The sequence below is a fragment of the Budorcas taxicolor genome, chromosome 5 (genome assembly GCF_023091745.1).
Source record: "Budorcas taxicolor isolate Tak-1 chromosome 5, Takin1.1, whole genome shotgun sequence".
In the NCBI taxonomy this organism is placed as follows: Eukaryota; Metazoa; Chordata; class Mammalia; order Artiodactyla; family Bovidae; genus Budorcas; species Budorcas taxicolor.
The window spans coordinates 148,255,374-148,399,552 of NC_068914.1; the positions used below are offsets into that span (position 1 = coordinate 148,255,374).

At 48.4% G+C, this 144,179-nt stretch overlaps 1 protein-coding gene and 2 non-coding genes across 3 annotated transcripts; 2 read left to right on the top strand and 1 right to left on the bottom strand.

The window, feature by feature from the left end:
- Positions 1 to 21,329: 21,329 nt before the first annotated feature.
- Positions 21,330 to 97,139, bottom strand: NTF3 (neurotrophin 3). Its single transcript, XM_052640964.1, has 2 exons — positions 96,962 to 97,139; positions 21,330 to 22,185 (listed from the first exon to the last, which is right to left on the bottom strand). The coding sequence occupies exons 1-2, from the start codon at positions 96,977 to 96,979 to the stop codon at positions 21,403 to 21,405; spliced, it is 801 nt and encodes a 266-aa protein (XP_052496924.1). The 5' UTR covers positions 96,980 to 97,139; the 3' UTR covers positions 21,330 to 21,402.
- Positions 23,766 to 23,838, top strand: TRNAR-CCU (transfer RNA arginine (anticodon CCU)). The gene has a single exon. It is a non-coding gene; the product is annotated as a tRNA-Arg (tRNA).
- A 9,326-nt stretch (positions 97,140 to 106,465) lies between the features above and the next one.
- TRNAS-GGA (transfer RNA serine (anticodon GGA)) lies at positions 106,466 to 106,537 on the top strand. Its single transcript has one exon. It is a non-coding gene; the product is annotated as a tRNA-Ser (tRNA).
- The last annotated feature ends 37,642 nt before the right edge of the window (positions 106,538 to 144,179 follow it).

A 144,179-nucleotide genomic window follows, 5' to 3' on the forward strand; every position in this document is an offset into this window, starting at 1 on the left:
CAAAGGCCCTGAGGTGGGAAGGTTTGGCAGATTAAGGAAAGGCAATAGTGCCTATGACTGGAGCAGGTTACCAAGGGGGCAAGGGCAAGGGATGGGAGATGCAGTTAGGTAGGTGGTCAGGGCCAGGCCATCTGGGGTCCAGCAGGCTCTGATAAGAAGCTTGGGGTTTATTATGGATTGGTTGGGAAGTCATTGGAGGATTTTGAGCTGAGGATGAATGTAATCAGACTTATGTTTCATCAGGATCTTTCTGCTCACTGGTTCGAAAAGCATATAGGGGAGAAGGATGTGAGTAGGATGACCAGTCATGAGATGTTTTTTGTGTGAAAAATCCAGGTGAGAGGTATGGGTGGCTTGTGTGAGGATGGCAGTAATGGAGATGGGGAGAGTGGTTGGATTCTGTATATATTGTAGAGATAGAGTTATGTAGGTAATAGATACAGTATAGAAAAGAATAACAATACATTGTAAATATAAATATATAGTTCACTTTGTAAATAATCAAAGGCATTCTTTTAAAATATATTTTTAGTTTATCTATTAATTTGGCTGTATCAGACTTTAGTCATGGCACACAGGATCTTTGATGTTCCTTATCGGACGAGGAGTCTTTAGTTGCAGCATGTGAAGTTTCAGCTGCAACACATAGGATCTAGTTCTCCAATCAGGGATGGAACCTGAGCCCCCTTTCAGTGGGAACATGGAGTCTTAGCCACTGGACCACCAAGTATGTCCCTCTCTAGTTTATTTTTACACAATATGCCTGTACTTTTGACCTGAGCCATTACATGAACACAGGAATCATTTACAGAGGTGGGAGATGGGTTTGAGGACATGACTGTGAATCAAAAGCTTGCCTTTGAATAGTAATGGTATTTGCAAAGAGAAACGCAATTTGAGTAAGATTTGGAGAACTGTAAATGCCTCCGTAATGTAAATATCTTTCTGATTGAGATCTTTAACTGATGATGATTTATTTTAGCTTTATCTGCTAAAGCTTTATCTGCTTGAGAAGGAATAACTAAATCTGAACCTAATGATGAGTGAAATACACTCCTAAGGGTTTTCTGCACCTTTGGGATCATGAACTTATACGTTCCTTGAGGGCAGGGACTCTGCTTCATTTATAATAGGCTTCTGACCAATGTGGACTGAAAAGACCAGGGGAATGGAATAATTGCACAAAAAACAGAGTTGGTCCTCAGCAAAACTGTGGTGAGGACTTGCCTTAGGGCTCTTCCTTCCTTGGCCTGCTTAATTCCAGACACCCCACAGAGATCTCTAGTGGGGCCCCTGGCAAATCTGCACCCCTGGAGGGGTCTTTTCCCAAGCATAAGAGTATCCGATTTCCCCTTCATCTATTAGCTCCTGCCCCTGAGACTGTGAGGGGATGTCTGCTCATCTGCATGGTGTGTGTAATCTGAATCGCAATTCAAAAAGTGACTCTTTAGATGTGCTACATATATACAATGGAATATTACTTTGCCATAAAAGGAAACAAAATTGTGCCATTTGCAGAGATGTGGATGGACCTAGAGCCTAACATACAAAGTGAAGTAAGTCAGAAAGAGAAAAACAAACATTGTATATGAATGCACATGTGTGGAATCTAGAAAAATGGTATAGATGATCTGATTTGCCAAACAGAGACCCAGACCTAGAGAACAAATGTAAGGACACCAAGGGGGAAAGGGGTGGGTGGGAGGAACTGGGGGATTGGAACTGTTTTATATATATTATTGATACTATGTATAAAATAGATAATTAATGAGAAGTACTGTAGAGCACAGGGAACTCTACTCAGTGCTATGTGGTGACCTAGATGGGAAGGAAATCCAAAAAAGTGGGAATATATGTAGACATACAGCTGATTCACTTTGCTGTACAGCAGAAACTGACACAGCATTGCAAAGCAAGTATACTCCAATAGAAATTAACTTTTAAAAAGTGCTTGTTTATGAGCAGGTTATTCTGGAAGAAAAAAATGGCATTAATTTTCTTTCCTGATTCAGGTGCATCTCCTTAATCCCCACTCTGCTGCCCTCGTTATATTCTCTCCATCTCTTCATTAAAGAAGCGAACAGCCTAGGTGTTAGGTACCACTCATTTGTTCAACATAATAAAATGTATTTATTGGATGCCTGTGAGAAACTGAACATTTTCTGCCATATCAGTAGACAAGGATGTCACAGTTATCAATGACTGCAGCCCTCCATCGTGAGCTGATGAGCCCTAAGGATACACAGGGAAGAGAGGAAGGCCTGCTGTCTAGCAGCCATCAGACTACAGCCACTCCCTACGCTGAACCCAAAGGGAACTCAGGATGTGAAAAAATATATTGTGCCCAGGATAGCTGAGATGCATATGAAAGGAATGATTTTAGTGAGCCCAGACTCTTGCATCTTCCCATACATAGAAAAGCGCTACGTTCCTTAACTTGGGATACTTGGTTTTCTTTAATTAATAATAATCTTTTGATGCTCCCCTTTGTTGGAAGACTTCTGTATAACCTGGCTCCTCCTCTCGCTTCCTCAGAGCAGTTTTCTCAGGGTCACTTGAGATGCTGTGTCCTGGACTTGAAGTCCTAGAAAGCCCTAGAACAGAACTCTCAACTTTTAGGTTGGGAATATTTTTTTTAAGTCAACACCTGTGATGTGCTGGGCAGTCTTCAAGATGCTGGTAACAATGCAGCCAAGAGAACAGAAACCATCCTTGCTCACAAAGTGCCTTCCTTGTCACTGGCAGAAGGCATTGGGGGACTAGCAGGGAGTGGCAGTGAACCTGGGTGGTCGGGGAAGCCCCATCGGGGAGGTGACCTTGAAAGCTGCAGTCTGAATGACAGGAGAGAGATGGTCCCGTGAACACCCTTGGAGAGAGCCAGGTGGGCAGACCAGCCAGCAAAAGCATGCCTAACACGCAGGAGGGGATGTTCCCTTCCGCAGCAGAGCCTAACCTGTCACCTCTAACACGGAACAGGCTTTGCTTTCCAAAGAGCTTTAAAAAGATTTTTTTAAACTTTGTCCCATTTGAAAACAGACTGTCAGAACTAGCCCTGACACCATCTCCCTGGCTGACGGGGATTAAACACTGGGCCCCATGTCCTGATGGCTGTGAGTGGAGCCAGAGTCCTGGGGTGTGGGGCAAGAAAGGGTTGGGCCCTGGGACTGCATCCAATTTCCCCTCAACCCCAGTAACAAGATCTCAGCTCCTTGACAAGGGGTCCTCTCCCCACTTCCCGCCCCGTCGTCCCTGCCCCCTGGAATTCTTGGGCAGAACAGCTGCACAGGGGGCTCAGCTTTCAATGAAACCATAAAATACTCCTGTGGGTCCCTAAGAGGATGGCATTTATGACTGGGGTGAGCCAGCTTCCCTGTGCAGACACCCCCTCCCCGATTCCCAGGCTCTCCAGCCCAGACGCCCACATGTCCCCCAGCCTGCTCTTAAGCCTCTGGGAAATGCAGCATGGGTGCCTCAGATGGTCCGAACCCAGAGCACGCTGGTGGAGGGAAAACATACGCAGATCCAGTGACTGGGAGGAGGACCTTTACCAAGAAGACAAGAAGGCTTCCAGCAGGGCACCTGCTTTGGCCCTGTACCTCACCCAGAGTCCCCACCACCCCAGGGAGTCTGTCTGCTCTGTGGGTCGAGGACAGGAAAGCCCTCACTGGCTCCCAGAAGGGGAGGGAGCCACATTCCTCCCACCCTCCTGGCCCCTACCCCAGGCAAGTCCTGGGCTTTCATCAATTTCCCTTGGAATTGACATGCACCTGGGGATTTCCCTGGCCATCCAGTGGCTGACTTTACCTTCCAAAGCAGGGAGTGAGGGTTTGATCGCTGATTGAGGATCCCACATGCCTCAAGGCCAAAAAATAAAATAAAATAAAACAGAAGCCATATTGTGATAAATTCAAAATGGACTTGAAAACAACGGTCCACTTAAAAAAAAATTAAAATACAACAGAGCAAGTAAAAGAATTAGATTGGTATTTTAAAAAGATGCACATTGGACGAGGTGTGCTGATATCCCCAGACTCCCTTTCAAGTGCCGACTGAAACATCTTCACTGGGAGCCGCACACTGCAAGCTCCCACATGGGGGCTACAGGCAGCAGAGCAGTGGCAGCTGACTCCCCTGCCCTGGGCCTGGGCACAGAGCTTGTGTGGTCATTTTACCCATTTACTGTAATTGTGTCCATGCATGCATGCATGTTAAGTCACTTCGGTTGTGTCCAACTTTGTGTGACCCCATGGACTGTAGCCCATCAAGCTCCTCTGTCCATGGGATTCTCCAGGCAAGAATACTGGAGTGGGTTGCCACGTCCTTTTCCAAGGAATTTTGTCCGTACTGCTTTATAAAAACAAAGCAGGGGGAAGCAGGGATAAAAGGCATAAATCACTATAAACGGGGTGAAGACAGGTGTCCGCAGGTGCGCCCCGGGAAGGGTGAGGCAGCCACAGCAGACTCTCCTTTGCAGGAAGGCCACTGCCTGAAAGGTGAGACGTAGTGATTTACCACGTCTCAGTAGTAAACCTAAGCATAGGCTTAAGCAGTAAGCATAAGCAGTATGCATAAGTGTATGCCTCTAGGCCACATAAGTCTGTGATTATGCTTTTGAATATTTGATTCCAGTGCCCAAGTTCAGAGCCACACTAGGTGTGGCGCTGGAACAAGCTGAGCCCAGACTCAGAGCAGGAACAGGTTACGGGCAGAGTTCACGGCAGGAGCGCGCAACCTGGGAAGACCTCTCGAAAGCAGCAGTGTGACCTGCCCTGCTGGTGGCTGATGTCCAGCACACACTGGGCTGGGATTTGCAGCAGGGCCTTGCTGAACAGAAATGGCCTGGGCGCGGCAGCCTAAACCTGTCTGGAACAGGGACTGTCCCATCCCCACTGCCATTTCCCCTCGATTCTCCAGGTCACGCCCCTAATCAGAACACTGACTACCCCACAGTGAGCACCTGGGAAGTGCTCAGTCCCAAAGTTAAGTGCTTGGCCTGCAACACCTCTCACCTCTCACTGTTTAACACTGATCCCCGTGTTACTGGATACTGTTTCCTCCATTTTATAGATGACAAGGGCATGATTGGAGGGGCTAGTTTGCCCCGAGTTACACGGCAACTGTAGGATGGAGTTCACGTTAGAGTGCCAGCTGCCTGGCTCCAGAGCCCACACTTAACCACTGTGACGTCCACAAAGGCCACGGGCCACGCAGGGGGACCGGTGGGACTCCTCTCACCCACCTCTAACAACTCTCCCACCCCCGGGAAATGCTGAGGATCTGCCTAGAAGGGATAACAAAAAGCAAACCCTTTAAGGCTGCTGAAAATGACAGAGAGGGAAAAACCTCACATGCGGAGCCAGAGAAAATCTTGCTCGTGTAGACCAGATGACCAGAGTAGACGAAGGCCACCTTCATCTGGGCTCAGCCAACTGTTTCTTTACTCACAGACACTGAAAGTGGGCATAAACTCATCCGAAGCTCACAGACCTTTGTTCCAGCCTGAGACCACAGGTCTGAAGGCCATTGTTGCTGGCTGGGGCAGGTGAGATGGGGCAATGGGGTTGGAAGTACAGGTGTATGGTTCAGTTGTTCTGAGACACATCTTCAACCTGGGTCAGGGCTGACTGACCGGGAAGCTGCTGTTGTTGTCACTAAGTTGTCTCTGACTCTTTGTGACCTCATGGACTGTAGCCCGCCAGGCTCCTCTGACAACGGGATTTCCCAGGCAAGAATACTGGAGTGGTTGCCATTTCCTTCTGCAGGGCATCTTCCTGACCCAGGGATCAAACCTGTGACTCCTGTGTCTCCTGAATTGGTAGGCAGATTTTTTTTTAAACTCTGAGCCACCAGGAAGCTAAAAAGCTTCAAATTCTCTCGTTTGTTCCAGCCCATTCCAAAGGAGGAGCCTTAGCAACATATTCCTGTGTTACATGGTTTCGAAAATCTTGCAAAAGTAAGATTAAAATTTTTCTGACCTTTAGAAAGAAATTGTAAGAAAAATTTTCAGATCACACTGAAGTGTTAATTCATTAAGGGGAAGGGAGAAATTTCCAGTAGAAATGATACATTTCCAATAGAAGTGATACATTTCCAATAGAAGTGACGTGTAGGCTCTTAGATTGTTATATAATCCAATTAAAGGGAAGGGATGAATTACAGGTTCATATTGGAAAAAGGATTTTCCTTCTTTTGCTGAATCAACAGAAACTGCTATCATTGATAAAGATAACATAATCTTACAATGAGAACAATGATGGCAGGCTGGTTAATGAGGCATTTAAGATGAATCATTATATTTTTTTAAAATGGACACATTCTGATATTTTTCAGCTGATTTGTAAAAGAAACTACTAGAGGTCTTCCTAAATATGGTAACAGTTCTGACAGTGTACATGTCATTAACAAGGATACAACCTGCGAAGAACTTTTCTGAAATATTAATATTAAAAAACAAAATGTGATCAGTCATGTTTCAGGAGAAACTGAATTCTATTGCTATTCTCTCTATAGAAGATGATTTGATAAAACCATTATTCAATATGAAGAATATGTAGACAAAAATTATGGGAAAGTATTATAGAGGCGTGCCAGGCAGTTCATGAAATTTGGTATTCGGTGTTCTGTATTTTCTGATTTTTTTAAACGGTAACTGTAAGCTTTTAACATTAATAGTTTGCTGTGATTTCCAGGTGGCATTAGTGGTAAAGAATCTGCCTGCCAATGCAGGAGATGCAAGAGACATGGGTTCGACCCCTGGGTTGGAAAGGTCCCCTGGAGTAGGCCATGGCAACCCACTCCAGTATTCTTGCCTGTAGAATCCCATGGACAGAGGAGCCTGGTGGGCTGCAGTCCATGAGGCCACACAGAGTCGGACAAGACTGAGTGACTTAGCACGCAGCACCCGTTTTCCTTTTAAAGTATCTGTATTCATTTGCTAGAGCTGCCATAAGGAAGGGCTAGACTGGAGGGTTTAACTTAAGGAATATATTGTTTCACAATCCTGAAGTCTAGATGGCCAAGATCAAGATGTTGGCTGGGTTGATTTCTTCTAAGGGCCATGAGGGAAAGATCTGTGGCAGGCCCTTCTCCTTGGCTTGCAGATGGCTGTCTTCTCCTTATCTTCATATGGTCCATTCTCTCTCTTTCTCTCCCCCACCCCCTTCTCCTAACCTCCTCTTCTTTTAAGGATACCGGTCAGATTGGATTAAAGATCCTATTTCTAAACACAGAGGGCCTGGACTCTGGATGATGGGAAATCCTGGAATCATTTGGGTGGAGCCAGAGGAAAGTGGCATTTGATGACAATTCCTGTCTGGGAATACTCCCAGGCAGCTCCTTTCAAGGCTGGATCCCAGAGGAGAGTCAGTTCTGCTCCTCAGGCTGGGGTGAGACCCTGCCTTGTCTGTCCTGCAGCACAGGGCATGCCACAGGGCTGCCAGGAGCCTCATGCTCCCAAGGCCACCAGAGCTGTGCTCTCTCTTCTTCCCCCTGCTCTGCAGCCCAACTACCCTGGGGTAAGAAGGGAAGCTGGGGTCTCCAGCCCACAAAAGGGCCTATATGCGGGTTCCAGAGAAGGAACGAGGCTGCAGAGCCCACCCCAAGCAGGCTGACACCTCCGGGCTGACAATCAGACTGACATGAAGCAAAGTTGTGTCGAAAGTTCAGGAAGAAGGATGACAGGATGAAGAGGAGAGGAAGCCACACAGACAGCACCGTGATCCTGGGCCAGAGACCCGGCATCTGGACTTCCAAGCTGCAGGAAACCACAGGGGCAGGGACCAGAGCTGGTCCTCCCTCTCACCAGGCCAAGGGGACCAGGGAGTGGGCAGGGTGCTGCTGAAGGAAGGGTCAAGCCCCGATGAGTGATTAAGTGGCCCAAATCTGCTTTCTCCCAACCTGCCCAGGTGTCCTGAACCTCAGGTCTTCCTTTCAGCATGACTCACAGTTAAATCCATCCTCCAGAAAGGATGTAACAGAGCATCCTGGGGTCTATACTGAGGCCACCGCAGGGATGGCCACACCATTCCTCCCACTTCAGGCAGACCTGGGTCTGCCCAGATGCAGTGGGCAGCTAGTGCAAGTGGTCCAGGGGAGCAGGGCACCAGAGGGTGGATGGACAGAGGCAATGCTCAGAGTCCTTCTTGACGGATGAAGCACTGGGGCCCATGGTAACCCAAGTGCGGAGATCATTCTCCTGACTAACTCCCGCAGGACACAGGCTCTCCTCTTCTGTAAGGCCAAGTCAAGCTCCTGAGTATGCTGGGGTGAGCTGCCGTGATTGGCCCTTGCTGTCCTCAATCTTTATATCCCAACAGCACAAACCTATTAGTTGGCCTGAGGCAGAGAGCCCCCTGTGCTGTGCTGTGTTTAGTCACTCAGTTGTGTCCAACTCTTTGAGACCCCATGGACTGGAGCCCGGCAGGCTCCTCTGTCCATGGGATTCTCCAGGCAAGAATACTGGAGTGGGTTGCCATGCCCTCCTCCAGGGGATCTTCCCGACCCAGGGATAGAACCCAGGTCTTGTGAATTGCATGCAGATTCTTTACTGTCTGAGCTACCAGAGAAGCCCAAGAGTACTGGAGTGGGTAGCCTATCCCTTCTCCAGGGGAACCTCCAGACCCAGCAATCAAATCAGAGTCTTGCATTGCAGGCAGATTCACCGGCTGACCTACCGGGGAAGCCCAAAGAGCCCTCTATCTGTGTTCTATGATAAGCTGCCACGGAAGCCGCTGGAACTCTGGTCACATTCATCATAGCTGTCTGGGTTCACCTCTCCAGGACACTGTGCTGAGTCTGTATCTGCAGGCAGGGTTCTAATGTGGAGCCGGTGTAAAAGATAGGAGGGAAGTGGACATGGCCCTTCTGAGCTGCACAGTGGGGACCAGGACTCCGGGGTTCCTACTTGCAGGTCCTGGCAGGTACCTGGGCTCTGCTTCTCTGCTCTCCATCTCTCTCGCCTCTTACTAAAGTGAAAGGACCAGCAGCCGGGGCAGGAGTGAGCCTCGCGGAGGCGCTGTCTATTCGAGCATCTACCGAGGAAGGGCGATGCCGCAGGACTCCTCCACTTCACGACCTCCTTTCCCATCCCACTGGACTGTGCTTTTGGAGCCTAGGACTTTAGAAAGCTTCCAGATTTGGTCTGTACTTAAAAATCAAATGTGCTAGGAGACTGATTTGGGCTGCAGCGTGAGGGATTTGGGCAAGAAAAAGAGACTCCTTGAATGAGGGTCACGATGAGCAGCCAGGCGTGTGCATCTGTGTGGTGGGGCCAGCTCCCTGGGTCCCGCCTCTCAGGGGAGACTGAGTCAGTTTCAGGACTGCATTTGGGATGTCGGCTGCACTGCCTGGGGCCTTTCATGACTGCCTTCCATCCTGACGACACCCAGGGAGTTGGGCAGACCAGGCGGCAGGCTTGGAACTCTTGCTGAAATATCAGGTGATGGCTGTGCCAGCTGCTAATGACTGCGGTGGTCCGAAGCCCCGGAGGGATGTCCCTCTGCCATCCCCTTTTCTGGGGGTCCACAGGAACTCTGTATGCTCAGACTCTTAAGGCTCAGAGGAGCCCCCCATAACCCTGCGCCAGCCGACCACTCTCCCCTGGTCCACGCACCCTGTTTCAGCTACACACATTTTCACTCTCATCCCGAGAGGTAGGCCCTAATATCACCTTCATTTTATAGGAAACTCAAGTGTGTGTTAGTCACTCAGTCATGTCCGTCTCCATGATTCCATGGAGAGTAGCCCTCCAAGCTCCTCTGTCCATGGAATTCTCCAGGCAAAAGTAATGGAGTAGGTTGCCATCCCCTTCTTCAGGGGAATCATCCTGACCCAGAGACTGAACCCAGGTCTCCAGCATTTTAGATAGATTCTTTGCTGTCTGAGTCACCAGGGAAGCTCTTAAGAAACTCAGGACTGAATGAAATTAGGAAACTTGCCCACGTGATGCTGGGTCACGTGATTATGAAGGTGGGGTGGAGTCAGCGAAGATACTCTGGACTCGGTGAGAGAAGATCTGGTCCTCACTCCCATTCTGTCCTACATGTTAGCTGTGTGATGGTGGCTGGTTTGCCTAACCTCTCTGAGTCTAGCTGACATTAGTACATCAGAGTGGGAAGCAGTTCTAATAGCCTCCTGGAGCTTCTCAGAGACCACCCTGCTTGCCTCTCCTTTGATACTGTCTCAAGGCTGAACCCTCTGTCACATCTGTAAGGTAGGTTGGGTCTGCTCCCAGGTACTATGAAGCTGTTTAGGGATTTTTTTTTTTAAAGATTTTTTTTTTTTACATCGACCATTTAAAAAGTCTCTTTTGAATTAATTACAATATTGTCTCTTTTATGTTTTGAGGTTTTGGGGGCCTTAAGGCATGTGGGATCTTAGTTCCGCAACCAGGGATTGAACTCACACCCCCTGAATTGAAAGTTGAAGTCCCAACCAGGAATTCTGGGCAGTGGCCCTGCCCACTGCTGCCCCCTCAAGGCCTTCTAGCATCTGGAGGGGGACTGGGGCAGAAGGAGGGAGGAGTTTGTTTTCTCAGGAATGAAACAGGTTTGACAAGGAGAAAGGTCCCTCTAAGAGAGGGGAGGCTGCTGAAGCAACGCTGCAAAATGCTAGCCTCTTAGGGGAGCGGGGGGGGCCTGAGGTCCTGAGAGAAAGCTTCACAAAGCACAGGGATGGACACAGACTGGGCCCTGTTTGCGCTTCTATTGCCAAAGCTTGACATTAGATTGTTGCTTTAAGATCCTCTGCGGTAATTAGGCCATTCATCTCTCAGGGTATACGGACATGTGTCTTACTTTCCTTAGGAATGCTGACATTTCACGTCTTGAATTTCATAAGCAGCAAGCATTTTAATCATGAAAACACATAGTATCTCATCCCCCATCACCCTGCTCTCAACCTGCTGCTTACCCTATGTATGTATTCCTTCTCTATCCTTTCACTGTCTTCTATTGATTTCTTCTGAGTGGTTAATGCTCCCTAAAATTATTATATATGCAGATTTTCTTATTTCTTTCTTATTTTTTTCTGTTACATCCTCTAGACAAGAAGCTCCATTAAGGTGCAAACCTCCCCTTTCCCTTTATCACTACACTGGTCCATGCCTAGGAGGAGAGTGGGCACATCATAGGTCTCTATCAACATTGGTTGAATGAACATGAACTTGAATGAATGGATAGATGCTCTACAGGACAAGGTGTTCTTTACCTAAGAAGTGTAGACAGAGCCTGGCTCCTGGCCTTGTGTTTTCTCTTTATTTATATGTAAATACTGTTTTCTTCCAACTCAAGTCCTCCCACCAACATTTTATCAATGCAATAATGGCATTGCAAAGCTTTGCACGGAAAAGAACAATGTTGTTGTTCAGTCGCTCAGTCATGCCCAACTCTTTGCGACCCCATGGACTGCAGCATGTCAGGCTTCCCTGTCTTTCACTACTTCCTGGAATTTGCTCAAACTCTTGTCCATTGAGTAGATGAATTCTCCAGGCAAGAATACTGGAGTGGGTTGCCATTCCCTTCCCAGGGGATCTTCCTGACCCAGGGATCCAACCCGGGTTTCCTGCATTGCAAGCAGATTTTTTTTTTACCATCTGAGCCTCTGAAACTTTCACTGAAAAGGACATTATGATTCTATACTGTTCAGTTTCTCGTCTCCCAGAAATATTCGCCACCTTGTCATAGCCATCTATATAACTAACTAAATGGCAACAGAGCCTTCCATCCTGATCCATTCTCCCTTCAGTTCAGTTCAGTTGCTCAGTTGTGTCCGGCTCCTTGCAACCCCAAGGACTGCAGCACACCAGGCTTCCCTGTCCATCACCAACTCTCAGAGCTTGCTCAAACTCAGGTCCATCGAGGCGGTGATGCCATCCAACAATCTCAACTTCTGTCATCCCCTTTTCTTCCTGCCTTCAATCTTTCCCAGCATCAGGGTCTTTTCCAATGAGTCAGTCCTTCGCATCAGGTGGCCAAAGTATTGGAGCTTCCGCTTCAGCATCAGCCCTTCAATGAATGTTCAGGACTGATTTCCTTTAGGATTGACTGGTTTGATCTCCTTATAGTCCAAGGGGTTCTCAAGAGTCTTCTCCAACACCACAGTTCAAAAGCATCATTCTCCCTTAAGTTTGACCCAAACCCTTCCTGTTGCAGTCCCAATTTCATTCATCCATTTGTGTAAAAATACTCTCTGACTGCCTACTGTGAGCTCAGTGCCCAGCATTAGGGCTATGATTCTGACAAAATCAGCATGATTGCTCCCTAGGGAGATCAAAGTCGAATGGGGTGACGTACCAAACAAAGACTCACACCAACACCCAGACAGCTGCCATTTCAGCTGTGTCATGAGGCATAAATGCCGGGTGACAGGACCACATGAAAAGGTGGGGAAGGCTAGACTCTAATGAACTCAGGAGGAGGTGTCAGGAAAGGTACCCCCAGGGAAAGAGGATGGATGACCTGGGGTATGGATTTATAAACAGAGGAATCTGTAAACCAAGCAGGAGGCAACCAGATGAAGGGAGCAGGGGACAGAGGACCAGCTCCCAGGCAGAGGGAATGACACCCAAGGAAGCCCAGGAGCGGGATACAGCTTGGCTCCTTCCAGGATTTCCCTAAGAGAGAACCATCTTTTATTTTCCTGACTGACAAAGTTTCAAGGAGCCGGGGCAACAACAAGGAAAGGTTCTAGCCCAGAAAACAGAACCACACTATGTCTTTTTGTAACAGGATCTTTAGGGTTTGGCTTCCTAACATCTGATTTGTCCTTCAAATGAAACCTGGCATACACACAGGTGCGCTGCAAGCTTCCAGCTAAGCCACACTCCCGTGAAGTTGTGCTGGTGTGAAGACACAGGTGCCCTGGACCTCAGCATACTGTGACCATCCCCTGGGTCATCTGAAGTGGAGGTCTGACCACAGATCCCTACAGGGGTACAAATTCCACACCCTAATTTGCTTCTAGGGAGCTTCGGCTAGACCCGCTTGTAAACTGAGAGCCTTACCTGTGCCGGATTATTTCTAGATGAATAACAGCTGTGCTTTGATCTTTTCAAGCGTGCTTCTATCTTGACAATGAGTTGTCTATTGGCTATCTCGACCTCAAACTCCTTATCAATCATCCCCATCTTCAAACCGACACATCTTGCAGTCTTTGAATTGGATCTAGAATCATTGTGCGTCCAGAACGTAGTGATCATTTCCATATGCCTTCCTCTCTCATCTTCCACATCCAACTGGGTACCAAATCCAATCGATGCCACCTGAAAAATGCTCCTCACCCCAAGTTCCTGCTTGCTCCCTCTGCCTCATCCTAATCTGGGTTGTCCTGTATATAATTTATTGCTGATTTTCCAGTTCCCCCTCAATTTGCCTCAGGTCCACCCATCAGTTATCCTACCACTAAAATCATATCCTTAAAAATTAGAGGAAAAAACACCCTTGTTGATTCCTCTTTACCTAATAAACCAGTGATTCTCAAAGTGTGCAGCAGCATCTTCTGGGAACTTGTTAGAAATGCAGATTCCCAGATCCCACTCAGACCTAATCAGTCAGAGACTCAGCTGACGGGCCCTTCAGGTGACAAACATTCTTCTTTGTCAAATTCTTACTCATCCCTAAGAGACAGCTCAGAGTTGCCTCCTCAGGGAAGCCTTCCCTGACTGTTCCCAGCAGCATTTAGTTGCTCATTTTCTGGGCTCCTGGAGCCCCTTTTGTCGACAATCTTGTTACAGCTGTTTTATCGTAGATTTGACTTCAATGTAGGGAGTGGATTTCTATCAGATAATTAGAGTTTTTTTTTTTTTAAACAGTACTAACTCCTTGTGAGCAGGTGCTCATGGGGAAGACATGGATGGCTCCTCTGTGCATGGGATTCTCCAGGCAAGAATACTGGAGTGGGTTGCCATTCCCTCCTCCAGGGGATCTTGGGGATCCCCAGAGATCCAGGGATTGACCCTGCGTCTCTGCACTTCAGGCAGAGTCTTTACCATCTAAGCCACCAGAGAAGCCACCCAAATAGCACCAAGTCTTTGTGAGCAGGTGCTCATGGAAAAGACGTGAGAGTTATCAAGGATACTCGCAGTGGTTATACTTGAAGGTCCCATCCTTTTTATTCACTGTTCTTTCAGAAGAGATGACATCTCTTTTGCCGAATCCATACAGTTGAACAGGGGGCCTGCTGCCTAGTGAGTGAAGTGAAAGTCACTCAGTTGTGTCCGACTTTTTTCTCCAGGCCAGAATACTGGAGTGGGTAGCCCTTCCCTTCTCCAGGGGCTCTTCCTAATCCAGGGATCGAACCCAGGTCTCCTGAATTGCAGGCTGATTCTTTACCAGCTGAGCCATCAGGGAAGCCCAAGAATACAGGAATGGGTAGCCTATCGCTTCTCCAATGGATCTTCCTGACCCAGGAATCGAACCAGGGCCTCCTGCATTACAGGTGGATTCTTTACCAACTGAGCTATCAAGGAAGCTGCCTGCTGCCTAAAAGGTGTTCGAAAGGATTTTTAAAATGCATTGAATGGATAAAAGACTGTAAGGGAGATTAAAATTTTCTGTCCCAATTTGAAATTCCTATCTTCTATCCTTTAGCAAAAGATACAAATAGTGCAGCCATGCTGCTTTTTATCCTTCAGGGAAAAGGTACAATCACTTTCCAGCTAGTAAGTTACCAGGTCGGGGGGGGGGGGAGGTGGGGATAGTTTGTGGGGGTTGGGCATGAAGATTCTAGATCCAGTTCAAGTCCCCTCTGCTGTTAGCCACAGTGCTGGTGAGTCTGGGGTCTCCCTTGGGTAGAACAATTGCTGGAAATCCCTGTCGTGTTGACCTGTTAATTGTTCCTTGTGCCTATTATGATTGTGACTGTTAATATTTATTTGGTGTTTTAATAAGTTAAATTATCTAGTTATTATATAAGTATTTATATATTATATAAGTTATAAGTATAATACAGGGTGATAGTAGTCTCAGTGCATTGGCTTACATCATAAAATGCCAGGGTTCCCTCTGGCTTCAGTCTTTTAGTAAAGTATCCCCTCCAGTGAAGGAGCAGCTTACCTGTATCCAAATACCTACAGAAAAGACTCTTCCTTGTGAAATTATCTCTGTATTCATGCCTGCCACTCATCTCACTCACATCGCAATTCAGGTCAAGGTCTCCTAAGGCACTCAGCGTCCTCCCCATCGTGGTCTTTAGAGCAAGCGCTTCCAGACTTCTCAGGCTCCCCTCTGGGCATGTCCCCTTACCAGTCGTACCATCTCTGGTTAAGTTACATAAATTTCCTTAAACTGTGTCCTCAGCGGTACAAGAGTTAAAACTCCTGGAGTGTACACACAGAGCCTTACAGGGAAGAAGCAGCCAGTACGTGATAACCACTACTGTGATTATTTATTCTTCAGGCTGACCTTCCCTTTCAGCCCTTCACCTCAGCACCAGTCTCCAGCACTTCCCTGCCCAATCAGAAAGCACACAGCTTCAGCCCCTTCTGTTTAGGCTGCTGGAAACTGCCTGATGCCTTTTCTGCCTGTAAATCCTCAATCCCAGCCTGCCTGTTTTCTAGTCCCAAGAATGTTTGTTCCATATGCTCCCCAGCTGGCTACCAGCTCAGTCTCCTAAAGGTTAAACTCATGTTCCGGAACATTCTTTTCAAGCATTACCTTTCCTTAAAAAAATGCAATACATCAATGGTTAAGAAATCAAAGCAGCTACACACACACACACAAACACGGACACATGCAAACACAGACATGCACGTCAACCCACCTCCCTGTATCTCCATGTGAAAAGCCATCTAACCAGTAAACTGTGCTTCACCATTTCCTAATAAACTTTTATGTTTTCTTGCCACTGAGGTTTCTGTAACTGTACACACAATGTCATTACTGAGCCCTGCACCAATTCAACTCAGCCAGATGCCTCAGCGGCAGCCAGCTTCTAGCAAATTCTCTTGATATGTGTGCGCCCTTGCCTCTCCATCTCCTGGGCCCTCCCTTCCCCTGGTCCCCACCTCAGACCATCCGTGTTTGGTCTGTTGGCCTTTTGTACCATATATACAAGGCCCAGGGTGGCAAGAAACAAACCCACTGCCCTTGAGAGCGCCTGTGACCTCCCTGTGGTTCTGCTTGTCCAAGTCAGGCCACCCTCCATCTGGAACTAGACAAAAAAAGCGCCCAGAGGCGCTTGCCTTTCAGCCTGTCATGAAAACATGGGTGCCTCATGAGCAGCCTGTGGAGGAGTAATTTGGGAAGATGTGTATAAAGGGTTTGGGTCTTCTTAGATCTGGGGGTGGGAACTTGGAGGTAGGTGGGTAGGCTGACGGAGGTTCCGGGGCAGAGAACCAGTCTTCGGTGTTGTGGCTCCATCTGGGTTTGCGCAAAGAGCACTTTCAGGACCCTTGAGTGGCGTCATGGGGTTGGGCAGGGAGCTCCAGATAGTCAGCTGCCCATCAGGCCTCCGAGGATGCCTGCTGAGGCTGTTCGTAGGGCAACCCAGGAGGCTCTGCATGGCCGGGGCCATCTGAGCCGGAAGCCCAGGGAGCCGTCTTCCTGGTGAAGTCAGACAAGTCTCCAGGTAGCCGGGAGCTGAGGACACGGACTCATTCTCGCACACGTGTTTGGAGGTGATAAACATACCACACAGATGGTTTCTCTGAGCCTCAGTGGAGGGTTTCCACACAGATTCATGAACTGAAAAACAGATGTAAACATACACACAGGGTCACGCACGGATGAGGGAGAAAGAACCAAGTTCTTCAAAAATGCCAAACCCTGATCACCAACATGGAGAAAGCACTGTTGGACCTGAGACAGACACACACACACACAAGAAGAAAACAAAGCTGTCCCATAAATTTTCAAGAAGGAACACCCCGCCCCCCAGCCCCCCACCCCCACCCCCCGCCGACTCTTCAGAAAGTCACTTGTGCTGCTTGTATTTCAGCTGAAAAGAGTTCAAGAGACCCGTGGAAGGGAAGCGGGTGAACACGAACCTGGGGAGTGCCTCCGAGAAGGTGGGTCATTTAGACTCTTAATTAAGACCAATCGTCCACCGTGAAGTTGGGAAATTCCTCCTAGACTTCCAGAGTGAGGGCACCTAAAAGTCTCCCCAAGCCTAATCACCAGGGGATCACTCTTAGGGGGCTTCTGACAGGCCAGGAATGGGCTGTTTTCATGACACTGCAAAACGATCTAATGATATAGGCACTCCCCTCATTTTCAAGACAAGGGAACAAAGGCTCAGAGAGGTTAAGTAACTTGGTCAAGTTCACACAGCATGAAGTTGCGGGGGGGAACCTTATGCAAGTGTACAAAGAAGCCTCCACCAGTGGCCAACAGAGCTTTTGAGCATCCGTCAAGGAAGAGAGGACTGACAGCCTGGACGCTGGCCCTCTCTGCAATAGGAGCTCAAGATGCTGAAATCCCCTTGGGATGGGTGAGTTAGCCAAGGTCATGCAGCCAGCCGCTGACAACAAAGCCAGGCTAGAACCTGCCTGTCATCCAGCCAGACTCCTCACCCTGCAACACACCTCTCTGCTTAACAAAGTTCCAGCCAGAAATCAGGTGCCGGGGAGGATGACGGACACCAAGGGCATCTCTAGGAGCCACTCCATGGCCCTCCTGTCTCAGAGACGAGTTCAGCCATCAGCCATCACAATGGCAGAGGCATGCGTCAGATACACAAGGTCTCCTGCAGACCTTATGGAGGAATCTGCCCAGGAATCTGTGAACCTAACACATTGGCCTTGGCTGACCTTGGATGTCCTCTGATGCCAGGACAGTTGCCGAGAGGGAACTGTGCCCCCCAGCATGAGGAGGGCAGAGCTTGCCATGGCCTGAAGCTGGAATTTCTCTGAGGCTGGTTTTCATCACCCTCAGCTTCACTCTCGCCCCTAAGTACACTCAACTTGGAAGCAGGCTGCTCCAGACACTCTTGACATTGAGGCAAACTCCTTTGCTTCAAGGCAGGGCCAGGGGAACTCAGCCCTGTTATTTAGGGACCGTGCCTTCCCAGGCTGGACTCCAGGGTCTCTGTCACCCAAGCCCATCTTCCCAGGCAGCCAGACAGGCCCTAGACCCATGTGCAGTAGACATTCTGGAATAGGAACATAAGGGCTCCTTAACTCCAACCTGAGAACCAAGATGGGCCAGTTACAAGTCTTGCAGGATCCTATTGGTGGGCTTCCCTGGTGGCCCAGTGGTAAAGACTCCAACTGCCAATGCAGGAAAGGCAAGAGATGCAGGATCGATCCCTGGGTCAGGAAGATCTCCTGGAGAAGGAAATGGCAACCCATTTCAGTGTTCTTGCATGGGAACTCTCATGGACAAAGAAGCCTGGTGGGCTACAGTCCATGGGATCGCAAAGAGTTGGACACAACAACCTCTAAACGGCAATAACAATGATCCTATGGGCAGGCTTACTGTGTTCTTGATATAGGCTCCTGAAGCAAGAGCTTCCACAGGTTTCCATGCCGAGAATAAGCCTTCCATTTCCCTAGGACTGTGCTGTTCATTCCAAAATGCAAGGCTGCATTGGGCGGGGGGACCAGTGATGAGGAAACAGGGCTGTGTCATCTCTCAAACAGGGACTTCATCTTCCCTCTGCCACTTACCTGCTCAGTTAAATCCTTGGGCAGGTTAAATCCTCAGGCCTCGGTTTCATCACCTGTAAACACAAGATGACAATCTCCACCTCCACACATTTGTGACAACTCATGGAGGTGGTGGAGTCTGAGAGTACCCAGGCCATGGCAGGCACGTAGTCAGTTCTTCACTTCCTGCCCTCAGGTTTTGAGCATCCAGAATTCAGTGTAGGCTGACCATGCTCTTCATCAAAGCCACTGTTGTTTGCTGAACCTGTGGCAAGAGGTTCATGTTCCATAAAGGACACAGACTCTGTTTGGTATGTGTAATAGCCAGATCTTGGGGTGCAGGCTGCTTCAGGTAGAGGGTACACGCAGGCCTTGGTGGAAGGCAGGCCAAACCAGGGAAGTGACCAGACAGGGTTTCAGGACAGGAATGCAGGGTCCATAGTGGGTTGGTGGGTACCCTGCGCCTCTGCCCAGATTGGAGACTGGAGTCCTTAGGCTCCAGACCCCAGGGGATGAGCTGCTGCCCAGTTCATCCTCTGCAGTGGGAGGGGTGGGTAGTGGGGTGTCCTAGTTTTCCCAGGGGAAAAGTGCCCAAAGGGCATCACTAGTGTCTGCCTTGGCAGGACAGGTGTGACTATCACCAAATGACCCCTTGGGCTATTGTGGACACTCCTGGGATTAGTAGGCACCTGGAAGATTCCCTCCAGTTGGGGTTTTTACATCCAAAGTGATAAGTCAACCAAAAATGGTACAGAGCTCAAGTATAGTAGACTAAAAAAAGCTGATGGCTCAGTGGCAAAGAATCCACCCGCAATGCACAGGACCTGGGTTCCAGCCCCAGGTTGGGAAGATCCCCTAGAGAAGGGAAAGGCAACCCATTCTGGTACTGTGGCCTGGGGATTCCATGAGCAGAGGAGCCTGGTGGGCTACAACCCATGGGGTCGAAAATGAGTTAGACACGACTGAACTAAACAACAGGAAAGTTGAACTAATAGAAGCACAGAGCAGAATTTCGGTTGCCAGGGTTTGGGGATGGGGAAGAGGAGGAGAGTAGAAATTTCAAATTTTAAGAAGAAGAAATTTTGCGGGATTGAATGTACAGCCTGGTGACCGTGATGAGAATACTGTACTGTATACTTGAAAGTAGCGATGAAAGTAGCAATGAGTAGGAGAAGGCAATGGCACCCCACTCCAGTACTCTTGCTTGGAAAATCCCATGGACGGAGGAGCTTGGTGGGCTGCAGTCCAAGGGGCCCGCCAGGAGTCAGACACGACTGAGCGACTTCACTTTCACTTTTCACTTTCATGCACTGGAGGAGGAAATGGCAACCCACTCCAGTGTTCTTGCCTGGAGAATCCCAGGGACGGGGAGCCTGGTGGGCTGCCGTCTATGGGGTCGCACAGAGTCGGACACGACTGAAGCAACTTAGCAGCAGCAGCAGCGATGAGTAGATTTAAAATGTTTTCACAGTAACAACAATGGCAACTACATGAGGTGAAGGATGTGCTAAGTAACCTTACAGTGGTAAACATTTCACAATATGTATATGTGTCAAACCATCACATTGCACACCTTGGACTTCTACAGCGTTACATGTCAATTACATCTCAATCAAGCTAGGGGTGGGGGTGGGAAGAACAAAATGAAACCCTCAAACAAAAACCACAGAGAGGAGAACAGTACCTAAGTAAGGAGACGGAGAGCGGGGGCGGGGGGTCGGGGGGAGGAACTTTTATTCTTGAATATCTACACCATGCTGGGACTCTGAGATGCCTACCATGATCATAGGGCCTAACTATGGCCTCCTGTGGGGTAGGCAAGCCCCACATCTGATTCTCTGACTCCAGGCAACCTGGGCTCAGGGTGACTTCAAAGCCCTGCCCACAGTCACGGGGAAGAGCTGGAATTTGAACCAAGGTCTGACTCCCTCCTGCGGCATAAGCCTTTATCATCAGTTCCCCTGGGGCTGCAGGAAGAGTCAGCAGAGGATGGGGAGGCAGAAGAAACGCCTGGAGAATCTATCAGGACCACATTTCTCTTCTATGCACAGATGACTCACCATCCACTTCTGCTCCTGGGTAACTCTACAATTATTTCTGTTACAAATAGTTAAAAGAACATTTTCCTATGTGCCTCGGAAGATGAAAACCACTTTTACACAGAGCAAAACAAAAACCGAAGCCAAGAAAAGTAAAATGAAAAAAAGAAATTCAACCCTTAACAATCTCAAACCCCCAAACAACAAATGAGCTGAAAAGAAACTTCCAAAATGAAAACTGCCAGATTCGTTGTTATTGTTCTGGGACCATAACATAATTCTAGTTGGCAAAAACTGACAGCAGAGGAAGGCGAGGAGGTTCTTGGACAATGAGCTTGCCGGCCAGAATTAAGAGCCGCTGAGCATCCCTGCGGCGGAAGTGGTACCAGTTCTTTTAATTAATGAATCAATTATGATGCATCCTGAAAGGGGGTACGGAACTGTGTCTACACACAACTCTGACATCAGCCGATTTCAACAAGTTTACTAAAACGACAGTCACGGCCTTTGACAATACTGAATGCGAAATAGTCGTGTACACAGACTTTACAGGGCAGCTCCGGGGAGCCGGGTTACAGAATCAGGTTTAACAGATGGGAGAAGGCCTGAGGGAAGCCAAGCACACGGATTTTATTGAGAAAAAAGCTTATATACTGTAAGGGTTGCCGAAGTTTAATAAATAAAGGTCAACTTATAATATATAAAAACAATATAAACATTTATATGCTACATGCATATCATATAATTTAAAGTAATAATTTATATATGGGGAGAGATGCCAAGTTATGTTCTTCCGATCTTCCTCGACAAGGCACACACACAGGACGTGTCTATCCGGATCCACCGCCAGCCAACCAGTTTGTTGTTTTCTGACGTCAGCGCGCGGACGTAGGTTTGGGAGGTTTTGCACTGTGAGTTCCAGTGTTTGTCATCAATTCCTCTGCAACCGTTCTTGACAGGCCTGGCCTCCTTACATCTCGTCTCATAAAAATACTGTTTGACGGGGGAGTTGCCGGTCTTGATCTCCCCCAGCACCGTGACCTGGTGCCCCCGGATGTCAATGGCCGACGACTTGTCGGTCACCCACAGGCTCTCGCTGTCGCACACGGAGTACTCGCCCCGGTGGCTCTTGTGCTCCGCGTACCTCTTCCTCCTCGACGTTCTGTTGGCCACCACGGGGTTGCCCACGTAGTCCTCCATGAGGTACAGGGGAGGGGGCTCCAGGGGCGTGCTGTCACTCAGCAGGACCCGGGGCGAGCTGTAGCGTCTCTGGTGCCGCGGCAGTTCGGGGCCCATGGCCGTCACCGGCTGGAATTCCGACTTGGCGGGCTCTCGGGGCGGGGCCTCTGCTTTGGGCAGGGTGCTCTGGTAGTTCTCCTTAACGTCCACCATCTGTTTGGAGAGCTTGTTTTTTAAAATATCTGCCTGGATCAGCTTGATTATCAGGGAATTGAGTGAGTCTTCCGGCAGACTCCTTTGATCCATGCTGTTCCCTTGGACGCCACGGAGATGAGCGAGAAACATCACATAAAACAAGATGGACATCACCTTGTTCACCTGTAAGATCTGAAAAGGAAACATGGGTGTTACTAGCAGGTGGTGGTGGCTGTGTCCATGTCATTCCTGGACCAGATACCTGAGCCTGGGGATCCCTGTGAGGCAGGATGGAGAGCTGAGTACCACCACCCAAGGAGAGCATCAGAACACCCCTGTGATGGCAGAGACAGAGGCTGTCTATTCCGCTCGCCTTCCCCTCTTACTCTCCTAGATATCCAAGCGCCTTCACCCCAACAATCCTTCTTCCAGCAGCGTGGCTGGGTAAGAGGGAAAGAGATGTGTGTGTGTGTGTGTGTGTGTGTGTGTGTGTGGTGTGTGAGAGAGAGAAGGCAAAATAATCTGTCTCACAAAGACAAAGAATATCACTGAAGGGCTACAGCCTGGAAGAGTCAGGTCTCTCCTGAGGACTGAAAGCAGCAGAGGTCACCTCTGGGCATTCAGCCTGGATCCTTCTCGGATGGACAGCACCTGTCACCTGTGCACCTGAGGTCCACTGTCTGTAGCCTTCTGCTGGGTGAGGGGGACATCCTGCTGTTTCTTTAAATGTCCCTTGAGCCTGAAAAGACCACCTCTCTCTCCACCTCATGAAACTACAAAGAAACGGAACCTGAAAATTCTAAAGGTGCATACACTACGTTTCTAATAAAAAATATCAGCAGCGGCAGCCTTGCAATTGTGTCAAGAATCAGAGTTCTCTTGCCGACTTCGCTGCGGCCCCTGGGGTCTCCGGAAGGAGTGAATACCCTGAGGCTGGGGGTTGGGCCAGCTTCCCCTCAATCTGCAGCATCAGAGAGGGGTCATCATTGGCCAGCCCGGCAGAGCAGTCCTCCTGCCCCTGTAACGACCCACTCTGTGAGATGGCCTGAGTGTCACGGTTCTCTGCCGAGCTCTGCGATGGACATGCTTGCCAACGTGCCCACCTGATCCCCAGATGCCCTCTTCCCAAGACAGCAGACCCCCCCCCCCCCCCCCCCCCCCGCCAAAGCACCGCCTGCCGAAGGTGGAGACTCAGCTCAAATGAATGGGCTGCACTTGCCCCGAAGCGCAAGATTCCCTGTCGGTTTATCTTGTCTGATGTTTTAAGTTTCCCACTATGAAACGCTCCTTTTTTAATGGTTCTATTTCTAACTCGGCCGTCTCCTTGGTTCAGTGGCATCTTAACCCATCAACGCTTTCGTTCTGTTGCCATAGTAGAGCCTCCACTTGGGGTTTCTGCCGAGTCCGTGTGGAATTAGGCGGCTGATCTCCACATACCTTCATGCTGGTCACTCCCTCCCTAGAGCACAGCCCTGGAAGCAGAGCCCTGGAAGGAAGGGCTCTGGTGCAGGAGGGGTGGCCACTCGTTAGACCCTCCCCAGTGCCCTGCACTTCGCCCCACCCGCCACGAGCGCTCTTTCTGTTACCACCATTGCAGCTGCCTCACCATCCCCGGGGCTCTGTCGTTTCCTCTTTAAAGCTCTAAGAATGGAAAATCAAATCCTTCCCTTGGCTCACCTTGGGTATTTCCAGAAAGACTACAAAACCCAGAGGGAGAAGAGAAGGGAAATAAACAAAGGTGGCACAAGACCCAGAAAATCAGTCCTGGGACCTCCCTGCTGGTCCAGTGGCTAAGATTCTGCACTCCTGATGCAGGGGGCCCGGGTTCGATTCCTGGTCAGGGAACTAGATGCCACAACTGAAAGTTTCCATGTCACAACGAAAGAGTCTGCGTGCCACTACTAGAAGACCCTGTGTGCTGCAACCCCACCCAGCCAAATAAACAGCAGTTAAAAAAAGAGAAGAGCCGTCCTGCTTACCCATGGCTCAGAACCTGTCTGTGTCTGAGCCTGCGCAAGCTAACTCGCTCCCAGGACTCACAGATGTGGCCTCTTTCCACATCTTGCCTGGAGAGCTGCTCTGGTGTCCCCAAAGGCCAGCAACGCTGCTGTCACTTTCCTCCAGCTTCCTCCTCTTGGCTCCTGGCCTGTTTCTCTGATAAGGGGAGCATCTTCCTTCCATGGGAACCACTCTCTGGACAACTGATTCTTTCAAGGTCAAGGCTGAGCGAAGGATTCTAGCTTTGCTGCCGTCATCTAGAGATGGCCCCCCCAGGAATGGCATGATCCTGGGAAAATGGTTCCCATGGAGTAACTAATCTCCCCACCCCAACTCCACATAAAAGTGATTTTTCCCTTCAATCTTGCAGGCCCAACAAAATGAAACTTGAACAACACAAAAAACATGGCATCCATGCTACTAGAATTATACTGCCTTCTCCCTTCCAAGAAAGAAGACAGACGCCACGCAATAATTTGGGATGGAGAGGCTATCAAAAAACATGTATAATATCATATATGAAACGAATCGCCAGTCCAGGTTCGATGCATGATACTGGATGCTTGGGGCTGGTGCACTGGGAAGACCCAGAGGGATAGTACCGGGAGGGAGGAGGGAGGGGGGTTCAGGATGGGGAACACGTGTATATCTATAGTGGATTCATGTTGATGTATGGCAAAACCAATACAATATTGTAAAGTAATTAATCTCCAATTAAAATAAATAAATTTATATTAAAAAAAATTTATGAACTGCCCCCGCCCACCCCGCCCAAGCCCTATCACCATCAACTAAGAATATGCAGGCTACCTGCTCATACGGAAATTGAACAAATGAGGTGAGTGGAGGGAGGTCCCAGGTGGAATAAGAGTCCATGCCTAGATTGGTAAGGTCTCTGCAAGGGTGAGTTGGAAGGAAGAGCCTTGATGGATTGGGCTGCTTTATGGGAAGTGGTCTGTGTATGGAACCAAAGGGTGTTAGAAGCAGAAAGGCATTGACTCCAACTCCTTTATTTTATATGGGCTTCTCTGGTGGCTCAGATGGTAAAGAATCCTCTTGTAAAGCATGAAACCAGGCTTTGATCCCTGGATCAGGAAGACCCCCTGGAGAAGGGCATGGCAACCTATTCTAGCATTCTTGCCTGGAGAATCCCATGGACAGAGGAGCCTCGCGGCTACAGTCCATGGGGTTGCAAAGAGTCAGACACGACTGAGCGACTAACACTTTCACTTTTCACTTCATTTTATAGATGAGGGACCCCAAACTGCAGTTTAAAGAAGAGGAGAGACACAGGAAGCAGAGGGGGGCGGACTCTGCAGTCCAAGATCAGTGTTTCTTTTCATCACATCATGACTGGGCTCCCATGCCCCATCTGCAGCCTGGCTCACTGTTCAGCAGCCACTTAAATAAGCTTTATGACCCATGTGACCCTTCCCCTTGCACACTCTCATCGCCTCCTCTTCTGTTGAAATGTTGCTCACCCTTCAGCACCCAGTTCAGAAGCTAACTTTTCCATCATGCTCCTCCGATAGCAGCAGCCCAACCCCCTCTGCATGCCCACATTGTGGTGGCGCATGTCACAGCCCTCTCGGCACGATGTAGCTTACTCACTAGACGCTGTCCTCCAAGGCCAGGGGCCCCCTCCTTCTTGTCTGTGTCCACCTCTCCCCTGAGTCCACACCACAGCGAATACAAAGTGGGTGCAATGAGTCAGAGATGGACCGAGGGTGGCTGAAGGCAGAACCAGCTCCCAAGGCTGCAGGGCCGAGAGCAAACATTTCTCAGAGGCAGAGTGGTGGCAGGTGTGACCACGTTAGAAGGCACGCTCCAAAGCCCCAGGCACATGTTCCACGGTCCCATGTGGCTTCACTTACAAAACCCACGAAGATAAAACTCTGCAGAATTTCAAGATGGTGACCACAGAGTGTTACACTTTGAGTTCAAGGTCCCCTTTCCGGGTGTGGGCCCCTGTGCAATGCCCTGGCTGTAAGAACTAAGATGGTCTGTCTTGATGAAATTGTGTGAATGTAATAGATGGGGGTAAATGGAAACAGTGACAGACTTTATTTTCTTGGGCTCCAAAATCACTGTGGACGGTGACAGCAGCCATGAAATTAAAAGGTGCCTGCTTCTTGGAAGAAAAACTAGGGAAAAACTAGACAATATGTTAAAAAGCAAAGACATCACTTTGCCGCCAAAAGTCCGTATAGTCAAAGCTATGGTTTTTCCAGTAGTCATGTACAGATGTGAGAGGTGGATCATAAAGAATGCTGAGTGTCAGAGAACTGATGCTTTCGAACAGTGGGGTTGGAGAAGACTCTTGAGAGTCCCTTGGACTGCAAGGAGATCAACCCTGAATACTCATTGGAAGGACTGATGCTGAAGCTCCAATACTTTGGTAACCTGATGGGAAGAGCTGACTCACTGGAAAAGACCTTGATGCTGGGAAAGATTGAAGATGGGAGGAGAAGGGGACGACAGAGGATGAGATGGCTGGATGGCATCACCGACTCGATGGACATGAATGTGAGCAGACTCTGGGAGACAATCAAGGACAGGGAAGCTTGGCATGCTGCAGTCAGTGGGGTCACAAAGAGTCGGACACGACTTAAAACAACAAAGAAGTGGAAAGTCATTGTTCGTCAAGAGAGATGCGCAAAGGCCACAGGGTACCATGAGGCAGGGTGACGCGAGCAGGGCTGTGGACAAGAGCTGCGAGTTTAGTGCAACCTGGCTGGGAGGGCCTGGGGTTGTGGACCATGAGAAAGGCCCGTGAGACCATCTTCTTTGCTCTCCTTGGCAACAGGGATTGGGGGGAAAGGTCAGGGTCGTCAGGGAGGAAGCTTTCATCACCAACACTGCAAACAACTGCCCAACCCTGTGATCAGATCGCACAAAGCAGACTGACTTGCAGTTGATTTATTGCTTTTCAATTTTTTACAGACACATATGGAGGCTGCACTGTTTCTACCATCCCATCTATATCTGGGAGCCCCAGGGCAAACCCTGCCACCCCCTCGGGTTCCAGGCACACAAATTCTGCAGAAACATCTGGCCAGCACTGGTGAAGGTGGGGGGGACGAACAGATGAACAAAATGAATGACATAAGAACTCCCAAATGCCCCTCGGCACAGGTCCTGCCCATTTCTGGATCCGGACTCTCTCTTGGCATCAAGTCCAAAAGCCTTGTCATGATACTTTGGAATCAGCTGCAGGTTGGGAAGTATTTCTAGATTATTTGCAAGGCTGCATTAAAACCCAGCAGGCTTCCTGCAGACTTCACTTTGATAATCTGCTTTCAGCTTTTTCGCACAGAGAAAGCCCAAGAATGTTGCTAATAAAATTCGCCCTAACACAGATGTTGAAGCCGGAAGGGGCTGTAGATAACCATCTCATGTTTACCATTGAGGATGCTGAGACCCGCTGTGGTGTAAAGTGAGTTGCGTAAGGGTCACACAGCTATATGATGCAGAGATGGACAGGGAAGATTTGGCTCTTTTTAAAAAAAATTATTTGAAAATTTAATTTAATTTATTTTTGGCTACGCTGGGCCTTCTTTGCTGCTCAGGCTTTCCCTAGTTGCAGTGAGCTGAGGCTTCTCTTTGTTAAGATGCTCCGGCTTCTCAATGCAGTGGCTTCTCTTGGTGTGGAGCACGGGCTCTAGGGCACAGGCTCAGTAGTTGTGGCACATGGGCTTAGCTGCCCCAAAGCTTGTGGGATCTTCCCGGACCAGGGATTGAACCCATGTTCCCTGCGTTGGCAGGCAGATTCTTAACCACTGGACCACTTAGGGAAGCTCGAGACTTGGTTCTTAAGTGCAACAGAGATCACAAGGCTCAAGCATGGTCAAGGTCACTGTTGGGGTGGATCACGACATTGCTAGGAAAGCTCTCAGCACCATGCCCGGCACAGAGTGATCCACTGGACATGCTGGATCAATATGAACCTGAGTTATTGGTGGCAGCAGAGATGCTGCACCCTTGGCCTCCACGCGCACACACTGGGTACCAGAGGTCTGGCTCCCTGGTGTGGTGAGTGGAGAAGGAAAGACAGTGCTCGGCAAGGCACAGCAGTGCAGGTTTCGATTCAGAGAGACTCCTATGCTCCTTTGCAAGTGGTGACTGCAGGGTACAGAGACCCCCGTTCAAGCAATGATCCTACTGTGTTATCCGTGTCTGCGTGTCACCTCTTGGATGACGTGGCCACACCCTTCTCATACCCCAGTCCCTGTTGTCCGGCCCAGGGCTGCACTGTCATGGAGTCTCCAGGTCTATTTACTGAATGAGCATCTACAGCAGGCAAGACCTACCAAGACACAGCTTCCTGGCCTGGGATGCTGTTTGGGCTTCTGCCAAGCCTGGTTTGGAAGCCAATCAACTCTGCCTTCTTCTCCCAAAGAAAATACGGGCCTGGCTCTGCAGCAGGCCAGGGTCCCCAGGCTCTTCTCAGCTATAATTGGAAAAAGACCTGTTAAAGAGCCCGGCAAGCCCCCTTCCTGCACTCTCCCCAGTGCCCCTTTTCCCCGCTCAGACTTTTCCAAGATCCCGACCAACTCGCAGATGCTATTTTCCTCGCTCAGAAATGCTTTCCCACATATGGTGTTTTCCCAGTCCCCGGAGCAACATTCCTACAAGGTTTCACCATCCCTCAAAATACTCAAAAGAGAGCAATTTCTGATTCCTCCTTTCTGGCTCAGTGTACAACACACACAGGGGGTTTGGGGTCTGCAAGAAGCAGCTGAAATGGAAGAGAAGCTGGTGAGGACAGAGGTACAGGGTCTGAGGCTACTGAAAGCCAGGTCTGTTGGGCCACACGCGGCAGACGGTGGCCGTCGCTGCTGGGTTCCACGTCACCACTCCACGACTAGCTCCCTGGCCCGGCGCGCCACCTCCTGGTCACAAACCTGGAGACCTTGCCTTCTGCACCTGCGTATGCGTGCTGGGTCGCTTCAGTCATGTCCGACCCTTTGTGCTCTCATAGACCGTAGCTCACCAGACTCCTCTGTCCATGGGACTTTCCAGGCAAGAAGACTGGAGTGGGTTGCTGTGCCCTTCCTCCAAGGGGTCTTCCCAACCCAGGGACTGAGCCCATGTCTCTTACGAGCTCCTGCGTTGGCAGGTGGGTTCTTTACCACTAGCGCCACATGTTGCAACTGTAGTGAGTGAATTTGTAGCCTGGGCATTGGGAGCACCAAACACAAACATGCCGCGGGTGGGCTACTGACACCGCATCTGCCATCTTGGTAATAACCCCTCGGAGGCAGGTACTAATGATGGGGAAAAAACGAGGCATGCAGAGGTTTAATAATTAGCCAACAAGCAGCAGAGCTCAGATGAGATGGCTGTCTGGCTCTGCAGCAGAGGCCCTGTGCTGTCTGTCTGTCTGTCTGTCCTGGCTCTCACATCTTCCAGAGGATGCTCAGGTTCCAAGCCTGGAGTCAGGACAACTCAACCTGGCAAGCTGACCACCTCTCCAAGAAGCTTCCAGGCAGCTCTGTGCAGAGTTTCCAGGGGTTTGAGGCCACCACTCCTGTGTCCTCCTTCCAGACTCCCTAGCAAAGTGTTCCCCAGGGAACGAAACAAAACCCGGTCTCCCCCCATCTCTCCTGCAGGTGCCTGTCACATGCTTTGCATCGTGGGGTGTGAATGTACCACCTCAGACCCTGGGTTTAGTCCCAGTGCTGGAACTCGGGGTGTGACTTACACAGAAGGCCCAGAGGCTCTGTTCTGGCTTTCCTCGGGCAGGAGGCGTGAGATCAAAGGTGGAAATGCTTTTTAATGTGCCAAGTATTGAATATGCGAATTCAAGAGGTTTCATTACATCCAGGGCAGCCCCATCTGTCTGGGATGAACCAGCACACTGGCCAGCTGCGGCCAGAAGGACCTCATTCCCTGGAGACTTGCTGCAGCGATGATGACCTGGTCTCTGACGAATGCCAAGGGCTCTAAAGACCACATCCTGCCAGATAATCCTTATATCTTGTTCAGCCAGTGGAAGAGGAGAGAGGTGGGAAGGCGAGTGATTTAAAGCCGCATGACAAAAGGGAAAGGAATGTGGTGGAAATATTAAACTAAGGCCTTTATATAAAAGGACCAGCTAGGCTCATTCCCCTATCTTAATTGCAAAATTAATTCAAATTGGCTTTGTTCTGAACACGGGTCCCAAGGCCTCAAAATGAGTCAGCCGGGACCACATGAAGGTGTTCTGACCCCTGACAAGGCTGGGAGCTGGGAGAGAGGGGTCCCAGTGGAGCCTCTGCTAGGGATCAGTCTGGTTTGGCTTAATCTGTTTATTAATGATCCGGAAGCAAGAGAGAGGAAAAAGTGGCAGATTAATTAAAAAGCACAGATGACGCATAGGGGGAAGGCGCTACAAACTCAGGTGAGGACAAACCAATTACTCCCCAGTCCCCCGAGGGGCTGGTGACCTGGAAGGAGCGGGATGAGATTAGCCTGGAAACACTTAGGCTAACTCGCTGGGGGCGAGATGAATCCAAAACCAACAGAGAGGGAAACACTTGTGGAAGGATGGAGGGAAGGAGCGACTTAGGGTGGCTGGAAGGATCGGATGAGAAATAAACTCACAAGCACGGGCCGGGCGGGTGTCCGGGGCCCCGTTTCCCCGTCCCTCAGGCCCACCTCGCTCACTCTTAGCACATCTCCGAGGGCGGCCACTCTGACCGCTCCTTGTCTTAGGAAGCACGAGTGTGTGCTTCCAGTCATGTCCAACTCTTTGCGGCTTTATGGACTGCAGCCTACTAGGCTCCTCTGTCCATGGGATTCTCCAGGCAAGAATATTGGAGTGGGTTGCTGTGCCCTCCTCCAGGGGATCTTCCTGACCCAGGGATCGAACCGCATATCCTGTGTCTCCTGCACTGCAGACAGATTCTTTGCCTGCTGAGCCATTGGGCAAAAATACATAAATCGAGCTCTAGAGAGGGTAAGAAATGGAGCTGAGGTCAGATAACTAGTTCATGACTCTCAGCAAAGACGCTGGCGAGCATGGTCTAAATTCCCCCCAAACCAAAAAGACTCACCTCTCCACTGTATTTGGTGAGACTACATGTGAGACCCCTGATACCTGGGTAGGTATGCATCACACAGTCTCAATATAGTGCGACGGCAGAGTCAGGGAGATGGATTCCTACCCAGTTCTTTATAAGCGGCTCGTTCTACATACCTGGAGACAGAAATGCCAACCTGCTCCTGTATTCTTGACTGGAGAATCTCATGAACAGAGAAGCCTGGTGGGCTACAGTGTGTGGGGTTGCTGAGCGATTTTGAGCATGCACTCTGCATAGCTCCTCTTATTGAAACTTCCTGGACCCAGGTTCTGAAACCCATTGGCACAGACAACCCTTGGCCAGTATCTAAAGGAAGACAAGGTCCTCAGATTGCAGGGGATACTGGCTTCCCGGTGGAAACGAGACATGCGGTCAACAGGGAAGGCATGTTCTAGGATGAGGGAAGATGAAATAGACCTGAGAAGGGTGACACCTCCCTCAGAAAGGAATTGCTGAAACTGGTCCTTCTTGGAGGCCAGAAGGTGAGGACTTGTGCTGGTTTAGTTTCTAAGTCGTGTCTGACTCTTTGCACCCCCATGGACTGTAGCCTGCCAGGCTCCTCTATCCATGGGAGTTTGCAGGCAAGAATACTGGAGTGGGTTTCCGTTTCCTTCTCCAGGGGATCTTCCCCACCCAGGGACTGAACCTGGGTCTCCTGCATTGCAGGCAGATTCTTCACCAACTAAGCCACCAGGGAACCCCATACGTGAAAACTGGAGACCCCCGAATGGGATGAGGAACCAACCTCCCCCGAAAGCAAGCTAAACGCCCTGAGCTGGAAGTCAGTTGAGAGCTGGGAATTGCTTTGGCACAGCTACTGGAAGAGAAATTTTACATCATTCAAAGCACCCCCTTCTTGGGCCCCAAGGCCGTGAGAGACGGAAGGTATGGCACATGTCAAAACAAAGTGCACTGCCGTGCTGAGAGGAAGGTAGCATGGTCCCTCCCCGGGCAGGGAACCCTCTGGCTTGGCCCCGTCTTGGCAGAGAGATCTGAAAGGAGCCTGGGGTGCCGACACAAGCCCCAGGAAGCCTACATTCACTTTATCCTTTACGTCCTATCAACTCTCATTTCATGGCCGGAGGGTGAACATGGAAAGATGTGCAGAGAACGTCTGAATCAATCCAGCCACTGGCCATAATGGTGATTATAGTAAATTCTGTTTTCTTTGTTCTGGGCACTAATACTCATCTGCCACTGTGCCCAGAAATGTGTGTGCATGGGTTTATGCGTGTGCGCGCACACACACACACACACACCACACCCACTGTAGCTTCCTAAGATAGGCTAGGTTACAGTCGAGTTATTTCCAAATTCCTGTATCCTTTCGTACGCTGAGACATCTTGATTTCAGTTTCATTTTCTGCATCTGGGTTAACTCCATTTTTCCAAGTGAGGAAACACACAAGGGGAGGTTGCTTCCGTTACACAGACAGTTGGGGGTACGGCTGGCGTGAAACTCTTAGCATCAGAGAGTAATCACCCCAAGCAAGTAAAACTTCCTGTTCTAGACCTTTGCCTTGCGTCTGAGCTGGGTTTCTGTGTCAAGCATACACATAACACACCCAGCTGTAAGTTAACTGTATTGGAAGGCTTCTGACTATCAGTCTTTAATCATTATAATCGTGATGATGATCAATTATCTACTTTGTCTAACCAGCCAAGGGTGGGTCTCAAAATGGCAGGATTAAGGAAGTCGGCTTCATCCTGAGAGCTGGGAGATAAGGGAAATCCCAAGGCAGGATTCCCCTTCGCCCTCAGGATGCCTCTTCCAAACCAAGACCACAGCTAGCTTGGAAGGCCCAGACCTATGACCACACCCACCAGAGCAGCGGCAGCAAGGCTGGGGTCAACCCAAACCATCATGGTTTGGCCCCATGAGGACTTGGCTGCAATAAGTGTGGTCAGAGTGTAGACTGTCTCCTCCAGGCTTGGCCATCGGGGTTGTGTCAAATATAACTCCCAGCCCACAGCCAGCCTCTGTTCAGGAGGATGAAAGACTTGCACATGGTCCTCGTCTGTCTTTGGTCTGGATGCCTGTTCTAGGAAACCGCGCTCTCTGGGGACTTGGAGGGCCAAGGCCTCCTTCCACGCTGCTGGGCATCCCTTCCATGGCTCACCCGGCTACCATCATTCACCTGAATTCCCTGACAGGTCCAGAAACCAGGACAGGAGAGGTGCCCTCATGGAGCTTTCGTGAGGCTCTCTGTGCCCACTTGTTAAGGGAGGCTGGGATGAACACACAGAAGAAAATCCATCTTCCACCCAAACCCAGGTGTGCGGCAGGCACTTCAGGCATGTTATGATCCAGTCCCAAACTGTCAATCAACTCAGGTTCTGGGCAGCTGGGCAGGACCAGAAACCAATCCAGAGCTTGCCCTCTGAAAGCAATTTTGGCACCAACACTTTGGACCCAAAGCTGTCTTTCATCACGGACACAGTCCTCATAATTGCTCATAAACAGCTAGTCTTTACTGAGCCCCACCATATGCTGGGGACTTTGAGAGACACTACATGGATTATCTTAATTCATCTTCACAGATACAATGACCAACCTCACTTGTCATGTCAGGAAACTGAGGTTCAGACAGATTAAGTCGTTGTTTCTGAGATTACATATCAACCGAGAGGCCGAGCCAGGATGCAGAGCCCTGGGTGACCCTCAGGCTGTATTTTTAGCCAGTACTGCAGACCACCTCTAAACTCCTTCAACAGAGGCTAAGGCACCTGACACTTGCTTGCAGGGAGCAAGGTGGGGAGCCCCATGCTGGTACCCTAATGCTTCTTTCCTTATTCAGAGAAAGAGACCTCCAAGACAGGTCCTCTGAAATGTAAGGGGTCATTACCCCGTCTAAAGCTGGGCATCACTAATTCACAGTGACTGAGAAGCATATCTGTGCAATGGCAGGCTGGTGGGCTTACTTATTTGTGCTTTCAGTTTCCCCAAATATTACACATTCCTTTCCTCCATCCTTACTGGATGGTAAAGAAAAACAAGAACCCAGGGATTTAAAAAAAAAAAAATTGCTGGATTTTGGAAGATAAGACAGATTTCTGATTATTTGGTTTTCATAGATTTTAGCATATTGACAAGAAGTGAAATACTGTGGACTCAGGACTTCCCTGCTGATCCAGTGGTGAAGACGTCACCTTCCAGTGCCGGGGGTGTGGGTTCAATCCCTGGCTGGGAAGCTAAGATCCCACATGCCTTGAGGCCGGAAAACCAAACCATAAAGCAGAAGCAATATTGTAACCAATTCAATCAAGACTTTAAAAATGGACCACATCAAAAAAAAAATCTAAAAAAAAAGGACGCTTGCTTGGCACTCTTTATGAATAAAAAACAACTCTGCCCCTGACCAGCTTAGTGGCTACTGAGGAGCCCATACTCACTGCTCATCCTGAGGTCTCAATTCCTAACAAGCTTTTTCCACAGGGCTGATGCTGGTATTTTGGGCAGGACAGTTAGTTCTTCATTGTTCGGTTCTGTCTCTCACCCATGAAGCTCTGCCCCCCACCTACTAAATGTCAATCATGTCCCCCAGACGTGGTGACAACCCAAAAAAAAAGCTCTCACACTTTCCCAAATACCATCTGGGGAGGCCTTATCCCTCCTGGTTAAGAATCACATAACAGAATGCTGGTGGACTAAAGTGGTCCTCAGCCATTTTTGACCTTTTTAGAATGTGATAAAAAATGAAAGAAACTGTCCCCTAAAAAAATACATGTGCACAAACAGGAGACAGTTTGCATAAAAAGTTCCAGGCAGTTGACAGGCTCCCCAAAGCTAATCCAGAGACCCACAGATCCTAGGTGAAGAATTCTTGAACTAAAGAGTTTTTCAAAGCTTCTAATACACTGTGCTTCTCGGTCCTCCTGCCAGCCCTGAGCCATTTCTTCACCAGTCAAATCATCCTCAGTAGTGGTCTCATTTTCTGGTCCTTCCTGCTTCTCTGTGTCCTTTTAAAGCTACCGAGCCAAGCAGCACGGGCATCCTCATTTACCAGCATCTCACATAATGTGAAGGCTACAGCAGGAAAACAACCTGCCCCATATGCGGTGATAAATGAGTGAAGGAGTCAGAACCAGAGCCAGCTCTCCAGAGGCCCAGAGCTGTGCTGCCTGTCTGGAACAAACCAGGAAAGTAAATATAAGGATACTGAGAGGGAAAACTGCCAACAAGATGTGAGCACCAGCAGGACTTCCTCGGGGAGGCACAGGGGAATCGGGATCAGTGTAACATATGAAATGCTACGCTGTGAGATGGCTGGAGCCTTTGCAGCCTGACTGAGCCCAAGAGGTAGCCCATAACATAGACCCCTTCCCCTTCTCTTACATAGATCTGTGCAGCATCAGCACCATTGTCTAGGGACATCCGCATGCCTCAAGAGCTTTGGGATTTCATGCTGCTTCCCTTCTATCTCTGGCCCTGCCAGCACTCTGGATGACTTCACCTCCAGCCTGATGGCTCTTTCGTCCTTTTCTGTCCTTCTGGTTTCCTGACTTCCAAGGCTAGGCTGTAAGTGGCCAAGTGGCTTCTGTCTGTTCTTGAGGCCCCAAGCCAGCATGGGGGTCACTGACCGTCAAGGAGACCCACCCGTGCTAGAGAGCCACCCTCCCCTACCATGGTCTTCCAGCCAGTCTCGCCAAGGCACCCAATCATCTTGCAGGTGGACTGGCCTTGGTGGTCCGTGCCAAGCCATCAGTCAACCTGTCAAGGCCACCTGACACAGAAGACTCTCCCAACCCAGCTCTAATCAAATCCCTGACCCATGACATCATAAGAAATGATACATGGTGAGTTGTTTTTTTATGCTGTCAAGCTTAGGGTGGGTTGTTACAACATTGAAAGATGATGGGAAAAGTACAGAGGACAAGAGGCGTCACCTTTTAATGTCATTGATGGCACTTCATCATTTGCTCAGAAGCGTCTGAGAACGTTCCTGGAGGATGGATCTAAATCGGAGCTCTAGGATGATAACCTGAACCACGAAGAACCAGGGCTGCTGCTGCTGCTGCTGAGTCACTCCAGTCGTGTCTGACTCTGTGCGACCCCATAGACAGCAGCCCACCAGGCTCCCCCGTCCCTGGGATTCTCCAGGCAAGAACACTGGAGTGGGTTGCCATTGCCTTCTCCAATGCATGAAAGTGAAAAGTGAAAGTGAAGTCGCTCAGTCGTGTCCGACTCTTATCGACCCCATGGACTGCAGCCTACCAGGCTCCTCCGTCCATGGGCAATCCCCACCAAACAGGCGAGCGGTCAGGCAGCTGAGGCTCTGACTGCAAAGGGGCCATGCAGAGCCAGAGGGCTCTTCCATAAAGTGAGGGAATCAGGATAAATCTTTGCAGGGCCTGTGCTCTGCCCACCCTTGGGGGCTGAGACAAGGCTCTGGGCTCCCTGCTCTCTGTCTGGTCCCTGTGGACACAGAGGGTGGGAGATGGCTCTGGGGTCCTACTGACCCCCTGCATGTAGGGAGGAAGGCACATGGCCCTAGGGGTTCTCTGGGGTTCCCCGGGAATTAGAAACATGTAAGGACAGGCCGGGGAGCCCAGGAGACAGAAAAGAGAAACTCTGGGTCAAGTTTGCATTTCTCATTATTCCTCCAACCCTTCTCAAATTCCTTTTGTTTAGAAACCTCCTTGAGTTTTGGAAGGCGGCCCCTCCCCCATCCCACCCTGGAAAAGCCTAGGAGCTTTCCCCCAGCCTGTAACCCTTCTGGATAACACGTTCCATATGTCGGTCACTCTCTGCAGGAGACGCACGCTCCCTTTCCCGGTCACCTCCTCTGTGTCCCCCCTCAAGCCTCTCCCTCAATAGCACAAGAAGCAGTGAGGGTTTCCATCGGATTGGAGCCCGTGGAATCAGGGCGTTCCTGCCACTTTGCCTCCCGGTGCCCATGGAGTGCCTGCCTTGGCCCCAGCCCACCACCACCGACAGCTGCAGAAGACCCCCTTTAAAGCGCCAGGGCCAACTGAGCCGCGCTGACCCAGCTCACCACGTTGCTGGCTGAGCACAAGGCACACAGCCCCTATTGTTCTCCTCTCTCACCCACCCGCCCCTCCTCCTGTGGCTACCCACTGTGGTAAATAAAGGCTGAAGATTTTTCCAACACAACTTCCAATGCTTTGGTGGGGAGACAGGAGCAGACCTTCCATCTCTCCTCCCTTGACCTCTACCCCACGCCCCTGCCCCCCTCCTCTGCATCTTATGTGAACTGAGCTTGACTCTTGAAAAATGCAATGCACAGCTTCACACTAGTTTTGCTGGATTTCCCAAAAGACCCATGGAGATAGGTTTTTGCTGCTCTGGAGGGGTTGAGTTGGAAGGACTGAAGATGACCATGAATAGGTCCAGGGACAGAACTATGTGGAGCGCCTCTTCCTCAAAAGCACAATTATACTTAAAGGCTCCAGATCTCCATGGGTGCTCAGGAGAGCAAGCAGAGGCTGCCATGAGGCAGGCAGCGAGGCAACTCCTTAATCCAACCAGCACAGACAGGAGAAGTGGGCAAAGCATCCGTCAAGAAGCTGAAGGTGTTTCAAAACAGACACCGGTGGCAGGCAGAGAAACGGGACATGGCAGAGCCACTTATTCTCTTAAAGAAGGAAGGATGCTTCATGGAGTACAGACTATATATGCCAAGGACTGCAGTTCAGAACTTACATCCTACCTTTTGTAGCTTTTTGGGTAGAGGTGAAGTTAGGAAAATTATAAAGAGAGGGTATTGCTATTTTAATGGGGTTCCCAGGTGGCGCCAGTGGTAAAGAACACTCCTGCCAAGGCAGGAGACGTGAGAGAGGCAGATTCGATCTCTGGGTGGGGAAGATCCCCTGGAAGAGGGCATGGCAATCCATTCTCTTGGAGAATCCCATGGACAGAGGAGCCTGGTGGGCTACAGTCCATGTGATTGCAAAGAATCAGACAGAACTGAAAAGACTTAGCACCCACTGCTATTTTAAAGCTGAGAAATTTAGGGCATAAGTGGGTTCAAAGCTATCAGAGCCGGAACCAGAAACCTGCCCTCTGACTCCTGATCCTACAGTCTCAAAAAGATAACCCTCTCTAGTCTCAAAGTCTTGAAGAATGCAGAAGACAGAGCACATGCCTATAGTTGTCCAGGAAGTAGAAAACCTCCATTTCTTTTTAAAAAATTCACGTGATTTTTGGCTATGCTGGGTCTTTGTCGCTGCACACCAGGCTTTCTCTGGCTGCGGCCAGCAGGGGTTACTCTCGGGTTGCAGCGTGCAGGCTTCTCTGGTTTCGGAGCACCGGCTCTAGAGTGAAGGCTCAGAGGCTGTGGCTCACGGGCTTAGCTGCTCTGAGGCATGTAGAATCTTCCTGGATCAGGGACCGAACTCGTGGCCCCTGCATTGGCAGGAGGATTCTTAACCACTGGACCCTCAGTGAAGTCCGAGCTCCTCCATTTCTCGGTGAACTTTAAGAGAATCCCTATAGCTACAAAATGCACACTGTACTCTGCTCTAGGTTTGCCGCCTCTTTGATGCACCCACTTACACAAAGTGGATTATTTCCCAAGTCGGGCCAAGTGCAGGAACATCATTGTGTGGGGGGAGATGGGCTGGGCTGGTCCTTGGCTCAAGTTCTCCACCTACTTTTCTCGAAGCCTCCCTCAGTCTCCCTCTTCCCCCATTCCCAGCTCCGTTTCATCTGAGGATTTATTGTACTCTGGAGATCAAACAACTGGCTAAGCAAAAGTGTTTGTTAAAAACAATCTTTCTCAACAATACCTGCATTAAGAAAATGACAACAGTCATGAAGGAAAACATGTCTGAAGATGGGCTTGGATGATACACGAGGCTAATGAGACACCCGAACGAACGTAATTGGGGGATCTGACTTCAGAAGCTCCAATTATGCTTGATGGGTTTGGCAAGGAACCCTGCAATTTGGTGCTAATGAACAGATTAACAGAGAAGGGAAGTTGGAACCCAAGAATGTGTAGGAATGTGAGTCCTAACCCTGTGCCGGCCATACAGTAGAAGGGCCACCGAGGACCTGATGAGCTGAAGCGGGAGAAGGTTAGGGCTTTATGACAAGAGGTCATTCCTGGCCAAAGCATCAGCTCTCCTGCCTCTGGACCAATCTGCAAAGCATTACAGGCCTTCTACTTTGGGGAGATCTATTTTGGTTTACTAGAAAGAATGTTCTAGTGAGTTTCCAGGCATGCAGAAGAAATGACCAGCTTAACTGGATTTAATAGAGAGGATTGCAAAACAGTTCTTTCCAGACCTGAGGCTCTGGAAGGCAAAACACGAAGGCAAAACACTCCACAACTGTTGGGGACACTGATGGGGCCATGGTGATGTGTGGGAGCAGAGAGTGACCTCCACCCTGAAGTAGGTGAGTCATATGGTGGGGAGAGGGAAATGGCTGCAGACTCTGGTCAAACTGAAGGGTCTGGAAATCCACTGGCACTGATTCAGAACATGAAACTTTTGATCCTACAACATGATACGTTTGAATTCCCCTTGGTGATGTTAATAACACAGTTGGCTAGTGCCACACTGACAGAATTTATGAAGCAAGGACTCATCCAAGAACAGGAAGGAATGACCTCAGTTTGTACCCTACTTGCGCCTCTGAAAAGGCTGAGTGTAAATCACATTTCTGTGAATTGAATTATATGTTAAAGATACTAGGAGGGTTTGCAACAAAAAAAATGATATTGTGAATTCCTATGGAAAGCAGTAAATAACTACTTTCTCATCAAATATGTATACACACACATACACATATATTTTACTACTTTTAGCTTGAAGCAAAGTGCATCTTTAAATGTAGAGCAAGTATGCTGTAAATATGCTACAATTCCACAATGAACACATGTGCTTTGAAATATAATTCTTCACCAAGGGAATAAGACTTATTCTTTGATTAGGTCTTCAATTATCTGGGTGCCCTGTTAACATGCATGATTCCTTATGGCTTATTCTTTAGGAAACTAGAACCTGGGAAGAAAAGAGGCAGGAGAATTTGCTGCTGGAAGTTCCCATATTTTCCACTCCTGTGCTTTAAACAATATCAACCTAAGTGCCCCAAAGAAAAACTATGACAAACCTAGACAGTGTATTAAAAAGCAGAGCCATCACTTTACTGACAAAGGTCCGTCTAGTGAAAGCCATGGTTTTTCCAGTAGTCACGTATGGTTGTGAGAGTTGGACCATAAAGAAGGCTGAGTGCCGAAGAATTGATGCTTTCGAACTGTGGTGCTGGAGAAGACTCTTGAGAGTCCCTTGGACAGCAAGGAGATCAAACCAGTCAATCCTAAAGAAAATCAACCCTGAATATTCACTGGAAGGACTGATGCTGAAGCTGAAGCCCCAATACTTTGGCCACCTGATGTGAAGAGCTGACACATTGGAAAAGACCCTGATGGTGGGAAAGACTGAGGGCAGGAGGAGAAGGGAGAGACAGAGGATGAGATGGTTGGATGGCATCACTGACTTAATGGGGGTGAGTTTGAGCAAACGCTGGGAGATGATGAAGGACCGGGAAGCCTGGCGTGCTTCAGTCTATCAGGTCGCAAAGAGTTAGACACAACTTAGTGACTGAACAATTGCCCAAAATAAATGACACTTCTGTCTTCTTCTCAAAGATCCCAATAATGAAAGGAATGCAAGGAAAAGAAAGCAAGCAGAAATCACACATTATGTACATAGTCAAGGCTCAAGAATAATTATATCAATAAAGATGATAGCTAATCTCACTGAGGATTGGCTCCTGCCTCAAACTGCGCTGAGACTGAATTCTGTACAATCTGATTTAATTCTGTGATAACCCTGAGGCAGATCCCATAGTCAACAGTGTCTTATCTGGAACCTTGTATATTACTCCATATTACCTAACACCTCAATGGGTCTGTGACAGCACCCATGATTAAACAAGGTGGTATTTCTGTTGCAAAATTATAAATACTCACTTAAAGGAAATAAAGATGATGTCAATTCAGGTCATATATTGCAGCCAAATGAATCTGCTGAAACCTTAAGAAAGGACTCTGGGTTTTCAGAGCTTGGTGGGTTTGGGAAATGTAAAGAGACTGAGGGCATGCATTATTCTCTCTGTTTGGTAAATAAAGTAACTGTGCTGGGCTCATTTGTGTCTGACTCTTTGTGACCCCATGGACTGTAGCCCACCAGGCTCCTAGTCCATGGAATTTTCCAGGCAAAAATACTGGAGTGGGTTTCTTGCCATGCCCTCCTCCAGGGGATCTTCCTGACCCAGGGATCGAACCTGTACCTCTTGCATCTCCTTCACTGGCAGGCAGAGCCTCCACCACTGAGCCACCTGAGAAGCCTTAAATAAAGAGACAGGGCCCCAGAGAAAACAACTTGCCTGAGATCACACCGTTGATATACTAGAGCTGGGATTTTAAGCCAGGTGTGTCTGACACCACAACCCACTTCCCAAACACCATTTTCTGGGTGATGTTTCCCATCAAAGAGACCAAGAGAAAGCAGAGACCAAATTAATCCATGATTGCATACACTCTTTCTATGTTTAAAGAATTTTTTCCCTGAATAAATTTCCCTAGAGAGATTCTTTTCCCATGTTATAAAAGTCCTAAGAGCATATTGGAGAACATTCTAAAAATACAAAAATACACACAGAAACCTATCACTTCCCACAAATATCATGATAGAATATTCAAACCACTCTCTTCTAAACACATGCAAAATTTTTCTACGCATCACAAAGTTGAGACTATTGAATGTACATTGTTCTTCAGCTTTCTTACTTACTCTTATAATCTAAGCATTCTATCATCATATTAAAATTCTACCCAAACAAATATTCTACCTAAACAATATTATGGCTGCATAATATTCCACTCTAGGAATGTGACACAATTCACTGGATTATATCCTCTTTGTAGGAAGTTTATAATCTCCAGGTCTCCATTCTCATAAATCCACGGAGAAGGAAATGGCAACCCACTCCAGTATTCTTGCCTGGGAAATTCCATGGACAGTGGAGTCTGCTGGGCTACAGTCTATGGGGTCGCAAAGAGTTGGCCATGACTGAATCAACTAAGGGTGCATGCATTCTCATGAATGGGACTTCCCAGGTGGCATTAGTGGTGAAGAAACTGCCTGCCATGCAGGCTAGATATAAGACACTTGGGTTCGATCTCTGTGTTGGAAAAATTCCCCTGGAGGAGGGCATGGCAACCCACCCCAGTATTCTTGCCTGGAGAATCCCATGGACAGAGGAGCCTGGAGGGCTACAGTCTGTGGGGTCGCCAAGACAGGACTGAAGCAACTTAGCACACACACATGCCTTCTCATAAATAATGCTTCAATACACGTCTTCCTGCATAGAGCTGACCATGGGTCTGAGTTTTCCCATGTTCCTCTGCTTCAGTCCCTATCCTGCTCTCTCTCTGGTCACATCTGCCCTGCACACCCTCAACCTCAGGTCAATCAAGCATCTATTTCTCCAGCTGTCATTTAGGCTGGGGAGGGGGAGAGGGGAAGGCCGCTTGGGCACTCTGGTGCTGAGCAAATTCATGTTCTCAGGTTTAGCTTAGCCCTTGCTTTAGATCAGGTTTGTTGCTATTCTTCCTGCATCAGGTCCTTCTTCTGTTTCTCACAACAGCTCTTTCAAAACTGCCTTTATCCAGAGAGACCCGAATTTGAAAGGATGCATGCGCCCCGATGCTCACTGAAGCACTATTGACAGTAGTCGGGACATGGAAGCAAGCTAAATGTCCATCGGCAGAGGGATGGACCAAGAAGACGCGGTGCACGCACACAGAGGAGGGTTACTCAGCCAGGAAAAGGAACACACCTGAGTCAGTGCTAATGAGGCAGATGAACCTCCAGCCTATTACAGAGTGAAGAAAGTCAGAAAGAGAAAGACAAATACTGTACAATATCATTCACATGTGGAATCTGGAAGAATGTACAGATGAGCTTGTCTGCAGTGCAGAAATAGAGACGCAGACGTAGAGAACGAACATCTGTATGCCAAGGGGGGAAGGTGGGATAGGATGAATCGGGAGATCTGGATCGACATAGACACATTGTTGATACCGAGTATAAAAGAGATAACTAATGAGAACCTACTGTGTAGCTTAGGGAACCCTACTCGGGCTCTGCGGCGACCTAAATGGAAAGGAAATACAAAAAAGAGGGGATATATGTATATATACAACTGATTCACTTTGCTGTAGAGCAGACGCTGACACAACATTGCAAAGCAACTGTACCTCCAAAAAAATTAATTACAAAAAGCAAATTTATATTTTGAAGGCTTGAGCACAGAAAAGCTTGTCTCCTACTTCAGAGAAATATAAAAAAGGGTCCCCCAGATAGGAACCCCTCACTGTGCACCCCCCAGGTCTCCCTGTATTCTTGCCCAGAGAATTCCATGGACTGCAGAGTCCATGGGGTCACAAAGAGTCAGGCATGACTGAGCGACTTTGACTTTCACTTTTCATCTCCCTGAATGCACACAGCATTCAGTGACCAGATGCTTTCATCAACCAACCAGTCAACTCTCTCAAGTGAAAAGGGACACTATTCATCATTTGCTTGGGGTAATCACGGCACTGCAGGCCTTCCCTGGGTCAACCAGGACCCATGCTCACCCTGCGTCCAGCTACAATTTCCTCTGAGTGTCTGAGTGGTCCCTGTCACATTTCCTCTCTAACGGCATCTTCAGTGACATCATTGGTCCCACTCTCTCCGTTTCCCTCAGAATCCTCCTTGCATCAAGGCCTCCTTCCCAGCCTTATCATCAGCCAGCCTCTCTCTGCAGATTTCCTCTCCTCGGAAGACACAGGCCGAGCACAGAGACACTGTCTGTTCAGTTTCACATCACTTGCAACAAAGCAAATATGACAGTGAAGAAAGTCACACAGATTTTTTGCCCCCAGTGCGTACAAAAGTGCCTATGAAAGTCCACGTAGTAGGCAGTAGTGCTGTGTCTGAAAAACAAAACAAAACAAACCACATTCTAGACACAATGCTACTGCCTACTTCATCTAGAAAACCTAGATGAAGCAGACGTATATACCGCCTAAGAAACGGTACAGATGAACCTATTTGCAGGGCAGGAACAGAGACGCAGACGTAGAGAAGAGACTTGCGGACACAGAGGTGAAAGGGGAGAGTGGGATGAACTGAGAGAGCAGCCCTGACGTATGTACACCACCATGTATGAGTTAGAAAGCTAGTGGGAAGCCGCTGCATAGCACAGGGCGCTCAGCTTGGCGCTCTGTAATGACCGAGGAGGGTGGGATGGGGGGGATGGGCAGGGAAGCTCAAGAGGGAGGGGATATACGTATCCATGTAGCTGAGTCACTCTGTTGTACAACACTGTAAAGCAACTAACTATACCCCAATTAATAAGAAATCCAAACAGCAAAAAATGTACATGCTTTAATTAGAAAATACCTTATTGCTAAAACATGCTATCACCCGAGCCTTCAGTCACATCAAAGGTCACTGATCACAGATCACCATCACAAATATAGGAAGAAGACAGAATGATCCAAACGTGACACAGCAGCATGAAGTGAGCAAATGCAATTGGAAAAAATGGCACTGATGGACTTGCTCGAAGTAGGGTTGCCACAAAGCTTCAATTTGTTAAAAAAAAAAAAGGTCTGGGAAGGGTGAGAAGGTACAGCACCATAAAACGAGGTGTGCCCATAATGCTCATGTGTTGCCAACTTAAACAAGGAAACGAACACAGTTCTCCCCTAAGCTGGCCCCAGCCCAGATGCATTTAGAAATACCTGCGCCAGTTACCTCCACCCCCTCCACCTGCCATGGCTTTGGGCAGGGTCCCCTCCATCCATCCTCACCTCCAGCGCCCTCCCAGAACAGCCCTGGGCACCTCGCTTGAAAATCAGGCAGGAGTCTTGCAGCTCCTCCTTCTGTAGCCTCCCGACCCGCCTCCTCCAGCCTCTGTGAATCTCCAATGGTTTCCAATTGTTACCAGTGTTCGCCTTTGCACTCTTTCAGTGTTGTTTCCTCAGATCCTGTCTCTGTCTCACCTATGTACCTTGGGCTGTGCCCCTGTTCGTGTCGGGGGTCACACACACACTCACAGCCCCAGCACAGATCTCCCTCCTAAACGCCAAACCCAGAGATCCAACCTCCTCTTGGACATCCCTACTTGACTGTTTCAGGGGCATCTGAAGGGCAATGTATCCCAAGCTGAAGTCACCATCGCCCCACCCCCACCACTCCTCTTCCTCTTCCAGCGCCTCTGCGTGCTCTAGGGTAAGCAAGGGTATCAGCATTCACCAGAGATGATGCTTGAGTCCCTTGTCTTCCCTACAGCACCCCCCATAGCACATGCATGCGTGCTAAGTCCTTTCAGTCATGTCTGACTCTTTGTGACCCCATGGACTGTAGCCTGCCAGGCTCTTCTGTCCATGGGATTCTCCAGGCAAGAATCCTGGAGTGAGTTGCCATGCCCTCCTCCAGGGGAGCTTCCCGACTCATAACACACTAATCTTCCATTTCAGTTGATTCTGCTTCACGACAATCCACACCTCTTTCCCCTACAGTCCACGCTCTTTCTCCTGCTGGAGTTACTCCCGTGGGCTCTTAGTTGGTTTCTGAGACCCTGCTTCCACCCTTTCCCAGACTCCTTCTCATTTCCTTTCCACACTGAAACTGAAGAATCTTTCTAAAGTGGAGCCTTACTGGGTCACTCCTGAGATGGAGAAATGTCTGTTCTCTTCTATTCATAAAGCCTTCACGGTGAAGCCCAACCTCCTCCACCTGGCATGAGGCCCTTCCTGGCCCAGGCTTGGGTACCACTCTCAACAGGAGGGGCTGAGATTCTACAAACCCACCAAGTGCTCTCACCTCTTCAAAAGTCCCTGATGACTCCCTGGCACAGTATCCTGCCCCTGCCCTTTAACTAGCTGGTCCTATGACCTTGATCGTACACCATCTCCTTAAACTGCCTTTCAGCACATTCTCTTTTTTAAAAAAATAAACTTATTGATTTATTACTTTTGAATGTGCTGGGTCTTCATTGCTATGCATGAGCTTTCTCTAGGTGTGGGGTGCAGGCTTCTCACTGGAGTGGCTTCTGTTTCTGCAGAGCATGGCCTCTAGGCTTGTGGGCTCAGTAGTCATGGTGTAAAATCTTAGTTGCCTTGCAGCACGTGGAATCTTCCTGGGCCAGGCATGGAACCTTCCTGTCAGGCCAGGGGCCCTGAGTGGCTCTAGATGACCACTGGCTTGCATGTGCCGGAGGGCAAGGCCCGTCTCCCTCAGCCCTGCAGCCTCAGTGCCTAACATAGAGTCTGGAACAACATGGGCTGCAGGGTGCCATGTGTGGATGATCAAGAACTTAACTCCCAGGAGATGGACAAGCATCTGGGAAGAGCTGAGCAGGTAAAAGGTAAAGAGGAAGAAGCCTTAACTCGGTGATAGAAAGAAGGTTCGGGGTCACGTCTTCAGCAAGAGCTCTGAGGGGGAGGCGAGGCTATGTTTGAATCAAATGGGCCAGGATCTCTGCTGGATCCTCCCAGGAATACACACAGCTGACAGGTGGACCTCAGACACAGCGCTCTCCCCCCACCAAAGACAAAGAATGCTGGAGAATTATTTTTTACCCTTAAAAAGTTCACTGTATAACAGATCTGGGGGTAAATTAACACAGGTGTCAGCACGGAAATCTGAGGTCACTGATCCCTGATCTTCTAGAATAGAAAGCAAAAACCTACTTCTTTTTTTTCAATCACTCCCACTTTTTATTTTTTCATTTTTTAATTGGCGGAAAATTGCTTTACAATGTCGTGTTGGCTTCTGCTGTACAACAATGCAAATCAGCCATAATTAAGCATCTGTCACCTCCCGCTCGAGCCCCCCTCCCCTTCCACCATCCCACCCCTGCCAGTCAGCACAGAGCACCAGGCTGGGCTCCCTGTGTTATGCAGCGGCTTCCCACTAGCTGTCTGTTTCACTCATGGTAGTGCATGTATATCAACACCATTTTCTCGGTGCGTCCTGCCCTCTCCTTCCCCCACTGTGTCCACAAGCCTGTTCTCTGTATCTGCGTCTGCATTCCTCCCCTGAAATAGCTTCATCCGTACCATTGTTCTAGATTCTCTCTCTCTATATATATATGCATTAATATATGATACGTGTTTTTCTCTTTCTGACTTACTTTACTCCATATAACAAAAAGCCTACTTCTGAGCCCAGCTCCTGGTCTCTGATCCCGCCACTTCCCACTGCCGTGGCTTTCCCCATCAGCATCTCAGGAACTGGGGACCAGCAGGGAAAAGATAGGTGCAGATGAGAAAACAGACCAGCAATGAGGGTGAAGCCTTGAAAACCTGCCCAGTCGCTGGGCATCGTGGAAGATCAGCACCTCCCCTCCCCCACCCCAGGCAGGTTCAAACGATAGGGGCAGATAATGGACCAGAAAGGACAGAAAATAAGTAACCACTGAAGCGGAAAAGTGAGGGTGGTGGCGATTCTGGCTCCCAGTGTCACCAATTCCTGACATATACACTGTTCGGTATGTTTTTGAATGGATCGTTATGGTAGCTCCATGAGATATAAGGACCAATATTTATCTTATGTTTAAGAAAACTGAATCCTGGGAAGATGAAATGATTTGTCCAGTGGCAAAAAGCCACTCAGTGACAGAACTAGACCTCCATCTCCACCCACCGACACTTACTCTTTTTCCTAAATCTTCCATTGGCCAAAAAGTTCCTTTGGCTTTTTCTGTAAGATGCTATGGAAAACACCTGAATGAACTTTTTGGCCAACTCAATGCTCATGCCTGGGCTTCCCTGGGTGGCTCAGTGGTAAAGAACCCACCTGCCAACGCGGGAGACGTGGGTTCGATCCCTGGCTCAGGAAGATCTATCTCCTAGAGAAGGAAATGGCAACTCACTCCAGTATTCTTGCCTGGAAAACCCCACGGACAGAGCCTGGAGGGCTATATAGTCCGTGGGGTTGCAAAGAGTCAGACACGACTGAGCGACTGAATGGCAACGGCAATACTTACGCACACTCCACGCCTGATCCCACCTTCCTCACCACACCAACCCCGAGCCCGTGGTCCTGGGGTTCTAACCTATTGCATGATATTAAAAACTAATTTCAAGTTATTCCCTCTTTAGTGCCCGATTCCATAGAGATGGCACCATGACTCTTAGCTAAATCACATCCTTCCTGTCAGGTGATGCTTTCTGGACCAGATCTCAGAGATCACAGTTATCAAAACGAAATGAGGTGAACACTGACAATATGCAGACAGAGGTCCAGGCCCCCAACTCAGTTTTCTGTCTTGGACACAACACATTCCTGCTCCAGATTTGCGGGATCCATGCATCACATTGGGGAGTGGGGTTCCTCATCTCTCTTGAGCTTCCTACCATTAACGAAGACACAACCCACAGGATGCTAACACCCTCTTTTTCCTTACCCTAAAAAGCAGAGACTTTCCCACCAAGAGGTCCAATTTTTAATCCTATAGAGCAGCAGTCCCCAAGGTTTTTGGCACCAGGCACTGGTTTCATGGAAGACAATGTTTCCACGGACTGGGAAGAGAAGGGATGGTTTCAGGATGATTCCAGCACATTACCTTTATTGTGCACTTTATTTCTATTATTATTTCATCAGCTCCGCCTCAGATCGGTGGCATCCCTGATGGTAAAGAATCTGCCTGCAGTGCAGGAGACCTGAGAAGGATCTGTGGGTCGGGGAGGTCCATTGGAGAAGGGAATGGCAACCCACTCCAGTATTCTTGCCTGGAGAATACCATGGACAGAGGAGCCTGGCGGGCTACAGTCCATGGGGTCGCAAAGAGTCGGACATGACGTAAGCAACTAAGCATGCCTGCATGCACCTCAGATCATCAGGCATCAGATTCCAGAGGTCGAGGACCCCTGCTCTAGAGGAATAAACCCAAGTCTCATGCAAAGCTCTCCCCTTCTCTCCAATGCCTCTTCATGCAGACTTCCTGCTCTTTTTCACTGGCCCCCACCAGACCCCCTTCCATGTCCCCAAGAAGAGCTCCTAAGCAGTTCAGCCACAGAAGCAGATCATGTAATAAGCAGCTGATACCAAAGCTGACCTTTCTGAAAGGCATCTGGGAAGGGCGACATCTCTCATTAGCTGTCTGTACCCCATACACCATATCCATCCCCTGCTGTCTACCCCAAATCTTCATACTACAACTTTCAATCCTTTTTCTTTTGAGTATCGTTTTTTGTTTATTTTGGTCTCTCTTTTTTTTTTTTTTTTTTGGCTGTGCTGGGTCTTTGTTGGAGTATGTGGGTTTTTTCTAATTGAGGTGAGCGGGTATAGTTGAGCCCTGGCATGTGGGATCTTAGTTCCCTGATCAGGGATCGAACTCTTGTCCCCCATATTGAGAGGCAGATTCTTAACCACTGGACCACCAGGGAAGTCCTTGGGCATGTTCTTGGTGGGTACAGGGCACCCACAAGATCACGCCTCTGTGTTTCAGGATGACTGACTAATTTCCATACACTATTGCACAAGTTTCCCAAACTCACATAGTGTGATGGATGAGGAGGCCCAAAGAGAAAGGCGACTCATTCAAGTTCACTCCCTGGTGGATGAATCCAGGTGTCCCGAACCCTTGCAAATGGCTGTTTGCAGAGGCTGTCTGCTCCACATTAATAGCCCGTGAAACAGTCTATAAAAACCAGAGGGAGTTTTAGTGCTTTCAAGTGTGTGAGTCTTCACACAGACTACATTGGTGGATGGATAAACTAAATATTCACTGCATAGTCACGGGGAGGAGAGGAGTCCGTGATGGAGGAAATGAACCACAGTCTGTGTTGCCAGAAGGAAGGGTGGGGACAGGAAGCAGCTCCAAGCAGGTGTTGACAACGTGCCCAGCTTCTGTGAACACCAGCGTTGGGAGACAGGCACTGTGCATTTCAAAATAATAGCCTTTATCAGAAGTCATCTGGGCGACATGCTCATCCCACAGCCAGACCTGCTGGGGAAGAAGCCTCCGGGCTGGGTGGCATGCCCACAGGGTGCTCGGGGCTTTGCATGGGAAGGGAAGACAAGGCTTCTGATCTCGCAGCCCTGCTGGACCAGTCAGGGTGAGCAGAGGCAGGGGAAGGAAGGATGGTGTTGAAACGGCATCTCTGGTTCTGGGTCCCCCTTCTCCAGCCCTCATATCGGGGGCCCTGGGGAAGGCAAGGCATGCTCTCAAGGGAGGGAAGGAAAGAGGAGGGCATAGCCCCTGCCCTGCAGCCAAAGGAGTCTGGGTGGACGATGTAGGTTTACCACCACCTGTCCAAGTGGTCACACGGGCACCAAGAAGAATGCCCGGGAAACACGGATGTCCTCACTTCCACCTTGGCATCCAGACTCTGGCAGAGGCTTTAGGAATTAAACTTCAGGCTGAGAGTGTGTTTTCCTGCAGCCAGACTAGAAAGCACTAGACTTGGAAGCGGGGCATGCTGTCACACGTGCTTGGAGCCTGCGGCCCTTCATCCAGCGCCCCGCTCTCAGCAGAAACAAGAAAGAGGTCCTGTCCCCGATGAGTAATTATGCATGGATGTGAGAGCTGGACTATAAAGAAAGCTGAGCACCAAAGAAGTGATGCTTTTGAACTGTGGTGTTGGAGAAGACTCTTGAAAGTCCCTTGGACTGTAAGGACATCCAACAAGTTCATCCTAAAGGAAATCAATCCTGAATATTCATTGGAAAGACTGATGCTGAAACTCCAATATTTTGGCCACCTGATGTGAAGAGCTGACTCATGTGAAAAGACCCTGATGCTGGGAAAGATTGAAGGCGGGAGAAGGGGACGTCAGAGGATGAGATTGTTGGGTGGCATCACCGACTCAGTGGACATGAGTTTGAGTAAACCTTGGGAGTTGGTGATGGACAGGGAGGTCTGGCGTGCTCCAGACCATAGGGTCCCAAAGAGTCAGACATGACTGAGTGAATGAACTGAACTGAACTGACCTGTCCCCAATTCAGACGAGAGGCACCATCCCAAACCTTTGATTCTTCCCGTGAAAACTCTATGACTCAAGTCTCCCTTAAAATGAACTTGTGAATCAGTGACAATGCCAAAGGGAAATGAGGTTCTTCTCGTTCTGGTTTTTAAATACTGGCATGCTGCTGCTGCTGCTGCTAAGTCGCTTCAGTCGTGTCCGACTCTATGCGACCCCACAGACGGCAGCCCGAAATACTGGCATGCGTGGGTGCTAAGTCGCTTCAGTTGTGTCTGACTTTTTGCAACGCTGTGGATCACAGCCTGCCAGGCTCCTCTGTCCACAGGATTTTTCAGGCAAGAGTACTGGAGTGGGTTGCCATGTCCTCCCCCAGTGGATCTTTCCAACTGATGGATTGAACGGGCATCTCTTGTGTCTTCTGCACCGGCAGGCAGGTTCTTTACCACTAGCGCCATCTGGGAAGCCCTTTAACTGCCGAAGATCTCACTAAATCAAAGACAGGGATAATTAAAAACATAATGGATGACTCGGGTCTAAAATTATCTCAAAATTGAGAGAAAATTAAATGCAAGGTGCCAAAATTATTTTTACATTATTCTGGAATGCGAAAGAGGCACGCATTCAATAAGATTTGTGACCATCAAGGTAGGGCGGCTAGTGTTTCTACATTTTGCCTTGCTGGTCAGGGTTAGTTCTAGACTAGTTGTAAAATTCCATCTAATTCTAGGTTCTTGCATAACCCAGTGAAGAGGCATGAGGTTCTCCTTGTCCTGCGCACTGTAAGAGAACCACTGTACCCAGGAACATTGCTGACGCCACCATGGTGAATCCTTCCTCTCTCCCCAGGACTCTGTCCACTCCAGCCCTTCCCCTCCTAAACTGGGTCCCTCCCCTACCAGCCCGCTGTCTGAGAAGGCAACTCTGAAGTCCTTGTGCTCTGAGTCCTCCGAACTGTGGCTCTAAAAGGGTAAAGTGAAATTGTCAGAGTTCAAGAAAGTATTTCTCTCTTAAGTGCCTGCTCTGGCCAGGAAATCTATGACTTGCTGGAACTCTCTGTTATGGATTTATAACATCAGTTCAGTAGTTCAGCTGACTTCTCTTTTCTAGGGGACCTCCACCTTCTTTTCTAAGGTGATGAGTGTTAATGACTCAATAGGTTTTGTTTTGGGTGGGGGGAAGAGCTTCACCATGACCTGAACAAGTGTCGTGCTTTGCTGTATCCTGGCATAAACAGGGCGGTGTTATTACTGGCTAGTAGAATTCAGTGTGGGCTTCCCTGGTGTCTCAGGGGTAAAGAATCCACCTACCAACGCAGGAGAAGCAGGTTCGATCCCTGGGTTGGGAAGATCCCCTGGAATAGGAAGTGGCAACCCACTTCAATATTCTTGCCTGGAGAATTCCACGAACAGAGGAGCCTTGCGGGCTACTAGTCCATGGAGTTGCAAAGAGTCAAGACAGGACTGAGCAATTAAAATCTTCTGTGTGTGGGGGTTACTGAGATTCTACCACTGGTCTGCCTACCCTGACCTCCTACCTGTGGGCTTCCCAGGGCTGCCTCATCTCTCTCCCTCCAGATAAAACAAAGGACTTAGAAAATGAACGAAGACCAAGGAGAAAATGCTCCATAGTATGGGTAAGGCATGTGTCAGACAAATCGCCCACATCACTCTGCACAACTCCATTAGGTGCATGGGATTTACACTGGGAGATAAAAGAAGTCTGCCCGCAGTTTATAACTCCTTTGTGACCCAGATTTACATAGCTGTTCTTAAAAAAATAAACAGAGCCCCAAGGGTTCTCACAATGCGCCCAGTGGAGGTGACGTGCATTAAGATACTGACTTGGAGGAAGATGAAAAGAAATTACAGGCATGATGGAAAGTGTATCCTTCTTTCAATACACGATATCCATACATTACATGTAATATATACACACATATAGGCATTTGAGTGTGTGTATATAAAACAGCCCGAGGGGTGGAGGCCAGAGCGTGAATTACATGAACAAATCAAGGCAGAGTTGATATCACTGAACAGACTGTGATTATGTTGATTGAAACCAGGTTGAAAGAACCAGGGGAATTTGTTTGGGAACAGAGAACAGGACCAAAATATTCCCTCTGAGAGGAAATCTCATCAGAGGAAAATCATGGGGGGGTGCGGGGAGGGGAGGTGGGCAGGGGTGGAAGGAGGGGGCAGAGTTTGGAAGAGTAGGAAGGGAAGTGGCATTTTCTCCACTTTCACGGGGTATGGGGTACCCGGCATGATGGAGGCTGCAGAGAGGGTGGTGGACAAAGGAAGTCTGGGCGGTGTGGGAGGGGGAGGGCTGGAAACGCAGCCAATTAGGACCAGCCGTCTGTCCCTCCATGGTCTTGTGCGCTGGCAAATAAATTCACTCCAATTTGGTGATTGAATAGTGAAACATACCTCATCTCGAACTGTCGGAATTCAAGGATGGACATTCATCACGTGGAGGTTTGAAAGAAGCAAGATTAATGGACAGGTCTAGCAGGAAGCTTCAAAAGAATCTTTTCCAACAGAACATTTGGGGGAGGGGGTGAGAGGGAGGAGGGGATAAGGGTCTGGCATTGGGCCAGTCCCTCGGAGAATTCAAAATTCTACCTTCCAAAGGAGGCAAGGCCCTAGTCAGTCATGACAGGTGATCACAGTCAGACCGAAGGACAGACTCCCTCGGATACAACACAGGGCCATGCTCACCTGGGGGACTGCCCCAAATACATGATTTAAAACGGGATGGTGACATTTAAGAAAAAATCCTTACGAAGAAGATTTCAGCCCTCAGAGGAACTTGGAAATCATTTAAGCCCCCAGATTTCATTTTATAGATGGAAAAAAAAAAGACCATTTTACAGATGAAAAAACCAAGGTCAAGGCATTGCCAGCTGCCCAAGTTTCTGGTGGAGTATAAGCTGGGGTCTATGACCTCAATTAGATGTTTCTATGCTTTTTTTTGTTTTTAGTCTTCCCCCCAAATTTTGTGCTCCTCTTGTGACAACTTTGCAACCCTCTATGAGTGAGTGAAGTCGCTCAGTCGTGTCCGACTCTTTGCAACTCCATGGACTGTAACCTAACCAGGTTCCTCCGTCCATGGGATTTTCCAGGCACGAATACTGGAGTGAGTTGCCATTTCCTTCACCAGGAGATCTTCCCAACCCAGGGACTGAACCCAGGTCTCAAGCATTGTAGGCAGATGCTTTAGCGTCTGAGCCACCAGGGAAGACCCAACCCTCTATAGATCGATTAAATCATAAAAGACACTCAAGGGAATACAGAGTAAGAAGAGACGAGTTACATGCAGAGGAGACCCACCAGCACATGAAAGGCTGCTTCTTCCCAGGCATTAGGATGCTGACATTTGTAGAACAACAGTCTTCTCTTTGGCTGTGATCTGCCATTGCCATCACCGTGAAGGACAAAAGACAAGATCTGATGCAGATCACAGAGCCCAAATTCAGGTTAGCCCTTCCCAATGCTCCATAAAGAGGAGCCTGGTTCCCCCTGCTCCTGCAGCCCCGCTCGAGGACACAGAGGAAAAGTGCAGGGGTGATCTGGTCCTGCTGCTCCTTCCCTGTCCCCACTCTTCCCATGGACTTGAATAAGTACAGAGAGTTCAAGTTCCCCTGTTCTGTCCCAGGGCAGACAGAAGGCTTCCAGTCCCTCCTGGGAAATCCCAACCTGCAGCCATTCTCCTCTGCTCGTTTTGAAGCAGAGGAATTTCCATGGACAAGTTTGAACGAGATTCTACAAAGGAAACCAAAAAGAAAAAAGGCAAATAACATTCCGATGAGCAGTCAGCACTCTGTGGATAGGTCTCTCTACAGCATCTGAGTGGGCTTAGAGCTCCTGTTTCTTCTCTCATCCCCTCTCCCAGATCCCCCTTGAGCACGTATATGTGTACACACATCACTTCTGTAATGAATGGATGGCTAAGAAAGTCTTGATCAAAAGGGGAATTTTTCAGAAGAATTACGCGGGAATCAGAAGTTGTTGCAAAGACACCCCTGGGGCTGGCAGTGCATTCTTCGGGTGTCATCCTTGCAGGGTGGGTTCGGAGGCACAGAAGGGGCTGCAGGGAAGAATACCTGGAGCTGGCCTCACCATATTCATCTCACCTCTGGCTGCAGCAGGACAGAGCTGGGCTAGACAGTCAGAAGAGCATACTTAAAAGCTCTAGTATCGACCCCTGCCCGGAGTGGGCTAGAGGCAGCTTAGTCTGGAGACTGGGGCATGACCCTTGATGACACACACAGATCCCTGCCAGACCCTGCTTCTGGCTACCCTGGCTGGAAGACAGCCTGGGATGCTCAACATCCTTCAGGGAGACTGAGCCACATTTGGTGGGCGGATGGTTGAGTCAGGGACCTGCCTTTTAGTCCCAGCCCTGCCACTTATAAGTTAGATGGTCTTGAGCAACCCCACCTGATGCACAGTTCCTAATGTATAGGTAAGCAGGAACGCCAGTGTGAACAACATAGCGGGCATTTGATGAAGCTGCTCTCTTGAGGGTTTGCTTGATGGAGCAGCTTACTGAGGCCACTGACCGGGGACTCAGAGCAGTTCCACTCGGTGATCAGTGCAGAGTGGGCTTTGGGGCAAGAGAGTGGTCTGGGAGTTCAGATAGACCCACACTCAGAGTCTAGCTCTGCCATTTCCTCCATCTGTCTGTAAGTAAATCACACACTTTCTGTAAGCCTCAGTTTTTCCAACCGTAAAATCAGGCTGACGATGCCTACCCCACAGAGCAGTTAGGGGAATCAATGAGGCATCGCATGACATACTTGCAGAGGGCACGCTGCCTGGCACATGGCAGCCATGGGATAAAGAGTCTTTCCGTTCACTGAGGGAAATTCCTACCTTCAACTTAAATTCTCCCACTGGTAAATGGGGTGATCAGCTCTGCCTTCTTTCTGCCTCACGTGAATTCCAGGCAGATGAAATAGCATAAACACAGGTTGCCATGGCGTTACTGCCTTACAAGGCAGATGTAAGGGGCTGTCATTCTCAGCAGACAGGATTATCCCAGATCAAAGTGGTGGCAGCTGTCCTGCTCCTGGGGCGGGCTCCAGCTGCGGTCCTCTGCCACCTTGAACCAGCTCTCCATGAAGCTCTCCCCAACCTTCCCAGCCCATGCTGGCCTCCCCCAGCTCCAAGGTCCCAGGGCTCCAGGGGATGAGGATGCTTCTCGGTGGGGACGGGCGAGTGGCAATGAACTCACGGAAGAGTTGAGCTTTGCGTCTTGGGTCTTCCACTTGCTACTTCTGTGAGTTTGAAAATATGGATTCCTTTCTCAGAGCCTTGGTCTCCATATCCAAAAGAAAAGAGAGATAAACACCTGACCTGTCCACCTTAGGGAGCGCTTTCCAATCTCAGCTGATACAATGTGAGTTTTAAATGAAAACCTAAGAGAATGGTGTGGGTAGGAATCATGAATAAGGGCATCACTTCACGTGGATGACCTGCCTGCTAATGAGGTCGTTCACTGGGCACGTGCTCAGAAGTGGAAGTCTCATAATATTACAGCTTAGGGGGTCCTCCTAGACCTCCCACCACGGGGATATAGAGGTCTATATCAAGCACATAGAGAAAAAAACCCAACAAATACTCAATACATCCAAACAAATACAAATAGAGTAGTGACAAATTTCTTCTTCTTAGGCTCCAAAATCACGGCAGATGGTGACTGCAGCCATGGAATTAGAAGACAACTGCTTCTTGAAAGGAAAGCTATGACAAACCTAGAGAGTGTATTAAAAAGCAAAGACATCACTTTGCTGACAAAGGTCCGTCTAGTCAAAGCTATGGTCTTTCCAGTAGTCATGCATGGATGTGAGAGCTGGACCATAAAGAAGGTTGAGTGCTGAAGAACTGATGCTTTCTAACTGTAGCACTAGAGAATACTCCTGAGAGTCCTTTGGACAGCAAGGAGATCAAACCAGTCAATCCTAAGGAAAATCAACCCTGAATATTCATTGGAAGGACTGATGTTGAAGCTCTAATTCTTTGGCCACCTGATGTGAAAAGCCAGCTCATTAGAAAAGACCCTGATGCTGGGAAAGATTGAAGGCAGAAGAAGAGGGTGACAGAGGATGAGATGGCTGGATGGCATAACTGATTTAAAGGACATGAATTTGGGCAAACTCTGGGAGATGGTAAGGGACAGGGAGGCCTGGCGAGTTGCAGTCCACGCAATCACAGAGTCGGACACAAGGCGACTGGCCAACAACAGTCACTCTGAGTAGTGATGGCTGAGCATCTTCCTTTGACTGGAGTTCCCCAAACATGGGCCAGGGTCAAAGTCATCTAGGAGCAGTTAATCTATTCCAGGCTTGCCGAGGCAACATCATTAATGAATGTACCCAAGAATTCCCACTTGAAAAAAGACTCCTCCACGATGGCTCTGATAAGCACGAGGTCTAGGGCCCACTGTTCCCTCCAGGCTGACGCGTCTGCCTCGAGAGCAGCAGGAGGCTCTACCCTACTCAACCCCACACAATGCTGAGCCAGGGAAGTGGTCAGAAAGAGTCTGCTGAACTAAGCGGAAGTTCCAAGTTGCTGGGTCTGCAATAAGGAGCCTGTTGGGATCTCATATTGGGAAGGAGAATCCATGCTGACTACCTGTGTCAGAGCAGAAAACAGACCAAGCCCAGAACTGGACTCCTGACTTCCTTGCAGAAATGGATGTCACTGTTTCCACCCCCACCTAAAAGAGGAGAGGTAGATGAAGGAATAAAGGAAGGAAGGAAGAAAGGAAAGATACTCCCAGAGCCTTTCCATTATCATCACAAAATCATAGATGTCAGACCTAGAATTGGTTAATTCATAAAATAGATGATTAATGAAAACTTACTATAAAGCACAGGGAACTATCCTCAGTGTTCTGTGGTGACCTAAATTGGAAGGAAATCTTAAAAAGAGGAAATATATGTACACGTATAGCTCAGACAGTAAAGAATCTGCCTGCAATGCAAGAGACCTGGGTTCAGTCCCTGGGTTGGGAACATTCCCTGGAGAAGGAAACAGCAACTCACTCCTGCATTCTTACCTGGAATATTCCATGCACAGAGGAGCTTGGCAGGTTATAGTCCATGGGGTTGCAAAGACTCAGACATGATTGAGCAACTAACACACACACAGAGCTGATTTACTTTGTTGTACAGTTGGAACTAACACAACATTGTAAACCAACTATACTCCAATAAAAATGCTTAAAATAGTACTGAAGGAATAATATAATAATATTTTTGGGATACAAAATCTGGTCACTTATGTATAAATTTCCCTTTTCCCCCTGAAAAGTGGATGACGCAAAGAAATCAATGTGCCATGTCTCTCAGGAATTCATTGCAAGCTTCTGTTCTTCCTTAATGAAATCCACTGGACATATCTTCTTATTCAAACTTACATCAAATTAAAAAAATGCTTCTATAGGCAAACAATAACACAAGCAAAAACCTTCCTGATTTTGAGTGTAGCATCTGAAGCCCAGAGAAAGGCAGTGGCCTGACGAGTCCTCATAGCAGATGTTGTTACTGTTGTTATTCAGGCACTCAGTCCTGTCCGACTCTTTGCAACCCTATGGACTGTAGCACGCCAGGCTCCTCTGTCCTCTGCTGTCTCCTAGAGTTTGCTCAAATTCAAGTCCATTGAGTTGGTGATGCTACCTAACCATCTCCTCCTCTGTTGCCCTTTTCTCCTTCTGCCTTCAGTCTTCCCCAGCATCAGGGTCTTTTCCAATGAGCCAGCTCTTCGCATCAGGCGGCCAAAGTATTGGAGCTTCAGCTTTGGCGGCAGTGTGGCATAATGGAAAGTGGACGGAGCCAAGACTGCGATTATTCACGTACCCGCAGACCTGCCAAGATCCCACATGGGACTTGCCCTAGTGCCTTAGGAATGCACGAGGTTGCTGCTTCTGAAACCCAACCTCCGCAAGATAAAGAGTCTTGTTTCTCAGGCCATGCTTCTTACATAAAGCTATCCTCACTACAGCCTGCACCCTTTGGGGCTCTTATCTCCACATCCTCACTCTGGTGGCTCCTCAGTTCTACTGTCACTCTTGCCCCATCCCAGCCCATCCATCTGCAGCTGATGCAGGACTGATCTCAAGGGGCTACATTTTCCACCTCCTCCACAGTCTTTGGGGATCTGCCTCCTTCGCACTCCCAGGGCATTTTCATGATTTTCTATTTGCCATATCCTTTGTGTCATGAGTTTTTAAGCTCTATAAAGGCAAGGTCTATGTTTCACCCTTTTCAATGCCTCCCATATTGCCTCACACACAAGCAGGTAGTCAATACCTATTTGTTGAATTACAATGAATCTTTCCTTGAGGCATTGATCTGGGTTCTGCTCCTTTCATTCCAGGAAAAATAAAAAAAAAGGACATAAGGGCCTTGATTAATTTTTGGTATGAATTGCCCACATTTGAGTGGAAAGATAAATAAGGGAAAGTCTGAAGAGAATTTGAAGCCACATGGAAGAGATCTATTTTCACTGCAGATCAGTAGAACAGGAAGTAAAATGCACTATGTGTAACATATATATAATGAGAAAGGCATTTGGAAGTCATTGACATCTTAAGATGTGTGAATTTATGACCCCAGGGGTTCAGTTTGCTGAAAGAATGTCCCCTGAGGCTGCTGCTCTGAAAAGAACACCTCCCCAGTCTGAAGGCAGCGTCCAATGCCAGTGTGACGACACACTGGAGAAGGTGGCCCTCGGGACACTCCACACACCCCTTCTCAGTCTCCTGACCTTGGAATGGGTGAAGTACAGTGAAGCCTCTTCCAAAAAAGCCTGTCCCACCGCCTCCGTGGGTCCCCAGTTCTCTGTTATCACCACCAGCTAGACCGCTAGGACAATGAGCTGTGCAAATATCTCAACTAAGATCTCTTCCAGGGCTCTCCTTAGTCATGGTGAAGCTGCCTGGCACAGCTAAGGTCTAATGCAGGCCTGGTATCCGCACATGGCTATACATGCAGTATGTCAGGTCCCGACATGTGGGTGTGAACTCTGTGTCTTCCCAGGGTAGCAAGGGACCATTTTTTTTAGTTTGTGAAAGGGAGATTTAATAAGAGTCTTAACACTGTGAAGTTAAAATGAGGCAGACACAGCCCCAGCTGGTCTCCATCTGCCTTTGCTGAGGACATTAAAAGTAGCAGCAAGGGTGAGAGAACTATCCACTGTTATACACGTGGGAGGGGTGTGCCACTGCAAATGTATATTTGGTCATCCCTTGCTGAGCTGTTACAATGCACCAGGCTCTGTCCTAGACAACCACAAATGCTATGTTATGTGTTATCTTACTTATAACCCGTGGTTTCCCTAGTGGCTCAGATGGTAAAGAATCTGCCTGCAATGCAGGAGACCCAGATTCAATCCCTGGATGGGGAAGATCCCTGAATGGCTACCCACTCCAGCATTCCTGCCTGGAAAATTCCATGGACTGTAACAGGCAGGTTATAGTCCATGGTATTGCAAAGAATCAGATGCGACTGAGTGACTAACACTTTCACTTTACTTAACCCTTACCTCAAACCTCTGTGATAACCATTGTTCTCTTACTCGAGAGGAAGAAATTGAAATTAGATAATCATTATGAATAATTAGGCATCAATGACTAGTAGGTTGGAGACTAGAATTCAGGCATTCTGACTCTAAGCCAACTATTCTTTCCAACAAAATAGAGATGCCAAATGGGTTTCAATCTAAGTTCCAAATCCAGTTGATTGATATATGGCTCCCTGGAGACCTGTGCTGAGGATTAAAGGGCCTTTTGAGGCTCAGTGGGAATGAGTGTTATGATTGATTAGGGATGTCTACTATGTGCCAAGATGTGAGAGTGGAAAGGAGTGCTGTGATTGATTAGTGGTGTCTGCTGTGAGCAAAGAAGTGACAGTGAAAATGAGTGTTATGATTGATAATGATGTCTACTATGCGCAAAGAAGCGACAGTGAGAAGGAGTGCTGTGACTGATTAGTGATGTCTTGATTAGTGATGTCTGCTATGAGCAAAGAAGTGACAGTGAGAAGGAGTGTTATGATTGATTAATGATGTCTACTATGTGCAAAGAAGTGACAGTGGGAAGGAATGTTATGATTGATTAATGATGTCTACTATGTACAAAGAAGTGCTAGTGGGAAGGAGTGCTGTGGTTGATTAGTGATGCCTGCTACAGACAAAGCATAGAATGGTAGCACGTGTGCTGAATTTGTCACCATCGCACTAAAGCACACTTCAGTGAAAGAACAGGTTACCCTGTTACAAAGTTTGTCATAAATCTAATTCTCCACCACAGCCTTTAAAATGTTTCTGCACACATACCCCTCAAACATTTCCACCATTCTCTCAATTTTCTTTTCCCAGGTCTCCACATTTCTCTTTACATGACCAGCCCCCCAGATAAGTCTTGGATCAGCATGGCTTACGGACACAGATTTCCCTTTCCTGGGCTTCTTCCTGTATGCTGCCCCAGTTCGACCTTCCTCATTATCCAGAAAGGCCCTTTGGGGATGGAAAACATTCTCAACACACAGAGGGAGGATGTTTTACATGACCCTTGACAACTATTCCCCAGGACGACTGTTACTGATGCAGGGCTGCAGCTGCTAGGACACAAGGGGTGGAGGCTGGAAAGTGGGTGTGCAGATGGAGAAGGGGGAGGTGTTGGTGAGAAGGCAGGATCAGCCTCGGGGGCCAAAAGGCTGAACGTGGGCAGTGGAAAAGTGGCTTTCAGAGTTTAGGTGAAACAGCATGGTCTGTTTTGAGCAGGGAGCTGATGAGGGCAGAGGGCAATTTTAACAACCAATAGCCACACAGCCTAGGATGATTTACTGCCTTGTGCAGCTAACCATTAAAACACATCAGGAGGAAAAGAGAAGGGGAAAACGTCTCTTCTTTATTTTAATGCCATTGTCTTAATCGCTGAAGTCATGTGGATATCACGTCGTGGACAGAACTGACCGCAGCTGAGAACCGGGAGAAACCAGATCCCACCAGGGGCCCCTTTTAAAGCGATTAAACTCCTATCAGACCCAGCCGAACCCCCTGACAGCAAAGACGTCATGCTTGGAGCAGCAACCCTGGGAAATGCTCATTGGGCAAATCAAGACCTTAAAAAATAATTACGGTTCACACATCCTGAAGCAATAATGACTTCAAAACTGCCTTCACATGTGATTTATATATAAACCTTGAACCTTCTCCCCCATTCCCCTTCTTCTCACTCCACCCAAATCCAAGTGGTTAGAAAGTCAATATTCTTAGGTCCTGCTAAAAAGTCCAGATGGAAAAACCCTGGTCTGCATCAGGAGGAAAAGAACTGCTAACACCACCTGCCATTAAAATTCTTCTACACCCAATTGTGCATGAATGTGAGTATGTGTGTGTATTCCAAGAGGTTCAAAGGGAGAAAGAGAAAAATTAATTAAGCCTATGCCTCTCTGCCAAAGAATCAAACGGTCTCCAGGGCCCGGTTTTGAGGCAAAGAAATGTACTCCTACAGGGCTGTTGGTTCTGATCCAGTTTACTGTAGAAAGAGGGGAGAATGGGGTTAAACCCAAAATGGGGCACTGGAATCCACCTTGCCCTCTCTCATCGTCCCTGCGAAGGGGGCCAGGTCGTGACCGCTAACTGCGCATCTGCTCTGCGCCAGGCCCCTGGGGAGGGAGAAAGGAACACACGAAGCGGGAGAAATCCCTTGGATCATTGGCTTTGTGGTGACAAAAGAACAAAATGTAGACAAGCTCTTGCTTTTGAGAGGTCCTGAGGGGGGACTGACAGGTGGGATCAGGAAAAGGGAAAAAGTCAGAGGATAAGCTGGCCCCTCAGGACAAACTGCAAATTGAAATGAGCATCTGGAACAACAAATATCTTTCAATGTCAGCCTTAAAGACAGAAACCAAGAGCTCATGCCTGCAAAGGAGAAAGAGGCTGAGAAACAAAAGAGAGAGGGGCTTCCCAGATGGTGCTAGTGGTAAAGAATCTGCTGGCCAATGCAGGAGACGTAAAGAGACTCCGGTTTGGTCCTTGGGTCAGGAAGATCCCCCGGAAGAGGGCATGGCAACCCACTCCAGTATTCTTGCCTGAAAAATTTCCTGGACAGAGGAGCCTGGCAGGCTACAATTCACAGCATTGCAAAGAGATGGACATGACTGAGCGACTTAACATGCACACACATAAAAGAGAGAGAGAGAAAAGATGGCCCCACAAAGCCCCAGCTGATGAAATCTGCTCTAGGGCTCCAGCCCCTTCCGGGAAACAATAGCTAAAGTATCTTGATAACCTGGTCTGGGACATCAGCACGGCTCTGTCTTCCACTCACGCTGCCACTGCAGGTGTAAAGAAATGGAAATGAAATTTCACAGCCAGGCAAAGATCCCAGACATATGCTCCTCCCTGAAGATAACTGAAATACGAAACAGCCCCAAAGAGGATGGAATCACTTCTAAGACCTCTGGGAAATAGCCGCTTGCTGGGGTGTGAAAGGCAGGAACCAGTGCCTTGTGTCACTTGAGCCAGGGGATAACAGCAAAAGTCTTGGAGAGTGAAGAACAGGCACATCCTGAACAGGCCTGGGGGCTTCCCAGGGCCTCTTGTCAGATGCTCCTCCACCAGCAGGAACTGGCTCCCTCTGGGGAGCCTCCAAGAAATTTTACAGGGGTCAAGGAGGAAGGGCGTGGTCAGTCTCCATCCTCTGACTTCATCCCAACTGAGAATTGAGAAGAGGAAGTGAGGACCAATTCTAAGCACAGAAAGGATAAAGCCAGTCTGGGGGGGAGCAAATGTGATTATGTACTCAGTCATGTCCGTCTCTTTGGGACCCCATGGCCTAGAGCCCGCCAGGCTCCTCTGTCCATGGGATTTCCCAGGCAAGAATACTGGAGCGGTTTGCCATTTCCTTCTCCAGGGGATCTTCCTGACTCGGGAATCGAACCCGTGTCTCCTGCATGAGCAGGTGGATTCTTACCACTGTGCCACCTGGGAGGCGCCAAATCAAGTGCAAATTTCAGGGAGAGAGACAGTGTAGGAGCGGTGCTCACCAGATGAGAAGTGGGGGGCATAAATCGAACCAGAACACCCAAGTAGGAGCCTCACAGGCCACACTTGCTTCCCAGCTCTCAGGCTGATGGGATGATCCTGAGAATGCCAAGAGCCCAGTCAGAAAAATGAGCACCGTTTCATCACAGAGAGGAAGGGTTTGGGCATGTCCCCGTGTGCGGGTCAACACCCGTATGCACCTGTGTGTGTGTGTGTGTGTGTGTGTGTGTGTGTGTGTGTGTACCATACGTTCTTTTTGCTACATCACTGGCCACAGAGAAAGAAGGAACCAATCAGTCTCCTGCCAAAATCATTTCAGAGCTCAAGTCTTTCACAAAAAGGAATAAGCTCCTTGTGGGAAGGGATTAAACCTCATTCAGTTTTTTACCTGGCTGTGTGCATGGAGGCACTGTTCCCAGAGTGAATGGGGCTAGTCCCCTATGCTGGGAATTCCTAATGCCAGCCTGAGGAAGTTGGTGCCTTAAATCCCAGGCTGCTCTCTGATCCCCTTCCAGATTTCTGCTGGGCAAACACCCTTCATTCACTCATCCTTCTTTTGACAACTGTGTGCTAACTGTTCATTTGAAGTCAGGCCCTGGGCTTGGCATGGATGGAAATGATGCTATGAAGATTTCCTGCCCTCGGGGAGTCTGTAGTCTAGGAGGAAAATTGTGGAACGAGGAATCAGAATAAGAAACCTGCGGTATTAAGGAAAGTCAAGGGTGCTTTGGGAGCAGGGAGCCCTTGAGAAAAACTGGCGATTAGGGACAACCTCTCACAGGAAGGGATGCTGAAGCCAACAGCAGAGCAAGAACGGTGGGGCGGCGGGTGGAGAGACTGTTCCAGGTGGTAGGAACCAAAGCTCAAGTTCCGAGGCTCAGAGGCAAGACGGTGCGTGCCATGTCCTCTGAAACCATTGCACAATCCAGGAAGGTTGGAGGAGAGAGAGGTGGGGAGGGAGGGAGGAGGGGGAGAGGATTGGAGCAGGAGAGAAGGAAGTACAGAGAGGATGCAGGTCGTGTTAAGGGGAAATGTGGTAATATTTCAGGTAGGAAAATGACCTGAGTGGGGGTGAAAGATGAAGGCGGTTTTGATCAGGGTCATGGTGGTAGAGATAAAGGCTTTAGAGCCACCTCTGAGGTTAGAATTCCGATGACATGGAGGCTGCCTGATCATGGGGACCAGCAGTGGGGCAAGCTGGGGACCAGGTTCTGTGTGACCAAATGGGGCAGCAGGTGGTTTCACTGACTAAGGTGGGGAACCACGGGGCAGTTTGTGGCCCAGAGCGAACCCTGTGTGGAGTCAGGACACACTGAGCTTTCACTGCCCGCAAGACATCTGGGTGGGCTATCTACTGGGCGGCAGGGAAGATGGGTCTGCAACTCATGATACAGTCCCTATATGCTTGGCAGTCAGCCCCACACAGATACGACACCACTGGAATACACCATTGGAAAGGAAAGCGTGGAGACGGCAGAGTCCAAGGCAGAGGAGAAGCCAGCTAAGAACAGTGGGAAGAGATTGCCAGAGGCAGGGCAGAGAGCAGGACTGCGTGGGAGAGCCAGGCAAGAGAGCATTTCAGGAAGATGGCACCGAGGTAAGGGTGCTCAGAAGCTGAGTAGAAGGAGGCCGGCCTCAATGGCTTCAGCGACGAGGCCACGGGTGGAGGAGGCTCTGGGGCATGTGGGTGGTGGGGGCCGGGTTGCAAGGCGCCTGAGCCTTGCAGGGACATTGCAGAGATGGTGTCTCATGAGAGAAGTTTGGTCGTGAGGAGGACAAGAGGGTCAAGGAAGGGAGGCCTCCCAGGATGGCGAGAGGGACACCACTTAGCCTCTGGTTCACAGACCACTGGGTCTTCCTGACAACGACACTCACGGCTGGATTAGGTCAGTTTCCACCTTCTGACTGTGCCTACATCACATCCTATTAAGCCACGGATGCGTGCAGCACCTGTTCTCGCTGGAGTTCAGAACACGTTCTCATTATTAATACTGCCTCCTGGCTCCCATTCCATGCCGGTGGAGCTAAGGCAGCAAGATGATCACTCTTCCCATCTTGCAGGTGAGCAAACCCAGGCAGAGCTGGATGGCACTCAGTGACTAAACAACAAACGACTTCCTGGGCTTCAGTGGTAAAGAACCAGCCTGCAATGCAAGAGATGTGGCGGGAGCGGTGGGTTTGATTCTTGGGCCGGGAGATCCCCTGGAGAAGGAAATGACTAACCCACTCCAGTATTCTTGCTCAGGAAATCCTATGGACAGCCCATGGGGTAGCAAAAGAATTGGATACTGCTTAGCGATTAAACAGCAACAAACCCAGGCAGTGGAGACCTGTGGGTGGCAGGGCTGGAAGGCAGCTAGGTTCTGTCGCCCCCGCCCCCTAGCTTTCCCCCTACACCCATCCCTCAGATCAGCAGCCTCAGGAATGCCTGAAACATTCAGCTACTAACAGAGTCATTTGAGGACTCAGGGGGAACTTGGGCTCAAATCACTTGACCTAAAGGAACTCACTCTGTTTCCCGGTCTGTTCCAGGAAGCCTGGTAAAACTCCTGGTGAATGTCAGAAACTGAATCTGGTCCCCGTCAACCCATCTGTGTGGAGCTGCTGAAAGGGAATCACACACAATCCTCTCCTCCGACAGCCAGATGCTTAATTAGCACAACCATGCTGGGGCTCGGACCCTGAATCACAACTCCGAAAGGGAGGAATCACCACTCCAAGAGGGAGGGGTGGGGATGGGCTCCCAGAGCTTCCAGACCAAAGCCAAAGCAGAAGGACCACCTCTGCTCAGCGTGCGAGCTCTCTGAACAGCATGCACAGCCCCGCCTGGGGCAGCTGGGTGCCCTTCATCCCCGCAGCAGGGGGATGTGGATTCAATAATGCTGGCCAGGCTCCACCCGGGGCTGGAGAGGTCAAGGTTGCCTGTACATTTCTAGAATGAGTTTGTTGCAACATCACAAAAGGAGAATATTTTCATTCGTTCTTGACTTGTTTAATCAATGTGGGTCTAGGGGATTCTCAAAAAGGGCTGGTACTGCCCCTCTAAAGGGCTTCCCAAGTGGTGGTAAAGAACCCACCTGCCAATGCAGGAGACTTAAGGGATACAGGTTTGATCCCTGGGAAGATCCCCTGGAGGAGGGCATGGCAACCCACTCCAGTATTCTTGCCTGGAGAATCCCGTGGACAGAGGAGCTTGGTGGGCTACAGTCCATGGAGTGGCAAAGAGTCTGACACAACTGAAGCGACAGCAGGCACGCGTGCACTGCCCCTCTAAAGGCCATCGTGAAAGGGGGGCAGGTATTCCTGGTTGTCATGGAGACTAACCCGGAAGAGGTGATTGGCAGTTACAATGCCTGCAGTGCATCTCACCCTCTTGAGAACCGTCCTGTGCAAATGACCACAGCTGCCCTGCTAAGAAAAAGGCAGCGCTACCTGAAGACCTGAGCCCACCCAGTGACTGTGGAATTCGCAGGATGCTTGAAGGAAGTTATCACTGGTCACTGATAAGCAAATAGCTTGTCTGCCCTAGGCCACCGTCTTTTCCTCCACTGACCTCCGCAACAATGAGCCTTATCCGTCCTGGGGTGGGTCACTGTGGTCTCCAGCTTCACACCTGACCCCTGATCTCCAGCCTCTTGCCTGTCCCCATCTCTGCCAGCAGAGTGCTCCCAAATTAGCAGGGGCGTGCTCTGAGGGAGACTTCCCCTCTCTGAGCCAGGCCCACCCTCCCTTTCCTCATCATCCCCTTAAACAGGATGTAGACTTGGGCCTCCACTGTTCAGGGCACAAGCAGACAAGCAGGCTAAACCAGATGGCATGAACAAGGCTCGGGGCTCCTTTAAATATGGGGGAGTGTGTATGTCTGCGTCTTGTTAGTCTGTGTGTGTGTGTGTGTGTGTGTATGGTATTAAGGTGATTGTGGGTGATCATGACCCAAAGGTCATGTCACTGAGGGGGTGGCCTCCAAGTGTCCGAGCCTGGCTCCACCATGGGTCCAGCCTGGGCAGGCTCGGGCTGTGTTCAAGAAGCTTGGCATAGCCTCTTGGGCTGCCAACGATGGAAGACAGATGTGTGCAGCTAGAATAATGGGATCATGAAAAGGAGTAGCCAGCTTCCATGTGGGAAAAGACGGGAGTCGGGAGGTGGAGGCGGGAGTCGGGAGGTGGAGGCGGGAGTCGTTTAAAGCCGGGCAGGCGGGGCGCCAGATGTGTGCTGGGTGACTCTGGGCAGGGTGGCCCCAAGGAAGATGTTTCCACAGGAAGAGGGGCTGCGCTCCCTGCAAGGGGCCGGGCCCCTGGGCTCCTCTGTGCTCCACACGTCGGGAGCTCTCTTAATTCTCTTCTGGTGGGAATGGGGTCCTAGAGAGCAGCCATCAGCCTCCCAGCCTCACCCACAGAGGAGCTGAGGTTTGGAGAGGCTAAGCTCCCAGCCACTGGTGCGCAGCCAGGGGCAGGGCTGGGGCTGAGGAGACCTCTGCAGCCTCCTGCCACCCTGGGGCTCCGGCATGTCTCTTCCTGATCCTGCCACCCCTTCACTCTCCACCCCTCCCAGACGGCCACCCCTCCCTCCCTTCCCAATCGGCTGGCCTCCTGCTGCGCTGCTTTCTCTCTGGATCCCAGGATCCCGGGAACTCCCACTGTGTTGGGAGAGAGAGGCAGGCAGAGCTGAGGCAAGCGGGCAGGACCCCATCCTCCTCGGGCAGAGACATCACTCGGGGGTCTTGGCCCTGCTCATCTCAACCCTGAAACAAGGTGACTGAATATCGGCACACAGCCTGAATTGCCCCGGGCCGGTAACAGACCCCCATGTCTTTCCTTCCTGTCCTGGGTTGAATCACATCTCCCCCAAAACGGTATGTTGATGTTCTAATGTCTCTAGGACCTCAGAATGTGATCTGACTTGGACATCAAATCTTTACAGAGAGGATCAAGTTAAAATGAGGTCTTTAGGGTGAGTCCCAATCCTGTATGAGTGGTGTCCTTATAAAAAGGGGAAATTTAGGCCAAGACAGACAGGCGTAGAGGGAAGAGGATGTGAAAGCACTTGGGGAGGGCGCTGTGTGAAGGTGTCAGGTTATAGAGATTCGTCTACAAGCCAGGTAACACCTCAAGCTACCAGCAGCCGGGAGAAAGGCATGGGATGACTTCTTCCCTAGAGTGGTCTGATGGAGCTCAGCTGTGCCAACACCTCGATCTTGGACCTCTGGTGTCCGAAAGGTGAGACAACAAATTCCTGTTGTTTTCACCCATCCAGGTTGTGGCGGAAACCCCAGGGAATTCACAGGCTTCCCACCCTCATAGTCTTCCCTAGGCTATTTGCCACACACACCCTAGGTCTCATTCAGTGTCCGCTGCGATGATGGAAGGGTGAGTTTTATTAACAAGCCATGGAGCTTGTTATGTCATGTATCTCGGGGATCAAAGATCCCCAAGCTCCTGGACCACGTCTAGAAACTCAAACCATACCCTGCAGGACTCCACTTCCTCCCCATTAAGCAGGCTCCCCTGAAAGTCTCAGTCATCACGCTACTCCCGCTGTTGCCCAGCAAAGGAGACATTCTGGATAGATGGCCCTGGTCTGTGGTCAGCCAAGTGAAGATCCCACGCAAATAGGGCAGCTTGAAGGGGCAGGAGGCCAGGGCAATGGGAGAGGGCAATCCTGCAACCACCCCAAACATCTGTTAGGAGCACAAATACCAGCTTGACATGGATTAAAGACATTTCAAAGTCACGGAGAGAACGGTCCAATGCTGCAGCAAATGGATCAAGCCAAATGGAAAAGCTGAGGCTGCGCTCCAAGTCCTCCTGAATGGAATTAATAAACTGACAAGGAGGGAAAGTCTGAGAGAGATGAGAGCAAAGCGAGCGCACGTGGGAAGAGCAAGGAGCCTGAGAAAAAGCCATGCTCTATAAACCAGCAATGTCTCAGGGAAGGGGAGACGGGAGGATCAGGAGGGCAGGAAAGAGGGAGAGAGCTGGTCCTGGACTGGAGGAAACGTCCGGCCAGAAAGTCCACACACACCAGAGTGCGGCCACCCGTGTAGCAGACCTTAGACGTAAAAAAAAAAAAATACGAATACAGATAAGAATCATAATAATCTGTTATTGATTTATCCACTTGAAAATCTATTTCCTTAAAGCTGTCTTTTATTAAAAGTTTCCCATGTGCCATGCACCGTTTAAAGCATTCTGCACGGTTGGATCATTTCATTCCCGTACAGTTTATGAGTTAGATTTTTATTCCCGTGTCACAGGAATCTGGGCTTCCCACTGACTTGGCGGGAAAGAATCTATCTGCAGATGCAGGAGATGCGGGTTCGTTCGATCCCTGGGTTGGGAAGATCCCCTGAAGGAGGCAATGGCAACCCATTCCAGTACTCTTGCCTGGAGAATCCCATGGACAGAGGAGCCTGGCGGGCTGCAGTCCATGGGGTTGCAAGAGTCAGACACGACTGGGCGACTGGGCACTAGCATTAGCACAGGGGTCTGAGTGTCCTAGATAACCAACTCAAGGTCGTCCCACTAGTGAGCGGAGGAACTGGGGTTCAAAGCCAAGCTGGCCCGGCTCCCACACCCAAGGGCTTTCCCACTGAACAGGTTAGACATGCACCTTGCTGAAAGCCACCTTCTAGAAATCTCCTCTAAGAAAGTAACCACATCTGTGCATAAACATTGATGTAAAAGGATGGTTAACTGTAGTACAAAGACAGTGGCCACAATGCAAGCGCTCCACAATCAAGACGCAGTTAAAGGGTGGCACATGATGGAATTGGAGAAGGCAGTGGCACCCCACTCCAGTACTCTTGCCTGGCAAATCCCATGGACGGAGGAGCCTGGTGGGCTGCAGTCCATGGGGTCACTAAGAGTCGGACATGACTGAGCGACTTCACTTTCATGCATTGGAGAAGGAAATGGCAACCCACTCCAGTGTTCTTCCTGGAGAATCCCAGGGGTGGGGGAGCCTGGTGGGCTGTCGTCTATGGGGTCACAGAGTCGGAGACGACTGAAGTGACAGCAGCGGCAGTGGCATGATGGAATATTATGCAGTGAAAGATCTTATGCAAGAAAACTTAAAGACATGGAGCCAGACATACGAAGTAATACTACATGGAAAATTTCAGTTAAAAATTATTCATCAATATGATGTGCTGTGCTTAGTCCCCCTATTTTAGAATAGGAAACAGAGACTTCCCTGGTGGTCCAGTGGATAAGAATCTGCCTTGCAATCCAGGGTATGCACGTTCGATCCTGGTCGGGGAACTAAGATGCCACGCCATGGGGCAACCAAGCCGACCTGCTGCAACAAATGAGCGCCTGTGACACAGCTAGAGAGTCCATGCACCGCGACAGAGACCCAGCACAGACGAAATAAATACAATGAAAATGGAAGCACACACACGCACATGTGCAAACACACACACAGAGAAAGAACATCAGGGGCTATTCTCTAAAATATGGATGGGATTTCTGGTAACTGTCTTCTATTGATTCTGGTATTTTCCTAATTCTCCACGATGGACACACTTAGAACAGCTATTTATTTCATGATTGTACAGCCATGCTGTATGTTATAACTACTTCTGAAAGGACCCCCAAAGTTTCAGCTGTCATCTTTTCCATTTCCCAGTGACCAGATGCAGGAAAGGGGAGCCTGTGAGTAATCCCAGCCAGTCACATGGTGCTTCTTTGGCGCTGATCTTAACCTAAGAAAAGCCCAAATTCTTGGATTAAGGAGGCAAACGGTTTTCATTTCAGGTTAGACAAATTGACCAGATAAGTGAACTCAGTCTACTGAACTAAGAGGGGATGAGGAAGGACCATGTTCAGGGGAGATGTGAGAGGATACCAGGCAGAGTGTGTGTCGTAAATGACAACCGTGCCCTTCAATTCCTGCAAGAAGGGTGAGAAGCACTGAGAAGAGGCATAGAGTAGGAGCAGGGGAATCATTTATAAATAAACAAGAGGGCAGTGTGGGGCAGTGGTGACGAACACAGGCTCTGTAACCAGCAAAGAGTGATTCCAGGCTCGGCCACCACACTTCCTTAACCCTTCAACCTTACATAACTTACGTGGCCATTCTCCAGATATTAACTTGGGCAAGTACCACGTGCCACAGGACATCTCAGGTACCAGAGTTACAGCAGCACAGCCAGGATACAAAAAAGCCTTCCAGCCCCCCACCAACACAATTTGTTTATCAGCAGGAGAAGAATAACATACAATAGAAAAACACGTGAAAAATACACTTTCTCAATTGATCTTAGAAGCAATGTAGAAAAACTCATGCAAGCCTCAGTTGCCTTGTCTGCAAAATGGGAATAAAATAGCTATTTCCTCAAATAGTTGGGAGAGGTCCTGAGATTACACATATAGTACTGAGTTTGGTTCCCACTTCAATAAATATTAATAGTCAGCATTCTTTTGAGATTAAAAGAGTCAGGGTTACTCTACTACTCTGAGTGATGACACAGGATATTATGAGAAGGGGCTGCGACCATTCAGAAACTGCAGAGTTGAAGAGGGTTCAACTCCATGTGATGAGGGAAAATTAAACCAACAACACTGTGGTCTTGGGTTTCCTCATGGCTAAAAACAAAGAGCAAAATCTTCCTCGTCTTGGGGTGCATCCAGCCTCATTTAGAAATCAGAAGAATCCCTGCTCATTTCTTTTGATAAGGTTAACATCTGCTCTTTGATTTTTTCTTACTTTAGGATGGAGTTTAAGAAAGACACAAGAACTGGGCAGTTTCCCCTGCTCTCATATCTCCTAAGGATTGTTGTTGCTGTGGTTCAGTAGCTAAGTCATGTCTGACTCTTTGTGACCACCCCATAGACTGCAGCAGGCCAGGCTCTTCTGTCCTCCACTATCTCCAGGACTTTGCTCAAATTTATGGCCATGGAGTCGGTGATGCTATCTAACCATCTCATCCTCTGATGCCCTCTTTTACTTTTGCCTTCAGTCTTTTCCAGCATCAGGGTCTTTTCCAATGAGTCAGCTCTTTGCATCAGGTGGCCAAAGTACTACCATAGCAAACTGTCCTTGAAAGGTGCTTGGCTGCTCTTCTAAGCCCACAGTTCCAGAGCCATTTGGGAGCCATGGGATAATTAAAGACTCAAGTAAAGTACGGTTCTCCCAAAGCCAGGTGACAGACTACAGCACAACTTCCCACCCAGGCTTTTGGGATAAAACCCTACCAGTCAAAGGCATGTCCGATCCATGCCCCAACCACAGTCTGATGGCCAATGAGTCCCCAGGGGAAGATGGAAAGAGATGACATCTTGGCAGGCAAAAAGAATAGCTTTCCAGAAATCACACTTTATAAGCCTTGGACTCCAGCCCCCTGGAGAGGAGAGAAGTCTTCAGAGGCAAGGGCGTGAAGAGATAGACTTTTGAGTCTGTATGAGCACATACCCACCAACGCATATGCAAGCATGTTTTAAGTAACGGGTTTCAGGGCTTTAATCAGACAGATTATCCTGGGGTTTCACAAATCAGTGGTTTATTCGAGGCACCCCGCAGAGGGGCTCAAGGGTTTGTCTGCACTTGACATCAGAGAAGATCACTTGTGAGGCTTTTCCTCGTCCGTGTAAAGCCAGGTTTGGCAGAGTCCTGTAAGTTCAGGAGCTGGAAGTGTCAGTTTTTCCTTCTAAGCTCCTCTCCTACACCCAAAGGAGTCCTTCCTTTCCCCAGTAATGGGAAAGCAACAAACACTGCAACAGGTACCCGATGCAAATTCACAGAAACACTTCTGGAAGGCAGCATCTCAAATGCTACAACCTCCAGAGCAGAACCCAGGAGACGGAGCAAAGGGTTAAACCAGGAACAGATGTGGAGACCCCCAAGAGGGGCTTCCAGAAAGTTCAAAGAACACTCCAAGGGGGAAATAATGCAAACCAAAAATGTCAAAGGGGAAGAGGAGCCACGTGGGGACATAACAGGGCCTTTCCCCCAAACCACGATGCCCTGGGCAGTGGGGGAAGGGAATGAGGATGCTGCTCGGAGATGCAGCTTCTAGCACTGCATATATAGCCTACCTTCCAAGCATCAGTCAAGCCCCAAACACTCCACGCCTTCCCCACCTCTGTGCCTCCATCTGCGCCACCCAGTGCGTGTGCGTGCTCAGTCATGTCCAACTCTTCGTGACCCCATGGACTGTAGCCCGCCAGGCTCTTCTGTCCATAGGATTTTCCAGGCAAGAATACTGGAGTGGGATGTCATGTCCTACTCCAGAGGATCTTCCCGACCCAGGCATCGAACCTGCATCTCTGGCATCTCCTGCATCGGCAGGCAGGTTCTTCACCACTGAGCCACCTGGGAAACCCCATCCAGAGCTACTCCCCTAGCTCTCTTGCCTGATCCAGGGGTCTGCTCATCACCCATCAGCAGTCTCTTTAGAACTCCAACTGCTTTCTGTGGGTAACAGTCCCATGACCTTAATCATTTCTAGCATGAGGTATGTTTATCCAAGGATGTCTCACACTTCCCCAGCTACACTGTGAGTTTACCGAGGTGAGGAACCAGGCATTTTTGTTACCTCCCACCAGCAAGGACACAACATCTCACCACACCAGGCACTCACGAGCTAGTGGCTGGATGAGAGGCTTCTCAGCACCAGAGTGCCCAGCAGATCACCCAGCAGAGTTCGTCTTCTGGATTAGATAAACGAAGCATAGTGAATGTTCCGTTTTTCTCTCGTGCACCTTGCCACAACACACACACAATGCTCAGGCTGGAAAGTCAGCTTATCTGGGGATTTTAGGAACCCAACACAATTCATGGTGCATCTCCATGCCCAAACTTGGACTTGTTCCTTCTTCCATTGACAGGTTTCTTTCTCTCATATTCTCTTCTCTCACTGGGCCATCGGGTCCTTCCAGTCTTACTTCCAAATCAGATCCCAAGTCCTCTGGTTCCTGAACATGCCTCTCGAGACCACCCAAGTCAGGCCACCATCCTCACTCGTCCACTGTCGCACTGCCTCTGAGGCCTGTCCCCCACAAAGCAGGCCAAGTGACCATCTACAAATGTTAAGCAGATGACATTATTTCCTGCTCCAAAACCTCCAGTGACTTCCCACCGTTCTTGCAAAAGACTCTGGCTTCCCACCATATTTGCAGGGGGCATGGTTTCTCACTACACACCTCTGCTCGTGACGCAAATAAACTCTGTATTGGCCCATGAAACCCTACAGGAGCCAGCCGGCCTCTCTCACTCTCTGTCCCAGCCGCTCGAGCCTTCTGTTGTGTCTTGAACATAGAGAGCTAAAATATCTTCTGCGAATTCTCTACTGGTCCAGTGGTTAGGACTCCATGCTTCCACAGCAAAGGGCATAGGTTCAATTCCTGGTCAGGAAACTAAGATCCTGCATGGCTCACAGCCTGGAAAGCAAAATAAGATAAAATACCCTCTCCCACTGTGTATCACATCACTTGGCTTTATTATCCATCCTGACACTAATCCCCATAGGGAAATTCTTTATTTCTCCCTTTCTTTCTTTCCTCCTTCCTTCCTTTCTTTCTTTTCACCTATCTGCTTTATTCATTTCTGCGTTCAAAGATTGTTTGCACTGGAATCTAAGCTCTTTGAGAACAGAAGATTGGCCTTTCTCACTCTGTGCCCTGTCTCCTGCACCTAGAACCATGTCCTAGCACACAGCAGGAGGTTACTAAATATTTCTGGATAGAAGACTCTGTTTTGGACACTAATGTAGGAATCGCCTGCCAGCAGAGCCAAGACTTTATAGCCCTGGCCAAGAATGAAGCAGTTGCTTTTTCTAAGTTATCCAGTTTAAAATTCCCGTGGAAAAAAAGAGAGCTTTTAAGACAACCACAAACATACACTCAACCAAGATAGATTCATCAGTGCTGGAGAAGTCTTGCCAATTTCTGGGACCCCCTTGTGCTGCTGTAGTTCAGTTCAGTAACCAACATTTCTTATGAGCTGTATTAATTGCTGCGGATATAATTATAATGGGCTTCCCAGGTGGTGTCAGTGGTAAAGCACCTGCCTGCCAATGCAGGAGACATAAGAGATGTGTGTTCATCCCCTGGGTCAGGAAATTTCCCTGGAGGAGGGCATGGCAACCCACTCCTGGAGAATCCCATGGACAGAGGAGCCTGGCAGGCTACAGTCCATAGCGTCACAAAGGGTCAGACATGAAAGTGACTTAGCAAGCTGCTGCTGCTGCTGCTAAGTCACTTTAGTCGGGTCCGACTCTTTGCGATCCCATAGACAGCAGCCCACCAGGCTAACCCGTCCCTGGGATTCTCCAGGCAAGAATACTGGCGTGGGTTGCCATTTATTTCTCCAATGCGTGAAAGTGAAAAGTGAAAGTGAAGTCGCTCAGCCATGCCCGACTCTTAGTGACCCCATGGACTGCAGCCCACAGGCTCCTCCATCCATGGGATTTTCCAGGCAAGAGTACTGGAGTGGGGTGCCATTGCCTTCTCCTGACTTAACAAGCACACATATGTAATTATAATAAGGCCCTAACCTACAAAAGGTGGACAGACTCATGGGGGAGACAGACCCAAGAGCATCTATAATGTAGCAAATGATGTACTAGAGGTGTGTTTCTGGCCTTCAGGAAGGTTTCTTGAGTGAGCAGTTGTAATGGTCAAGCAGGCGGACAGAGTCAGGAGAGAGGTCCTGAGCTTTGAGAATAACACGAACGGAGGCAGGATACTCAAGCCTGACCTGGGGGTAAGGGAGAGTGGGCCATGGGGTCAAGTGCATCATGGACGTTACTTGATGGGGGACAGAGAGTCTCCCACAAACCTTATTCAATCCTACACCTGTTGGGTAGTGTGGGTTCATTCACCCTATTTCTATGAGCCACAAAATTGCTCATCCACAAAAATCCCAGGAAATGTAGGAGACAAAGAAAAGAGTAAGAGGCAACCCAGTTGCTACACTGTTTTGGAATTCCCAACTTTCATTCTGTGTGATAATAGAGAAAATATTCTTAAAAAATCAGGGTTGTTCATGAAAAGGAGTTAAATATGCAAAGTTAACTCAAAAATGAATCTAACAGTTAGATGAAAGGACAACAAGAGAAGAATTTCACCAGTGAAATTGTGTTTCTTGCAGAAAGGTGTGTAGTTTCCTGCCCGTGGATTCCCTAAGATAGCAATGTATTTGGTTATTTCCCCCTTTGGGTTAATTAATAACATCATGATAAAAATAGCTAGCATGTACTGAACCTTGACTGTGTTCCAGACTTTCTGAGTCTACCTACTATAACTTATTTAGTCTTTTCAAGAAAGTAATATCCTTTTACACTTAAGGAAACTGACAACATTAGCAATATTGTCAAGAACTCACAGCTAAGAATTGGAGATGGGTTTTAAAACCAGGCTGATGCTCTATTTTAAAAATGTATTCATTTATTTATTTTGGGCTGTATTGGGTCTTAGTTGCAGCTTACGGGCTTCTCTCTGATTGGGGTGCACTGATTCAGTTGCCCCGAAACATGTGGGATCTTAGTTCCCCAATCAGGGATCAAACCCGTGTGATCAAACCCACATCCCCTGCATTGGAAGGTGGGATTTTTAACCATTGGACCACCAGGGAAGTTCCAGCTGATGCTCTATTTTAATTATAATGATGCACAGCTAACACAACAGATTTGTCTATCTACAATAAGCTCTGTGCGAAGTAGTCGAAGCTTTATCACTGTTATCTCCACCTTGGCTTAAACATTCCACTTAAGATTCTTGAGAACTTTGAAGGGATTCCTATTTCAAGATGGCAGATTGCATACCCTCTGCCATCCTCCTGTCTTGCGGGCAGATTCTTTACCATCTGAGCCTGTAATCTCAGCATTCTGCCATTCAGGAAGGGTGGATGGAACTGCCTGTTGGAAGTGGACAAGCATGGGGCAGTCGAGGTGTGGTCCAGGTGTTATTGTATCAAGTTCATACAATAACAGAAAACACATTGAAAATACATTTATAACGGTCTAGGCTTGGAAACAAGAAGGGAGATTTTCATTGACCAGGAACTGTTAAGGAATCTCCAAAAGAAGGCACACGTTCAAAAAGCCACAGAGAATCTAGAAGCTGGTACCAAGCACTGAATCCACATGCAATGACTGTAGAAGAATCTGCCATATAAGATAGCCCGGCAATAAGAGTAACCGACCACTCTCCGAGGAAAGCCGGCACCATGCAAAGAAACAGCAAACTCTACTACCGGAAAAACCCAACCCCCTGGAGGCAGCTAAAAGGGCAAAGAGAAAAGGACCTTGAATATTTCATAATCTCAGATACAAGGCAGGACCTCCACAAAGTGAGAACAAGGATGTCTTGAAGGGGTTTTCATAATGATGAAATAATAAAAAAGCAGGGTAAGTCATCTATGAACTTTGACACCAGACCCATGATGCTGCTGGAATGGAAGTTCTGTTTCAAGAATGCAGAGGTAACAGTGCAGAGAGAGGGTGACGAGAAGAAGTAGCTGGGGACAGACTCAGGGGATGGCCTTGCAGAAGGAAAGAAGAACCCACACTGACATGAACTCGTTTCCTGGACCACATCTCAACTGCCACATGCTTGTCCGCTTCCAATGGGCAGTTCCATCCGTCCCTCCCGAATGTCAGCATGCTGAGATTACAGGCTTCCCTGGTGGCTCAGATGGTAAAGGATCTGCCCGCAAGGCAGGAGATCCAGGTTCAATCCCTGGGTTAGGAAGGTTCCCTGGAGAATGGAACGGCAACTCACTCCAGTATTCTGGAGATTCCATGTCCAGAGGAGCCTGGTGGGATTGCAAAGAGGCAGACACAACTGAGGGATTAACATGTCCACTCTCACTGAACTTACACCCCAAATGACATCATCAGAAAGCTGTCAAGGAATAACACTGATGCTTCCAAGACACAGTGGTAACATTTCTTCCCATTTCTTATGGTGCCCCCTGAAGGCTCTCTCCCCAACTTTCAGTGCCTCAGCATCTCTTTTAAGGAACATTTTCCCAGGCTGACTTGGAGGAAAGCTGCCTACCAAGAAGAACAGTATGTTATTAACATCCGAATACACCAGTTTCAACCACAACATGTATTTGTAAAGGAATTTACAGCTTGCAAAGCACTTTTGTATGCATTATCTCATCTGAAACTTTACCCTAATATGCTAAATCCCTGGGGTTTATAATCCTAGGTTACAAAAGAGGATACCAAGGCTCCAAGAGGTTGTGACTATTAGTGACTAGAACCTGGATTCTCTTGCTTAAGTATCAGTTCTCCATATAGTCCACTGTTCTGAAGTTGCATTCCTTCACCATGATCTCTGGGGCTTCCCAGGTGGCTCAGTGGTAAAGAATGAATCTGCCTGCCACTGCAGGATCGAACATGGGTTCGATCCCTGGGTTGGGGAGATTCCCTGAAGAAGGAAATGACAACCCACTCTAGTACTCTTGCCTGGAGAATTCCATGGACAGAGGAGCCTGGCGAGCTGTTGTTCATGGGGTCGCAGAGTCGGACACAACTTACCTACTACAGCAACAACAAGGTACCATACGTACATCCGAATCACTTTGCTGTACACCTGAAACTAACAGCATTATACATCAACTGTATTTCAATAAAAGTTCTTAAAAAGAACCCAGGTATAAATGTTTCAGCTCGTATCTTGCCTCCTCTTTGAAACATTACTGTCCCTGGATTTAAAAACAGAAAGCCATTGCCAAGGGTGATGGTTGTGTGATGCGGGGTGGGGTGTGTGTGTTGGGGCGGTGGGGGGTGGTGGTGGCAGTGGGAGCTACCCATTGCCAAGAATGACTTCAGTTCCACCCGCAGGATAGACACAGAGAGCCCTGTGGGTTTCTGCTTCCATTGTTTTTGTTTTTTTTTTTTTTTGCAGGGCTCGTCTCTGTCTCTCATGGGCAATTCCCTAGCAGTGCCTCATGTAGAACGTGATCCCTCACCTGCCTACACCTTCTTCACCCTCTGCTGCAGATCCTGACCCCACCACTGCCATCTAGCATCCTCCTGGGAGCCACCTCCCCGGGCCCAACATCTGGTCGGTGCAGCCCATGCCATCAAAGGTCCCAACTACACTCAGGCTCACTCAGCAGTCTGTTGCTGTTGTTCAGTCGCTAAGTCGTGTCCGACTCTTTGTGACCCCATGGACTGCAGCACGCCAGGCTCCTCTGTCCTCCACTGTCTCCCGGAGTTGGCACAACTTCATGTCCACTGAATCGGTGATGCCATCCAACTGTCTCACCCTCTGCCACCCTCTTCTCCTCCTGCCTTCAATCTTTCCCAGCATCAGGGCCTTTTCCAATGAATCGGCTCTTTGCATCAGGTGGCCAACATATTGGAGCTTCAGCTTGAGCATCAGCCCTTACAATGAATATTTAGGGCTGATTTCCTTTAGGATTGACTGGTTTGACCTCCTCGCTGTCCAAGGAGATTCTCAACAGTCTTCTCCAGCACCACAGTTCAAAAGCATCAGTCCTTCCGCACTCAGCCTTCTTTATGGTCCAACTCTCAAATTTGTACATAACTCCTGGCAAAACCAAAGCTTTGATGAGACAGACCTTTGTTGGCAAAGTGATGCCATTGCTTTTCAATATGCTGTCTAGGTTCGTCACAGCTTTCAAATTCCATGGCTGCAGTCACCATCCACAGTGATTTTACAACCCAGAGCTCAGCAGTCTAGACTGGAGGATTCCAAAGCCAGAGGCTTAGAGAAGTACACACTTAGCCATGGGCACTGGACATCCAGCCCCACCTTGCCTGCCAGCAAACACAGGTAGCACTTCTTGTAAACTAGAAACTTCACGACGGCTACCACTCCACACGGTCCACCTTACAATTCAGGAACGTGCCTTTGGAACTGTAACCTCATTTGGCATTTCAGACCTTAAATTTTAGCTTTCATCTCTGACCCTCCACTCCCCTGCCCTCCTCACATCTTTTCTCATGGGAAAATGGCAACAGAACTATTGCCTTCTGACCAGGAGGCCCATCGGTTAAAGCCGGTCCTCAGGGTGGACCTCTTGGGAGCACCATCACCCTAAGCCTGGCATGTGGGTGGATCCCACAGACCCGAGAGGGGAGATAGGTGCTAACTTTCTCGCTGAGCCACTGATGCTGGAATCGCCAGCCCAGCTCCGTAATTATACCAAGAGTGGCGCCTCTGACTGGTGCGCAAGCTCCCAGGGAGAAGCAAGGCAGGAAATCTGGCCATTCAGTGACCACAAACCATTCTGCGCTCTGAAAGCACTATGGACACCGCGTGCCCTCCAGCGTGGGCTGGGAGCTGCCTCTGAGGGGCAGTTGGGGGAATTAACCGGATGATGAGCACGAAGGTACCTGCACAACTCTTAGGTGCTAGGAATGCCAGTCTCTCCTCTCTCTCTGCTCCCCAGCCTCACCCTCAACATCTCCTTCAGAAGACAGGGTTGGGGTCACTTTGGAATTGGCTGGGCCCTGTGATCTGCCCTTCTGAGCTCCACTTTCTGAGGCGGATGTCAGATGAGCAGGGAGCAGAAGAGCTCAACTCAAACGAGCTGAACATCCCTCAGTGAGACAACAAACTCCTGACCTAGGACAGTTGGACTTAGAATTTTGGGACTTTAAGAGGACGTGAAAGTGAGGTGCATTCAGTAGAAATGGTACTTTTGAATTTTGATCTCTTTTTCCCAGGTTGGCAGTATGCATAGATCCTCTCTCTCGATGCTACCCCTTGATCACGATATACTTTCAGCCATTCTCTTCCCAGCCATCTATCCAACTTTTCACTTGCAGCGCAGTATTCAATGGGGTTTCCCTGGTGCCTCAGGGTAAAGAATCTGCAAGACAGAAGACCCAGGTTCGATCCATGGGTCGGGAAGATCCCCTGGAGAAGGGCATGGCAACCCACTCCAGTAGTCTTGCCTGGAAAATCCCACGGACAGAGAAGCCTACAGTCCATGGGGTCCTAAAGAGTTGGTCATCACTGAGCGACTGAACACACAGGCATGCATGCAAGCTGATGGAAGTGTTTTGAGCACACTTCAGGTAGACGGGGCTAAATTGTGATGTTTGATAGCTGAGGTGTGTTATTCAGTGCATTTTCAAACTACTACATTTTCAACTTATAATGGATTCATGGGGACCTCAGTGATTGGGACAGATGCCACAGTGAACCTTCAGAGGGGCAGGGACGGGGCAGAGGGAGTCCTACTCTGAGCTAGTGGTTCTCAACCTTAGCTGTACATTGAAACCTTCCAGTTCAGTTCAGTTCAGTCATCCAGTCATGTCCAACTCTTTGCAGCCCCATAGACTACAGTGCACCAGGCTTTCCTGTCCATCACCAGCTCCCGGAGCTTGCTCAAACTCATGTCCATCGAGTTGGTGATGCCATCCGACCATCTCACCCTGTGTCGTCCCCTTCTCCTCCTGCCTTCAATCCTTCCCAGCATCAGGGTCTTTTCCAATGAGCTGGTTCTCTTGATGAGCTTTTAAAAACACAGATGCCTCTGTCCTGTTCCTAGACATTCAACTTGAGTTGGCCAAAGTTATAAAACAGCAAAGTGTGAGGAAAGAATAGGACAGTAAGCACAAGGGAGAGCCTTCGTTGAGCAAAGTCTTTCAAGGTAACACAGGAGAGTCTCTTTGGTTCCCTCGCCTTCACCAAGGGGCATTCCTGCATTACTGCAGGCTAAGTCACTGGACGGCATGCCAAGTGTCTGGCTAGGTCACTGTCATAAATACTTGCCTTCTCTGTGGTAACCAACATGATCGCCAGTGATTCTCTATATGGATCCGCTGTAAGCAAAAGAGGCCTTGTGGAATTGGCTATTTAGGAGACTGAAACACACACAAACACACACACACTAATCCATAGGGAACATCAATAGATGGATCTGATGTCCAGAATCTAGGACTCTCTAGACATCCCAGAAACTGCACCATATGTCCACCCACTCCTCCAAGCCTATCAAAAGGTCTGCAGGGCCAGCAACCCCCTCCAGAGAAAGTCACTATTACAGTTTCAGATTTTCTGGGGTACCACTCAGAAAGCCACTTTCTTTCCTGATCTGGAATGAAATCAATTAGGACAGAAATGTAAGAAAACCAAAAAGGTCAGGAGAACCTCCCAGGGCCCACTGACCTCTCAGTGTTGTTATTGTACTGGTCTGCATTTCCCCAGAGTCAGAGCCACGCTGATCCATGACCTGTCCCCTCTCCTCCCAGCCCTTCATCTCCCCAGGAGCCAGCAGTGGTCAGAGTGACCAGTAGGCAAGTCGGGCTTGATGCTTCCTTTGCCTTCCACTCATTTATTCACTCATTCATTCATGCTTTCATCAATCCAACCAACAGTCTTCATCCACTGAACAACTCTTCATGAAGAGCCATCTCCCATACTGCACCAGAGTGATCTTTTTTAAAAACAAAAAGCTAACTCTACCTTCCCTTGGGCCACCTCCACTGGCTCCACCGCCCTTGGGGTCGGGAGGAAGCTCAGTGCTGGCACTCCATCCTACGCCTCCCTCCCTTGACGCATCACCCCACGCTGCTCCAGTGTGCCCTAGGACCTTGACTGCTTTCAGCTCTTTTAGTCCCTGGTTTCCCTCACCTGTGGCTCAGATGTAAAGAATCCACTTGCAATGCAGGAGACCCAGGCTCGATCCCTGGGATGGGAAGATCCCCTAGAGAAGGGAATGGCAGTCCATTCCCGTATTCTTTGCCTGGAGAATCCCATGGACTGAGGAGCCTGGCAGCCTACAGTCCATGGGGCTGAAAAGAGTTGGACACGACTGAGCACTTTCGCTTCCACTTTTTTCCCTCACCTGGGGCTTCTTTCCACCTGCCTCCTCACCTGGAACTCTCCCCTCCCCCATCTCCTCCTACTTTCACTCACGATTACAAATCATACCACAGACCATCAGAAAAACCTCCCATGTTCATGGCTGGGCCCAAGCAAGCCTCTCCCTCCTTACTGGCTGCTCTTGGAAAAATCTCCATTTCAACTTCTATCTCAGTCTCTGCTCACTCTCTCTGTTCAAGTAAGAGTCACAGACACCGCTGTGCCACGGAAAACACATGGTAAGCAATGGGAATTCTTCTCCAACTGCTAAAGCCCCCCTTTTCGCCTTCGCAGTCAAAACTCAGACCCACGCTAAGGCTCCATCCTTGACCGTGCCTCTGTTGAGAGGTCCCCCAAGAACTCAGACTTTCTGCAGACAGACGGTAACGTAATACAGCAGTCCCCAAAGCAGATGTAAACACTGCTGGGGGGCTGGGAAGAGAGAGTCCCGATTCACGGAGAGCCAAAACGTTAGCGGGAAACGCCAGAGGATTAGAGTGACAAGCTGAGGTCTCCCTACCAGTAACTCAACCCCAATCCAACTTGATTTCCTAGGCTTGGTAACAGACCACAATCTAAAATATCTTTCTCTCTGTTCTCTCTCTCTCTCGCACACACACACTCTCACACACACACACTCTCACACACACACCGGCAGACAAGAACATGGAATAAATACACTGAAGGTTTCCTGGATGATCACTGGCATGCTAAGAAAGAAAGAGAAAAAGAAAAGAATGGGAGAGTGAGCTACGAAAAGCAACTTTTCCCCCATTTGAATCTACAGCCATCAAAAGTCTTAGATACTTCATATTGCGCCAGTGTTTTTTTCATTGGACGGTCCCCAACTAGACATATTACTTGGTATTTTACTGAGCAGTAAAATAGGTAAATAGTAAAACAGTAAATAGTAAAATAGTCAATCTTGTTAGAAATTTTTAAAATTACTCCCAAGTCTGAATATTTTCTATTTGCTAAAATGTGATATGACTGTATAAATTGTCAGCTGAGTAATTCAAAGAAAGTTACCATTATTTTTTCTCTATAAATCTATACAAATGCTGCTGCTGCTGCTAAGTCGCTTCAGTCGTGTCCGACTCTGTGCGACCCCATAGACAGCAGCCCGCCAGGCTCTCCCGTCCCTGGGATTCTCCAGGCAAGAACACTGGAGTGGGTTGCCATTTCCTTCTCCAATGCATGAAAGTGAAAAGTGAAAGTGAAGTCACTCAGTCATGTCTGACTCTTAGTGACCCCATGGACTGCAGCCTACCAGGCTCCTCCATAGCATTTTCCAGGCAAGAGTACTGGAGTGGGTCGCTAGTGCCTTCTCCACTATACAAATGGGTAATCTTTTAAACTCTGAAAAACTGTCATTTTTATTTGGCTAAAAGCTAATGGATTTCTGTATCCTTTTATGTGATAGAATGTGTAAATAAATAAAATTGAAAATAGAAAGAAGAAAGAAGGAAAAAAAAGTCTTAGATACTTTAAAATCAACTCCATAAAGGCAATGGTACAATGAACTCTAACATGAAAGAGTCTTAGATCTGAGCTATGGCCTACATGAGAAAACTAATGTAGTTTCTTTTGGAAAAACTCCTCGACTCAACACTATGCAGGTGTGTTTTTGGAAGGATGGTCCAGGAGGGAAGCAGCGGGCAGAAACCTCCTGAAAGCCGATCACCTCCTCGTACTGTACAGCACCCACCGTGACTCTGGGGCAGTTCTCACCCTCTCGCCGTGTGTGGGGCTGTCAGGAGAGGACCACACCTTGAGACGCCCTCCCTGCAGCGGATGCAAGAGGCACTCTGGCTCTACTGGTCCTTGACAAGGCAGAGACGAGGCTCCATCTCCCACTGCGTGTAAACGTGGGATGCGATGCCCGGTGTCATCAAAACTGACAATGGAGGCACAGGGAGCTGCCAGATCCCCGATCCCGGCTCAGAGCCTGTTGGCAGCAATCTCAGGAGTCACTCACCAAACCCTGGGCTTTCTGAAAGCAGACCTGCTCAAGCTGTCTACACTTGTTCCCCCCATCACCCTGCCTACAAGGGCTCCTCATTCCCCAAACCCCCAAAGCCTCTGAGGTCCCGGCCACTCTCACGCCAAGTACCAACGTATCTTGCCCTGCCCTGTGGCCTGTTTCTTCGCAGGTCTGTCCCGACTCCCAGCTAGACTGTAAGGCTCCTGAAGGCAGGACCTAGCCTTCCTCCTCTTGGGAATCTACAGGGCACCCAGGTACCCAACAGGATCATTAAGGAGAGGCAGGAGGCCCCCTTCAAATAACATTTTTGTTAAGGATAAGAAAAATACCCAACAGATGTGTTATGTTTTTTAAAACATCCTTCTAAATTCCAAAAGAAGTCACTTAATAAGGACCTGATGTCTGTTCTCTTTCTGCTGGTATCTGGACCGATTAAAAACAGGATGTGAAAAAAAAAAAAAAAAAGTGCCGAGGAGCTCACTGAGCAGGAGGGACTCCTAGAGGACAGGAGTGGACAGTAGGTGGCAGTCTGTCCCTGTGTCAACAGTGGCCACAGACAGGACACAGCGCAGCCTTGAGAAGAGGCTCTGAAGAGCTTCAGGCGGACGCACTTCCCCTGCCTGAGCCAACAAAAGCCAAGAGCAGGGCGACTGCTGGAAAGCACACTCATGAGCACACACACACCTATACATCTGCCCAGACCCAATGCCAGTACAACACGCACCTTCTGCAAGCTCTCCCCGGGAAGAGCCAAGAGTTCCCATCACAACCGACTCTGAGCATCCCTCACCTGAGGCTTGGTCTGGCCTGGGGAACTCAGGGAGGAGAAGACCACTGTCCTACAGCAGAAGAGAAGACCCTCATGGATCCTCCAGCCTGCTGCTGCTCAAGAGGATTCCCTATCATTACTTGCATCAACAAACAACACTCCAGCCAGGAGCCCTGCATTTGGATGTCCGTGCTCAGCCCGCCCCTCCCTGGAGCCCAGTGATATGAGCCAAAATATGTTTAGTATATGGCACGTGGTCCATTGCCCTCAGCAGCTCCCAGACCCTGGAACTCAGGGCTGCAGTATTCATCTCTTCAGCTTCTCCAGCATCAAGCACATGGCCTGAGACTTGTCAGCCAACAATAGGCTGTTCAATGAATAACCTTTTTTAAAAAGTTAATTTTAATTGGAGGATAACTGCTTTACAATACTGCGTTGGCTTGTGCCATGAATAATCTTTGAACGTGTTTTCATTAAGTCTAGAGACGTTGCTGTTGTTTAGTCACAAATTCCTACTCTTTGTGATCCCAGGGACTGTAGCCCACCAGGCTCCTCTGTCCATGGAATTCTCTAGGAAAGAATACTGGAGTGGGTTGCCATTTCCTTCCCCAGGGGATCTTCTGAACCCAGGGATTGAACCTGAGTCTCCTGCATTGCCAGGCAGGTTCTTTATGGCTGAGCCACCTGGGAAGCCCCAATTCTTCTGTCATGAAAACCCATATTTGCAGAAGGACTTGGCAGACTATGGGGAGGGGAGGAGCGGGTCTCTAAAGAGAGCAAGAACAGCCCTTCCTGGTGAGCAGGGTGTACGCTTCCCAATCTCAGCCTCGGGACAGGCCAAAATGGGACACAGGACACGACTCTGGACCCATGGAAAGGCACGTCACCTCTCCGAGCCTGGCCTCTCACCGCTGGACTCCCTGATGACCTGTTCTGCATCCACTCACCCAACACATGTCAAGGGGTTGGGGACACAGAGGTGAAAAGGTCAGATCCCTTTCTTTGCTGTGCTCATCTTCTAGTGAGAAGACAGGGATGTCGGAAGGATGCCAGGAGAAAGGGATGGTGAATCAAAGATGTGAAAAGTGTTAGTGTATTTCAGTCGTGTCTGACTCTTTGCGACCCCATGGGCTGTAGCCCACCAGGCTCCATAGTATTCTCCAGGCAAGAATACTGGAGACGGTTGCCATTCCTTTCTCCAGGGGGTCTTCCCAACCCAGGGATTGAACCCAGGTCTCCTGCATTGCTGGCAGATTCTTTACATGACCTGAGCCACCAGGGAAGCCCCAGAGTGAAAGTGTTTGTCACTCGAAAAATGAAAGGTTGAAGGATGCTTTCAATATCCCTGGTGGGGAAGGGAGAGCCTTTTAAGTCCAACATACACACAGAATTACCCTCCACGGCCATCACAAATTCAAGAACAAAGGTATATTTCTGCCACCCGTATCCTCTTACGATCTGAAGACGTTTCCTTCTACACTGAAGCCATACTCATTAATCCATCCATCCAAGCATTTCTACTAAACCTCAGTTCCCGTAGTTAGTGATGTGCCAGGAAAGGTTTAGCGGATCATCGAAGCCTCCGGGAGCCCTTCAGTCTGCACAGAGCACAGGAGGAAAGTGGGATCTGATGTAGAGCAGAGACTCCCCAAACTGTCAGAGGCGGAGTCTGGGGTCCTTGCTCACGGTTCAGGATCTTTCCGACTTTGCTCACCGAAATCAGCTGCCCATTTTATCCCACATAAACCTCTCCCGATGCTTCCAACTCCCAATCCAAGACCTGCCACAAATCTGGCAAGCTTGCTCTTCAGCACTTTATAAACATGCTCTCCTCCATATGTTCAAGAACTTATCTGGCGTCACATAACTTCATTTCCTCCTCCACCCCCTCCGCATCTCTGCACATAAGTCCTCCAAGAGCACCAGGGATACTCGGAAATCCCCAGGCAGGGGCCACGGGGAGGCTTGGGAAGCAGCAGAGTCATGGAACGTGTGAACTGTCACGATGGGCAGGGGCCTTTTGACCTTCCAGTGAATCCAACTCCTTCTTTTTCCGCAAGAGGAAACAGAGGCCCATGGAGGGAGCGTGGTTTGCTCAAGGTCGCACAGCTAGTTTGAGTCCTTCTCAAGGAGAGGTGCCCTGGAGAAGGAAATGACACCCTACTTGAGTGTTCTAGCCTGGGAAATCCCACAGACAGAGGAGCCTGGTGGGCTACAGTCCATGCAGTCACAGAGAGTCAGATGTGAGAGTCGGATGTGATGGAGCTGCGTGCAATAAGAGATGAGGCGAGCTGTTCAAGGAGGAACAAGGTGGGTATCAGGAGGGCTGGGGTCCTTCCTATGCTGGGACACACGTGTTGGGAAACAAGTGGTTCCCAGAGCTGTATTTTCCCTCCTGGACCCAGTGAAAGCATGGGATGGATGAGCCCCATCAGGAGGAGGTCCACTAGACACAGAATGGAAATAATCCCAGACTAGGAACTTGAACTTTATTCCCTAAGGGACGATCTGGAGCCAGAGGGGGAGGATATTTTTAAATGCCAGGGGTTCAGACCTAAAAACAGAGAGAACACGGAGCGGGGGGAGGGGGCGCAAGACCCAGCTCTCTGTTATAAAAATGATAATAGGGCTATTACAAAGAAGAAAGCATCCTCCTACACACGGAACATCATTTTAAACAAAGCAAACACGAATCTTTTGAGCACCCACAATTGCACAGGCATTAGGTGAATGTTGTATATTTACAAGCATGTTGCAAATACCTTTCAGCAACAGAACAAAGTCATTCTCATTCATCACTTTGAAAACGTGTGTATGGTAATGGTGATGGGAAAGTCAGTGGAGGGAGAAAAGACAAGAGCCTGAAGTCACACCCTCCAGGGATGGCAGTATGTACCCTGAGAACCTCCTTGGCTCCCCTACTTTTGTGACTGCCCAGAGAAGGGCACGCAGCAAGCAAGTGCCAGGGATGGGGGACTCTACAACTGCTCTGCTTTACATCAAGCAGAGCCTGGGGACCCCAGTCTTTGGCAGCAACTCCCGCCTTCAACCTGTCAGCAAGAAATCTATGTTTGGTCCCAGTATACATGGAGCGAATTCCCAGTCCTTCAAGGATTGCGGGGTCTCCAGATTCTGAAGAGCCCTCATGTTGTTCTTCATCCTGTTTCACTCTGACTCTGTGTAACCCTCATCACAGGTCTCAAGGACGCTGGGACCCACCACCTCTCATGGGTGAGCGGATCAAAACCAGATGTCTGACTCCAACCTTACAGAGTTTACAAGGAGGCAATTGTGGCTTAAATCAATACCCCCATTCTGGGAGGGCAGATTCCCTTGTCAGCAGGATGGGAAGTGCAGGGGGAGGGCGAAAGGAGCTCAGACAGACCTGACATGCTTTCCAGCAGGTGGCCAGAAAGCCTCAACATTTGTCTTGCAGGTGAAAATGAACCTTCGTGTGGAGCAGGCTACCCTGTGGGGTGACAGGCTTTGCAGGGCATATCAAGCAACCCCCATCTGGATGACATCATGGAATGCAGAAACAGAGTCTGACTGGCAGATGACGGACTTGGAATGGCCACGGGTTTCAGGCTACAAAGTCCGCACGTGGAGATCTTAAGCAGACCCCTTAACCTCACATAACCTCAGTCTCCCTAGCTGTAAAAGAGATTATTTTGGGCTCTGAGATAACACCATGCGATATTTGCAGTAACACCTGGTGTCCAGCAAATACTTAATCATTAACTATCGCCCCCATCAATCATTTTCAAAGTGAGTACTTCTTGTAGTCAGAATCACTGATTCTAACAGGCCTTCACATGGATGCTGGACAAGTAGCATAGGGTCTACCAGAAAGCCAAACCCCACCCCTTCCAGCTCTGTACACACTGTGCAGGCAGAGCCAACTTTAAGAACATTCTTGGCCAAAACAAAATGCTATGACAAATTCTCCACAAGCTTCTCTGCCTTTGACTCAGCCATTTCCCAAAGAGTAAAAAAAAAAAAAAAAAAAAAACGGGAGCTCATTGAGGAAACGCCAAGATGCACTCTAACCAAAGAACTTTAGCACTTATGAAGGAAGACATTGAAGCTACTGTAAAATCCTCCGATGGTGCAGCTGGGATGGACTTTGAGATCCTCTAGTTCAAGCTCTCCACTGACAGATGGGTACGTCCAGGCCTGGGTCACAAAGCAACAGCTGACTAGTGACTGGCAGCAAGCTGGTCCCCTACCTCCAAGTCAGCAGGCTTTCTGCTGCCCTGGGCTGCTTAAGATGACCTTGGCCTGGGAGTCTTTTGAGCTCAGTATGGTCTTGGATCAGCAAGAACCTCAATCCTTTCAAAAATCCCCAACCAAACAAACCCGCAGGAGGTCTGGGACTCAACAGACACTTTTTCTGGAGATGCTGCTGAAAAGCGAGCCATCACAACAGACCACACCAAATTTCACTTCAAGATCCTTCTTCAGGGAAACCATACAGCCAGCCAGAGGTCAGTCCTGGGAGGATGCCCAGAGATAGACAGCCTCTGGGGGTTTCCAGTTAAGACTGCTTGAGAAGGACCATGACACAGATGTGGACACAAAACAGCCCATGCATTCTCACCACTCAGGGGTGGGTGCACACTTAGTCCCTTGGTGTTTTTAGGTAGGAGGAAAGGCTGGTGTATGGAAAACTATCAGCAACAACAAGAAAAGATTTAAGATCTTGGTCCATCTACATGCGCGTTCATAGGTTCTAAAGTGAGTCTTCTGGAAGACTTCCTTTGTCCAGCCTCAATCTTAATAGAAATCTGTTCAGGCAAGAATGAGGCTCCAGTTGCACTGACCTCATACTTCCTGAAAGCTCACACATCCTCTATGCCCAGATACAAATGATCTGGAAAAAAAAAATAAAGCTGCTCCCAGCTTCTTCCACAAGCTGGCTCTTCTGCAAGACATAATACGATGCCCATTCAATCTGAGCCAGGCACCCACACACCTGCCACCCACATCACAAGCTCTGGGGATGCTTCCTGCCCACCCAGGGCCCCTCCTATGCCCCCATGCCCCCACCCCACACACAGCCCCATCCTCCTCTCTTTCTGCTCATGCCTATTCACACACAAACTACATCCACAGCCCTTATCATCAGCCCCGTCGGGTCTTAGGCTGGTCTCCAGTCGATCTGGTCCTTCTCCAACAGACCCAGTTTTAAAGAAGGCTAAATCAAAAACCCTAGCAACGATCACTAGCTCAACGTCCCCACCGCCAGAAACTGCCTGCCTCATTAAGGAGTAAAACAGCAGCTGGGGAAGGTTGGGAAGCAGGGTGGTGGGTGCATTCCAGCCAACACGTGGATTTACATTCCTCACAGTTAAGGAGGGAGTGCTGTAACTGCTCTGGGAAGGGTCTGGAGAAGCCTGGAGCAGAAACTGCCTGCTCCATTAGCCCTCCTGGATGGAGGGGCCAAGGGGGAGGCCTGCACATCTGATCCATTGGGGAGAGAAGCTGCGGAGATGGGAAATATTATGTAATTAAACTCTGCTGGCCTGTCCCGCCTGGGGAATGTGAGCGCCATCAGCAGTGACCTCTTCCAATCAACTTAATTGGCCCAATCTCGCCAAGAAAAGCAACGGAATTGGTTTAGTGCCTCATGGAAATAGCTTAGCTCCTGACTATTTATGGCCACTGAACTCAAGGATGGGAGCCTGACTCTGCGCCAGCAGTTGACAGCGTGTGCTGACTTCTGGGAGGACTCGGAGGCTTGAGTGGGTTTTCTGGCCCCTCGTTCTCTGGTCTCCATTTTTGTCTCTGGGGAAAGTGGGCCACGCCAACTTACTGCACTGGGTGTCTGCCATATCACAGATCCACAGCCCGTGCCCCCAGGATCCATAGCCCAGAGAAAAACCGTCCTTCATGGAAACCCAGGATGCCTGGACTTTGCTCCTCTTTAATTCTAACATGCTAAAAAACAACTACTTTCTCTGTTCTCAAAATCTCATTTCTTTTGGCGTGATGGTCCGCAGCAAAGGAAAACGTCTGTTTCAGATCATTACTAATGTTGATTTGTGGACCACCTTTCTTCTGAATCCTCCAAAGATCTTTCAGGAATACAGCTCTCCATCAGTAATCTTCTAGGCTTGGCTATCTCCATTTTACAGATGAGTAAACTGAGGCGGCCACAGAAAGTTCTGTTTGCACAATGGATGAACAGCAGACACTCAGTGGACATAACATGCACTGTAAAGAGAAAGAGGTTCAGGATCCGTCTTTGCAATGCTTCACATCCATGCTAGTGCCTGTATTCAAATCGGTGTCATCTCCGAGTAAGGCTCTGTACTGCTAAACACACCAAGGTTTGACTGGGGGTGGGGCAGGGAGCAGAGTGAACTTTCCTCTCATTGAGTCATAGCAGACAATATCATTTTACACAAAGAGAAATAAGAAAGGATCAGAGAGATTAGAGAACTTCCCTGAAATCACCCTTCTCCAAAGTGGCAGAACTGGATTGGAACCGAGGCATTCCCAATGGGAAGCCTTCCATCTCCACCACACCATCCTCTCACCGCTGCGAGAGCCTTTGCCCAAGGCTCAGACCCTGTATCAACCCTCTTCCAAAGAGGAATTTCCTCTACAGATAAGGTAGAACCTCAAAATGGCACACCTGTCATTTCAGGAATTCAAAAATGTCTTGAGTCAAATACAAGAGGTCTGTTTCTGCCCTTTCAGCAACAGATTTTTAAAAGGAGGTTCTAGGTCAGCAGGTGTGCGGCCAGAGCACATCCCTCAGCCTGCTCCATCCCAGTTACCTCCCCAGCTCCTGCTGGTATGAACCCCACCAACATCACACTCCCCTCCCGCCCCAAACGCTTCCAAAAGCCTGCAACCCTTCTTTTACCTGTAGCTTTCAAACTTTGATCCACACGATACACATCTGAGCGTCCAAGATGATTTGCATCCTTCCTTGGACCCAAAGAATTCCTGCAAAAACATACATCCTACCACCCCCAGCAGAGCTAGAACACACACCCCTCTGGTCCTCCAGGCTAGGCTCCTCCCAGGTTCTTCATTCCAGCCCCGCAGTGTGTGTGCACACATACTCGTGCACACACGTCAGCTTTCCACTCAGCTCAGAAGTCAGCCGAGACTAACACTCCCAAGCTGCATCTTCCTTGCATCTTCTTCCTGATCACTGCCTCACCCTTATGCAGCCCTAGACAGGAAGCCTCATCCCTGCTGTGCTGTCAGAAACTCCACCCTCAGGTGTATTAGGAACTGCATTCTGACCCGGCTTGCTACCCCCTCCCATTCCCAGCCCACACTCCCTGCAAGAAACAGTAACAGCCCTCAGCTCCCACCTCAACACACAAAACTATCCATCATCCCTATCTTTCTACAAAACCACAGATATATTTCAAGTCAGCTTCCCTTTGACCTCCGAGATCCATAAACATCGCCCGAAACTGAATTACAGTTCTTGAAGAAACCTCTAGCACTGAGTTCTCCTGGTTCCTCCTGGCAAAACTGCAGGAGTTGGCTGAGCCCTGGGAAGATTTTTTCTAGGGCACCATGCCATGCCCCAGAGCCCAGGAATGGGCTGAGCCTCCAGCGGACATTTCATACAGTTTAATTGATGATCAATAATAATTGGTGATGGTGAATTCCTTTATTAAGTTGAAAAACCCATTATAACCATCATACAACATGCATCCCCACCACTAGGCATGCAAAGCACATTTCTCTGCTCACTCTAATCTTGTACGTACATCCCCACCCTGTGCCAACACACAGAAGACTTTTCCCCTTAAATGTGCATTCCTCACCCTAAGCCTTCTCCAGTCCCCTCCTCTCTGGGGTGAGGGATGCAGAGGAGGAGAAAGCGAAAACCACTCCAGCATCTTTTCCTGCAGATGCCCCATCTCTCTAGAATAAGTGTAGGAGCCCACACTTTCCTTGTTCCCCACAGACCCCAGTGCCATTCCAGCCAAATTCCCCAGGACTCATTCACAAAGTTCATACTCTGATCTTCGCAGATAATACCCCCCCCCCCATCCCTTTGGTAATCGGAAAGCGCCTAGCCCAACCTTCCACACACGTCCCACCTCCCCCCAACCCCGGCTGCCCTCCAATACCACACCCACTCTGTGTGTCTGCGCAGGCACGCACAAGCCATCTGCTATAACACACGCACCTCTCCTTCTGCTCTGACACTCTTAGCGGGCACAGATTTCTCATTAGTACACCTATGTGCCCACATGCTCTCACCTGCTGCCTGGCAGCCGTGTGCCCGTGAAAGAGACCCTCAGAAACGAATATCTCCACCTGCACACTGAGCAGAGGGAGAGCCCGCGCTCTGATTTTCCAAACAACCTCCTTGCCTGACCAAACAGCGCCCGGGGGTCCCCGATGGCCCTCCACAGATCCTCCAGATCCTGTTAGCCCAGAGCCAAACCCTCCACTTTCAGCTACAAAACAGTCCACAGCTGCACAAACCCGTGCGCGCTCCTCCTGCAGCCCCGCAGACTTCCTTCTGTCCCCCAACACTACTCAGAGCCCCCTTTCTTACCATCTCCCCCTCTTCTAACGCCATACTCAGGCCTGAGCGTTAAAGGCCAACGCAGAGGCTGTTGGATTTCTCCCCTGAATCCTACCCCTCCACCTTCTTTGTGTAAGGAGGGGGGGGGGGCGTTAAGTGGGGGCAGGCTGAGGACATCGGTGAATTTCTGAGCTCTGGGAAAATAGAACCAACGGCGAAGTTCCCTCGCGTTACAACTTTCTCCATCCTGACGTTTGGAACGGTGGGTTAAGAGGCTCTAGGTTCTGCAGGGTGGGAGGGGGTATCTTTTTCGTAAAAAGCAGGTCTCCCAGCACAGTCGGTAAGCGGCTGAGTCCTGGGGTGACATCCACCCCCTTTTAGCCCGCCCCCACCCCACCCCACCCCCGAGCTCCCGCCCCCTGCTCCTCGCGCACATAAACAAGTTCAAGGCGCGCAGTCGCCAGCTCTCCAGCTCGGAGCCCTGCGCTCCGGCTGCCTCCAGGCAGCTGCCAGCACTCAGACCTCTGAACCTTCAGCCAGAGGTCGAGACCAGGCGACCTAGTTCGGAGTTTCCTGCACCTGGAAGCTTCCAGCCTGGGATCCAGCTAGAGGGATCCTAACTAGTCAGCAGCCCCCACCCGGTTCGGCGCCCGGGTCTCCGTGCCTTTGAGGAACGCAGGCTCCCAACTCCCCCAAAGAACCAGGGTCTCCTCCGCGCACCCACTCGCGCCCGAAAGCCACCAGGACTGTCCCCTCCCCCACCCAGCCCCTCCTTTCCCGAACCTTCAACTCCCAAACTTCCCAAATTTCCTTCGAGTGTGACTTGGAGCTCTGGGGCCACGGAGCACTTTGGTCCTTGGCGGGGTGGGGGGTGGGGAGGCTCTGAAGTCCGACTTAGATGCGTCGCGCCCCGGGCCTCCCAGCCTCCCCGCACCTCCGATTCCTAGAGCTGGCCCGAAGGAACCGGACGGACTTCACAGGGATCGCCAGGCCCCCCGCGCCCGCCGCTCCCCGGCGGGGACCCAGAGGCGCGGGCCGCGCGCGCAGCTCTGACATCGGCGCCGTAGAGACCCAGGGTGGGGTGGCCACCGGCCTGCACGAGCCCCGGGGTGCAGGCTTGTTTCCCAGGAAGCTCTGAGCGGAGGTAGGGGGACTCCGGCAGGTAGCCGCGCCTCGAGGAGTCTCAACTCCCCAAACTGAGAAGCGTCTTTCCAGGTCCAGAGCTCCACATCCCCTCCCCCAGCCCCGCCGGGGCCCAGAGGGGGAGAATCGAGAGCACTGCGCCGCGGCGAACCCCGCGCCGGGGGCGCGTGCGGGGAGCGGCGGCTGCTCCCTAGTCTCCTTGGATCCGCCTGCCACCCCCTTTGTTACGGGGTGCGCGGGGAGCTCCTGTGCGCGAACAGACCGGTGTGATGAGGGGCTGGCGGTTCTGCCTAAGCCCTTCCTTGCCCTTCCGTCGTCTCCCTTTCCCCTCGCCTCCGCCCCCCATTTCCAATCCTGGTCCCTTAAACCTGATCACTTTCCCAGATATTGGGCGGTTTCTCCGGCGGCAGCCGAGGGACGGGAGAGAGGAGGTGGGGAAGAGTGAGTGTGTGTGAGTGTGTATGTGTGTGTATGTGTGTGCGCGCGCAAGGGTAGCTGTGATCTCGCCGTGGCCTGGGCAGATCCCGGAGTAAACTTCGGGAAGACAAGAGCCAGGGAAAGTGCGGGAGCGCAGCGCGATGGGGCGGGGGCGGAGTGCGGAGCCGGGGCCCCGCGCTGGTCCCCCAGTCCATCCCCCTACCGGGCCCCCGGGCCCCTGAACCTGCCCACCCAGCGCGCCCGCCTCCCCTTACCGTGGCAGAAGTAACCATGGCATCCGTGTGACTGTTTCCAGGGACGTCGACATGAAGAGAAAGGTGGACGCGAGCTCGGTCATCCAAAGTCTCCCCCACTCCGCTGCAGCCACCCCCCAGCAGGGGACAAAAAGAGCAGGAGAAAGAAAGGCGAGGGAAGAAAGTAGTTGCGCCGGGCTCTCTCGGGGGCCGCGCGCGGAGCTGCTCGGTAGGGAGAGGAGCCTTCAACTCTGAGTCCCGCGAACATAATCTGCGCGGTTATAACCAGCCAACCCGGCCAGATGGCTCCGCGCTCAGCGCCTTAACCCCTTCCGCGCCGCGCCGCCCGCCCCCGCGCGCCGCCCGCCGTGCACGCCTGCGCCCCAGCGCCCCTCCGGCTGGGGTCCGGGGCCAGTGAGGGGACCAGGTCATTTCCCATGGAAATGTGAAGAAAAGAAAAATACCCCCAACTTCCAAGGGGATGCATGCTTAGATTTGCCCCCTCGATCTCCCTTTTAGAGATTCAGGAAAAAACCAAAAACGAGATATTCAACTTCTCACTGCACTTCACACGTTCATGCCTTCAGCCTGTCTTATTTGTTCCTTTTCTTGAAAAAATTCTTTTTGATCTCCTTTCTGCTTTTTACTTAAGGTTTTTCTTTACAAAGCGGAAGGATCTTTCTTGCCCCTTTTCCAAGGCGACTGGGGGTCTAATGTGCAAACCCCGAAGAACTTTCCCGCTCCAGACCTCTTCCCACCCGCTGCCAAGCCCACTGGTGGGTCCTTACCCCCTCCCCGCCACCCAAGCGTGCCCCGGGTACCGCTCCCCAGGGTGCTCGCCGCTCCGGGACCAGCTCCTAGGGCGCAGCCGGCGGTGCAGGGGGATCAAGCCAGAGAGGCGTGGGGTGGGAGTCAGGGGACCCAGGGATGGGCTGTTGTGTGTGCGCCCGTGTGTGTTTGTGCGAGCCCGAGCTTGGAAGGGATAGGGTGATGAATTGGAGGCTCCCACTTCACGAAGCCTTCAGCTCCTCCTAAGCCCCTTCCATCCAAACGAGGGTCTGCCCCTGCAGCCTTGCGCCCTTCCAGCACCCATCCGTCTGCAGGCAGGAACCGCGCGGGAAGGCCAGCGACAGACCGACTTTTCTAACCGCTCCGAAAGCAGTGACGTCCACTTCCCCACCCGGCGATTATTCGAGGAATGGAAGGACAGGGGGCAAAAATCTCTTATTTCGAGATAATTTTAGCTGCCCATTAGACCCCGCTTGCGGCGAGCTCGGTCTCTAAATTTACCAACTTAAGTCATCTTGCTTTGGCCCATTTGCCATCAAGAGAAGTGGTGGGGGGCGGGGAAATGTCACTTAGGGGTCAATGAGTTAACTCAGAGGCTCAGTGTTTCGCCCTCCAGTCCCCGGGTCGTGACGTGGGAATCCTTATCTCCATGTCCCCCCACTTCTTCCTCCGTGCCATCTCCGCGACCCCTCACCCCATCTCTTGCCAGGACCTCTGGACTCGCGCGCCACTGGGGGAGGGGAGTCAGTAGGTATCACTTCCCCCCGCGCCCTGCCTTAAGCAGCACACGCTGTGTTTCCGCTGGGGTCCAGGTTCCAAATATATATATATATATATTCCTTTGACTTGTTGGAGCATTTGGTCAGACACCAAGAAGTACGAAGGGCACTACACCTACCAGATCAGGCCGACCCGCCGCGGAGTGAGGCCGCCGGTCCGAGGGGAGGTGGAAGGGATGGGGAGCCTGGGGTCTGCGTACTAGATAGATTGTACCTGCCTCATCATTTTGCTGGCTGCTGGAGGCTGCCACATCGAAAACGGCCGGAAGCGCCCACTGAGGCCCAGGGGCGTCACCTCGCGCGGTCCCTGGGGAAGGGAGGGTCTCGCTTCAGGGCCTCCCTCGCGCCAATAGGATCGGGTCCTCCTCCGGGCCAGACTAGGCTGCCGACCTGTCCCTTCCAGCCGGCGCGCGGCACCATGAAGGTTTGGACTGGGCGGGCGCTGCTGGGTCCTGGTTTTCTCGCTCGGCTCTGGCCCGCCCCCCTCCCCTCCCCCACTTCCCGCACTTGCACCCCTCCACCCCACCCCCACCTCGGCTGCCGAGCAGTCAAAGGCGGGATTCGGGTCCCAGATCCAGTCCCACTGGCCAAGTTCTGTGGGCTCTTCGCTGGAGCTCCGGGTCGTCCGTGACCCCGAAGACGGCCAGAGGAGAGGTGATTGGCTCCCGCTGCAGCGAGGAATGGGTTAAAAACAAGTCCTGGCTGTTTTGCCTGCTGCTCCCCGGTCACCCGCAGTCTGGAGGGAGGAGGGGAAGGGAGAAGGGGGCAAACTTAAATCTGAAAAAAAAAAAAAAAAAAATCAGAAGAAAAAAAAAAGAAAAAGACGAGGCAGCGTGAGTTTAAAACCGATTTGTTCTGCAGATGCCCGGCGCTGGCTGACTGCCTCGTTTTGCCAGGACCTAGGCGACCTCGGGAAAAGTTTGTGCCTTTTCCCAACTCAAGGGGGGTTTTGTCCTGAGCCAGCGGGTCTGTCTTTACGTGCAAACAACACGCCTTGTAATCTGAGAGGTGACACCTTAATCTTGCCAAATATGCGTGGTGCCTTGGGGAGGAGGGGGCAGGAAAGGAGGGAGGGACTGAGGGAGGAGAGAGGAAGAGGACGGAACCAGGCGGAGGCTGGGTAAGGAGGATGCACTTTGCTGCTGGGCTTTAGTCGCGAAGTCGAGTCTCACTCCCTTTGCTACCCAGGGACTGTATGTAGCCCACCAGGCTGCTCTGTCCGTGGGATCCTCCAGGCAAGAGTAGTGGAGTGGGCTGTCATTTCCTTCTCCAAGGGATCTTCCCCATCCAGGTATGGAGCCTACCTCCCCTGCATTAGCAGGCGGGATTCTTTACCACTGAGCCATTGCTTGCTGTCTCCCAAATGGAGGACCCCTGGCCCTTTCCTTTGCGGAAGGCCCCTTTCAGACGATCTTCCCTGAGCCAGCAAGCTGCCTTTTCCTTGACTGCTGTTCTTTCCACTTGAGAGCTGTTTGTTCTCTTTTCCCCACCAAATACCAGTGCTAGATTCTTCCCTCTGACTCCCAAGAGAGGGACAAGGTAATCAGGAAGCAGTGTGGCCAGAAAAAGAAGTACAAAGGTGTATGTCTATAAAGTAAACTAAAAGACTGTCGCATATCTTATGGACTCAGAACTGTGGTACTTTGTGACTTCTGAGCAAATCGATTTTTCGGAATAGAGACTGATCTGAGTGGTTGCAGATTGCTAAAGCAAAGAACAGTGTTGGGAGGTAAGCTGGGCAGTTCCTGCCCCAAGGCAGCGCTGGGTCCTGCTGGAGTCCATTCAGACTACATCTTTGTGGATTGCTTTCTCCAAGTGGAGCCCCTGTCGCAGTCTTGACCTTGGTGTCCTTCTGTCAGCTGTATTTTTAGGTTGCTGAACTTTCTTTTTCTCCTGGCTGCATCTGGAAGACCCTCCTCCTGAAAGTGGCTTGTGGGTTTGTGTGTGTGAGCTGGGGACTGGATCTGGTGTTTGGAGACCTGTTTGAAAACCAAAGCAAATTTCTGGAGCTAGCCTGCCGCCCACCCTTGTCTTTTGCAATAGCACCACTCTGTGGTTGAAACACTGAACAGAAACAGAATGGAAAGGTTGGCCTAAAGCGTGCCTTTCCCTTGTAAAAAGCAGCATTTCTGGGGTTGATGTTTGAAATCGGTGGACCGTGGGTTGGTAGTGGTGGTAGGGCGGGGGGGAAGTGATGCTCAGCGTGTGGTCCCGTGTTCTAGCTGCCTGTCGTTAATTCATTGTGACATATTGACCCAGGAAATGAGAGAGGAGGGCCGAGTGGTTTTGGAGGCCCCTTTCCTCTGTGACCAAACTTGGCAAAGACAAGCAAGGTGATTTTCCCCATGAAAAGTTAGCTAGTCTTGAACATTTGCCTTCTCTCATTTTTTGGTTTTGTTTCATTTGTTTGCTTTTCCTTCTGCTCAGAGGTTGCTCCTCTGCATCTTAGCTGATCCTCAAATATTTGCATGTTGCATCTTCCGCGGCTGGAAAGCATGGTGGAGAAGTTTGGCAGAGCAGCCGCAGTTCCTTTCTTGGGCCCTAGCCTGTCTCTCCCCACCCCCACTCATTCAGACTGCTGCTCTGCCAGTGGAGCCTGAAAGTCTATGTTTCTGACACAATGAAGTGCAGGCAAAAGGTGTTTGCCCACGGACTGGGAATTTACGGGTACCGGGAAGACCATGCACTCCCATGGCTCCTGGTGCTCAAGAGATTACTGACTGCCCACCTATCACTGCACAGGTTCAAAAGAGTTATTAACCAACAGTCACTTGAATATCACGCCCATTAGCAGCCCCATGCAAAGGCCCTAGGGACTCCTGTATGAGGCATTACTCTTTTTTTTTTTTTTCCCCAAGATGGGTGCAATGTCCACAGAGACTGTGTCCCCAGGTCTTCCCTAACATTTCTGTCATCTTTATCAGCACTGGTCTCTGACTGAGCAGGGATCCCAGAAGTCAAGTTCTCTGAGCCTCTGTGTCCTCACTCTGCATTGAATAGTTGATGAAACTGAGGTTCCAACTGGACAGTGACTTTCCCCAGGGAAACAGAAAAAGCCTGGTAACAGATCAGGAGGTAGGGCTCATTGAAAGAGAGACTTCTGGAGTCATCCCAACGCAGGTTTCATGCGCCCTTCATCACTTCGAAGCTGTGTGTCTTTGGACAGACTCTGAGCTTCTCAATGCCAGCCTCATAGGAGTGTTGGTGGTGGTGGTTTAGTCGCTCACTCATATCTGAGTCTTTGAGAACCCATGGACTGTAGCCCGCCAGGCTTCTTAGTCCATGCGCTTTCCCAGGCAACAAAGCTGGAGTGGATTGCCATTCCCTTCTCTAGAGGATCTTCCCAACCCAGGGCTCAAACCTGAGTCTCCTGCATTACAGGCAATTTCCTGCATTGCAGGCAGGTTCTTACCAACTGAGCCACCAAAGAAGTCCATAGGAGAGTTATGAGGATCAAATGAATCTTTTTATTTAAAACACTCAGCACAGTGCCTGGCACCATGGAAGCCTTGACTCCCAATCTAAAGGCACTTGTAGTGAAATCCTGCCATCCCACTGGTAGGGGATCAGCCTTTAGAAAGACTGTCCTGTCTGTTCTTTGTAAGCAGTCTTAAATGTTTCATTAATGTAACACCATGGGTTTATTTTCCCCTTTGGACAAAGACAGAAAGAAATCAGCAGGATGAAGTAGTGGACATATTTAGAATCTTTGGAGCTTCCTAATATGGACCTCAGTGAGCCTGGAAGACATAGTTGAAGGATTTCAAAATCTCATCTTATTCATTCTCTCATTTGTTCTCTAAGGCAGAACCACCTCATTGTTTTAAAGGAAATTCCATCGTGTCCTTTAACTCTTAGCAACTTGCCTAGTATATTCTCCGTTTGTTGTTGCTGCTAATTATGTTCTAGAGCTTACATTGAACAATATAGAGTTACACTGAACAATGATGGATCAACTCATTTTGTGAAATAGCATACAGATTCATAATTAGGTTTCAAGAAAATACCCAGAATAATAGAGGGAAGGTATGTATCCCTACCACACAGGTGGATATAGAAATCATAAGAAAGTCTCCTATTTCACCAGTCATGACATGAATTCCTCACCACCCTATAAATTACCTTTATGTTGCACCAAACTCCACTCATAAAAAAAAATGACATTAAGGTTTCCTAGGTAACTAATGCATTTCCAGAGGGCATAGGCCTCAGGAGACAAAAGGGGTAAGGAAAGGGGTGGGGGTGGGGAAGTGAAGAAAGAGGGGAAAAAAAAACATTCGATTAGACCCATGTGACACAAACAAAATATTTCATGGGTAAGAACTCATAAAGTTTTATTAGCTGGGTTCGACATAGCTGTGGCACCGCCATTAATTCCATCTTCGGACAATAAAAGACTTGCCAGGCTCCCCCCACCCCCCCACCCCTCCACCTCTCCAATCATGTGTGCCAGTATCTCTTGGTCCAGGCTCAGAGTTACAGATGTGGAGAGTAACTGTTCATCGGCTGAGCTGTGTCCACTCACCAACCAGCTGTTTCTTGAGGCTTCCAAGGGATATTTAGACAACACCAAATGCTGAGAGTGAAAACTGTCCGTCTGGATGGTTCAAGAGATGCAGATGCATGTGATCGTATAGACGCTGAGCTCGTTGGAGCAGGGCTGTGAGCCTCAGGGGAACGTTCCCTGGGTTGGGGTTGAGCAGACAGGATCCATGGCCAGTTTCCAAATCTCCAGTCTGATGGGCTTTTCATTGTGGCTTCCTTCATCTGGGGAAGGGTCTGGGTGCCAAAGAGCCCATGAATGCTTGGGAGGACATGGAAGGCTGTAGGAGGAGCTTAGGTTTCCACTTATGCTTTAAGAACATTATTGTTCAGTCGCTCAGTCACGTCTGACTCTTTGTGACTCCGTGGACTGCAGCATGCCAGGCCTCCCTTTCTCTCACTGTCTCCCAGAGTTGGCTCAAACTCGTGTCCATTGAGTCAATGATGCTGTCCAACCATCTCATCCTCTGCTGCCTGCTTCTCCTTTTGCCTTCACTCTTTCCCAACATCAGGGGCTTTTCCAATGAGTCGACTCTTTGCCTCCGGTGGCCAAACTATTGGAGCTTCAGCTTCAGCTTCAGTCCTTCCAATGAATATTCAGGGCTGATTTCCTTTAGGATTGATCGGTTTGATCTCCTTGCAGTCCAAGGGACTCTGAAGAGTTCTCTTGCACCACAGTTCGAAAGCATCACTTCTTCAGTGCTCAGCCTTCTTTATGATCCAACGCTCACATCCATACATGACTACTGGAAAAACCATCCGTATATGACTACTGGAAGAATGTTGGGCCATCCTAAAAGGCAGTGCAATCCAGGAAACCAGTGAGAAGGAGACTCAGAGAATAGGAACAATGGAGAGAAAACAACCTCATTACTGGCTTTGTGAGCCCAGAGAATTTACTGAACTTTTCAGCTCCCTGGTTTTACCTCATATAAGAGGGACTTGGCCTCATTTTCTTGTATCCTGGGGAATATAAATAAGAAAATAAAGAAACACGCTGATTGGGGGACACGTGGGAGTTTTATATCATCTGCTCTCCTCCATCTTCAAGAATTCGAGAGACAGTGAGACTGAGGCTCTTTCCAAGCCACAGCCACATGACTTCTCTGTGAAACTCAGTGAGTTGTTGATTCCCCATGGTTTGGAGAGTACCTACCCATTACTACAGCTTAGGATGAAGCTTGACTTTTGCACTTTCTGTGGCTTGCTGGCAAAAGGGCACAAGATGCAAGTTCATTCTTTTTTTTTTTTTTTCACTCTTGGCTGCACCATGGGGATCTTAGTTCCCTCACCATGGACTGAATCCCTATCCCCTGCACTGGGAACTTGGAGTCTTAACTGCTGGACCACCAGGGAAATCCCAAAATGCAAGTTGTTGGCGAAAAAGTCAACTAGAAAACCAGAACCTTTTCCATCGCTCAATCCCTTCCACTGGGTTGTTGAAATCATTTGGGGATTTACCTCTGTCTAGGGACTTGGGATGGATTCAGGATTAGACAAGTCTCTGACTACACCCTTCCCTTTATTCACTGCCCTTACTGGGTAGTTAGGGGCGGGGAAAGTCTAGGAGGTGAATCTGTAGCAATCCAAAGGTGCAGTTTTCCCAGGGACTTAAGGAAAAGTAGGGCAGGATCCCAGGTCCCCTTACTGTTAATGAAGAGCCCCATCCGGTCCAGCCACGAGTACGACAGCAACACACAGTAAAATGTCTCGTGAGTACTCTCCTTCGGTACAGTCCTCAGAATTCCGGACTAAGGGCACTGACAAAGCCCACTTAATCTGTTCTTTTGCCCCCAGTACCAATCCTTACTCATCACCCAAAAGACCTGCTTTAATTGTGCAGGGTGTGTGGGGTGGGGAGCCAAGAAGTTTCCTCCCATTGTCCACCTCTCCTTAAAAATTTTCTTTCCTCCGTGTGTGCATGCTCAGTTGCTTCGGTCATGTCCGACTCTTTGCAACCCTGTGGACCATAGCCCAGCAGTTTCCTCTGTCCTTGGGGATTCTTCAGGCAAGAATACTGGAGTGGGTTGCTGTTTCCTTCTCTAGGGGATCTTCCTGACCCAGGGATTGAACCTGCGCCTCCTGTGTCTCCTGCATTGCAGGCAGATTCTTTACCCACTGAGCCACCTGGGAAGGCCATCAGCAGTCTAAAAACACTAAGGACAGGGAAGTAATCACCAAGTTCTTTCCTTTAAAGATTTTGTGCGCGAACTCCCCACAAAGCACTCAAAAGAGATTTTAGCAGTTCCTGGGGGCCAAGGAAAGCTGAGTTCAAGTTAAGGTAGGTACCACTTCTTTCCCCAAGCACGCAAATATATACAGATGCATCCCTGAGGCCTCCCTCTGAAGCTCGGCTATGTTTACCAGTCCAATTGTGGGCAGATCTGTCCCTGTCCCCTCCCTGAGAGCAGGCTGTCCTCAGGACCCCATTCAGAATGCAAGTAATGCTCCAGCCACAAAGAGCACCCCAACTGGGGTCCTGGAGAACCCTAAATGCAGCAGGTGGGAAACTTCTTTACAGATTTTCATCTTAATCATATTAACTCTGTGTGTGTGTGTGTGTGTGTGTGTGTGTGTGTGTGTGTGTGTTAGCCTCCCAGTCCTGTCTGACTCTCTGCCACCCTGTGGACTGTAGTCCACCAGGCTCTTCTGTCAATGGGATTCCCCAGGCAAGAATGTTGGAGTGGGTTGCCATTTCCTCCTCCAGGGGACCTTCCCCACCCAGGGACAGAACCTGTGGCTCTTACATCTCCTGCGTTGGCAGGTGGATTTTTTACCACTAGTGCCACCTGGGAAGCCCATGAAGTCGCTCAGTCGTGTCCGACTTTTTGCAACCCCATGGACTGTAGGCTACCAGGTTCCACCATCCATGGGATTTTCCAGGCAAGAATACTGGAGTGGGTTGCCATTTCCTTCTCCAATATTAATAATAGATAACATTTATTGAGTGCTTAATGGGTGCCAGGTATCATTAATAATATTAGCATTATATGCCAGGTAGTTTTTGAAGCACCATGGGTGAGTATTTGTATGTGTGTATCTATCTATATACATAGATAGATAGATACACACATACATATATATGTATATATGTATGTGCACATGTTCAACCATATATTCATATGGTATATGTTATATATATAGTTATATATATATATATATACACACACTATATATATATATATATATATCTCCCAGAACTGGATGCAGAAAGCCTGGGTCATGTCTGAGCTCTTGTGTGATCTTAGGCAAGTTATTTATCCCTTTCTAGTCTTCATTTTTTAAAAAATCTGGGAAGTAGAGATAATAATAGCACCAGCTTGTCAGATTTTCTGATGATTAAATAATGTATAGGTAGATATGGCTATCATCTCCACTTTACTGATTTCAAGTGTCTAGGTGTAGAGAATGGGCTTCCCTGGTGGCTCAGAGGTTAAAGCATCTGCCTGGAATGCAGGAGACCTGGGTTCGATCCCTGGGTTGGGAAGATCCCCTGGAGAAGGAAATGACAACCCACTCCAGTACTCTTGCCTGGAGAATCCCATGGAGGGAGGAGCCTGGTAGGCTACAGTCCATGGGGTCGCAAAGAGTCGGACACGACTGAGCGACTTTACACACACACACACACAGGTGTAGAAAATAACTTTCCCAAGGATACCTAGGCAGTGAAAGAGTTGCAAAATAGAGGTCTGGACCCTCATCATGTATTAGCTCTACTCCATCCAACCTTGAGAAGGTGCTGTTTTTACAGGTGAGGAAGCAGGCCCAGGAGGGGACAAGCAAATTGTTTAAGATCACCCAGAGGAGCTCAGATGGGAGTGAGGTCTCCTGCCTCTGGTTCATGGCTAAGACCAGCAGGAGTGGGTTGTAATATTCGTAGTGTCAATTCTCCTGGCCTCAAGGTCATCCTAGGGCAATGAGAGAAGAAAGGAGATGGACGATGGGGTAGAGTAGGGCCAAGTCCTTTGTTGAGCCTTTGTAGATGGAGGACCCTCCTTCCAGAGCAAGGACATGGTACATGGAAGAAAGACCGATTTCAGCACCCTCCCAGCTCCTCAGCAGGTCTCTTTGCCAGGACACAGCCTAGATAACAACATGCTAGTCCTGGTTAAGAGAAGTCCCACAAGCAGGCAGGACAAAACCATGCAGTGCCGGCTTGCTAAGAAATTCTTCCAAGGGGGCAGGCCATTGGCTTTGCTCCAAAGATTTAAAAAAAGCCTCTAATCCGAACTACTGGCGTTGGCAACATCAAGACATATAGAGAAAAAAGTTGAGCCTTGAATCTCTACTAAGTCTTAGGTCTGTAAATGCTTACTCCAAAACCGTGGAACGCTGTTATAGAACATTGTGGACAGCTGATGTATTGTTACCTGTTTCTTTTGAATCCCATCCAGTCACAAATGTACACTCACGCAAATGTCTCCTCCTTTAGCTTAGACTGAGACTTGAATGCCACTGAGCACTCAGACACAGCGGGCCAGCCAGCAGTCCAAACCTGCCTTTGAATGAGCTTTCAGATCTGGAGCTGCTGCCCAGATAGTCACCATTATGCTTCAGATTTCTATTTTACTGTTCTACCACGACCAGCCTCTCTGCCTCCAAACAAGGATAAGAGAATTCCGCTGGTCCTTCTCCCACTGCTTCCAAGGTCTCTTGCCAACGGTTTTCAACAGTGAGTCCCAAAGTTAGACATAAGCCCCTGTGGCGCAGAGGGAAAGAATAACTTTGCAGATGATGACAGTGATTATCTTTCCACCTGTAACCATCTTGCCCTGCTGACTTTATGGATATCTTCAAAATAAGGTTAATAAAAAAAATACACAACAAAGTTGGAAATAACCAATACATGGATATCAATAAACCCCAAACCCTGTATATCTTCCCAGGGTTTAGCAGGGAGTCTATGGTCAAGATGGAAATGGAATCATTACTGGTAAGAGGTTTAATGATAGATTTAGAATCACTGGTCCACACTGTGTATCTCAGACTGGAAAACAGACTGGCTGCAATGTTGAATCAATGCATGACTGACTTAAATTCTTTCAGAGTTGGAAGGTGTCTGAGATTCCCCTAGTGAAATCACTCGTTTTACAGAGAAAGTTATTAAGACTCAGGATAATGAGGGGACCAGCCAAGGAGCATGCAAAAAATGAGACTTGTCAGTGAGAGTGTGGACCCCACGCTCCTGACTCCTAGGACATGGCTCTTTGCCTGCTCTGTCTATACAACCCCCAGGAAATAGACAGAATTACTGCTTTCCTTCTGGAAATGACCCCATTTTCCCTCTTTAATTCCCAACCTTTTATTTTTTATTTACTTCAACTTAGTCTAATATTTCATTATCTTAATTTTGTTCCCATTGTGCACTATTGGCAAGACAAGAGGAAATTAACTTAACATGCAGAAGGCAGGTTTTCAGAAGGACATGGAAAAGAGTTTTAATCATGGAGACAGAGGTTAAAGGACAGCTTCAAAAGTGAAATGGAGGGAACTTTCCTGTTGATCCAGTCTTCACATTTCCTATGCAGGGGGGTGCAGGTTCGATCCTTGGTCAGGGAACTAAGATCCCACATGCTCCGGGAACAAGGAACGAAGGTGTAAAATGGAAGCAATACTGTAGCAAATTCAATGAAGACTTTAAAAATGGTCCACATTAAAAAAAAGTCTTTAAAAAAAGTGAAATGGATACTTTCCTATTTGGATGACAATAAGATCAATTCTTTCTGAACATACAGGATTAATTAGACCAATTCTATTTTTCAGTGGGCTTCCAAGGAGGCTCAGTGGTAAAGAATTTGCCTGCCAAGCAGTTGACATAGGTTTGATTTCCGGGTCAGGAAGATCCCCTGGAGAAGGAAATGGCAACCCATTCCAGTATTCTTGTCTGGAAAATTCCATGTACAGAGGAGCCTGGTGGGCTACAGTCTGTGGGGTCGCAAAAGAGTCAGACAAGACTTAGAGACTAATCAACAATAGGGAATTAAACCCAAATATATGTATTTATGTATTTATGGATGAATATATTGAAAGAAAGCAACTACCTCAGTTAAAGGAGAATAACTGAATTTTTATATTAAAAATAAACATTGCATGGCAATTACATGAAAGTGTTAGTTGTTCAGTTGTGTCCGACTCTTTGTGACCCCACAGATTGGAGCCTGCCAGACTCCTCTGTCCATGGAATTCTCCAGATAAGAATACTGGAGTGGGTAGCCAATTCCTGTCTACAGGGGAATCTTCCTGACCCATGCAGGTATTGAACTCAGGTCTCCTGCGTTGCAGGCAGATTCTTTACTGTCTGAGCCACCAGGGAAAGCAAGACCATGAAAATATTTTCAAAATGAAATGATGTAACTGTATTAATATAAGGTAAAAAAGATTAAGTCAAGACTCATTACTGAAAATAAAGAGGGACATTTATAACATGAAGTTTCCATACACTAAAATTCCATGCACTTAGGACCATGTATATATTATATATACAATATAACATACACACATGCATACATGCACACACACAATGGAGAAATAGACATAATCATAATCATAGAGATTTTAATACATCTATCTCCATAGTTGGTAGATCAAATAGACAAAAAAATCAATAAAGTTATAAAAGATTCGTGTAACATGTTAAACAAACTCAACCTTATTGACAGCAAATAATTAAAACTCTGTACCCTACAATTTTTCCCAAGCACAGCACGTGTGTAGTAACAAACAGCATTAACAACATGCTGATTCATAAAGTAAGTCTCAAAAAGTTTGTGAGGTTTAAAATTACCCAGAGTATTTTCTCTGACTGCAGCCCAGAAAGCTAAGAATAGCAGGAAATCTCTTGACTAAGATAAAAAGGCATCTATACATACATACAAACACACACCCCTACAAACCTACAGCAAACAACATATTTAATGGTGAAAAATAGAAAGATTTTCACTTGGAAACCATAAACACGACAACGTTGTCTGCTTAGTTGGAAATCCTACTCAGGGTGGTAAACAAACAAATAAATAGAATATAAGGGTTGAAAAGGAAGAAATAAACTTGTCATTATTCATGGACAACATTATTGTGCATGTATAAATTTCAGAAGAAACTCTAGATAATTTATATTCAAAAGTAAGTTTAGTAAGATCAGTAGTTATAAGGATGCCCCCCACACACACAAATCCATTTATTTATTAGCAGCAAATGATTAGAAAATGAAATCTAAAAAAATACCATTTCAATAGAATCAAAATATTTATATCCAAAAATAATGCTAATAAAATCTCTGTAACACAAGTAGGTATAATCATTTTTAAAACTATCATGTAAATATTTAAAGAAGTTGAACACATAATTATTTTTTGCCCAGAAATTTCACTCTAAAATATAAACTTTTCAGAAACTTGTTGCAATATGGCCCCCAAAACATGTGCAAAAATGTAGCAGCAATATTTTAGAAACAACCTAAATGCCCCTCAAATGTAGGAATAAACCAACCATAGTGTACTTGTACAATGAAATACTCCATAGAAAATGAAATTTGATGAATTACTGCTGCATGCAACAAACAGATAAATCTGATTGCCAAAATGTTGAACAAACAAGCAAAATATATGTAAGATCGCATAGTATCTAATTTCATCTTCAATAAGTTTCTGAAAGAAGCCAGACTAGTTTGTGGATTTTGCAGTTAGCATAGTGATTGCCTTTAAGAAGAGAAAAAAAAGTGTAGTGCTTAGAAAGAAGCAGAATGATGGTTTCTGGAGTATTGCTGATCATCTTTTGCTTTGGATGATAATTACATGACTGTTTGGTGGTGGTTTAGGTGGTTTAGTCACTAAGTCATGTCTGACTCTTGCAACCCCATGGACAACCTGCCAGGCTCCTCTGTCCATGGGATTCTCCAGGCAAGAATACTGGAGTGGGTTGCCATTTCCTCCTCCAGGGGATCTTCCCGACCCAGGAATCGAACTGGGGTCACCTGCACTGCAGGCAGATTCTTTACCAACTGAGCTATGAGGGAAGCCCTGTACAAAAATTTATCAAATCATGTATTTATCATCGGGGCGCTTCTGCATAACTATTATGAAGTGAAGTGAAGTGAAGTCGCTCAGTCGTGTCTGACTCTTTGTGACCCCATGGACTGTAGCCTACCAGGCTCCTAGGTCTATGGGATTTTCCAGGCAAGAGTGCTGGAGTGGGTTGCCATTTCCTTAACCTGGGCCTCTCGCATTGTACTCAGACACTTTACCGTCTGAGTTGACTATTATAGTTCAGTACTATTTTGAAGAAAAAAATATTCCCTTTAAGTGAAGTGAAAGTTGCTCAGTCGTGTCTGACTCTTTGTGACCCCATGGGCAATACAGTTCATGGAATTCTCCAGGCCAGAATACTGGAGTTGGCAGCCTTTCCCTTCTCCAGGGGATCTTCCCAACCCAGGGATCAAACCCAGGTCTCCTGCATTGCAGGCGGATTCTTTACCAGCTGGCTTCCCTAATAGCTCAGTTGATAAAGAATCCACCTGCAATGCAGGAGACCCCAGTTCGATTCCTGGGTCAGGAAGATCCTCTGGAGAAGGGATAGGCTTCCCACTCCAGTATTCTTGGGCTTCCCTGGTGGCTCAGCTGGTAAAGAATCTGCCTGCAATGCAGGAGACCTGGGTTCGATCCCTGTGTTGGGAAGATCCCTGGAGAAGGGAAAGGCTACCCACTCCAGCATTCTGGCCTGGAGAATTCCATGACCTGTAAAGTCCATGGGGTCACAAAGAGTTGGACACAACTGAACAACTTTCACTTTCTTTACCAACTGAGCCACCAGGGACACCCAAGAATACTGGAGTGGGTAGCCTATCCCTTCTCCAGTGGATCTTCCTGACCCAGGAATCGAACCAGGGTCTCCTGCATTGCAGGTGGATTCTTTACCAACTGAGCTATCAGGGAATCCCTCTCTTTAAGTAAAACACACTAATTAATTAAAGAAAAAATAAGTTTCTAATACCTTTAGTAATATGCATATATGGGAAAATCATTATGTGGCTTGCAAAAGACAGACATTTGGGAAATATTGAACTTGTGGCAACTTACGTTCTGCGTTTCTCATCTTTTTTTTTTTTTTTTTTTTTTTTTTTAGTACCTGATTAGACCGAGGATGAAAAGACAGACCGTCCCGACTCTAGGTATTTCCAACCCCTCACTCTTCTGCTGCCCTCACGGCCACATCACACTTGAGTGATCACCTTGTCTGATTCCCCTAATTTTATGAACAGAGGTATTAAGCAACAGGGGATGTGTTGAACTATGTGACATCTCCAGTTGCTAGTCCAGCCTTCATTCCGCTCAAATGTCAATAACGCTTGGTGAATTTGACACGTGCCTCCATCCTGCTTCTGTGATATCCCTTCATCAGTCCATCCTGGATAATCTCCATCCTAAAAGGGCTAATATATGTGAGAGACCATAGGATAATTCAAGGGAGAAAGGAAGGAAGGAAGAGAGGAAGAAAAGAAAGAATAAAGGAGGGAAAGAGAGAGCAGGAGGAAGGAAGGAAGAGGAACAAAGAAAAGAGGAAAGAAAAGGAAAAGCAAAGCGAGGGCTTTAGAACCAAACTTGTTCTGAATCCCAGCTTTTTTAGCCACTTTCTAGCTGGAGAACCTGGGCAGGATCATTAACATGGAATTGCTTCTCCGAGCTAGCGTTTCCTCATCTGCGATGACAATTAAGCAGGATAACGTATGTGAGGCCCCTGGCGCAGCGCCTAGGATGCAGGCACCGCAGAATTTGGGAGTTTTGCCTCACTCTGCATCTGAAGCGTCAGTCAGGGATGAAGCGGGAGGAAGTGATCTCGTGTTGTACAGTTCAGGCATGGGGCATTATTATTCATCACATGCCCAGCTGATGAGGACCAGGGCAAGATTAAACCCTCCTGAGAAAATCTTTCATAGATGCCCTTCTGGGGCCCATACTCCAAAAGTATTTACTGAGGTAAGTTCATGCAAAGACATCATCTCCAAGAGATCTCCATTACAAAGTACAAATCGAGAGGGACCAGTTGTGCTCATTTGGGCTCATTGGCACTTATCAGGGCATCAGATCAGCTGGGTCAGGTAAGGAAGGTACTTTTGCCTGAAAGGAACAGTTACCCGTCTTAGGGGGACAGCACGGTTGGTGTACCCCTAGGAACCATCAGTAAGTAGGAGAGAGAGCTTTGTCTAATGGTTAAGAACAGTAATTCTAGAGCCCCTCTGTTTACATTCAAATCCCTTAGCTGTTCTGCAGGTTTAAAAAAATTATTGAACACTCCCTGTGCCTCCGTTTCATGAAAGGGAGATGGGGGGTGGGGCGGGGCTTGTGAAGGATGATGGGAGGAGGTGTAAAGACCATTCTAAGGAATTTCTGCAAGAGTCATGTCTGCCTCTATTTCTGGTACCCTGCTCATAGAGTCCTTTCATAAACTTGCTTAAAGTTTTGCTTCTGTTTTGCCAGAATCAGTTGCCCCATTGATAACTGTCTCCTCTGAAAAGCCACTTAGACAAGTGATTCTGTGTCATGGAAAGAGCTTCAGATTAGAGGTCAGAAGATAGAACTTTTAAGCTTATCTCCACCAGGAGCATACTCAATAGGCCATTCCCTCATCTACCCCACCCACTGTGAGGGTCACTTTTATTTGCAAAATGAGGAGCTGTGTTAGACGGTCCTCAAATTTTCCTCTGGGTTCTAAAGTTTTACTACCCTTTTTGCAACATCATGGACTATAGCCCACCAGGTTCCTCTGTGCATGGGATTCTCCAGGCAAGAATATTGGAGCGGGTCTCCATTTCCTTCCCCAGGGATCGTCCCAACCCAGGAACTAAACTCACGTCTCTCATCTCCTGCATTGGCAGGTGAGTTCTTTACCACTGAGTGACCTGAGCTTCCCTTTCAATTTATTGATCAGTTTCAAACTCTGAGATGATGGATGTGTCTGGAACATGTCATGACCTGATGGTGTGGCCAGCCGACCTCATGGGGCATCTTTTCCATTTCTCATCTTGGGTCTTGGGTGAACAGCGTTTTCTGTTCTCCTTGATGAACAGATAACAGGAGAGGTGTTCGTGTGTGTTTACAGGGGAAATAAATAGATTCCAAATCTATTTGCAACCCCCATGGGGGAAGAGACAAGGAGACAAAGAGAACACTCAGTCACTTTGAATTCAAATCTGGCTTCGCTAAACTACATATTAACATATGAAGTGAATTAGCATTTATGATCTTAGACAGTTGTTTATAACATTAGAGATTCATGGAAAAGGGGACTAGATACTGAAATGGACAAATGTCTTTATTTTCAAAATAGGTGAGAAAGAGGATTCAGGACTCTACAGATGAAATTGAACATTTTAGAAAAGATTATTAAATTGATGGCTTCCAGTTCTTAGACTGGAAGGAGACAGTCTCTAGGAGCAAAGAGAGATTTACTGAAAGAGTGGCACAGAAGCTGGGCTGGTCGTCAAGGAAGGAATTAGGCTGTCTCCATGGGTTGAGCTGTTGTTGTTTAGTGTCAAAGTCATGTCTGATTCTTTGCAACCCCATGAACTGTAACCGTCAGGCTCCTCTGCCTATGGGATTTTCCAGGCAAGAATACTGGAGTGTGTTGCCTTCTCCAGGGGATCTTCCCAACCCAGGGTTCGAACCCAGGTCTCCTGCACTGGCAGGCAGATTCCTTACCACTGAGCCACTGAGGAAATCCTTGAGATGAACCTGCAGTTAAGTCCCAGCAGACATAAACAGAGGACTGTGTCCATGTTCCATACTTTCCATCGATGACCGGGAAGAAGATAAGTGTTCAAGCTTTCCAAATTTATGGGTTACTCCAGTCTTGGAAATATTTGCTAACATTTTCAAAGGCAGAAATAATATTCAAAAAAATCTTGAGACCTCTAATGCTGAGTGAAAACTAGCAATATCAAATGTAAAAGGAAGGGAAAGGACAAAATATCAAGTCCTGCATTTCGATGCAAAGGCATAGGAGATCAGTGACTGGCTTGACAGTGAGTGGTTCATGATGACGAGAGTGGGAGGGTCAGAAGAGCACAGAGCCAAGGTGGTGATGCAGCCACGGCTGGCATCAAATGAATTTAGCTCCATTTCAAGGGAGCTAAGCGCAGGGAAAGGGCTTCCCTGGTGGCTAAGTGTGCAAAGAATCCACCTGGCAATGCAGGAGATACAGGTTCCATCCCTGGGTCAGGCAGATTCCCTAGAGAAGAAAATGAAAATCCACTCCAGTATTCTTGCCCGGGAAATCCCACGGACATAGAAGCCTGGTTATAGTTCATGGGGCAAAAGAATTGGACATGACTTCGTGACTAAAACAATCCCAGGGAAACTGGTCAAACAAGTTGGAGGTAAAGAAGAGATGGAATTGGCAGACATGCTCAGGGTCCAAAGTCCCTCGCAGCTGATAGCAGAGCATCCTGTGAGGCTCTGTGCAGCATTTCATCTCGGTGCCTTCTGGCTCTGAGTGCAAGGAATTTCCTTTTCTCTCCACTGGATAGTTTATCTTGTACATGATTATGTCCAGAGCACCAGCCCATTAGGATGACAAATAAACTCCCCTGAAATTTCCCAATTTATTGAATAGTTCCGTTTAAAAGCATTCTAGCAGCAGCTCAAAAGAGCTTTTAGAGGCAAAGTGCTTTATCACTCAGAGAATATGCTCTAGGGTCTATTTCACACCCAGGAGATGATGCTGAATTCCGGCAGGCAGTCCTGGTCTGGAGTCTGAGATCGTATCAAGAAGGAAGGAAGAATCCTGGCTTATCAAATAGGGGTGAGAGGCCAGTGGCTAAGGGCTGGGCTCTGCTGGTCAAGTTCAGCAACAGACAAACCACAGTTCAAAAACTTAACAGCTGTGGACTTCCCTGGTGGTCCTGCTGCTGCTGCTGCTAAGTCACTTCAGTCGTGTCCAACTCTGTGCGACCCCATAGACGGCAGCCCACCAGGCTCCCACCATCCCTGGGATTCTCCAGGCAAGAACACTGGAGTGGGTTACCATTTCCCTCTCCAATGCATGAAAGTGAAAAGTGAAAGTGAAGTTGCTCAGTCATGTCCGACTCTTAGTGACCCCATGGACTGCAGCCCACCAGGCTCCTCTGTCCATGGGACTCTCTAGGCAAGAGTACTGGAGTGGGGTGCCACTGCCTGGTGGTCCAGTGGTTAACAATTCACCTGCCAATGCAGGGAACACAGGTTTGATCCGTGATTTGAGAAGATTCTACATGCCGTGGGGCAGCTAAGTCCGTGCACACCTCAGCCTGCACGCTAGAGCCCACCTGCACGCAGCAACAAACACTCAGTGCAGCCAAAAATAAGTAGGTATTTTTTTAAAAAAAGCTTAAAAAAAAGAACTTAACAGATTTGCGACGCTGAAATCTCTGCGCCTTGATATTCTCATATGTTAAATAGGGATGACAGTACTGGGCTTCCCAGGTGGGTCAGTGGGTAAAGCATCTGCCTGCAATGCAAGAGCCGCAGGAGATGCAGGTTGAACCCTTGGGTCAGAAAGATCCCCTGGAGGCAGGCAATGGCAACCCACTCCAATATTCCTGCCCGGAGAATCCCACGGACAGAGGAGACTGCCGGGGTGCAGTCCATGGGGTCACAAAGAGTCAGGCATGACTGAGCGACTGTGCACATATGCACAGAGCTGCCGTGAGGCTCAAGTAAGACGATGTACAGAGCGCTTATCATAGTGTCTGGCACCTCGTAGGCTCTCTGACCTTGATAGATCTTCACCAGAGGGAAACGTACAACTTCTCTAGCTCTTTGACATATAACCTGTTCTAAAATGAGGACCCTGGTTTGATGCCAAGAAACACAAATGTCATCATACCCTACACAGAACAGTGCCTGCTCGTCTAGGATCCATTAACTGAGAAAATTCATGATGACAGAAAGATATAAATTCAACCATTCTTTCGAAGGGATGTTTATTTTTGATAATCTTAACATGCACATCCCTCTGAAAAATAGTGGCAGACACGTGCAAAATATATATGTGTGCAGCAGCTGGTAATACTGACCTAGGAAGACCACAGAGGCTGCAGTGTCTAGCGTATTTCTGTGTGTGCTTTGAGCTCTGCACTGGAAAAATCAGGCCATGATGAGATTTGCACTGAGTGTCCCCTCCCACTCGGATACCCGGGCTGCTGCTTCATTTCAGCCAGGGTTTTTCCCTCTCCCCTTTCCTCTTCTTATGAAATATACCCCTGGCACTGTTGCTAGAACACCTAGGAGTGATGCATCGGACATGGGCTTTGGAATCGAAACTGTACCTCTGATCGAGACTTGAATCCATGCAGTTGGGACTCAAGCAAAAACCCAAAAGCCAGATTGGAACTCGAAATCCATGGTCTTTTAACTGAGATCACACCTGGTCTCAGGACTCAATGAACCTCAGGTTCTTGATGTCTCATCACAGAAAGAATTCAGTGGGAGAGAAAGTGATAGATAAGAAGTGGGTTTATTTTGAGAGAAACACACTCCACAGACAGAGCAGGGTCATCTCAGAAGGTTAGAGTTGCTTCAGAATATGGCGAAGTTAATTTTCATGGGCTGGGTAATTTCACAGGCTAATGAGTGGGAGGACTATTCCAATTATTTTGGGGTAAAGACCAAGATTTCCAAGAATTGGGCCACTGCCTTCTTTTTGGCCTTTGATAGTTGGTTTTTGGAATTGGGCTTCCCTGGTGGCTCAGATGGTAAAGAACCTGCCTGCAATGCGGGAGACCTGGGTTCAATCTGTGGGTTGGGAAGATCCCCTGGAGGAGGAAATGGCAACCTACTTCAGTGTTCTTGCCTGGAGAACCCCATCTGCAGAGGAACCTGGTGGGCTACAGTCCACGGAGTCACAAAAAAGTTGGCCACGACCGAACGACTAAGCACACACACATTTGGAATTATGATGGTGCTTGTGAATGTGTCACTGAGCTTATGATGAGAGCACATGATGAGGCTCAAGGCCCACTGGAAGTCAAACACTGCACTATCTTGGGCCTAATTGGTTCTAATCAGTTTATGCTGTGTCCTTGGGCTAGGTCTTTTTTTTTTTTTTTTTTTTTAAGATTGTGTCCTGCCCGATTCCCTCCTGTTTCAGAATGACAGTGACAAGGACAATGCCCATTGCAGTCTGTGTCAACTTGAGCAATTCACGTCACCCATACTTTGACCTGTACAATGGAGACAATAATGACATCTTTGTTTCAAAAATAAATAATGGAGCACACACCAAATTACCAGGGTAAGGCCTGGCAGCCAACAGAGGTGAACTTCCCTGCTCGCTTCCCTCTCTCCCCTTTCTGCGCTTCTGTATCCCCCTGTGGAACTCAAATCTACATCTCATTTGCATGAACAGTTATTTTAAGTGATTGAGCTGAAATATTAGGATATCATTAGAGTAAAAACATTCTAAGGTTTAAATAGGCCCTAATCCAAACAATTAATTAATTAATGCAGGAATTCCTGGTATCCATACACGCCAATGAACCATACATCTGGCCCCAGCATCCTGGAAAATCATCACACCATGAACAACTTGGGATGCTTCTCCTGAGGGTGGCCATCACTTGGGTGTGGCTCTTCTTCTGTGGTTCCCTTAGCTCACAGTTCAGATAAGGTATACATTATATATATCTGAACTATGGTGCTGGAGAAGACTCTTGAGAGTCCCTTGGACTGCAAGGAGATTCAACCAGTCAACCCTAAGGGAGGTCAACCCTGAACATTCATTGGAAAGACTGATGCTGAAGCTGAAGCTCCAATACTTTGGTCACTTGATCTGAAGAGCTGACTCACTGGAAAAGACCCTGATGCTGGGAAAGACTGGAGGAACTAGAGGAGAAGCGGGTGGCAGAGGATGAGATGATTGGATAGCATCACTGACTCAGTGGACACGAGTTTGCACAAACTGGGAGATAGTGTAGGGCAGGAAAGCCTGGCATGCTGCAGTCCATGGGATTGCAAAGAGTTGGACATGAGTTAGCAACTCAACAACAACAATTGCTATTATGAGCCAGATTCATACATTGAAGCCCGACTCCCAAGACTTCAGAATGTGACTGTATTTAAAGATAGGACCTTTAAAGTGACGGTTAAGTTAAAAATGAGGCAAGTGTCCTTATAAGAAGAGGAAATTTGGACACACAGACAGATACCAGGAGCGCATGCACACAGAGGAGAGGCCATGTGAGGACACAAAGAGAAGATGCAGTCTGCAAGCCGAGGAGACTTGACTCAGTGAAAAAAAACCCAAGAAAACATAAAACAACTTTGCTGACATCCTGATTTTGGACTTCTAGCCTCCAGAACAGTGAGAAAACAAATGTCTGTTGTTTGAAACCCCCAGTTTGTGGCATTTTGTAGTGTGAGTCCTAGCAAAAATATACACTTATAACAAGCAAGTTGTTCTTATTCATCTAGGAATGATTTAAATTCTGAGTACTCAGAGCTTCTTGGTGGAGAAGACAATGGCACCCCACTCCAGTGCTCTTGCCTGGAAAATCCCACAGATGGAGGAGCCTGGTGGGCTGCAGTCCATGGGGTTGTGAAGAGTTGGACACGACTGAGCAACTTCACTTTGACTTTTCACTTTCATGCATTGGAGAAGGAAATGGCAACCCACTCCAGTGTTCTTGCCTGAAGGTTGACAGGGGAGCCTGGTGGGCTGCCGTCTATGGAGTTGCACAAAGTCGGACACGACTGAAGTGACTTAGCAGCAGCAGCAGCAGAGCTTCTTGGAACATAGCAGGTAATCAATAAAGGCATATCAAAGGGCAGAAAGCGTCTGCGAGTAACATTGTCCGGCAGAGCTTGGATGGAAGCCCCACATTCTGGGGGAGAGGGCATATTCATCTGCAGAGAGACTGGGGCGTTTCCAGGAGCGCAGGGCCATAAGGAACATGAGAAGGGTTCAGGGCACTGCTGACCCCTTCACATCACCAGCCAGGCGCGTGCTCAGGGACCCTCTGAAGACATCGCTTCCCTCCTGAAGACATCGCTTCCCTCCTGAAGACCTTCCTATCCCTTGGGGATGACGGTGAGTTGCCAGATTGTTGACTTGGCTTTCCCTTTATCATAAGATAACAAGAGGTCTCCTTTCTTTCTTCCATGTCAAAATGTATTAGTATAACCTCCACCCCACATACTGCCTTCCACCTCTTAAAAATAGGACATTCCTCTTCAGTGAAATAACATGCCAGCAACAAAGACAAATGGACAGCAGCAAGAAAAAGAACCCGGGAGGCTGTGAACTGCTTTCTTTCTTTCCCATATAAATATAGTAAGAGAATGTCCGATGCGTAATTGCACTTTGGCGAAAGAGCGTAGCCCATTTATAGGGGAAGAGTGCAGACTCTGCTTCTTACTGTGCCAACTGCTTTTCTACTTGAGGGAAAATTGATGTTGGAGCCAAGTTATACCCAGCCTGACCTTTCCCTTCTCTTCCTCCTCAAATGACAACATTTCCAGACTGTCTTCTGGGGTTAATGTTCCTGTTCCACCCTCCTGTTGTTGCCGTTATTCAGTCACAAAGCAGCGTCCGACCCTTTGTGACCCCATGGGCTGCAGCACGCCAGGCTCCCCTGTCCTCCACCATCTCCTGGAGTTTGCTCAGTTTCATGACCGTAGAGTCGATGATACTATCTATCTCATCCTCTGCTGCCCCTTTCTCTGTTTGCTTTCAGTCTTCCCCACCTCTGGTGAGATTCTTCTACCTGTATCCTCACAACACATTCACATGCAGAGTCTTGTGAGGGCCTTCAACTTATATTTGTTAGTATATATACATTTTGACCAAGTTCACAAAGCTTTTGTTTCAAGGTGGAAATGCCTGACGTAGTATCTGATGCTTGCAGATGCCCTGCAAATGCTTGTATGGATGAATGAATAAGATGATCTGGGTTTTTCCTACTTCCATCTTATACCTATACACACACATACACACACACACGCAGATTGTGTTGGTTGATTGGCTGTTGCCTGCGGCTAAAGGGAACTGACTTGCTTTAATGTGTAACTTCAAGACTCAGCAGTCAACAGAGAACTTAGAAAAGCAAGGAAACCCTGAATGCTAGAGCCACGGAGATGCTACCAGGTACTCTCAGTGCCAGGCTTCCTAGGTGGCACTAGTGGTAAAGAACCTGCCTGCCCATGCAAGAGACATAAAAGATGCAAGTTCAGTCCCTGGGTGGGGAAGATCCCCTGGAGGAGGGCATGGCAACCCACTCCAGTATTCTTGCCTGGAGAATCCCATGGATGGAGGAGCCTGGCAGGCGTCGCAAAGAGTTGGACATGATTGAAGCGCCTTAGCAGGCACGCACACATGTACATACTACCTAGAAAATGCCACAGGAGAAAACATTGGCAAGAGGCACTTACTTTAGACTGGGTGCCCTGGGAAGACTTCTCTGAAGAAGCATCATCTCAGCTGCGCTATGAAACATGAGCAGGAACATGATGAGAAGGTGAAGTCTACAGGGAGAGGGACCAGCCTGGGCAAAGGCTTGAGGCAGGAGGAAACTTGGTATGATCAAGGCGTGGCTGGAGCTTAGCTGGAGCTTGACAAGTAGGGAAAACCCACAGGAGATGAGGATGTTCTAGGTTGCCCAGGTCAGGCCAGGGAGAGCTTTGGAGGCTGTGTTAAGGAGACTTGAGTTTTGTCTTGCTTACCCGGAACACTGGCAGGAGAGAAATGATCTATTTATATATTACTAAGATCCTGTTGCTGATGTCTGGAAAAGAGAGAGGGGATGATAAGAGAGAAAAAAGAAGGACGGCTTCGAAGCTATTGCATGCCTTCCCTGGTGGCTCAGTGGTAAAGAATTCGCCTGCCAATGCAGGAGACACAGATTTGGTTCCTGGCCTCGGAAGATCCCACATGCTGCAAAACCACCAAACCCATGCTCGACAACTATTGAGCCTAGAGTCCAGGAGCCACAACTACTGAAGCCCATGCATCTGTAGCCCATGCTTCTCGATACGAAAAGCCACCACAGTGAGAAGCTCACGCACAGCAACAAAGAATATCTTTCACTTGCAGCAGCTAGAGAAAAAAAATCATGGAAGACTCAGCACAACCGAAAATCAACTTTAAAGAAACTGTTTGCAGTGGTTCCAGTGGGAAAGGATGGTGGTTTGGGTGAGGGAGTGGGGACTGAGGGTGGAAGGTATGGACTGGGACCCATTTGGGGTTGAGTGATGGATTGGATTGCAGATGGCAGGGTGGATGGGGTCCTGATTTAAGAAGGAACCGCTCTCCCAGGTTTCTGGTTGAAGGACTTGGCGGATGATGGTACCTGCTGCTGAGACAGAGAGAAGGACCAACTGAAGACAATGAACTAAGGTGATTAGCAGAGTAGGCTTTGCAAAGATTTTGAAACAAGGGTAGCAGTTGCAAGGCAACAAAATGAGGTCACACCCACTCTGAGTGACCTTTCTGCTTGCAGGTTACACATGCACCTTGCAAATTCCTCAATGAGAGGTTCTTTGGGATGAAAGTCATTTCACCAGATCAATCCAGAGATGCTCAAGCTATGCTAGTCAGGACCAACCCTAAGTCCTGGGAGATTGATAGGGTATCCCAGGGGGCCCATGCGATGGGGAAAACAGTCTTGAAATTACTTTGTCTTTTGTTGTCTCAGGAAAGCAAATGTGAATATTTTTTTATTCCATAATATTAATATGTACTTGTATTTATGTATAATATACATGTATATGTAATGAGATTAATATTATTAGTATTAAATTACGTCTCAAATAACCCACAATCAAGTGAAATTGACCATCCAGGAAAAAGTGTCTCATTTATATGTTGGTTTCATGGACCACCTGGCATACAGCCAGGCAGTTTCAGAGGTATGTGTCTCCCGTTCTGAGAAATATGACTGTCCACGAATAAAAATCAGAATAGGAACCAGTGGATCTGGCTTCCCCGCCATCTCCGGTCTTGGGCGAGATGGTTCCCGTCCCTCAAACGATGATAATACTGTCTATCTGCCCATTGTGTAGAGGCCAACCTTGTGTCAAGTACACAGGGGTCGTTTCACTCATCAGCTGAGCTGGATGGGAGGCACTGCGCTTTTCTGTCCCCAAGCTCTTGTGGTGTCTGAAGACCAAGAGTAAGGTGCATAGGGACAGCAGAGCTCTGATGGTACCCTGAGCTCCTGGAATTGAGCCGGGGCACGTACACCACGGACAGACACACATGCCGGCTTCTCATGTGAGCAGGCAGCTCCCGGCCGTCCCCAGGCCAGGGTTCCCTTCACAGAAGTGTGAACAGGCAGCTCCTGGCTGTCCCCAGGCCAGGGTTCCCTTCACAGAAGTGGGAGTGAGAGAGTTGGCTGGGAATGACCTTCATTAGCTCTGAACCAAGCTCTTCCTCCTCTCCCTTTCCCCCTTAGAGATTTATTTATTCATTTGCCTTGGCGGAGTTAATGGCGACGCAGGCTGAGATGGCGGAGAGCCAGTAGTGGATGGAGAGTGTTATATATTGCTTCCTGCAGGGTGACACTGGGGGCGGGCAGCGTGGGAGGGAGGGGGTGGGGAATGGGGGAGGGAGATGGGCGGCTGAGGTCTGCTCTAATCGAATACCTTGTGAACAAGATGGATGGTCCACTCCCCACCCCCACCCCTGCCTCCACCCAGGGAGCAATTAGAACTTGAAGTAGCAGGAAGAAAGAGGAAGGAAAAGCCTGGGTGGGGACCATGGAGAGAAAGCTCTGATGATGTTCAGATCTCAGAATAAGACAGATACATGGAGCAGCAGAGATGGAGGTGGGGTGGGGTTGGGGGGCATCCGGGCAGCCCGCACACCCCAGCACCAGGTCCAGCGCAGGGCGGAGGCAGGCAGTGTGATTTAAGAAAGGCCTTCCTCTCTCCCCTTGGATCTTGCATCTCCATGTTTGATGATGCATGAAATTCGTTACTTAGGTTTAAGATTTTGAGTCCCTCCATGGGAGGCAATAATTTAAGCTGTGGTCACTGTTTGACACCTCAGTGTGAATGAGCTGTGAGATGGTGAGGTGGGGAGGGGGGAAATTCATACCTGGAGAAAGCAAGGTAGGGGCTATGAGAGGAGGCTGAGCAGGAGTGAAATAGGGTTGAGGACCCAGAAAAAGATCACTGTGGTCTTCTCTATCACTCCTAGCTTAGGAGTGGCTAAATCTGGGCAGTTCAGTGTCCTGCCCCAGAAACACAGGAAGGGGTGCAGGAAGGATGCTTGAGGAAGGCAGAGCATGGGTGGGGGGGGGGGGCATGGCAGAGAGCATGTGAGGATTTGGGGAGCTAGGCAAATGGTAACGCAAGTTTGTGTGCCTGACTCACAGTGAGGCCAAACAAACAAAACTTCACAGTTTGGAGCAGAGAGACGTTTATCCAGTATTGCTGTTCAGTTGCTAATCATGTCCGACTCTTTATGACCCCATGAACTGCAGCAAGCCAGACTTCCCTGTCCTTACCCAGTGACTCAATGGTAAAGAACCCCCCTGCAGTATAGGAGATGAGGGTTCGATCTCTGGATTGGGAAGATCCCCTGGAGAAGAAAGAGTTCGGCACGACTGAGTGACTAAGCAAGAACAATGTACAAAGAGACAGGTGTTTCATGCCCTGAAAAGCCTCAAAGTTCCCCAAAGTCTCTGGCAAAGCATTTTTAAAAGCCAGGTGAGGAGGCTGGGGTCTGCAAGGTCTGTGATCAGGTCCTGCACAGATCTCTGATGGGCTGATGGTGAGGGAGCAAGATGGTGATGGTGTCACAGGAGTGAACATTATTAGTCTTTAGGCTCCAGGAGGCCTGGAGCTGTGTGCTGTAGGTCATCAAGTAGTTAACATCATCCATTCGGTGGGGGGTTTTCACATCTATGCAACAACTCAGGAAATTTGCGTCAAACACTTCAGAGAGGAGTTAAAACAGAGGTTGTGGGGAAAGTTCTCTCCCAAGACACCTTCATAGGGTCCTGCCTGGTTACAAGGAGACTTATTTAGGGACAAGTTAATGCCATGAGAAATGCTGGGCTGGAAGAAGCACAAGTTGGAATCAAGATTGCTGGGAGAAATATCAATAACCTCAGATACACAGATGACACCACCCTTATGGCAGAAAGTGAAGAGCAACTAAAGAGCCTCTTGATGAAAGTGAAAGTGGAGAGTGAAAAAGTTGGCTTAAAGCTCAACATTCAGAAAACGAAGATCATGGTATCTGGTCCCATCACTTCATGGCAAATAGATGGGGAAACAGTGGAAACGGTGTCTGACTTTATTTTTTGGGGCTCCAAAATCACTGCAGATGGTGACTGCAGCCATGAAATTAAAAGACGCTTACTCCTTGGAAGAAAAGTCACGACCAACCTAGATAGCATATTCAAAAGCAGAGACATTACTTGCCAACAAAGGTCTGTCTAGTCAAGGCTATGGTTTTTCCAGTAGTCAAGTATGGATGTGAGAGTTGGACTGTGAAGAAAGCTGAGTGCCGAAGAATTGATGCTTTTGAACTATGGTGTTGGAGAAGACTCTTGAGAGTCCCTTGGACTGCAAGGCGATCTAACCAGTCCATTCTGAAGGAGATCAGCCCTGGGATTTCTTTGGAAGGAATGATGCTAAAGCTGAAACTCCAGAACTTTGGCCACCTCATGTGAAGAGTTGACTCATTGGAAAAGACTCCGATGCTGGGAGGGATTGGGGGCAGGAGGAGAAGAGGACGACAGAGGATGAGATGGCTGGATGGCATCACTGACTCGATGGACGTGAGTCTGAGTGAACTCTGGGAGTTGGTGATGGACAGGGAGGCCTGGCGTGCTGCTATTCATGGGGTCGCAAAGAGTTGGACACGACTGAGCGACTGAACTGAACTGAACTGAACTGAATGCCAAGAGTGGAGGTTTTTAGGGAGAAGTTGATTTGGCAGATGGGTGAGAAGTAGCCAAAATAGGAAAGATCTTCAACATACACCATGGAGTTTGGGCTTGATTCTGCAGATCACTGGAAGGAACCACCAGTGCTTTCTAAGCAGGGGAAGAAGAGAAGTGGCTGAAGGGGAGGGTGACGAAAATTAGCCCAGGGGCCTGATCTCACTTACTGCTCCTGGAAGATTCCTTGGAGGAGGGCATCACAACCCACTCCAGTATTCATGCTTGGAGAATCCCATGGACAGAGGAGCCTGGCAGGCTACAGTCCAGAGGGTTGCAAAGAGTCGGACACGACTGAAGCGACTGAGCATGCCTGCACATACACCCCCGAGGGGAGGTCTTACCATCTGCTTTCTGCTGCTAAGGACCTTGTGACTTCAGAGGCTGTATACCTGCCAAAGACATTCAGCTGAAAAGCAGGAGGGGTGAGGTTCGAATCCGGGTCTATCTGAAACCCAAATCTGTGCCTTTCTATGACAACATGTTGATGGGTTTTCCTGAGACTTAAATTCTCCAACACGCCAGGTTTTCTAAGTGAGCATCTTGAAAGGACAAGTGAAAGTGTTAGTCTCAGTGGTGTCAACTCTTTGCAACTCCAGACACTATAGCCCTCCAGGCTCCTCTGTCCATGGAATTCTCCAAGCAAAAATATTGAAGTAGGTTGCCGTTTTCTTCTCCAGGGGATCTTCCTGACCCATGAATCAAACCCGGGTTTCCCACATTGCAGGCAGATTCTTTACAATCTGAGCCACCAGGGAACCTAAGGGCCATCATATGTATGACCACAGAGTCAGTAGATTCTCTTACGGCTCTGGAGGCTAGAAGTACACTTTCTCTCTGCAGATTCTAGTGGAGAATCTTCCTTGCCTCTCCTGGCTTCCTGTGGTTCCAGAAATTCCGTGGCTCATGCAGCATCTCTGGGATCTCTGCCTCCATCTTCACAAGGACGTAACCTCTGAGGGAGAGGGGATCTGCTGGCCAAAACCTTGATTGCAGACTTCTGGCTCCAGGCTGTGAGCGTACACATTTCTGTTGTTTAGAATTCCTGAGATTGTGCTCACTTCTTGCAGCAGCTATAGGAAATCACCACAGGGTGTTCAAGCAGGGCATTGTGCCCACTAGTAAGGGTGTCTCCAGAGGAATCTGAGAATCAGAAAAGGAGGCCATGGACTTCTCTGGCAGTCCAGTGGTTAAGACTCCAGATTTCCAATGCAGGGGGCAAGGGTTCGATCCCTAGTCTGGGAACTAATATCCCACATGTCACGTGGCATGGGCAAAAAAAATTAAAAATATATAAGCGGGTCATTTGTCTGTGTTCAGGGTTCTTTCTAATCCTCAGATTTTATAACTCAGAGGGTTTTTACTCAACTGCACTATGTGCTTATAATTTAACGTTCTGCTTTTATATTTAATATAATTTTATAGGCTACACGTACATTTTCACTTATTTGTCTGTAATGACTACTTAATACGCCATCAAATGAAAGTATCACCATTTCCTAACATTTGCATACTGATGATGCAAATGATTTAAATATTTTTTACTATTATTAATAATGCCACTGCAGACCTCCCTAGTCAAGCGGCTATTTTTCACTTGATGTCCTTTGACAGTGTTGCGGCCAAAACCTTGGCTTTCTCTGCTCACTGAAGCCGAATAAAAAAATACAGAGACAGAGTATGGAGGAAACAGAAAGGTGGCTTTAATCCTCAGCTGCCGGAGGGGAGAAACACAGTAGGCTAATGCCTCCAGAACTGTGACCCCTCCCATGAGGAGTCTCAGGGCTTCTATAAGATGAAGGCTCTCGATCAGGGGTCGGTGATGAGGAACAAAGGTTTCAGGATCTTGTATTCCTCTTCCTCTTACTTGTTTCAAAAACAGTCATAGGCTGACATCAGGTAGCCGGGTAAACTGGGTCTGGCAGTCTGGTAGCCCATAGTTGGGTTCGTTGTCTTCCATGTATTGTACTGTGGCCTTCTTTCTATAATGCAAAAAGAGAAAAAAGCTACAAGGGCTGGTGTGCAGAGAGTGCGGTAAAGGTGAGCACCAGACACAGGATGTGATGAACATAGAGTCAAAGGGTTATGGGTGCAGAATGTAGCTTCTGCAGAGCTAGGGGCAGAAAAGCCAGCTTAGCTACAGGCTACAAGATGTTTCACCTGGTGGCTCAGATGGTAAAGAATCTGCCCGCAGTACAGGAGCTCTGGGTTCCATGGATCCCTGAGTCAGAAAGATCCCCTGGAGAAGGGAATGGCAACCCACTCCAGTACTCTTGCCCAGAGAATCCCATGGACAGAGGAACCTGGCAGGCTATGGTCTATGGGGCTGCAAAGAGTCGAACACAGCTGAGCGACTAACACTTTAATTGATTGTTGTTCAGTTGTTCAGTTGTGTCCGACTCTTGGCAGTCCTATGGACTGCAGCATGCCAGGCTTCCGTAAAAGCTAGGAGTGATCAGCCTTTGTCATCTTCTTTGTTCTCAGGAAAGAAAAGTAAAATCCCTCATTCTTCCTTTTTCCCTTTTCACTGCAGTAACAGTAATTCTCAACCAGGGGTGAGACATTTGACAAGGTCTGAAGACTTTAGCAGTCAGTTGTTGGGAGGTGTGTTACTATCAGCTAGAGGCTAGGGATGCTGCTAAACTTCCTACTTACGGGGCATCTTTCCGCAGCTAATGCTTTTTGGTCCAAAACGTCAATAGTGATGTGACTGGAAAAACATGCCTTAGGATAAATCTTGGGATGGAATCAATAGGTCCTTGGGTTTGGCTTTTTCTTAAATTAATTTATTTCATTTTTGGCTCTGTGTGTTGCCATTGCTCTGCTCAGTCTTTCTCTAGTTGAGGCGACCAGGGGCTAATCTCTAGTTGCTGCGTGCGGTCTTCTCATTGCGGTGGCTTCTCTCTAGGCACTTGGGCTACAGTAGCTGCGGTTCCCAGGGTTTAGAGCACAGGCTCTGTAGTTGTGGCACACAGGCTGTTGCCCCACAGCATGTGGGTTCTTCCCGGATCAGGGATGGAACCCGTGTCTCCTGCAGCGGCAGGCGGATTCTTTACCACCGAGCCACCAGGGAAGCCCTGGGTTTGACTCTTGACGTGTGTTGGAGGAGTGTGAGCATCTGCCTGGCAGTGACGTGCTGGCCAGTGCAGAGCCGAGTCCACAGCTAGGACAGACTGTCGTCACCATAGCCCAGCTGTCTCTCCTTCACAGTCTGAAGCCAGAAAAACAGCCAGCAGGGTGTTTCAGGACTGAAACTGACAAAGGATAAATATGCCTGGGCCTTCAGTGCTCAGGCTTTTGATGACTTTGGGGAAATGAAGTTTACCCCTCTTCTGGACAGACTCTCAGTTCCCACTGTGTTAGGAAGACTTCCCTAAACACTCTAGTCCACACTGCCTGTCTCATCCTGAATGACCCTCACTGCCTACACTGCTCGAGAAATCAGTTTAAATATTCTGGCACATGGTAGGCCCTTAGGAGATGCTTGGAAAATGTCTGAATGATGATCAGTTTAATGTGTGTGTGTGTGTTAGTCACTCAGTCGTGCCTGACTCTTTGTGACCCCAGGGACTGTAGCCCACCAGGCCCCAGGTTCCTCTGTCTGTGAGCTTCTCCAGGCAAGAGTACTGGAGTGGGTTGCCATTCCTTTCTCCAGGACATCTTTCTGACCCAGGGATCGAACCTGGGTTTCCTGCTTTGCAGGCAGATCCTTTAACATCTGAGCCACAGGGAAGCCCGATCAGCTTAAACTATCCTGAATATGAACAGAGTCTGGTCTGTAATAGTGACCATGGGAAAATACACACCCATTGAAACTTGGAATGGCCCAGGTAGAACCTCTGGTCCTCATCAGATGGTGGAGGAACCCATTCTATCTATGCTCTCTGAGCACCGATCAGAGGTGGGCCTCTTCCATGTCACCTGGAAGCTCATTAACAATGCAGGAGGCTACTTCACAGGTTTGTAATCCACCACCTAAAGCCCAGAGCTGTGTATCTATGTGGATGGATGAAGAGGAACTCCCCTCCCCCTACCACGATCACAAATGGAGCTAGAGCACTCAAGAGAAGTGATCTGGGCAAGACACTCTTCCTTGTCACTGAATATGATGAAGTCAGGTAGTAAAACACAGGTTGAGGAAGGGGCTCCTCAAAAGAAGGTGAAGATTGGTATCTTGCTAGCAACACGAAATGAACTTAGATTTCTCATGAAGACATGACAAGAGTCTTGTGAACAATATTAATCCTCATCATGGGATGACACACTACTTTCAGATCCTTTCTAGGGAAAAATCGTCAGAGTGCAGAGAACCGCCTTTTGCCCTCGGTTTTCTCCCTCTGCCCTCAAGCATCATCCAGAACTCCCTCCCTTCCCCACCCCCATCCTCTGGTCATCTAACAGGTATAAACCACACCCTCTTCACGGATTATTGGGTGGCAAGAAGTATTTGCCCTCAGAATGTGAACCAACTGGAAAAACCATAAGTAAAATAGTCCTTAAGTGGCATCACTCTCTGTGAGAAAGTAAACTAGGGTCTTCCATGCAGATTATATTCAGATAAGAAAACTGAGACCCGAAAGTTCTACTAATGGCATTATGGTAAAATAGAATTTTGGATCCAGAACAGTAAGTGTGTGTTCCTCCCTATTCAGGACTGTCTCTGTGCTCCTGGGAGGAGAGAGGAAATCCACTTGTATGGTCTCTGGGGCTTGGCGGCAGGTGCCAAGCAAGGGATGTGTGTACTCATTCTCTCAATCCTAGCCGACTCTTTGTGGCTCCGTGGGCTGTACCCACCAAGCTCTGTCTGTGGGATTTTCAAGCAAGAATACTGGAGTGGGTTGCCATTTCCTACTTCAGGGGATCTTCTGACCCAGGGATTATACCCACGTCTCTTGCATCTCCTGCATTGGCAGGTGGATTCTCTACCACTGTGCCACCCAGGAAGCCCGCTGGTCCATGAAGCCGAAGAGGATGTGACCTCCCACTCTGTGTACCATACAGTTCCTGCATCCTAGCTTGTGATTTATTGCTCTTAACTTCTCCCTTCCCTGTTGCAGTGAAACTGAGAGGGGGTTTGCTCTCCAGTAAGCATCTGGAAGTCTTTGAAAGACATCGATCATTTCAGAGCAGGCAAGTGCCTCCCTGAAGGACAATTGGGTTGCAATGGAGCAGTGATTTTGGAGGGAAGATCAGATGTTCAGTCTTGGAAATAGTGACTGTGTCAGCCCATGGGGCTATGGAAGTGGGGCTGTATAGCAGCTATTTTTTCTGTAATTGCAAGGTTGAAGTTTCAGAACCAAGAGTCTTCAGAAGAGATTCTAATTAGAGCAATCAACCTGGCTAGTTTGTCAAAAACAAGTCTAGGGAAAGAAGAGGAGAAGAATGGAGTAGAAAAGAAAGGAGTGGGGAGGTCAGATCTTTAGATAAGCTATGGTTTAAAGGCAAAAAAAAAAAAAAGGAAGTTAAAGAGAAGAGAAATTGGAGAAGATAAGAAGGAGGAGAAGGAGGAGGAGGCGGGATCAAAAGGGGGTAATTTGAGAAGCTTGAGGACAAAGAGCACTACAGTTCATTGGAAGTTGAATCAGACATGATATGATTAGGTTTGCTGGATAAAATGGAAAACCAGAATAACAATGGTTTAAAATTCTAGAGATGTTTTCCTTTCATAGAGGAGAAATCTGAAATAAACAATTGGCTGACGTGGCTGCTCCGTGTTTTCATCAAGACTCTGGCTCATTCTGTGCTTCTGTTCCATAAGTGAAAGTGAAAGTCGCTCAGTTGTGCCCGACTCTTTTGCACCCCCATGGACTATAGAGTCCGTGGAATTCTCCAGGCCAGAATACTGGAGTGGGTAGCCTTTCCCTTCCCAACCTAGGGATTGAATCCAGGTCTCTCTCATTGCAGAAAGATTTTTTACCAGCTGAGCTATCAAGGAAGCCCTGTTCCATAATGTGTATATTTTCTGTCCCATAGATGTTGGTGCTACACGGCTTCCCTGTTAAAGTTTGCCTCATGGTCCAAGATGGCTGCTGGAGCTCCAGCTGTCATGTCCACGTTGCATTAAAGAAAGAAAGAGGGAAGGGCAAAAATGCTTGTGTCATCTTTTGGATGACACTGCTTTTACACATTGCAGTGCTTTTAGATATACTCCTTCAAGTCCATTCAGACAACTTCTGCTTCCGTATTATTGGCTGCATTTAGCAGCAGTGAACCTGGGAAAGATAGCATTTGCATTGCTGCCTGGAATAAAATCAGAGTCTGTTTGTAAGTAAAAGAGGAAATGGGTATTGTATAAGCAATCAGGAGTGTCTACCACAGAAGCCAAATGTAGACAGTCTTTCATACAGTCCAGAAGAGTCAATAGCAGTGGATTTAAAAGTGTGGTCACTAAACCAGTAGCTTCAACATCAGTTGTGAACTTGTTGGAAATGCAAGCTCTTGGGCTCTGCCTTCAGCCTACTAAATCAGAAACCCTGGGTATAGTTTTGTTGTTGTTCAGTCACTCAATTGTGTCCGGCTCTTTGCGACCCATGGACTGCAGCACACCTGGCTCCCCTTCACTATCCTTCCCTATTTCCCAGAGTTTGCCCACATTCATGTCCATTGAATAGGTGATGCTATCTAACCATCTCATCCTCTGCTGCCCTCTTCTTTTGCCTTCAATCTTTCCCATTATCAAGGTCTTTTTCAGTGAGTTGGCTCTTCCCATCAGGTGGCCAAAGTATTGGAGATTTAGCTTCAGCATCAGTGCTTCATAATTAATTAACAAGCAGTTGGCTTCTTAATAATCCCTCCTGATTCTGATGCTCCTTAATTTGAAATCCATTAATCTACCCTGGTGGCTCAGACGGTAAAGCGTCTGTCTAAAATGCAGGAGACCTGGGTTCGATCCCTGGGTCGGGAAGATCCCCTGGAGAAGGAAATGGCAATCCACTCCAGTACTATTACCTGGAAAATCCCATGGACAGAGGAGCCTTGTAGGCTACAGTCCATGGGGTCTCAAAGAGTCGGACAAGACTGAGCGACTTCACTTTAAATGCTGCCAATTACCCCACATTGTTTGCTTCAATAATCATTGTTTGAGCAATTAGCATGTGTCAGGCACTGTGTTGGGTTCCTTTCAATTCAGTTCAGTCGCTCAGTCGTGTCTGACTCTTTGTGACCCCATAAACCGCAGCACGCCAGGCCTTCCTGTCCATCACCAACTCCCAGAGTTCACTCAGACTCATGTCCATTGAGTTGGTGATGCCATCCAGCCATCTCATCCTCTGTCGTCCCCTTCTCCTCCTGCACTCAGTCTCTCCCAGCATCAGAGTCTTTTCCAATGAGTCAACTCTTTGCATGAGGTGGCCAAAGTATTAGAATTTCACCTTTAGCATCAGTCCTTGCAAAGAACACCCAGGGCTGATCTCCTTGAGGATGGACTGATTGGATCTCCTTGCAGTCCAAGGGACTCTCAAGAGTCTTCTCCAACACCACAGTTCAAAAGCATCAATTCTTCAGCACTCAGCTTTCTTTATACTCCAGCTCTCACATCCATACATGACCACTGGAAAAACCATAGCCTTGACTAGACGGACCTTTTTTGGCCAAGTAATGTCTCTGCTTTTGAATATGCTATCTAGGTTGGTCATGACTTTCCTTCCAAGGAGGAAGCATCTTTTAATTTCATGGCTGCAGTCCCCATCTGCAGTGATTTTGGAGCCCCAAAAAATAAAGCCTGACACTGTTTCCACTGTTTTCCCATCTATTTCCCACGAAGTGATGGGACCAGATGCCATGGTCTTCGTTTTCTGAATGTTGAGCTTTAAGCCAACTTTTTCACTCTCCTCTTTCACTTTCATCAAGAGGCTTTTTAGTTCCTCTTCCCTTTCTGCCATAAGGGTGGTGTCATCTGCATATCTGAGGTTGTTGATATTTCTCCTGGCAATCTTGATTCCAGCTTGTGCTTCTTCCAGCCCAGCGTTTCTCATGATGTACTCTGCATAGAAGTTAAATAAGCAGGGTGACAGTATATAGCCTTGATGTACTCCTTGTCCTATTTGGAACCAGTCTGTTGTTCCATGTCCAGTTCTAACTCTTGCTTCCTGACCTGCATACAGGTTTCTCAAGAGGCAGGTCAGGTGGTCTGGTATTCCCATCTCTTTCAGAATTTTCCACAGTTTCTTGTGATCCACACAGTCAAAGGCTTTGGCATAGTCAATAAAACAGAAATAGATGTTTTTCTGGAACTCTCCTGCTTTTTTGATGACCCAGACGATGTTGGCAATTTGATCTCTGGTTCCTCTGCCTTTTCTAAAACCAGCTTAAACATCTGGAAGTTGTCCTTTAGTTAGATTATATTATTTAATGGACCATGAGAGAAAATAATAAAACTTAAAATTATACTAAAATAGTTAAAAGTTTATTTGATGAGTGAAAAAGACCTTACTATAACCCTAAAGATATTCTTCTGAATATTGCTTCTTATTTCACAGGACTAAGCAAAAACCTGGCTGTGACCATTCTGTGTATCTGAAATTTTAGATAGAATATTGACAAAATGAACCTACTTGAATATTTGTTCATGTGTACAGTGTGAGACAGTTCCCAACAGAAAACACAATTATATGTTACTCAGTTAGGGAAGAGGGGACCTCCTTGTTGGTCTAATGGTTAAGATTCTGTGCTTTGACTGCAGGGGCTTGGGTACAGTCCCTGGTCAAGGAACTAAGATCCCACATGCTGTACCGCAAGGCCAATAATAATAATAAATAAATAAATGGAGGAAGGGAAAAGGCATATTGCAAACCTAAAACTCACCAGTAATCTCATCACCGTAAGACGATGTGACCATGGGCACTTTCCTCTCCCTGTAGCTTCAATGAGCTGTGAACAGAGAGAAACAGACTGGTTACAGTTTTCTCAGTTCCCATTCCCCTTACAAAGAGACAAATAAATAAGCAAATGATCCCAAAGATGGTTAGAAAATTGAGGTAAGAAAGACTGCAGTTCCAGACAATCTTCCTATCAAATAAGCAGAAGCGTTACTGAAGTTTATTCTCATTCATTCATTCATTTAAGAAGTTTCTAAGTTTCTACTACATCAAGCACGGCACCGAGGATGGGGTCAAGGCCAAGGAGACGAGTATCCACTCTCCAGGAGCGCATGTGTGCTCTGTAAGGGGGGAAGATGGGTCAGAGAAACACACACCATTGAGAGCTGCAAGGATGACACGGATGCAAGCTTCCTTGGGGGCACAAAGGCCATTTCTTCCTAGAGAGATAGGATCCAGGATTCACTCTGTCAATTGATTTCTGTCCTAGGTATGAAGTTTTTCAAGGGTAGGCAGGAATCTATCTCTGTATTACAGAAAATCTTCCTCTCTTCTATTGTTAATCAGTAAGCCCTGTAGGGGCTTCGCAAGTGGCTCAGATCGTGAAGAATCCGCCTGCCAATGCAGGAGATGTGGGTTTGATCCCTGGGTCGGGAAGATCCCCTGGAGGAGGGCATGGCAACTCACTCCAGTATTCTTGCCTGGAGAATCCCATAAAGGAGCCTGGTAGGCTACAGTCCATGGGGTGGCAAAGAGTCAGACACGACTGGAGCGACTGAGCATGCACAGAAGCCTGGTAAGCCTCAATTGCTGACTGTCCTGCTGCAGCCAATGAATGCACAGATAGCAGTGTCTTGAGTATTCAGAATATTGAATATTTGCTCAATATTCAATATATTCCATTTCGTGCCTACTCTAGATTTGCAGACCCTTATCGAAGAGTTAACCCTGAATCATAACTATTGTTTTGGTCCTCTGTGTGTGTGTAAAACAACTGGAGACCATTAAAAAGTCTAAAACCCCAATCCCATCAGGAGGCTGAAACACACCATTGTTATTAAACCCAGTTACCCCATAAAATTTTTCTTTGACTTAGAAAGGAAATGTTTGTTCCTACACCTGCTGCTGGCTGTTACCAAGCAACTTCCTATGGTCTTTGGTCAAATGCATTTTCTGCCCCTATATTTTGACATTTTCGTCCCTGAGGCCATCCTGAACTCCTCCAAGACACTGTTCATATATGTTCAAAATGTGGTGAGATGGTCCCATGTCACTGAGGGCCTGTGCAGACCATTCCCAGGAGAGGAGGGCAATTTCCACCGCTTCTTCTATTTCCATTGTAGAAATATCTACCCAGGGAGTTGTACTTCAATCTAGCTAACCAGCCCATGAGGGGATGAAAAAGAGAAGACCTCTAGGATGACAATGTCGTGTTGTGAGCGGGACAGTAAAGAGCCTAGTGTGCTGGAACACAGTGAGAGGTGGATGGAAAGCCAGAAATAGTTCAAGGATTTGGTATCTTAGGTCGAAGAGTCTGGACTTCCTCTGTCCTAGCCACCCACACGACCTTGAACCAATGTTGTCCATCTCTCAACCTCAGTTTCCTCTGTAAAAGGAAAGAGGTTAGATTAGAAGCCTCCTCTCATGGGTGATAAAGAGGTGGCATCTAAACCATTCAGTGGTGTGTTGGAAGGGTTTTTAGGGAAGATTCATCTGAACTGGTAGAATGGATGGCCCAGAGGAAGTGTGAGATGCAGGGAATCACCGAGAAGTTATTTCAGGATGCCAGGCTGCTTCCATCTGGTACCGATCCCTGGGCCTGTAGCAAGAGACGTTGTCTCCCCATCCTTATCTCTCTGTCCCCTCCCTCCGCTGCTAGGGATTTCAAGTCAACAGGAAGGCTGGCTGGCCGGTGGTTTTCCCTTGGTCCCCCACACAGTTTAGCGCAACTTTGCCTGGACAGCTGCAGGACAGGCTCTCAGAGGTAGTAGGGTCAGTGTGCCATCTTCCCCTCTGGTTCTCCAACAGCCAGTTAGAGCGCTGGGCAGAAGCAGGTCGCTGCCATCAGCAAGAAGAATGGGCCATAGTTCATCTCTAGACTCAGTTTCACAATCACACAGGCAGTTTCAAGAGGTGAGGAGGAGAGAGGGGACAGCTCTGCCTTCTCTGGGCATCTTGGCTCCTCTCCTGCACAAGGGCCTGAAGCCTCCCCTGAGTTTGCCATCAGTATCCACTGATGGTGGTGCTTTAGTCGCTCAGTCGTGTCCGACTCTTTGCGACCCATGGACTGTCACCCGCCAGGCTCCTCTGTCCTTGGGATTCTCCAGGCACGGATATTGGGATGGGTTGCCATTTCCTTCTCCAGGGAATCTTACTGACCCAGGGAGAACCCACATCTTCCGTGGCTCCTGCACTGACAGGCAGATTCTTTACCACACACGCTTCCTGAGAAGCTATAGAGGTGATGCTACAATGAAGGGCAGAGAGTGGATCTGGAGGGGCAAAGAGAGGCTCCATAGCACACCAGGCAACTCATGCTTACTTCCATCACTGCACAAATACAGGTAGCAGTTTGCATTGAGAAATGACATCCTCAAGCTGCCAGGTTTTTTTTAAATTAATTAATTAACTTTTGGCTGTGCTGGGTCTTCGTTGCTGTGCGCAGGCCTTCTCTAGTCATGGTGAGCAGGGGCTTCTTTTGTTGCAGAGCACGGGCTCCAGAGTGCGGGCTCAGTGGTTGTGGCACATGGGCTTAATTGCACGTGAAATCTTCCCGGACCAAGGATCGAACCTGCGTACCCTGCACTGGCAGGCAGATTCTTCTCCGCTGCGTCACCAGGGAAGTCCAGCTACCAGTATTTAGTGCCTGCTCCTCTAGGGTGGAAGTTCATAATCTTCTCTGGTGGAATTCAGGGCATCAGTGAACTTGAGTTGGTAAAAAAATGACATTCTTTGCTTTCACTAAGCTCTAATTGAAATTTAGCATTTCCTTCAATTATGAAATAGGCAAAAAGCCAAGGTAGAATTAACAGTAACTGTGACATTGCCATCCATAAGATATTTTTATGTATATTACAGATTTTGCAGATATCTGGAAAGATGCTTTACATTCTTCACTACTTCAAAATTGTAGTAATTTTTAGACCTGGCTGTAGATCATGTTATTTAATGTGTTATTAAAAAAAAAAAAAGCACATCTATTATTGTATCACACATTTGGTTTTTTAAAATTATTTTGACAACTGTATCTCAATAAAACCCATGTGTTGTATGCACTTAGAAATGTTAAATCCCATGTAATATATGCATTTAAAGTTTTTTTTTCTGAGTTCAGAGGTTCATCAAACTCCCAGAGGGGTCTATGTCACAAATAAGTTTTAGGAATCTCTAGTCTTAATCATCAGTAGGGCTGTATTTGGAGACACGGCATTTAGGAGGTAAATAAGGTTAAATGACAGAGAAGGCAATGGCACCCCACTTCAGTACTCTTGCCTGGAAAATCCCATGGACAGAGGAGCCTGGTAGGCTGCAGTCCATGAGGTCGCTAAGAGTTGGACACAACTGGGTGACTTCACTTTCACTTTTCACTTTCGTGCATTGAAGAAGGAAATGGCAACCCACTCCAGTGTTCTTGCCTGGAGAATCCCAGGGACGGGGAGCCTGGTAGGAGGCCATCTCTGGGGTCGCACAGAGTCGGACACGACTGAAGCAACTTAGCACCAGCAGCAGCAGCAGCAAGGTTAAATGAAGTTGTAAGAGGCTTCGCAGGTGGCACTAGTGGTAAAGAACCTGCCTGCCAATACAGGAGACACAGGTTCAGAGTCAGGATGGTCCCCTGGCGGAGGGCGTGGCAATCCACTCCAGTATTCTTGCCTGGAGAATCCCCATGGACAAAGGAACCTGGGAGTCGGACACGACTTTGTGACTAGACAGCAACAACAACTCTCTAGGCTATAACAGAACTCCTGGGACAGGGGTCCAGGGAAGTCCTGGAAGACTGATTCTGTTAAGAAAAACTCCTTAACACATCTCTGGTTATAGGTCAGATCCTATTCGGGAATGGAAAAATGATGTCCGTGAGCTGAACTGTTTAGCATGGATTGTCCAGAGGCAAAGACAGGATCATTCCGCTGAAGTGTTGCTTCTCTGGGGATTTAGGGTCCCGGGCTGGGGAGTGAGGGCAGAAAAGGGGTGACCAAGGTGGGCAGTCACAGCCTAGAACTGGAGGGGATGATGGATACACTTGGGCAGGTGTGGTCACCACTATCGACGTCATGCTGTCCTTTTCTGCTCTGCCCTCTGGATATGTCTGTTAAACCCCCAAGTCAGATCTCACTTGGGACATGAAAGGCAAAGTGGGGAGGAAGGAGTAGCAAGCTGAGAAGCAACACTGAGCCCCCAGTAGGCAGAGAGAACCCAGACAGAGGTGGCAAGCTGATCCCTGGGGCGTTCCAGAAACCCTCAGGAAGAGACCTGACAAAGCCTGGATTCCCACAGACACTAGCTTGGGGCTGGGCTGGGTTACCATCCTAGTGCATGCGTGCTCAGGCTTGTGACCCCATGGGCTGTAGCTCTCCAGGCTTCTCTGGCTGTGGGATTCTCCGGGCGAGAATACTGGAGTGGGTTGCCATTTCCTCCTCCAGGGGATCTTCCTGACCCAGGGATCGAACCCGCATCTCTTGCATTGACAGGGGGATTGTTTAACTGAACCTGCTTCTCTTGAATTGACAGGTAGATTGTTTACCTCTGTGCCACCTGGGAAGCCTGTTACCATCCTGCGACTGTAAAAAGCCGAATGATTGCCAGAGCACCACAGCTCTGTGCACCACTAGGAAAGAAAAATGCTGCCGATTACAGTGGTGAGACATCAACTGTATGGTGGATTCTGATTTCAAACATCTTTAACGTGTGAATGAATGTGTCACTCAGAATTGACGAAATACGGTACTTCAATATTGAACTGAAGAGTAACTCTCCCCTCCAAGGCTGGTGGGTCCAGGGACCTGGATGTTTTCTGTCATAGCCGTTGATAGCCTTGACCATCTCCCCCATCCTGAAAGCCCACCAAGAACAGGCGCTGTGTCCCAGCCATTTCTGTGTCTGCAGCATCAAGCACCATGTCTTTCTCCTGTAGATGCTCCTAAAGTGTTTGTATTAATCACTGACTGGCTGAGTGCACTGATGAAGGGATGAATTCTTGAAGAATGTGGTTCAGAGACCTCTTGAGGTGAGGTGGGGAGTGGAGAAAGACACCCACTCCAGCAGGAAGGATTGTCTTATTATTGAACTTTTTTTTTTTTTAATCTCCTTTCATTCATTTATTTTGTCCTTTTGGCCAGGCCTCAAAGCGTGTGGGATCTTAGTTCCCAGACTAGAAATTGAACCCTTGCCTCCTGCAATGGAAACCTGGAGTCTTAACCACTGGACTGCCAGGGAAATCCCCCTTTTTTTTCTTTTTAATCTTTTAATTTTATCCTGGAGTATAGTTGATTAATGATGTGTTGGTTTCAGGTGTACAGCAAAGTGATTCAGTTATGCATATACTTGTATCTATTCTGTTTCAAATTCTTTTCCCATTTGGGTTATTACATAATATTGAGCAGGGTACCCTGTGCTATACAGTAGGTCCTTGCTGGTTATCCATTTTAAACATAGCAGAGTGTATCACTGAGGTTTTTTGATTGCTTAGTTCATGGTGATAATAAAAAGCAGATCGACTTTTGATCCATTTTATGATTAATTTTAAATCCTCTGCCTGCAGTGTGTCCCCTTACTGCCTGCACCCAGGACAGACCACTACCTCCAGCCCCTTTTGCATGCTTCATGCAAACCTGTGAAGTGCTGAAGCTCTGATTCACTGCACAATGAATCAAGTCAGAACAAATGTGCCTGGACGTCTGTGGTTGCCCACTTGAGAAGTCACAGCCTCACTTTATTTGAGATTTTGCCCTGAAGCCCTGCAGGCACTGAGGAGCATTGAGAAGACGTGCTGATCACAGGACTGAGCCACTGAACGGACAAACGGACGATGTGTGTTAAGCTGTTTCCACTGAACTCCAGATTCTAACTCCCCTCCCCCCCGCCCCACTCCTTCATCTCATTGTGGCTGAATCAGCACCGCGATCCCCCTAAGGATGCCATTCGCCTAAGGAATGGCTCTCCAAGGGAGCCACTGAACATTTGCTTAATGAGTTTTGAAGTAGCCTCTGCTTTGGGCACCATGGATCGGGAGAGGGGAGTGTCCACGTGGAGGGCCACCCCTGCCGGCTCTCTGTCTCTCAGCTGGCGAGCTTGCTGAAGGGATGAGGGGATGGGGAGAGATACTGACTGCAGTCATGTGGCTCGTTGAGATGACTTGTGGGGCCTGGGACGGCTCTGTGTTCATGAGTCACTTCGGCTAAGTTTAGTGCTGGCTCCAGTGACAGAACAGATGGACAGTCAGAGCAAAGACGTTCTGCTGGACTCCAGCCCGGCATGACCCCATCCGATCGGTCAGCTAGGTCTGAGCTGACACAGGCTCCCGGGTCCTGGCGGTGGCAGGCGGGGGACAGGAATCAGTGACTGCCCATCGCTCATTTGCTACTCCCTCATTCAGAAACTTCCAGTGAGCACCCAGTGGACAAAGGGAAATGCAAGCCCCCCGGCCCCTGCAAAGAGCGTGGAATCTGAACAACCGCAGTTACAGCAACAAGATCAAATAGACGGAAAAGGGCAGGAAATAACCAGTGACGGCAACTTGGACAGTGTTCTACAGGGAATGATGCTCCTCCCAAATCTATCAGTTTATTTGCTTCAAACTCATCATGGGAGTTGTGTTGTTATCCCTAGGTGTCAGATCAACACCCTGAGAAGTGAAGCAAGTTGCCCAGGGAAACAGAATGGGGAGCTGGGCGTCCAGACCGCCTCCTCTATGTCCCAGTTCAGAGTCTTCTTCACACCACTCTGTCATTGCTGTTGTGGCCGTTAGGCCGGGGTTTTTAGAATGGGAAACCTCCTCATTTGCTCCGTGAGAAGGGAGTGTGGCTTGAGTCCTAGTTCAGAACAGTATTGGCAATTTCATGATCTTGGTGTCTCCTGGCTTTACTGTTCTCCTAGCCTCTGTCAACCAGTTGACATTTCACTGCTCCCCGTCTGAAAGATACAGTTGTCTTTTTTCTTTCCTGGGTGTGAATGTGCTTTGTTGTCTGTTTATTTTATTGAAGTAGAGTTGATTGACAATGTTTCAGATGTACAGCAAAGTGGTTCAGTTATATATATTATATATAGTATACATTATACATATTAATATGATTGTATTATATTTATATAGTATATGACATGTTATATATTTATATTATAAATAATATAGTCATTCATAATAATAAATGATGTTATTAATATAATAATATGCTTAGTTGCTTAGTCGTGTCCAGTTCTTGGTGACTTCTTGGACTATAGCCCACCAGGCTTCTCTATCCATGGGATTTCCCAGGCAAGAATACTGGGCGGGGGGTGGGGGTGGTGGCGGGATTGTCATTTCCTTCTCCAGGATATCTTCCCAACCTAGGGATCAAACTCGCATCTCCTGTGTCTTCTGCATTGAAGGTGGATTCTTTACTCACTGAGTCATTGTCGAAGCCCCAATATAATAATATATTATATTGTTTGTATAATATATAGCATATATTATATATATTGATTCTTTTCCATTATAGGTTATTACAAGATAGAGAATATAGTTCCCTGCCCCATATATCCTTTTTTAGGTATGAAATATAATTTTATTGCTTTTGTATCATAGCACATCTCTACTAATAAAAAGGTAAAGGTGGGAATACATTTGATTACTTAGTAACTCTAATGCAGACAGGTAATAGACAAATGTAGATATACAGTCGTATCCCTTCTTATTACAATTACCCAATAATTAGAAAATAAAAAGCACAGTGATTATCACATGTAACAGCACGTGGTTTAACAACAATATTTGTATACAGTGATTTTCCGAGAGGTCTCCATGCTTATATGGTTTTAATTTTTAAAATTTTTGTCTCATTTTTTATTGAGGTATGATTTTTAAAGTATTTTAATTAATTTATTTGTTTTGCCAGGTCTTAGTCGTGGCATGGGAACACTGTTGTGGCATGTGGAATCTAGTTCCCTGACCAGGGATGAAACCTGGGTCCCCTCATTGGGAGCATGGAGTCTTAACCATTGGACCACCGGGGAAGTCCCTATTGAGATATGATTGACATAATGGGGCTTCCCTGGTGGCTCAGATGGTAAAGAATCTGCCTGCAGTGCAAGAGACTGGGATTCGATCCCTGGATTGGGAAGATCCCCTGGTGGAGGTAATGGCTACCCACTCCAATAGTCTTGCTTGGAAAATCCAATGGACAGAGGAGCCTGGCGGGCTATGGTCTATGGGGTGACAAAGAGTCGGACACATCTGAGCAAGTAACACTTTCACTGACATATAACACAGCATTGTATTAGTTTCAGGTGTACAATAATGATTCAATATCTGCTTTAATTTACAAAATGATCATCACAATAGGTCTAGTTAACATCCATCACCATATGTAGTTCTCTCTTTCTTTTCCTGTGTTGGGGACTTTTAGAATCTACTCTCTTAACGAGGTACAAATGTATAATACAGTATTATTAATACAGCCACCATGCATACATCCCCACCGCTTGCTTAAATTAAACTGGAAATTTGTTTCAACTCCCTTCTCCCACTTTGTATTTTATCCTTTTAATACCTTCCTGCTTTATCCTTTTCCTGCTTCCTCAAGAATTACACTTCTCTCCCTCTCTAGAAGGACCAGTGTCCTGGACAAGGGGAATAGGTGAGTGGGTGGGATGGGGTGGACTTGACATTTATGGAGGGGCTGGAACAGTACTCAGATACACTCCTGGATGCCTCTATGGAATCTTTAGCTCCTGTCCAGTATCTCTTGGGATTACAGTTAGAATTCAGCCCAGGGGCAGTCACTTCACTCTGCATCCCAGGAACTGAAGCCCACAGGATCTTCCGGGAAAGCCACTCTGCTGCCATGTGGGGAAGTCCCAGGATGAGTCACCTGGGTTGGAATACAGAGACCAGGCCTCTTTTATGTCAATGATGTACGTTTTCAGGCAAGACATGAGCTCTGTTGTTCTAGGGCCTGTTACGATTCTCTGATGGCCGTTCTGTGGGTTTTCTAGCCTGAACTCAAACATGCTCCCGGGTTTCCCTTTAGACGTGTATCCTACCATTTCCAAATTCCAGCTTTTAACACAAAGCCTCAGCATCTGTAAGACAAGCTCTGGCCATGTTCCTGACCAGGAGCAATGAATCCTGCTGGGCGTTACTTCCTAACAAGATGATCTGGGGATGTGAGGGGATGTGGTAGGGAGAGTAGGGTGGGGGG